At 52.5% G+C, this 137,350-nt stretch overlaps 10 protein-coding genes across 10 annotated transcripts; 5 read left to right on the plus strand and 5 right to left on the minus strand.

The window, feature by feature from the left end:
* Nucleotides 1-874: 874 nt before the first annotated feature.
* Nucleotides 875-4,488, plus strand: PINLYP (phospholipase A2 inhibitor and LY6/PLAUR domain containing). Its single transcript, XM_054588438.1, has 5 exons — nt 875-948; nt 1,921-2,037; nt 3,534-3,686; nt 3,930-4,073; nt 4,258-4,488. The coding sequence occupies exons 1-5, from the start codon at nt 879-881 to the stop codon at nt 4,410-4,412; spliced, it is 639 nt and encodes a 212-aa protein (XP_054444413.1). The 5' UTR covers nt 875-878; the 3' UTR covers nt 4,413-4,488.
* A 2,681-nt stretch (nt 4,489-7,169) lies between these two features.
* IRGQ (immunity related GTPase Q) lies at nt 7,170-14,437 on the minus strand. Its single transcript, XM_054588571.1, has 3 exons — nt 13,934-14,437; nt 13,085-13,616; nt 7,170-11,815 (listed from the first exon to the last, which is right to left on the minus strand). Exons 1-3 carry the CDS (start codon nt 14,136-14,138, stop codon nt 10,504-10,506), a joined length of 2,049 nt encoding a protein of 682 aa, XP_054444546.1. The 5' UTR covers nt 14,139-14,437; the 3' UTR covers nt 7,170-10,503.
* Nucleotides 14,375-17,847, plus strand: ZNF576 (zinc finger protein 576). The gene is given in 5 exon segments (XM_054588381.1): nt 14,375-14,476; nt 15,037-15,150; nt 16,722-16,864; nt 16,866-17,201; nt 17,745-17,847. Coding segments are annotated over 5 exon segments (798 nt in total).
* A 6,691-nt stretch (nt 17,848-24,538) lies between these two features.
* ZNF428 (zinc finger protein 428) lies at nt 24,539-33,706 on the minus strand. The gene is made up of 3 exons (XM_054588573.1): nt 33,384-33,706; nt 30,216-30,418; nt 24,539-25,186 (listed from the first exon to the last, which is right to left on the minus strand). Exons 2-3 carry the CDS (start codon nt 30,289-30,291, stop codon nt 24,687-24,689), a joined length of 576 nt encoding a protein of 191 aa, XP_054444548.1. The 5' UTR covers nt 30,292-30,418; nt 33,384-33,706; the 3' UTR covers nt 24,539-24,686.
* On the plus strand, nt 28,057-30,256 carry SRRM5 (serine/arginine repetitive matrix 5). The gene has a single exon (XM_054588572.1). It carries the CDS (start codon nt 28,280-28,282, stop codon nt 30,254-30,256), a length of 1,977 nt encoding a protein of 658 aa, XP_054444547.1. The 5' UTR covers nt 28,057-28,279.
* A 2,789-nt stretch (nt 33,707-36,495) lies between the features above and the next one.
* CADM4 (cell adhesion molecule 4) lies at nt 36,496-49,938 on the minus strand. Its single transcript, XM_054588574.1, has 9 exons — nt 49,836-49,938; nt 40,356-40,502; nt 39,865-40,017; nt 39,475-39,609; nt 38,927-39,091; nt 38,706-38,796; nt 38,389-38,561; nt 37,466-37,594; nt 36,496-36,957 (listed from the first exon to the last, which is right to left on the minus strand). The coding sequence occupies exons 1-9, from the start codon at nt 49,897-49,899 to the stop codon at nt 36,848-36,850; spliced, it is 1,167 nt and encodes a 388-aa protein (XP_054444549.1). The 5' UTR covers nt 49,900-49,938; the 3' UTR covers nt 36,496-36,847.
* Nucleotides 49,939-56,219: 6,281 nt separating this feature from the next.
* On the minus strand, nt 56,220-68,254 carry PLAUR (plasminogen activator, urokinase receptor). The gene is made up of 7 exons (XM_054588575.1): nt 68,108-68,254; nt 66,498-66,608; nt 65,257-65,400; nt 59,725-59,880; nt 58,856-58,990; nt 57,564-57,710; nt 56,220-56,770 (listed from the first exon to the last, which is right to left on the minus strand). Exons 1-7 carry the CDS (start codon nt 68,163-68,165, stop codon nt 56,517-56,519), a joined length of 1,005 nt encoding a protein of 334 aa, XP_054444550.1. The 5' UTR covers nt 68,166-68,254; the 3' UTR covers nt 56,220-56,516.
* Nucleotides 68,255-101,474: 33,220 nt separating this feature from the next.
* LOC129082726 (interferon-inducible GTPase 5) lies at nt 101,475-102,857 on the plus strand. The gene has a single exon (XM_054588439.1). The coding sequence runs from the start codon at nt 101,475-101,477 to the stop codon at nt 102,855-102,857; it is 1,383 nt and encodes a 460-aa protein (XP_054444414.1).
* Nucleotides 102,858-106,229: 3,372 nt separating this feature from the next.
* On the plus strand, nt 106,230-108,510 carry LOC129082663 (interferon-inducible GTPase 5-like). The gene is made up of 2 exons (XM_054588382.1): nt 106,230-106,833; nt 107,891-108,510. Exons 1-2 carry the CDS (start codon nt 106,230-106,232, stop codon nt 108,508-108,510), a joined length of 1,224 nt encoding a protein of 407 aa, XP_054444357.1.
* A 1,213-nt stretch (nt 108,511-109,723) lies between these two features.
* Nucleotides 109,724-130,206, minus strand: SMG9 (SMG9 nonsense mediated mRNA decay factor). The gene is made up of 14 exons (XM_054588576.1): nt 129,963-130,206; nt 127,293-127,448; nt 124,702-124,776; nt 124,346-124,610; nt 124,152-124,249; nt 121,895-122,007; nt 118,902-119,013; nt 116,671-116,766; nt 116,174-116,259; nt 113,736-113,842; nt 112,943-113,050; nt 112,656-112,784; nt 112,234-112,378; nt 109,724-110,490 (listed from the first exon to the last, which is right to left on the minus strand). The coding sequence occupies exons 2-14, from the start codon at nt 127,440-127,442 to the stop codon at nt 110,412-110,414; spliced, it is 1,563 nt and encodes a 520-aa protein (XP_054444551.1). The 5' UTR covers nt 127,443-127,448; nt 129,963-130,206; the 3' UTR covers nt 109,724-110,411.
* Between the last annotated feature and the right edge of the window lie 7,144 nt (nt 130,207-137,350).

Below are 137,350 nucleotides of genomic sequence, written 5' to 3' on the forward strand. Positions count from 1 at the left end.
TCGTCCAGGAGGCAGCCCATCGTTTCTCTTTCAAATCGAGCGGGCGCTCTCTCTCTGTCTCCCCTCTCTGTCTTTCATCAATAAACATATCCTCGGGTGAGGATTTAAAAAATCAGATCTCTCACAGGGTTTTGCCTGAGGCCAGGAGAGAGTGGGTCAAGAACCTAAATAAAACGCAAAGCATGAGCCCAGACCAGACACACACAACCAGCCTAGAGTGCTTCCACCCATTCCTCGTTTTCCCAATGTAACCTGTGCGCATCTGTCTCCTACCACGCCTGTCCCTGCCGGTTGACAGACACCCCGTCTGTTCGGTCCCCGCGAGACCCAGAGGTATTGCTCCAGGGGGTAGGATATGGAGACAGTCCGAACACAGAAGAGGGAGTATGAACCAAGCCCGTGAAGAAGGGAAGGAGGACAAGGCTCCCAGGCAGAACGAGCCTGGACACGCTGGGCGCTCCCAGGCAGGGCCCCACCCACGCAGGTGCCTCTTTGGGAAGGGAGAGGAGAGGGGATGTCAGCCTTTGTAGCCGCTCTACACCTACAAGGAATCAAGTGACCTGAGTTTGACCTTGGGCTTCAGGCCAGAAAAAAGCTGGGAGGAGAGTGTGCGAAAACAGGAAAGTGCCCTTCTGGGTCCTGATGGAAGACGCGACTGGAAGCCCAGACTCCTGGGGTCCCTGTGAAGGAGGAGGCCGGGTACAAGACGCCCTTGTCCCTTTTGGATTCTGGTTCCGCCTCCCCAACCCAGAGCCGTAGAGGCCTGCCCTGAGATCTTACCTCAGCTAATTCTCACCCCAGGGTGAAGGTGGGTCCAGACCCGCCCCTCCTCAGCTTCCTATAAGTGCTGGGAACCAGGGACTGCTGGGTCACACACCATGAGGCCCTCCATGACACCGAGGACCTTCCTGCTGGTTCTCACACTGCTCTGCACCCTGTTGGGTCTCGGTAAGTGACCAGAGGCTTGGACTCCTGGGATCCTCAGGAAAGAGGACTAGGAGAGAGCATTCAGCAAGGTCCTCTGGAAGGAAAGAGGAGGTGTCCTGGGAATTCAAGTGGGTGTTGGAGGCAGAGGATAAAGGAAGAGAAAGCCTGGGACCCCAAGAGAGGAAAAGCTCAAAGGCTCTTGTGTTTGGATTTCTGAGAAAGGAAGGGGCATAGTGGGCTCTGAGTCTTCTGTCCCTCAGGAAGGGTCTCAACATAAGACATTGGAATTCTAGAAAATGAGAGCATGACCAGAAAGGGAAATCTTAAAAGAAAAACAAAGGAAAAAGAAACACTGGGGGGTGAGAGAGAGAGATCTTTCTTCCTGGACTCTAGGGAGTTCAAGTCCCCAACCCCTCCTCCCTTAGAGGCAGGAGGTTAGGCAAGCCTCACCTTCCCCAGGTCCCAGGGGCCTGGGCCCCTAGCTGCCCCCTCTCTCAGGACCAAGGAGTCCATGCCCTCAGCTCTCCCGGTCCTCATTCTCCCTTCTGAAACTGGGATGCAGACCCCTGGCCTGAGCTCCTGCTGTCTACAAGACCTACACACGGTTCCTACAAAGACGATCTCATATCCAAGAACCAACTGGACCTGAAGCTTCACAAAAGTCCATGGAAACCTTTCCCAGGACCCCTCCCTGTCCCTGAGCTTTCTCAGAGGACCCTAGCGTCCAAAGTCCCCAGCCTTGTAATTAGGTAAACAGGCTCCGTGGTGGAGTCGCTTCCCGCCCCAGGAAGCAGCTTTGCTGGCATCACTAGCGCGTCCTTGTTAGAGCGCGGGACAGTTCCCTGGAGAGCGGTCAATGCCCCACCCAGGAACAGGAGGACACCTGTCCCATCTCCTTTAGAACCATAAGCCCGCCCCTTCCCCCGACCGCGTCCCGCGATCCCTGGCCCACACCACTCAGGACTACAGCCGGGCCCTCGCTCTGCACTGCAGGGTGCCCGCTAAGCTGTGAAGTATGTAGGGGCTCTGGCCCCACGTGCAGCGGCAAAATGAAGACTTGCGAGGCCGGCAAGGACGCCTGCGTGGTCATCGTGGGGGAGTCGAGCACCAGTAAGAGCGCGGAGCGTCAACCCCTGGCAGGCTGGTTGCGAGGGGAGGGACCATCGCGGTGGTGGGCGGGCAGGGGAGAGGGAAGACTCTCGAGGAGGATGGAGGGAAGTGGATTCAGCGGAGCTACAGAAACCATTGTTGTGAGCGATTTCTAAAACTGAGACCCTCCAAAAGAGAAGATGGGCGGGGGCAGATATAAGGGCTTTTTCGGGCAAGAGAGGGTGAGGGAAGGACTCGGGGACCCTAGTAGTGAGAGGGGAAGAATCTAATAGGCACGAAGTGGGAGGCGGATAGAGAAGGACGGGGCGGGGCAGGCTGGGGGAGTGGAATCAAGCACGACACGGGATGGGGGGGGGAGGAACAGCACCCCAGGGGGCGCGGGGGTAGTGCGGGCTGGAAGAGACAGCTCCTGACAGGAAGAGGAGAGATGGTGCTGGGGTAGGAGGAGGGAAATGAAAGGAGAGGGAGGATAATGCCCAAGCGTGGCGGAGACGTAGAAAGGGGGCAGAGGAGGGGACGACTTAGAGGGAAGGGGACACCCCAGGCCTGAGACTGGATGGGAGAGATGGAGAGCCGTGGAAGAGACCGTAAGGGGGTGGGGAGCCTAGGGGGCAGGGGGTGCCAAAGAAAGGCTGTGACAGCTGGTGAAGGGCGACCTTGAATGTAGGAAGGAACCATCCTGGCAGGAGGGGCTGTGTAAGAAAGGTGAGATAGATTGCAGGCCGCCCTCCTTACCTACCCAGCATTGGCGGGTGGGGGAAGGACCTGGAAGGCTTGACGAGGCACCCACCCCCCATTTGGGAAGTAGATACAGACGTTGGGGGTGGGGGGAGAGGAAGCTGGGGGTGCGGGAACCACCCTTTGGTGGGGAGACCTTTAAATTGGATTGGAAGAGACCACATGTGGGGAGGGGGCAAGGCGGTGGAGACTGGAAGGGACCACTTAAGGCAAGACCTGGGGGGTAGCAAGGAGGGCGCAATAGGCCGTCCGTCGGAGGCCTGGGGAGAGACCGTGAGGAAATCTGGAAGAGACCCCCTAGATAGACGGGGATTGTTGCATGGTGGCCGTGTGAGGGCCAGGTCTGTTGGAAGTGCCTCCCAAGCCTGCGAAGGCTGGAAGCCAGCATCTCACACCGCTATGGGGTAGCCATAGGCGACCTGGGAAAGATCACCACCCACAGGGCCTTCAGAGGATGGCTGGGGCGTGGGGGTGGGGTAGAAGGGACCTTTTAGGCAGACCTGGGCTTGACAATGGGGAACAGCGAGTGACCACCAAAGCCTGACTAGGGGCTATGGCAATGAGGTGGGGGGTGAGCAGAGCTACCTAATACCCCACTCCAGACACTGTACCCCAGGCGGATAAGGGGGTAGGGCTTTAGGAGGGGTGGAAGAGACCATCCTAGACAGTCATGGGGTGGGGGAGCTGTAGGGTTGGGAGAGACCCCAGGCAGGGGTCAACACTACCCCAGCCCTGCCCTCCTGACCTCCATCGTGCAGAGGGCCGCCACTCCGTGAACACCTACAAGGCCTGCATGAAGTTCAGCGACTGCTACTCGGGTTTTGTATCCACCACCATGGGCCCCAAGGACTACATGGTGTCCAACACGAACTGCTGCCAGAGTGACGGCTGCAACCGTGGCTCTGTGCCCCGTAAGTGCCAGCTCAGCCCAGCGTCGGGAGCCCCTTCCAGCCACCCCAAGAGCCCACTGTGTGCGCCCTGGCCCACCACCGACTGTGCGCTGTTACACCGGGCAAGCCCCTTGCTTGCTGAGCCTCAGTTTCTGCTCCTGTAAATGCAGTGACAGTTACCAAACCCTGTTCTCCAGGGTTATTGTGAGTTTGGGGGAAGGATCTAATGTCTCTTCGCACCTTATGCTCCACCCTCATCCCCAGCCCCCCAGAACAATCGGACAGAGAATGGCCTCCAGTGTCCTGCCTGCATCGTACCCTTCCAGGAGACGTGCCCGGGGACCCAGGCAGCCCGCTGTGTTGGCCAGGAAACCCACTGCATCTACTTCGCCGGCAACGTGCAGGCTGGTGAGGGGCACCTGGATCTCTGGAGGAGGGCTCAGGGACCCCACAACTGGAAGCCCAGGCTTGCAGGTTCTAGGGGAGATGGTGGCCCCAGAGAACTGGGTGAGGAGGTAGCAGGATCATGATTCTTAGGCCGTGAGGAAGGAGGGGTTGGGGGCTCTGACTCCATCCTGAATCCCCCTCCCAGGTATCATCAACACCAAGTTTGCCACTCGAGGCTGTGCTACGGAGAGTGCCTGCAACACCAAGCCTGGGGCTGAGGTGCCCTCGGCCTCCTATCTCTACTACCTCCGCCGAGCAGACTGCCTTCCAGCCCCCCAGCCTCCTGGCAGAGCTGAGTGAAGAACAGGAATGTGTGGCTTGAGGTCCCCGTTTGTCCTCAGCCTGCAGCTCCCTGTGTGCCTATAAACAAATAAACCAAGCAAGCCTCAGTCTTTGTACCATGATGCATCTCGGGGAGGTGGGTTGCAGAAAGCTGGAGGTTCAACCCTTGGGAACCCCCTCTTTGCAAGGAAGAGAGGGAAAACCCTACCTTTTATTTAAAAAAAACGATTTTAATTATTTATTTTTAGAGAGAAGGGAAGGGAGGGAGAGACACATCAATTGGCTACCTCTCGCACACCCTCCAAGGGGGTGGAGGGTACCTGCATCCCAGGCGTGTGCAAGCCAGCGGAACTTTAGCTTTGTGGGACAACGCCCAACCAACTAAGCCATACCAGTCAGAGCTTATTAAGGGATTACTTCCTGCGGGGCCCCTGTCCTAAATGTTTTCTGTGCTGTACCTCATTTCATAATTACAGCAACTCTGAAGTTGCTATTATTATCCCCATTTTACAGATGAACAAACTGAGGCACAGATTGTAATGTCATTTGCCTTGCGTCAAACCGCTAGGAGGGTCAGACTCCAGAGTCCATGATTACCTCTCCTGGGTCACCTCCCCACTTTTTGCCTCAGTCTTCATGTCAGCAAAATGTGGGTATTAGTAGTTATAAACTCAGAGTTGTTGTAAGAGTCAAATGAAAGAAAACTAAAGAAGCACTTAGTGCGGTGCCTAGCACCTTTAAGACTGTTGATTCTAGAGGCAATAGTGTGAGTAAATAGTAATCATTGTAATAGGTGCCACTTAGGGAAATGGCCATTAGTTGGCACGTGCTAAACATTGTCCTTGATCAGGACAGAATAGCCTATGCTATAGTAAAGAAGTCCCTGATCTCAGTGGTTTAAAACAACAAAGTTGTATTAGTCAACTCATGGGCAGTAATGCTGTGTAACAAGGCATCTCAAAACAGACTTCTAACAACAAGCATTCTTTTTAAGCATTTGTGGGTGGCTGGGTGGCTCTGCTTCTGGCAGAGGATTGGTTTGATTGGCTCTAGTGTTGGAAGGAGGATTCACGTTCTCCTCCTTAGGGTTCCACAGTCTTCTGGGACCAGTGGCTCCGTGGCAGATCACAGTAGCACAAAAGCCAAGCGCATTGAAGGCCCCTGCTTAGGTCAGGTCTGCAAACATTACGCTGAGTAAAGTAAGCCATCCAGTCAAAGCCAACATTCGGGAGCAGGGAAGTGTCCTCCCCTTCCAGTGGGAGGAAGAGGAATGGTACTTGCTGAACAAGTACCCACTCACAAAAGGTTGATTCTTCCTTCACCTACATGCTTGGCACCGTCCACAGGTGTTCTGTTCATTAGCAGCACAGAGCAGCCACCGACTCGAACACTGCCCATTTCTGTGCACAGGAAAGAGCCCAGGGAAGTCTCACATGGGTGATTAAATGCTGTGACTCAGAAGTAACTTAACCCAACTTGTTGGATGGAGCTGGCCACATGGCCCCACCAAATACCATGTGGACCAGGAAGTGCGAATCTGCCCTGTGACAGGAACATGCACCACGGCCTCTGAGTGGCGCTTTCTCATTCTGTCTTCACAACTCCACGGGACAGGCACCATTATTCCCACTCCTGTTTTCAGGAAAAGAATCTGAGGATCAGAGAAGGGCCATCACATTGAAGGTCACACAGCTAAAAAGTGGCAGAGCATAAGAATGTATTCATTGAGTCGTGTTGAAGGGGAATAGAGACCACATCACAGAGAGAGGGAACAAGCCTGTGTTAGTTACTTTTTACCACACAACAAGCCACTCAAGTGGCTTAGAATGATCATCTTCTATTTTGCTCATGACTCTTTTTTCTTTTTTTAAAGATTTTATTTATTTATTTTTAGAGAGAGGGGAAGGGGAGGAGAGAAACATCAATGTGTGGCTGCCTCTCACCCCCTACCCGCCACCGGGGACCCGGCCCACAACCCAGGCATGTGCCCTGACTGGGAATCGAACCAGTGGCCCCCTGGTTCACAGGCTGGCACTCAATCCATTGAGCCACACCAGCCAGGGCTGCTCATGATTCTATGGGTCAGCAATTTGGTCTTGGATCGGCTGAATGGTTCTTCTGCCGGTCCCTGCTGGTCCAGTAGCCCATCAGCTAGGGAGCCCTGTTTCAGAGGGCTGGCTGGCTGTGGGCTGGGTTTCGAGGCTGCCCGGGTCACATCTCTTAGCACCCAGCAGATCAGCTGGGGCTTCTTAAGGTGGCAGTGGTCCCCAGGGCAGCAAGAGAGGAAGCCCCAGTGCATGAGCACTTCCCCAGTCTCTGCTTGCATCGTGTTTCCTATTGTCCCAGTGGCCAAGCAAATCACACGGCCAGGTCTAGAGTCAGAATGAGAAGGGACTATCTAAGGGCGTGACTACAGAGAGGGTGAACAAATTGGAGGCATTAATGGGCCAAGCTGGTCCCAGATCAAAGATGCTTTACCATCACAAGCCCCCAAGGTCAAAACAGTCACTGGTCCACCCCAACCCCCAGGGAGGCAAAACTCAGATACAGATCAAGTGCCTTGATTCCAGTGCAAGGAAGTGTCTCCTGTTCAGAACGCCCCCTGCCTTTCCCCCCAACCTCAGGGCTCAAGAACCTTCCTCCCTCAGACCCAGGAGTCCAGGCCCCCAGTCACTCCTCCCTCCGACCCAGGGGTCCAGGCTTCCAGCTCCAGTTAAAACCCCAAGTATGTTTTTCCCCATACAAAGCCCAAAAGAACAGACACAGAATGGCATTTCTACGCACTTTTATTCACTCCTCCAAAAAGCACCACAGGCCAGCCACACCCTTCATGCGTCCTTCCATGGTTCTCCACCTCAGTGGACACAAGCCCCTCCAGCATTACCCAGAAACACAAGAAACTCAGCTTAGGTGATGAGACTGTCTCATCGCTCAAGTTCTTTGTGCCTATTCTGCTTCCGGCCAATGGCAATGCCAAAATTCATCATTCATTTCCTTAAATCCTTGCCTTTGAGGGTCTTCCAGCCTGGAGGTGCCACGTAGACACACCCTAATGGCAGCCAGTGATCTGTCTAAAAGGGAGACTCAGTCTTTTCTACTTGTATGCTCCCACAGACACGTGCCTCACTAGCAACCTTATACCTCCACTAAGTTTAAAAGTCAATGCCATCAAAAGTCATGATTTAAAAGGCAACCACTCGAAAAGGTAGTTGTGACACCCCAGAGTGCCAATATACAGTTATGAACTGCAATACAATGAGCACTCCCCAATGGCAGAGACACATGCAAACAAAACTGGGGCTCTGTTTCCTCAGGTGTGATCTCTGGCGTGAAAAGGGCAGAGGGAATTTGGAGCAGGGGATCAGAGGGCAGCGACGTCAGGCAGGACCAAATCAGAGATGGTGTCAACACCGCAGAAAAAGTGGACATTCTGTGAGCAAAGATACCCACACTAGAGTCGTCTTGGTGTCGCTGGGGCTGAGGGAGTGGGGGCAAGGACAACCAGGCTACTCTTGACGTCCCAGTGTGCCAGGCTTCTCAGGAGGGGCTGCAGTATGTTGACGTGTGAGAGAGAACGCACGTACCTAGGTACACACATTGAATTCTCACAATAACCCTGTGAGGTAGATACATACTACTTGCTGAGTGACTTGCCCGAGGTCACCCCCAAAGTCAGCAGGATCGTCTGACCGTAGAGCTATGCCAATAGAATTTCTTTCCCCTAAGGCCGAGAGCTTTGATGATGCCTGGAGCCATTCAGTTTAGAGCCAAATGCTTTTCCCCATCTTGGCCATCTCAACTTGGATGGCAGTTTAAGCTGGAGATGGGGGAGCCAGTCCTCTGGAATCTGTGCCTCAGGTCAGTTACCCCTGCCTTTGGCTGTCAAAGGAAATGTCACAGAAGAGAAAATAAGGCACTGGTCCAAGTCACCCAGGGTGACAGTGGCAAAGCTGTGCTTGCTTTCCAGGTCCCCTGACCTCTCAGACAGGCACGTTCTCTCCCATTAGAAGCTTGTTTCTCCCCCCATCTCAATTCTTTTCCCTGTTGTGTGGCAAGAGGCTGACAATCTACATCCTAGCCCTAGTTCTGCCACCGGCTAATGAATTAAAATAATATTTATTAAACACCTGCTGTGTGTCAAGCACTATTCTAGTTGCTGGGAGTATAGCAGAGAACAAGACAGACAAGGGAATAACAGCTGGTAAATAGGTAAATAAATAATTTTCTACAGTCATAATTGCTACCAGCAGGGAGGAATAATGGGGGGTAATGAGCCACTTCAGTTAGAACGGGCAGGGAAGGCCTCTCTGAGGGGACATTTGAGTTGAGACCTGACTGACAGAATGAGCCACTCATGGAAATTTCGGGGGGGGGGGGGCAGAGCACTCCAGGCAGCATGAACAGCAGGTGTGAAGGTCCTGAGGCAGGACCCAAGGTGGCTCACTCAAGCATCAGAAGGAAGATCCACCAAGCTGTCTGGAGGATGGGATGGGGCAGAGAATGGAAACAGGCAGGAGCCAGACCATATAGGGCCTTGCTGTGTGCTGCTGGGCCTAAAGCCTGCCCTCTCTGGGCTTTGTTCTCCCCAACTATTATAAAAGGGATTCTATTGGATGGCCTCTCAGCTTCTGCCCTCCCCTTCTGTTTTTGACACCGGAGAACTCTGTGCCCTGTGGCTGCTCCTCTACATGCAGGTGGCAGCCTAGAACATTCCAGGCACCGTGGTTTCTGCCTTTGCCCCACTCGTGGCACATTCCTGCTGGCGGGATCACCTGCCCAGGTGTCCTTTAGGTCCCGTGCTCACTGCAGCTCTCTGTGTGTACACCGGAAGGCAGAGCTTCCTAAGCATGCCCAAGGGAGCCAACAGACATGTTGGGATTAGTGCAGCTGTGTGGCTGCTTCTCCAAAAAGGCAGGTGTACAAAATACCATGCTGGAAAGGGTTCAGGTTTAATGACAGAAGAAACCAAGTCCCAAAGTAGGAACCACTAAAGGGCCGTGGGAGAGAGGAACAGATTCCTCAGAGAGCTCCCAAATCACTCAGCACCTCTGACACGGGACAGTCAAAGTCACAGAGAGAGGGGAGTTTCCAGGACCCAAATCCATTAGGGATTCGCAGGAGGTATCTCTGAGGTGTGGGTTCCTGCCCTTCCCTAACCAGAAGGTCTCATTCCTGGTGTCTGGCCACCCCCAGAGCCCACCACGCCCCTCTTGCCTCCTCTTCTTATTTTTGTGTGGCCGACCTTCCCCACAACAGCTGGGAAAGGAGTCTTCGTCACCAGAGTCTCCCCATCAGGAGCAAATATTAAACACCTCTATACTCCCCAAGAGACCAAAGGACTTCTAGCTCTGTCACACAGCCCCGTTCCCTCCTCTACATGCAGGCCTCCCACCACCCAGGAATTAGGAACCAAGGTCCACAGCCCTCTTCGGAGCCAGGAGTCTAGGACCCGAGACTGCCCCGTCCACCCATGAAGGTCCAAAGCCCACCGCCTCTTGAGGAACTGAGAGGCTGTGTGTAGACCTATTCCCCTTAGAAAACCCAGACCCTATATCCCTTTGTGGCTCATAAGTCTAAGAGTTCCAGGAACTCTTGGGGTACCCTAGTACTCCAAGCATGAGGTACCCAGGAGTACCCAGCCCGAGGAAGATGTCCCTCATCAGGAATCAGGGCTTCCACTCCCCCTGCCCCTGGAGAACTAGATGTCCATTACATCCAGTTTCTACTCCTTTGAAAACTAAGATAATATCATAACCCTTTCTGGAAGTCCAACCCCTCAACTCTCTTCAGGACACATGTCTCGGGGGGTTCTGCCCTGTGACCCCCAGAGAAATCAAGAGTCCTGGCCCCGAGATTCTATCCCCCTTCAAAACCCAGGAATGTGGGTGACTAGATTATCCCAACCAGGAGCTAGTCTCATCCCCTTCAAGCACCCAGGATTTGGAGTGGCGGCACACCCGCTGTCCTCTCAGAGCCCTAGACATCCCGTGCCGGAGACTGAACCCCTAAACCCGGTTCCTCTAAACCGGGTGTGGAGTCCTCAGTCCCTGGCGGAGCCAAGTAGCCAGGACTGGGAGCGCTCCGGAAGCCCTGGCCCTCACCCCACCCCTCACTGCGCAGGCGCATGGGGTGCCAGCACTGCCTCCGCATCGGCCAGCATCTCGTCCAGAGCCTGCAGCAGGACGCCATGGGCTGCGCGGTAGCCTAGGCCACCAGTGGCCGCTGCGCCGCCGGCGGGCCACAGGAAGGAGAGCGCACCCAGCGCTGCGCCCCCCGCAGTGCCCTCCCCGGCCCACGCACCCAGCCTCGCCTCAACTTCAGCGCGCGTTACTGGGCCGGGGAAGTGCGTCCGCTCTGCTAGCTCCCCCGCGGCCAGGCCCAGCGCGCGCTCCCGCCGGGCCAGCGCTGTGGGTTCGAGCCCCAGGGCCCGCCGCCACTCTGCCAGCTGACCGCGTAGAAGCGCCACATCACAGGCCCAGCCGAGCCCAGGTACTGGTGCTGCCGCCGCCGCCAGGCTAGCTAGCAGGGCCGGCCGCCATGCTCCAGCCCGAAGCGCCACAGCTTTGGTTCGGGCTGCACGCGGGGATGTGGGCGGCAGCGCCAGCAGCAGCGCCCCTGCCTGGGCCGCGGGAAGCGCTCGCCTCAGCCATTCGCAGAGCCCGGGGAGCCCACCCCGCCGCAGGGGGAACACCGGAGGCGGCGCCTCCTCCAGTACCTCCCAGGTCTCGTCCTCCGGGCTCCAAGCAGCCGCACGCCCTGTGTCCCCATTGCCCGACTGCTGTGCACCTGCGCCAACCTGCTGCAAACCCTCACTGCCTGCTTTCTCTGAAACTCCCCCATCGCCTGCTTTCTGAGATCCAGTGTCATGTTTTTCCAAACCCTCTCCACCTGCGTTCTCTAAGCTCTTGCCAGGGTACTTGTCTGCCTTCTTCTCTTCCAGAGATTCCGGATCTTCACCCTCGCCATCTGTTCGCACACCGACCAGCGGGGCATCGGGTAGCACCAAGGACCGGACCTGGGCCCAGTCCTCCTCAGTGGGGGCCCCAGCAGTGACAAGGATGAGGGCGTCGTAGTGGGTTGGGTGGGGGGTGGCAGCAGCGCCCTCGGAGCCCAGAGGCACGGTCCAGAGTACTACATTAGGGCGTTCAGGGGCAGGGTAGGGCGTGGGCCCTGTGGGCTCCACCGAAGCAGGCACAGCACCTGGGTCCCCAGGATCCAGCCCGAGCAGCAAGTTCAGCACAAGGCCCATGTCAGCGGTGCCAGCTATGGCCAGGTCCAGCCGTGCGCTGCCCAGTCGCTCCAGGCCAGCACGAACCCAGGACATCGCTGCCTCCAGGCCACCGGTCTCAAAGGCCTCACGCACAGCCTCCAGCTCAGCTGCTCCCAGCACCTCGAAGCCATCCTGAGCTGGCGGCAGGTGCCTACGGGGACAGGAAGGGATGGAGTCAAGGGCAGAAGAGAGGCTAAACAACGGGAGAGCTGAGCTAGGGGAACAGGGCTGGCATATGGCAACAAGGGTGGAGCTTTCTGAATAATCCTTAGTGAGGCAGGAACAGGAAAGGGAGGGGGGCGGTTGATGGCCCAGCAAATAGAAACCAGAGCTATGAATAAAGGGGAGAGACTTAAAGCAAGGATGGGGCAGCTTGAATGAGGTTAGGTTTCCAACAGAGCCTACGACAGGACCCAGCTACAATTTCCCTGTAACAGTCTTTTGTGGGTGAGGCTGTTCCCCCAGGGACTTGCAAGGTTAAGAAAAGGCTGTGCTGGGCAGGGCAAAACCCACAGACAGGCGGGGGGTGGGGCGGGCAAAGCCAGAATCACAACTATATTGTGGACTAAATGAAAGCCCAGCGCTATTCACTATTTGACATGGGCAAGGTCACTAAGAGGGCTTTTTCCTGACACTGGGGGTAAAGAGGGGAGTGAAGACCAGGGGAGAAGCCTCATCTACTAGCTCTTACCGGGGGATGTGGCTAAGGCAAACAGATGAGCAGTCGACCTAGAGAAGAGGATGCCCCACTCCAAGCCTCATTTTGACGTCTATGAAATGAGGCGGCTGGGGGTTAGGGGAAAAATTCAGGAGGTAGCCAGCAAGTGGGCACAAACACAAGAGGTGAGAGAAACGCAGTTGGGGAGGACACCCAGAAATAACGAAGTTCACTGAGGGTGTGGCTTTAGAGCGACTGGGGTCACTTGACAACCAAGCTAATGGGGAGGATGAGGAAGATTCGAGACTACAAGTCTTCAGGTAAAATATTCGTGAGGATCACAAGCTTGTGTGGAAGGGTGAGCCCTTCTCCAAACTTTTGCCTGGGGGCAATATTTGGGTGATAGGTCCCAGCCTCTTCTAGAAATCTCGTTAGGGAGTGGGACTTGTGACCTCAAAGCACTCACAGGAGATGGAACCTAGATGACAGGTCAGGACCTCTAGCTGACCCTTGGCTAGTGCGGAGCCTAGATGACAGAAAAGGATCGAGCACAGAGGGCTTGCCTGGTCGGAGCAACACTGACCTCAAAACCTGCGCTGAGGGGTGGGATCTGGATTCATAAGCGGGACCTCCAGCAGATATCTGGTTACGGTTTGCCTAAACTCCCCGGGGGCGGAGTCTCAGTGACCTTAAACAGCCTCCGGGTGAGGTCTAGAGAAGAGCCAGGCCTTCCCCACCCACAAAGAAACGCCCCGTGCTCACCTCTGCAACGCCTCCGCCTGGCTCCGCAGCGCCGCCCGCAGGCGCTCCAGTTCCACGCAGCCCTCTCTGCTGTCGCAGTCCGCATGCAGCACGTAGAGAGGCACACCTCCCAGTCCCGCGCTGTCCAGCAGGGCCTCGGTCTGTTCCCGGGCCTGGGCTTCATTTTGTGAATCTCCAGAACGGAGGTTCCGCACAGCCAGTAATGGCGTCCCTCGGGCCAGGGCGGCCCGCGCTGCCTCCCCCAGCGCTGGTGCCAAGGGTTCGTTGTTTCCTTCGGGGCCGGGCAGCACCAGGACCAGCACATTAGCCTCCGCTGCCCAGGGACCTGGAGCTGCGGGTGGGCAGCTCAGCTCGCCCAAGAAGAGGCCTGGGCCTGCAGCTCGCAGGCTGGGGATCCCGGGGTCTGGCCGTCCATCGGGGATCTCTACCACCTCCACATCTTTGTTGCACAGAGCTGCAATCAGTGCGGACTTTCCCGAGCCCGGAGGCCCCAGAAACAAGGCGGTCACATCACCCCGCGGTGGAGGCATAGCTGGAAAGAGCGATGGGCAAGACCAGGGTCAGGGGAGCACCCAGCCGTTTTATTACCTAGTCTTCCCACTCGGGTCCTAGACTTCAGCCTTCCACCCTGTCTCCTTCTTCTATTCTCGGGTATCACTCCCTGCGACCTAGAAATCCGGCGCCTAGACCCTATTCCCCAGGGATCCGGAGTCCTGACCGGTCCTCTTTATGGATGCCTTTCCCTTTCTGCTTCAAAAACTGAGAAACCCGGCCTCCAACCCCCTCCTCCCTGAGGGACAGTTGTTTTTACCTGCCCCGCCCCTCACCCATCCCCCTCAAATCACCGACCGAGCAAAGAGCCGATACACGGCAGGGCACAGTTGCTGGTCGCCGATCTGCCGCCGAAACGCTCCGCCCCTGGAGTCGGACGGACGGAGGCCGAAGAGGTTGGAGCGCAGGGATTTGGGGACCACCAGACGCGTTCCGAGGGCTCTAACCTGACGTCACTCCCTTTAGAAGGGGGTGTGTCTTGGAAGCGTGATCTCAGGGACATAGACCTTCGCGGCGCCTGCGCAGAACGGTCTCAGGGCCCTCGTTCCCCAAATCCGGCCCTGCAGGACCTTGAACAATGAGGTCGCCAAAGCGCCTGCGCGCCAGAAGCACCTAGCACACCTGCGCAGTAAGTTTAGGTCTGGACGGCTCCCGACGTCATCATAACGCGCCCCTGTGCAGAGAAGGACGCCTCCCGTTATTTTCCGGACCGAGTGGGCACGACTGTATAACTGCCGGATGGCAATCTGGGATCTTGGCTTCGAGAGGCTCATCAGGCGAAAGGGCATTGAAACCACCAGGACCTTGAGACTCAGTGGCCCCTATCCTGCTTCCCTCCGGGTGACGAGCGACTGACCGACAGGCGCAATGAAAGGCAGCCTTCTGCTGCTTGGAGGAAAGCGGAGGCTTGACCTGCCCGCCTGGGGAGGGGAGAGCCGAGGGCAATGCTTGCGGCAGCCGGACACACAGTTGAAAGCGCTCCTGGGAGGCGGGGGTTCTGGGTGGAACAAGAGTTAGAGGGTATCAGAGAAGGCTGTCTCCCGGGAAGAGGCGGGCTTAAGCGTGGGTACCAATACCTGCCTCAGGACACGTGGGAGAAAGGGAGAGGAGGATGGTGTCAAAGATGAAGGGTTCCGCACTCTCAGTTCAGGGAGCTAGTTTGAAGTAGGCCTTAGGTTTCACACAGGTGAGGTGGCTCTAAGGGAGTCACAAACCCAGGAAGTTGAATCTTTTAGAAGTTTCTCCAGGGAGAGCTCCATCAGGTTAGAGTTCAAGGAGATGGTATCTCACAAGGGTCAAAGTCTGGCAAGGACAGCTTCTAAGGCTGGCGACAGATGAACGACTGAATTTGATTTACTGTTCAATCACTCGTGCTCCTTTCTTGACCAGAGGGATCCTAGTCAACCACAGAGGATCCGTCTCCTGAAGAGACTACGGAGCAGCAGGATTTGTCCAAAATGAGGAGTCCCTGCAGTACAGGTGACACAAGTGAGAACCGCTGGCCAGAGGGTGGGGTGCAGGAACTGATGCTGAAAGGATTTCTATAGCATTTCAATGTCCAAGGACGCTGTAGGGACTTGCCTATTGGGGAGCTGCCCTAAAAGAACTGCCACTCCCTATCCTTACGCTTACTAGGCTCTGATGTACCCATCCTGCTCTGTCCACCTAAGTGCGAATGGGATGCAGTTCAGAGGGGCACAGTGTCATCCCGAGAGGCTTGGGGTGGGAGATGTGGCTGGGAGAGAGCAGAAACTGGAGGAGCCCCCAAACCTCCAGTTCCAACTGTGCCCTAGGCTTTCAGTGCAACTTGGGCCTTGGTTTCCCTGGCAGAAGGGGTTGCCATTACTTACCTCACAGGGCTGGTACAGGGATTAGCAGCAGCAAAGAGGAAAGCTGGAGGGTGATGAAGGTAGCCAGTCTGACATAATAGCAACAGCTCCTACTGAATGCTTACTCTGTGCTAGGCCATTAACACTCGTTATCTTATTCAGGCTTCCTAACAGACCCTAAGAAATTGGTTGTCACTTTCAGAGGGAACTGAGGCAAAGAGAGGTCACGTATTTGTGACAATGACTGCCAGTGTCAATGTCCTCTGGCCAAAGACCCCCCCAGGAACACACCTGTAGTCAACAAGTGGGTTTATTGCCCACCAACTGAGAAAGCACACACACCGTAGCGGCACCAAAGTAATGGAGTGTTTTGTTAAAGGACTTGATTATAGGATTTGGGTTTGCAGTAGGTGATTTTGGGAAGTATTTGAGGAAGAGGGGCTTTGCTCTGTATTGGATGGTGCCAGGAAGCAGGGCAGCTCTGTGGCTGTCTATCTTAATAAATCTTACCTAGAAGGCAGAGGAACACAAGAAGGCACGAGCTGTGAGTGGCGAAGCAGCAGCAGCAGCCACTCGTATTAGCTAGGACCAATTAGGGAGGTGTTTAGTCATTTTTGTGGCTTGGACAATGTTCGTATTTTGTCTGTATTCAGATGCTGTTATGGCAGAGTTCTGTTGTCTTGATGCAGCCACTGTGGCCTTGTCTGATGACATTCTGTGAAATCATTTACATTCAGCAGGGGAATGCCAAAGTCTACCTGTGCCAGGCCAGCTCCCGGCTATGGCGCTGCTTTCCTCCTTAATAGTAATAATCGCAAGCCATTGTGTAAAGTGTTCTAAGCACTTTATATAAATTCATTCATTTATTTCTTAGAACAGCCCTATCAGGTAGCTACTGATACGGTTATGGCCCCATTTTTCAGATGAAGAAACTGTTGTACCTGCATGGGAAATAGGAGAGCCGGTCTGGGCCAGAGGCTGTGCTCTAATCACACAGCTCTGCTGAAGGAGACTCCCTGGGTTCCCCTCTTGACTCCATTTCATTTCCTAATCTCATGACTGTGGGCAAGTTGCCTAACTTTTTTGACCCTCAGTCTGCTCATCTATAAAACAGGTCCAATAACAATAATCTGTGTTGCTCTCTAGTCCTGGCACACAGTAAGCACTGAATGTTCATTGCTGTCCTGATTCCGGGGCACGGGAGAGATCCTGGAGACTCCTGCTGGACGCCCCCGCGCTCTCCCCACATCCCTCAGGCCATCCGGGGGGCCTGCAGTGCACCTGCTGTCTCCCCACCATGCCAACTCAAGTTCCAGGAGCGTGACAGGAAGTGGGAGCACCCAGCAGATGTGGCCCAGAAGCTGCAGGCCGTCTTCGTCTGCTTCACCTGTGCAGCCACAGTCCCACCACCAGGCCCGCCCCCGGGTGGCACCCACCACTGCCCAGCCCACCTTCCCTTGATCCGGCTGTGGCAAGACCTTTGGGCGGGCCACTTCTCTGAGGCAGCACCCCCAGGTGCATGAGGCCTGCACCCCTTCTGGCCTCTGCCTGCCCACTGAGTGTGGTCAGGACCTGGCCCAGGAAGCTGGGCTGCATCAACACTACATCCCACATGCCCGCGGGGAGCTCCGAATGCAGCCTCAGCCTTCCCTCAGGCCGTGGCGGTTCTGTGCTTGGTGGGACCCTCCTCTGATATGCGATGGGCCCTTGGAGGAATTTGCTTCCTCCCTGGAAAGGCAAAGGGCTCCTGATAAACAGGGCCCAGGAGATACTTATTTGTTCTTTTTACTTTATTTTTTTTTAAAGGTTTTATTTATTTATTTTTAGAGAGAGGGGATGGGAGGGAGAAAGAGAGGGAGAGAAACATCAGTGTGTGAGAGAAACACGATCAGTTGCCTTTCACACGCCCCCAACCAGGGACTTGACGGAACCCAGGCTTGTGCCCTGACTGGGAATCCAACCAGCAACCTTTTTGTTTGCAGGCCTGTACTCAGTCCACTGAGCCACACCAGCCAGGGCAGAAGATGCTTATTTAATAAAGCTTCAGTCTTTGGAGGACAGAAAGGCCTTTGGGGAAACAGTGAAATCAGACAAGAGCGAGATCTTTTGTTTAAAAAAAATGAGTAAGAGGGAAAATTACTTGTATCTCCCTCATTCCCAATTAAATAGTTTGAAAACACAAGTAGCTGCAGATTGTATAATCACCTCTTATTCTTCCCAGGTGGATGTCATGGGCCGTAGGAACAAACTGCCCTGGATTTGTGCCTGAATTGGGGCAGGGAAGGTGAGGTGCTGCTGGCCTACAATGCCACCAGATGGGTCCCAGACATGGAGCAGCTCAGGCCTTCGGGGATGCACAGCAAAGTTAAGGAGCCGTACTGAGTCATGGGGCGGTTGCAGTTCAAGTCCTTGTCTCCTCCCCACCCTCTTGCCAGCCTTTGCCACTTGAGGGACCATGCCATTGGGTGGCTTGTTTGCACCCTCCCTTGATAATTTACTGCCCATTTAAATAATTTTATGTACCATTCTGGTTATGGAATATTTTTAATATCTGTAGGTGAGATGGCATGAATAAACTAACAGAAATAGTAGCCAAAAACAGAAAAGCTCTGTATTAAGAGACCTAAACAAGGAACTCTGGCTTTTCAGCAGGAATTCCCAGAGTCCACAGGAAAGGCATGAGGAGGGGTATGTGGTATGAGAACATGGGTCCCTTCTCAAGCTCCAGCTCCCCCTCCCACCCTGTGAGAATATGATGAAAGCCATTTGTAAGCGGGCTGTGGGACCGACCTTGGGAGCCTGGCCAGCTCCTCAGTCAAGAAATGAGCAAAGACAAACTGTTTTCGGATGTCTGCCCAGACTGTAAACAACTGCAGAGAAACAGCTAGCGTTTGGATCTCACACAGCTTGCACATGAGCACCCTGCATACCCTGTCTGCTTTGTTTCCTGTATATATATCTCCCTGTGCTGGGAAAGCCTGGGTTGGGGAAAGCTTCACTGGCTGGCTACCACCGATGCACATGCAAGTCCTAATAAACCCATGTCTTTCACAGCCCGTCCTCTGGGTTATTTCTTTGGAATCAGCAAGCAATATGCCAAGTTTTTCTTGGACCTTGGCTCTGCATAACAAGGAGGCAGCTCAGGGCAGAGCCGGTCTGGCCCTGTGAGAACGCTGGTTTGGATTCAAACAGAGATACCTTCTGTTTCCTATTGTACTTGGCCAACATTGGGAGATTTCCCATTGAGATCCTATTTTCGGCTCTTAAAAAGCCCATCCTTGGCTGAGTCCCACCAGGCCAGTTTTACTCCCTTGCATTACCTGCCCTGCCCCTAGACACAGTGGTTGATGCCTGGTATACAATTATCATAGGTCATTTAAATTGAGGGATGTTTTTAAAGCCCACAGGTGGGATGGATGTGGTAGACTGAGAGAGATCTCCCAATTTTTAGCTAGGCACATGGTGTCTACGATGACATTTCCCAGGTTCCCCTGCAGTTAGCTGTGGCCACGTGACAGAGTTCCGGCTAAATTCCTGGGTAGAGTCCTGAAGCTTCAGAAAGGGACATTCCTTTCCTCCACCTTCCTGTCTGGAATGCAAACATAGTATCCAGGCATCTTGGACCATGAGAGCAACAGGTGGGATGGCAGAGCAACAAGATAGCAGGAGTCTGGGTCCCTGGTCAACCTCACGCAGCTGAGCCATCATAGCAGCCCTAGAACACCCGTTTCCCTACTGTCATGTAAGAAGGAAATGAGCCTCTCTACTTTGCTGAAGCAGCCATTAGTTTGGGTCTCCACCACATGCAGCATAATTGATAGCCTAAGGCAGAGGTCTGCAAACTATGGCCAAATCCAGCCTGCCTCCTGGTTTTGCAAATAAAGTTTTATTGGAGCACAGTCATGTTCTTTCATTTACATCCTGTGTATGGCTGTTTCCACATAGAACAGATTTCAGTAGCTGCAACAAATATATGGCCCACAAAGCCTAAAATAGTTACCATATCGTCTGTTACAGTAAAAGCTTGCCAACCCCTTGTCTAACTAATAGACATGCAACCTACCCTGAGCCTGAATGCAGGATTCCCACCCTGGGAAACTCTGCCTCTGGCAGGGCTGTGTGTGCATAGCATCTGGGGCAGGGCTAGTTAGCCTGGAACTCTTTGCTGGTGTGACTTCGGGGAAACTGGTTTAGAGACAGCTGGCCATCACTTTTGTCCAAGCTATCAACTTCACCAAAGCCAAACATTTCCTCTGGCGCCTGGTGAAAGCCCAGAAAATTCTGACCCAGGTGTTTCACGCCATCCCTACAGCGGCGCCCCCACTCCAAACCTAAGCGTCTCATCCCACATGCTCTCTTGAGACAGACAGCTGCCTGCCCAGGTACACCCTTGGCTTCCTGTTCTCTCCATGCTCCAGATGTCATAGATTCCCAAGACTTTAAATGGCATCACAGGTGACTCCCAAATCTTTATCTTCAGCCCAAACCCGAGACTTCCCCTCATGAGATACAGCCAGCTGGACAATAGATGGAGTTGCAAACCTAAAATGGGTCACCCTGACGCCTGCAGCCTCCTGCCTCCACCACAACTGCCATAATATTCATAAACAGCGCACCCTACTTCTCAATTCTTAAAGAATCTGATTCCTTTTCCCCCAGCCCTACTCTCCTAACTGGCCCTCCTGCTAAGACTGCCCCCCCCAGTCTCTACCACAGACCACGCCCTGTGTGTACGTAAATCAGCTTATGCCACTGCTCATTTAAAACCCTGCAAAGGAATCCCATAAATAACTTCCAAAGACCTTACTCAAAACCCAACAGTGACCGGGCCCCAGCCCACTAAGCCATCTGAGCTCCCTCCTTGCTCTGTCTTCCTCACTGCTCTCCTGACACACCTGCCAGGTTGGCTTCTGCCTCAGAGCCTTTGCACTTGCTGCTCCCTCTGCCTGGAGCACTCTTACCCAGAACTTCGCAAGCCCACCACCTTGTTATTCAGGTCTCAGCATGTACCACCTCCTCAGAGAGGCCCTCCATGGCCTGATGGGCTAAATTAGCACCTCTAACCCTTACTCTGATTGAATTTCTTCCCAGCACGCGGCAACACCTGGAATTATCACACTCATTTCCTTATCTGCATCCTCATGTTGGACTCCAAGCTCCCAAGGGCAGGTACTATGTATTCCTCGCTGCTTCCTCCCCAGCACTTAGGACAGGCTTACCAAGGAGATTAAAAAAAACACTCCTTGACTTTATGTGTTTGCCTGGTGTCTCTTCTCTCCAGCCTGCCTTAGGGAGCTGGCTTCCTTAAGTCCTGCCCATGAGAGGTCAGGCAGAAGGAGGGAGGAGAAAGGGTCTCGCCTTGCATTGGGCTCCTGCTGGAACCCCTCCAGCGCTTTCTGTACTCACACAAGGCACTATGCCCTTCTTGCAAATTTTTTTAAATGATTTTATTTATTTATTTTTTAGAGGAGGGAAGAGAGGGAGAGAAACATCAATGCGTGGCAGCATTTCATGCACCCCATATTGGGAATCAAACCTGCGACCCACCAGCTCACAGGCCGGCACTCAATCACTGAGCCACACCAGCCAGGGCACCCCTCTTGAGGTTTTAAAGCGCCTGCCGCATGGCACCTCGTCACTGGTCCCTGCACCAGCTGCATGTGGCCTGCCCTCCAAGCATCTTTTGGGTTCTGGTCATCTCACCTCTCTTTCTGTATCTCAGTCCTGGGGATGGGAGCTTCTTGCAGACACATTTCTCGGTTATTTCACTTTTTCACGTTTGCGCTTCCAGCCTTCAAACACCTGTGTGACCAACTCCCTGTACTGAAAGTCCTCTCTTGGGAATCCCTAGCTTGGTTTCCATACTCTGAGGGCGCCCGAGGTACTTCAAAATGACCCTACTGGCAGCAAACCGGGTCTCTTGATTCCCAGGCTCTCATGATCCTTATGAATTTCTGCTGACAAATGGATAATTCTCTACATGTGTGCTTAGGAAGAAAGCCCTGCCTTAGGGCAGAAGAGGCCTTACACACACTGCCCCAGGAAACAAAATCCATGTTGTTTTAATGAGCTGTGCATTTCTGCTTTGATGATTCTAAGAGTCTGCGATGCTAGGCTACAGTGGGTATGGAAGCCTCAGTGAATAAGTGTCAGGTTCTGAGATTCAGAGCTTCTAGGATGAAAAGTATGGGTTTTGAAAGATGCTTTGGTCTAAGTTCCTTTAACAGGGATCAACGGCAAATGCTCTTGGGGGCCAAAGAGGTTACATAATCAGCGAAGCAGGCAGGTGGGAGGGGCCCAGGTACCAGATGATGGGGACTGGCACGTGGCAGGGAATGCCCCACTGATGTGCGGCGATCCTTACGCGGCTCCAGCAAATTGCTGCCCCGTGGGATGGTGAGTTCAGTGCTCTAGATCTAACAATTTTTCAAGAGAAGCCACAAACCTCCATTTCTATGCGAAACCTGCCCATTTTTAAATGGCAGTAACCAACATGATTTCAAAAACCTCAATAACTCTGTGGAGACCAAATACACTCCTGCAGTCAGATGGTGGCCGGGGACAACCAGACCGCCATTTCTGGTGTGCGGCTTCCTGGCAAAGAACGGGTGCCCTGCATCCAGCTGTCTGGAAGCAAATCTGGGCTCTGCTAGTTACGAGCTGTGACCTCTAGCAGCTGTGACCTCTAGCGGGTCTCTGTGCCCCGGGCGTAGCAGTTGTAAAATGACCATGACAACAGACCTCATGCCTGTAAGGATCAAGACGATGATCAGGACGATGACTGAGACTCAGAGAGAAGGCGCGAGTCAGTGTAAGGGTCCACGTGGCTGCGCCCTCTGCCCTTGTCTTCCCTACCTTCCTCAGGGACAGCCTCTTGGCCGGTGCGCCCTGCCACAAACACCCCGAGCGGACTCCCACCTCCGGGCCTCTGAGCTTGCTGCTCCCACGGAGGCCACGGGGCTCACTCCTTCCCCTCCCCCAGGTCCCTGCTCTCAGGTCCCGTTCACAGTGAAGCCTTCCTGACCACTGTATTTGCAATGGTTTCACACACGCGCCTCCCCATTCCCCTTCCTTTTTCCTCCACAGCACTTACTACCTCCTAACAGTAATTACATTTTATTTTACTTAAATGACTAATGCAGCATCTGTCTCTCTTCCCCAGTGTAACTTCCACAAAGGTAGTGATCTTTGTTCATCACGTTCACCACTCTATTCCCAGCTCCCCAAATACTGCCTGCATCTCACAGGTGCTCAGTGAATCAGGAGTAAATAAATCACAGGCCCTACCTCATAAGAATCCGAGGCGATTGTCCATACAAAGTGCTTAGCCCGGGCCTGGTCCACTGTGAGCGATGACTTAACGATGGCCGTTACGGTAATGCAGGTTCTTAGTTGCCAAGCTTCTATGAGTTAACACATGTAAAGCGCCTTAGAACAGGGCTTGGCACACTGCAAATGCTCAGTAAATGGTAGCTATCATTATCATTAGGCTTCTATTTTCAAAGCAGTTTTGGTGCCAAGCTTCTGTGAATTAGTACTTCCCATCTCAGAGCGAGCCAAAGTTTGGACAAGGCTGTAAGGAGCTGGCCCGCTGCTCCCCTCTGACCTCACCCCTCCAGCTCGGCCCTCCCTCCCTCCCCCTCCCTGATTCTCAGACTCCCGCCTCTTCCCACCTGGACCCCACCTGGACCGGTCTCCTCTCCCCACCCAACCCAACGTGCAAGGCTCCTTCCCTCCCTCCCTCAGGTCTGTCACTTCTGCAGGGAGGACTATACCATTTAAAATCGCAACCCCTTCCAGAACTTTTCTCCCTCCCCTGCTTTATTTTTCTCTACTGCAGTCACCACCCAGCATATGCTACATCTTTCTTTTACTGTCTCTCCCCACCAGTGGCCCCTTTCTCCTCCACTTCTGTGTAAGCTCCACAAGGACAAGGATTTTATTTTATTCATGGGCATATTCCTAATGCTTAACACACAGGTCCTCAAAAGATATTTGTGAAATGAATTAATGGCTCAGTCCCTACCTCAGAGTTATTCTAAGGACCTGATGATCTCATGCAAATGCAATGCAGAACTCTGTAAGTGCTGAGAAAAATGGCAACCGTGATTATAATTAAGGTTCTATTTTTGTAAGTTCCTAGATGCACAACTCATATGAGTCAACACACATAAAGCTCTTGGACCAGCACTTGGCACCCAGGAAAAGCATAGCTATGATTATAATGAAAGTCTTCTTTTCTTTTTTTTAAATCCTCACCCGAGGATATGTTTATTGGTTTTAGAGAGAGAGGAAGGGAAGGAGGGATGGACGGGGCGGGGGGGGGGGGAGGGGGGAGAGAAACTTTGATCAGCTGCCTCCAATATGCACCCTGACTGGAGATCGAACCTGCAACCTTCCGGTGTATAGGACGGCACTCCAACTAATTGAGCAACCCAGCTAGGGCTTCAAGTCCTTTTTATGAAAGTTCTTAGACAAAGTCTCAGAGAAGATGAGCTGTCCTCCACAAACCATTTTCTGCTTTATGGGCACTTGGCTAGGCTGCTTTTCCCAGACTCCCTTGCAGTGAGCTGTGGCATGTGACTAACTTCTCAGCAAAGGGATGTAAACGGAAGCCATATGTGCCACTTCTAGGCTGGGGCCTGTAAGAGAACACGTGCACTTCTCTAGGCTCCCAGGCCATGGCCCCCCGGCCATGACCATGGGGATGAAAACAGGCTTAAGAGGTGGTTGGGTCCCCTAATCACCAGATGGAGAAGGGTTGCCTGCCAACCTGAAACACCTACCCTGGACTATTATGTGAGTGGGAAACAAAATTCTGTTTGTGTTTGAGCCTGTACATCATGGGGTCTACAAGTAAATATGCAGAAGCTACACCGAACACACAGTGTTTAGTAAACGTTAATTATCTAAGCAACAATGATCCTAAAGTTCCCCTGGAAGGAGTCCAAGGGGATGAGGGGCATCTAGATAGATGCCCAGGCACATGCCTCACACACTGGAGCATAAACACACACACACACACACACGCACACACACAGACATCAAACACACTGGACTGACACACACAGAATCCAGCTTTATTCTGGCCTTCACACATACTGCTAAGACGACACAGATCAGCAGTATCCCACCCCCAGGACTATTTCAACCACCCAATTTCCTCAGCCCCTCCTCCCACCCCACCCCTTCTGCCAAGCTTCCTAGGCGGGGAACTCTGCCTACACCTCACCCCGGGCATGCAGCATGAAGTGCCCGTGCAGCTCCCCGAGGTTGTCGAAGGAATCCTCGCACTCCGTGCAGTGGTAGGTGCCCTCCTCGTCCTCATCCTCATCCTCCTCCCTCCCAGCGGGTCGGCCCTCCCTAGCCCGAGGGGGCTCTTCTTCTTCCTCCCCAAGCACCCTGCCTTCAGGGGCTGGCACTTCCTGGGGGGCTGTCGCGGGAGAGCAGAGGCGGCAGGGTGGGGTGCCTGGTGGGGCCTCCCCAAGGGGCGAGCGGCCACAGAGCTGGCAGGGCTGGGCTGCGGGGCCCGGGGGCTGGGCTGCACGGGGGGCCCGGCGGGAGGGGCCACCCCGGCCCCCACCCAGGCGCTGCTTCACCTTGTAGCCAGGGTCATATTCGGGGTCATCAGTGGTCTCCTCTTCTTCCTCCTCCTCATCTTCTTCCTCTTCAGAGTCCGGCTCTGAGAGTGTGTATTCGGAGTCAGAGGAATGCTCGGGGCCTGCAGGGGGATGGGCGGGGAAGGACAGCAACATCAAAAGACAGAGGGCTATGCCCAGGTGGCAGTCCCCTCCCTGAGCCCTACCAAGGCTAGTCACCAGATAGAGAGCCCTGACCTTCCCAACAGAAGGCTCCCCATCCCGTAGAACAGGGCCTGGCGCACAGTAGGTGCTCAGTGTCTGCGTGTCAAGCAAATGAGTGCCTTGCCTGAGCTGCATCTTAGCAGGTTAATAAAGACGAAACAGGAGTAAAAGCCGGCGAATAGTAAAAATAGCAGCAGCAACAGCAGTGGCGTCCACCGCTTCTGGAAAAGCCCTAGTCTCATGTATTAACTCACCTAACCCTTAGAGCAGCTCTGTGGGGGAAACACTATTATTATTGTTCCTAAGTGACAAGTGGAGAAACGAGGCACAGAGCAGTTAGGCCTCCAGTCACACTGCTCTAACAGGGAAAGCTAAATGCGGGCAATCGCCTACGCTAAATCATTTTAGGGAGACAAACATTTGAGCAAGTGTCTCCTAAGGCCGACTGAGGCTCAGTATTGCTAGGGACCAGACACAGGTAGCCAGGTCGCTCTACCTTCAGGGGTCTCCAGACCCAGAGAGTCACTGCTCAGGTGGTCAGGGTGTGTTAGGGGGCCCGGGGAAGGAGACACTGACTGGCGGGGGAGTCAGGGAGGACCTCACAGGGGAGGTGCTGTGTGAGCGGGAGCCTTAAAGAGGAGCAGGAGTTTGGTGGCGGAGATGGAAAAGGTGGGTCCAGGTCGGAGAGGAGCAGGTATCTAAGCCAATTAAAACACACAGTATGTAAGTACTTTCATACACATGGTTTTATATAGTCACGCAATGCTTAGTGATGGGTACGTTCTGAGAAATGCATCATCAGGCGATTCTGCTGTTGTACCAACGTTAGAGTACACTTACACAAATCTAGCCTGTCTAGCCTACTAGGCACCCAAGCTATTGCTCTACCTCTACTCTTCTGGGTTCTTGGCTGAGACACCCCTATAACAAAGACAGATACACAGGAGAAAAGTCTAGTAACATGGAAGAGATTCAGGGAAACTGAGTAACTCACCAAAATGGCTGAAGCCACCACCCTAAATACGTCCTGGAGTTGAAGACAAAGATGTTGGGGGTGGGGGAAGTCAGCTAAGGCAGAGTACCAGAAAAGGCAGTTACTGAGGGTTAGTCTGTTATGCAGATTTAGGTCCCAGTCATTTGCATTGATGAAAATTTCTAGAGATAAAGGTCATCCCCCTTCCTGGTACCTGAAGGAGACACCCTTACAAATGTAAACGCCTTTCACAAAGGGTAGCTGCGACTTGGTTTTTAGAACTTCCCCTTGACAGTTCTTTCTCAAAAATAACCAGCCTAAAATAATCCTTATGCTAAACAGGCCTACAGTTGACCCTTGAACAGGAGGGTTTAAACTGAGAGGGTCAACTGAAAAAGCCTAGTTATGAACGAGCCTGAGCAGTTCAAACCTGCGTCTGCGTCGTTCAAGGGATAACTGTATTTGGGGGCGACAAACTCCGTTCCCCTGTAGCTCCTAGGCTACACATCTGTACAGTGTGTTCCTGTACCAAATACTGTAGGCAAATGAAGTGAACTATCTGTGCAATGTGTTGAGCTACACCGTTAAAAGGTCTACAATGTCACTAGGCAGTAAGAATTTTTCAGCTCCATTCTCATCTCATTTCACTCATTGTGTGGTACATGACTGTATAGATAAATATCTAGTTAAGTGAATTAAAAGATTTATGTGTAAGTGTAGATATATGATTGTGATTTAAAAAAAAAAGATTTTATTTATTCATTTTTAGAAAGAAGGGAAGAGAGGGAGGGAAACATCACTGTGCAAGAGAAACACAGAACAGTTGCCTCTCACATGCCGCCAAACAGGGACCAGGCCTGCAACCCAGGCATGTGCCCTGCCTGGGAATGGAACCGGTGACCTTTAGGTCCGCAGGTCTGTGCTCAATCCACTGAGCCACACCAGCCAGGGCTGACTGTGATTTCATGCATGTGAAGGACATGCCTAGGACAAGTTTAGGTTAAAAAAAAAAAGGAAAAAATGTAAAGTCCATGCACAGGCAAGGGTGCCATCAGCAGTCACTATGGGAGGTGCACACACAAGCAGTGGTCCAGGAGGAAGGAGTCTCCACTCGGCTGACGGTGCCGGTGCCGGGGACACTGCTTCTTCAGGCGCAGCGGGACTGCAGCAGCCTTGCGCCGCATTCATGCCGGGCCCCCTTCCTCAGTTTTCTCTGGCAGCCCAGAAGGATCCTATTACAATTGAGCCAGCCACGCCGGGCTCCTCCCTATCCCTCCATACCCTAGGCTCGTACCCCCCTCAGGGCCTCACCACCCTTTCTGGAGGTGGACTAAGCCCTTGCTCCTGCCCCTCTGCCACATCTCTGCTCTCGTGTCACCTTCTCAGTGACACCCTGGTCACTCCATCTAAGCAGCAATCCCTCCCCAGCATTCCTATGCCCCTAACCCTGCTTTATTTTTCTCAACTTATTTTATGTAGTAACACCTACGTATGTGCTTCTTGCCTGTCCCCCAAAGCAGAGACTTCGCCTGGTTCATTGCTTGGGGGCCCCAAGGCCCAGATCGCCCTCCTCCAGGCCTTTGCCTTTACTCCCCTCCCACCTGGGGCCACCTTTTCCATCTCAAGCAGCGAATTCCTGCTTCTCTTTAAGGCTCCAGCTCACTAGTCACCTCCCCTGTGAGGTCCTCCCTGACTCCCCAGGCAGTCAGCGTCTCTCTCCTCTGGGCCCCACTAACACACCCTGACCACCTGAGCAGTGACTCTCTGGATCTGAAGACCCCTGAAGGTAGAGCGAGCTGGCTACCTGTGTCTGGTCCCTAGCAATACTGAGCCTCAGTCGGCCTTAGGAGATATTTGCTGAATGGCTGCAAAACACAGAGGAAACATCTATGGCCTTGGCATAGGGCCCCACCCCTCCATATCCTCCCACCTCTGACTTCACACCACCTACAGGGTCTTCAATGCCCTCTGTGACTTCACGCAGTTGGCCTGTGAAAGGCAACCAGATGGTCATCCAGGGCTGGCTACCAGGTCTTTCATGTCCACCGTGACTTCCAGGACCACAAGCCCTTTTGCGCCCACCATGCCTTCTCCACCTACGAGATCCTCAAAACCCAGCAGGTCTCTGGCATCCACTGGACCCTCGATGCCCACAGTATCTCCCAAGCTTCCTTCCTCCTCGAAGACCACTAAGTCAGCAATGCCCAACAGCTCTTCAGTGCCCACCAAGCCATCAACAGCCCCCAACTCGGTCATGAGCCCCAGCAGTTCCAAGTCCACCAAATGGGAAAGCAGAAAGACAGCCCCTTCTAATCAGCCCAGCAACAGGTCCCAAGTCTGCAGCAGGGCGAGAACATCTAGCAAGGCCAGCACCGACACCAGGGCCAGCACAACCAGCAAGGCTGGCGGGGTAAGACGCCCCCAGCGGAAGGGCACACGTAGCCGGGGCAGAACTCCTGGCCAAAGGGGAAGCCGCAACTCCAAGAGGTCACCCAGCAGGGTGAGGACCACTTCCCAGCAAAAAGAGAGAGGGAGGAAGAGTTATAGCCGGCCTAGAACCAAGAGCCGGGAAAGGAGTGAAAGCCAGCATAGAAATGTGAGCAGAGAGAAGAGTTACAGCCCACCAGGAACCTCAGGTATGGAGAAGAGTTCTAGGATGGCTGTAATCCCCAGTAGAGCAAAGAGTTACAGCCCCACCGGAACTCCCTTCAAGGAGACAGGTTACAGCCAGGCTCCATCGTCATGGAGAAGGGTAAAGAGTTATAGTCAGATGATCAGCTTCAGCATGGAACGGAGTTACAGCCCAAACGAAATATCCAACATAATCAAGAGCTATAATCAGGGTAGTGCACGAAGTCATAGCCGGTCTAGCTCCACCAGCAGGACCCGAAGTCATAGCCGGTCTAGAACACCCAGAAGGACAAGAAGTCGCAGTCAGAAGAGGACCCACAGCAGGGTAAGAAGTCATAGTTGGAAGAGAAATCATAGTAGGGCAAGAAGTCATACCCGGAAGGAAACTCCCAGCCAGATGAGAAGACATAGCCAGTCTAGAAGCTGTAGCCATGAAAAAAGTCAATACCATTCTAGAACCCCCAGCAGGGAAAGAAGTCATAGCCAGTCTAGAAGCCCCAGCACGGAGAGAGATAAGAGACGATCTAGAAGCCCTGGCAAGGAGAAATATTACAGACAATCTAGAAGCCCCAGCAAGAACAGAGGTCACAGACAATCTAGAATTCACAGCAAGGAAAGAGATCACAGCCGATCTAGAACCTCCAGGAAGGAAAGAGATCACAGCCAACAGAGAACCCCTAGAAAAGAGAGATATCACAGAAGGTCTAGAAGCTCCAGTAAGGAAAGAGATCACAGCCAATCTAGAAACTCTAGTAAGGAAAGAGATCACAGCCGATCTAGAAACTCTAGTAAGGAAAGAGATCACAGCCAATCTAGAAACTCCAGTAAGGAAAGAGATCACAGCCTATCTGGAAGCTTCGACAAGGAAAGAGATCACAGCCAAACTAGAAGCCCCAGGGAAAAGAGAGATCACAGTGGAGCTAGAACCTCTAGAAAGGAGAGAGATCATGGCCGATCTAGAACTTCTAGAAAGGAGAGGGGTCGCAGTCGATCTAGAACCCCCAGAAAGGAAAGAAAACACAGCCGAACAAGAAGCCCCAGCACGAGAGAACACAGCCAGTCTAGAATCCCCCCAAAAGAGGACAATCACAGCAGAGCTAGAACCTCCAGCAAGAGAGAGCACAGCTGGTCGAGAAGCCCCAGCAAAAAGAGCAATCACACCCAATCTACAACCCCCAGAAATCTCAGCCAGAAGGGATCCCCTAGCAGGGCACAGAGTCCCAGTCAGAATAGAACACCTAGTGAGACAAGGAGCCATTCTCCCTCAAGTTTTCTCAGTGGAGCTCCAATCCCGAGCCAGGATGCTATTCAAGCCAATGCCACTACCGCTAAGGCCGCCTCACCTGGAGAGAGGTCCTCATCATCTTCTTCCAAGCTGGCGTAGCCCCCAGTCTCAGCTGGCTCACGGGTCTCTGTCATGGCCAGAGGAGGGGACAGGAGACAGGAGCAGAGCAGCAGCTAGGCAGCGTCCCTCCCTGGCCAGCTCTTCCCAGAAATACCTCGGCCTTGAGTTCTCTAATGCAGGATGTCAGCAGGTAGAGGGATGCTGGACAGGGAAAGGAAAGGCCTGTGGTGACTCAATAAATTTTTACACAGCATCTGCCTCCCCAGGCTCAGCTATGTGCTCAGTGACCGGGAAAGGCAAAGACAGCCCCAGCTCTGTCCCTGAACTGCCTACTGGGCTTTGTCTGCATGCCCTGCCCCTGCGTAGGTCTTTATTTCCTCATCTGGGCAACAGAACTGTCTGTGGTTCTTCAATGGGGTGGGGAAGGATAACATTCCAAATATTTAAAGGTGGGTACTAGCAAGGGCACAAATCAGAACTGAGATGGGAACATGGTCCTATGCCACCCATTAATTTGCTAGTTGCTGGACTGTGGGAAAGTCCAGAGCTGGGGGAAGATCCAAAGTGGCATTTGGGGGTATGGATTACTTGTGTAGTGGTGATATACCAACTAGCCCAGAAGTATTTAAATATTTAAACAACTGGTATGGCTGTGCTAGTCTGTGAATGTCAGCTGTAGTTCTTCTTCTTCTTTTTTTTTTTTTGAGATTTTATTTATTTATTTTGAGAGAGGGGGTGGGGAGGGAAAAAGAGAGGGAAACATTGGCCTGCAACCCACGCATGTGCCCTGACTGGGAACTGAACCCACTACCTTTTAGTTTGCAGGCTGGCGCTCAATCCACTGAGCCACACCAGCCAGGGCCACAGTTTTATATTAATTTGTACTTTGGCAAGATAGCACCATATTTTGCCATATATAATGCACACCCATGTTTTTCGCTCAAGCTTATAGGGGAAAAAATCATTTAATTTTTAAATTCAATTATTTATTTACTTTTTAGAAACAAAACCGGTTATCATATTCTGGGATATTATTTTGCATACAGATAGTTACTGCTCTCTAGAATGACACTTTTAACACATAAGCATAAATAAAAGAATTAAAAACATTTATATAGATATGGAATTAGCACTACCCATGGGTAATGTGCACCGTTATTTGTCCCTCAAAAATTTGGGCAAAAAATATGCATTATACATAGCAAAATAAGGGTAGCTATGTTCGAATCCTAAATCTGCCATATTCTAATTGTGTAACTTTAAGCAAAGGACCTAACCTGTTTTCTTCAAAAAAGCACTTCAGGACTTAACTCGGTACTCCTCATAACCATGTTGAAACAGACTATCTCCTTTGTACAGATGAAGATACTGAGACACAGAGGATTAACAAGTAGCCCAAGATCACAACCACTGGTATGCCCATGGCCTAGGATTTGAAGCCACATCATCCTACCTCTCATAAAATGATCCCTCGGCTGAAAATATTTTTTGAAGACTCAGTAGATTCATTCACATAAGTTGCTCTTATGTGTCAAGTACTCAGTGGCTGTTACTATTCCCACTTCCAACTCTATAAACCCTAGCCCTTCCAGATTTCTCCCTCTCCCTGTGCACACCAGGACTTTTCACATCTGTGGGTCTTAGCAAATCCTGCTCTTCTTGTCTAGAATACCCTCTTGTCAACCTGGAGAACTCCTACCCACCTTCCAAAGCATACCTCAAACACGAGAATCTCTCTACTTCCTCCCAGCTCAAACACTACATCTGCCTCTACCGAGAAATCTTAACTCCTTTATCTCCCTCTTTACCAATCCCTTCCTAAACACACACACACACCCCCCACACCCACCTACCCTCAATCCCACTGCACTTTCTAATGGGGAGAAGCAAGCACAACAATCTAGGGAAGGTGCTGGCAGCCTCAGCTGCACCTCCTATACGCCAAGGCCTGTGCTGGGCACTAGGTATACAATAGTGGAAAATACACATCACCTCAGAGCCTGGAAGTCAAGTTTAATGCTGGGGACTAAAAATAAAGAGATTATGATAGACATCTAAAAAGAGGCTGGGGCATGGGGAGGGCTGGCATCAACGGCAGGGTAGTTTTCTAAAGACACCTGGATATGGGCTATAAGGACAGAGAAGATTCACAGTTAGCAGAGAACAGTTCTCATAATACCCTATTTCCTGTAGGGCTTCATTTAAGTGGGGAATTCTACTTTATGTCAGGATAAGGTTGCCAGTTTTGGTCAATAAAAACATATGACGGCCAGTTAAATATGAATTTCAGGTAATTATTTTATATGTATATTATGTTCCATGCAATATTTGGAATATACATTTGTTTACCTGAAATCAATTTTTTTCAACTGGCAACCATGCACCACGGACAATCAGGACTTCCCCTGAGGTTACCAGGAGACACTGCTCACCAGTCTAACCTACCCTTTCCCAAGCCCACACCACACAAGGCCCCTTCCACAGTATTCCAGAGTTCGGCCAGAGGCCTTCTTCGGCGCACAAGTCCCATTCCTGCAATGACTATGGCGGCCATTCTGGCTCCCAGGACTTTAGAGGGGCATATATAAGGCTATCTCCATACCATGTAGATGAGACCACACAACGTCCTGAGGTTAGAGCAGCCCACTCCCAAGATGCCCTGCGTGAACATAATAGGCAACCCTTCCCACAATGGTGGGGTAAGGCGGGCTGAGCAAAACGTTACACGGGACAATAAGGACCAGTCCCCACAATGCCCTGCGGCAACTCTTCCCAGGATGCCTCAGAGCTGTAACGACCACCTTCCAAGGTGCTCTGCGTCAAAGCACTCCAAGTTTTCAAGATGCTCAGCGGAGGGTGTGTGACAAAAGGGACCAGTTCCCTGCAAAGAACTAGGATAATCCTCCCCAGAATGCACCAGGCCCACAACGACTAGCGGACCGACTCCCACACGTTTAGGGCCGGGCGTCCTGTTTTCCCAGGATGCGCGAGAGCAGCACGGAGCCGCGTGGGGATAGAAAAGGAAGCCTCGGTCTCTCCCTCAGGCCATCACGGCCCACGACTGCTGCCGGCTCCTCAGTGACGGGAGCCGTCACTCCCGTCATGCAGCGGTGCCGTAGCGCCCGCTTCCCAGCATGCCCCGCGTACCTCGATCCCGGACACTCACCGGCGAGGGCGGCCCCCGCTCCGGCTCGGCGGCGGCAGCGGCAGCACGCCCGGGTTCGGCGCCTGCGCTGCAAGAGGATAGGAAGCGCGAGGGGCGTGAAGAGCCTAAGGCGCTTGCGCGGCGAGAAGGACCATTCCTAGAACAGTGTGAAGAGGGGATATGAACGAGGCTCACGCAGGGGGTTTCGGGCTTTGCCCCTCGCTGTCCGGGTTTACTTGGTACAGTCCGCAACCCGACAGACCAGAAATTGCAGGGCTCTCGCGTGCGTTGCTTTATAGAGATGGGATGCGCTGGGGGTAGGGGACGCCTGCTCGGTCTGAATCCCGGACCAGAGGTCTCCTTATTTGCATAATCTTAACGCGGGACAATGGGAGGCCTCGGGCACCGAACGGGCTGATTTGCATATTCCCCGGAGAGCTGTACTCCGGTGCGCAATGGTTATTAGCATTTGTGCGGCAGTTGGCAGGGGTGGGGTGGGGGGGCGGGGTCGCGCTTGAGCACAGCGCGTGCGCACTGGGACTGCGGACTAGCGTGAAGCAGGTAGCCTTGTTTTTAGTAGAGGTCAGTTTGCTTCCCGAGAGGAGGCGAAAGGACCAGGGTCTTTGCTAACCCTCATGGCCCTTACCAACCCTTACAATCCCCCACCCCCAGACAGGATAAATCTTTACTGCTCTTTTATGTGTCAGGCCCTGTGCTAGCAGGCACTATGGTTTCCGCAGTGAATAATACAAACCCGGCCCCTAGCCTCATGGAGCCGCAATCAGAAAGAAATCTACACATAATCAGAACTACGACCCGGAGTGGTCAGGCTTGTAATGAAGGAAGCACAGGAAGCTGTCGGGGCCAGAGGAGGTGCCTGCCCTAGCCCGAAAAGGCTTCCAGGAGGTGATGATCTTTAAGACAAGGATTAATCGAAGCCAACTGAAATTGGAGTCACTCTGGCAGAGGGAACAGCTATAGGCAAAGGCCTAGAAGAAGAAGAAGAAGAAGAAAGTATATGATTTGACTGAGGAAGTGAAAGCAGATAGTGTGACTAAAACCCAGAATTAGGGGAAAGTCTCCCGCAGGTGACATTTGAGTTCAGACTTTATGCTGAGGGTATCACAGAAGGTCCAGACTTCCTGGAAGTGACTCACATACCAGCTGAATGGGATCCAGTTATACTTAGAAAAAATCCAAACTCTTCATCGTGATCCAGGGGCTATACACATGGCCTTGTCCTATTTGTCTGACCTCACCTGCCTCTCCCTTTATCCATTCTGGACTAGCTCCACTTCCCATCAAACACCCTAATCTCTATCACCTCAGGTCTTTGCCCATAGCTGTTCCCTTTGCCTGAAAATGCTTTTCCCTCCGATCTTCAAATAGATGCTGTTGTACTAGCCATATCTTGGCACACATGTCAATCTGGGAGGCTTTCCCTGGTTTTTTTCCTTCTAAAATAGCACCTCCAGATTTGCTTTAGAGAAGTGAGTGGGGTTGTGGATAAAGCAGGCTTAGCAGTGAGTTGATGGTTTTTGAAGCTTGGGTGGAGACTGGATGGGCTTCATTGTCCTGTTCTGTCTACTTCGGTGTTTGAAGTTTTCCATAAATTAAACATATAATAGTACCCATATAATAGTACTCCACATCATCTTCCTCTGCATTTTTTAATGACAACCTGAAATTAAGTTCTTTTTTCCTTGTGAAAGCTTCACGAGGGTAAATATGGAGTCACTCTTTTTCACTTTGGGGCCTCAGTACTTAGAACAGGATCACATTTAAGATAGTGCTAAGCTGTCTGGAACACCTGATACTTGTCTGTTTTATTCACCATAGCATCTCCTAGATCTTTGAGCAGCACCAGGCACAAAATAAGAGGACAATATATTTTTTAATCTAAAATTAGAATCACTCAATTTAAAATTTAGAAAAATGGAATGAGGGGTCTGGAATACCAGGATAAGGAGCTTTGACTGGATCTAGAGGTGATGGGGAGAAAGGATAAGGTTTTGAAAAAGGCAGGATAAGGGTGAGATGTGACTAATTGAAAGCTGCCCTAGCCCTGGCTGGTGTGGCTCAGTGGATTGAGTGCCAGCTTGTAAACCAAAAGGTCATTAGTTCAAGTCCCAGTCAGGGCACATGCCTGGGTTGCCAGGTCTCTGTGTGTGAGAGGCAAATGATAGATATTTACTCTCCCTCTCCTCCCTTCCTTCCGCTCTTGCAAATAAAATCTTTTTTAAAAAAGAAAGTTGCCCTGGAGACTGATGTCTTTGGTGGGGGTAAACCAGAGGAAGGATGACTGTGGGGATAAGAATCTCAATAGGGAACTGAAGAGGTAAGACCCTGTGACTATTTGGCTGAAGGAATGTCTAGGAAAACAAATCCCACATTTTCCTCTCTAGGAGGGTAAGGTGCCTCTGGTGAGGTAAAAACCTCTTGGCCTATATGATTCATCAGTGACTCCCGTCCCTTAGTTCAGTTCCCCTCCCAACATGGTGCAGCTCTGGGCAGAGGGACAGACACACAGCCACCCCAAACGTGTTCTCTCCTCAGTTTAATGGTGGTTAGTGGGATTGCCAAACCCCCTCCCCATTCCCCTCCCCGCCCCGTACAAAATATTGTGTGTGTGTGTGTGTGTGTGTGTGTATGTGTATTTTGAACAAGAAAATGGGGGCAAAAGCCAGGAATTGGGGAGGGGGCAAAATCTGATATTTTCATACAGATTTTTGATTTTTTTAATATATTATATATAAAACCATAGAGACCAACATACCCCCCTAAACTCCTTTTCCTCTCCCTGGGGGGCCTGGAGGAGAGATGGGGAAGGCACCCCCAGGAGTGGGTAGACAGACAAATATAAGTGGGACAGATGTGGGGGGAGGAGGTGGAAGGAAGGGGAGCCCAGGAACCTGGGGAAGGGGGTTGGAGAAGAGGGCTGGGGCTGTCTCCCTCACCTCCTCCATCAAAGCTATGACACAAAGACACAGAATCCCTGTTTCCACACCCTCCCTCCCACCCTCACGCCCACCGTGCAAACATGGCTTTGCAAAGAGGTGCCCAGAGCTCTGTGGAACTCCTACAATGGCTGGCATGGGGTCTGGGACCCCCAAAGAAATCTGTGTGTCCCCCTCCCTGCCCACCCCACCCTTCCCCAAATCTGATCCCCTCCCCACAAGACCTGGTTCTGCAGCCTAGGGGCCCTGGCCTTCCCCCACTTATCTTCCCTAACCCAATCCCTACCACCCTCCCTGGACTTGGGGGATTTGGACCTTTGGCCCCTGCCCCCTGGGGGACCCAGATCTCTGGGACCTTGCTTCTGGCCCTGGCTGAGACCCAGGCATCTGACACCCCCATCCCTGCCCAAACGTCTGAGGTGTTAGTGGTGGGAGGAGATGCCCACCATCCCAGACTCTGGTAAATGTCTTTGCAGCTGGCAGTGGGGTGGACCCCAGCCCAGGCCCAGGCCTGGGGTAGAGGTGGGGTCAGATGAAGAATTCTTCTTTCCTCTTGTGTCCGTCGCTGCCATTGAGGAAGGCTTCTCTTGCTTCTCCCTGCTCATCCAAACCACTGGCCTCGTGGGTCAAATAGGAGCCTGAGGAGGTGACAGAACCCCGGTCAGAAGAGACATATATGTGAAGCCAGGAGTTGGACAGAAATATATGGGAAGAAGGAGACAGACAAGAGATATCAGATGAAGGAAGAGGGAGAAACAGAACATGGAGGGGGAGTCAAGACCATGGAATAGTAAAATGGGCAGAGAAGGGTAAAGCAGAATTAGGAAGACGCCCAAATTCACATAAAGATCAGCCCTTATTCGTTCTATTGGTGATATCCCCTTGCTCTGTTCCCAATGAATCCAGCAATTAGGAAGATACATCGTTCAACTGACACCCACGGCCTTACTTCCACTTCAATGTTTCACCCCTTCTGGTCATGGGCGAAAGACCCATCCCCCTTCGAATCTTGACTTCAGGTCCCTCAGGTTTTGGAACCCTGGGTCTAGACTGCCATCTCTCGAATTTAGACTCTAGGTCATGCCCCCTTCCCAATCCCACAACCAACCACCCCTCTAGCTGAATTCAGACCCCGTCCCCACTCACCCTTCTGCCGGACCGAGCACCAGACCATGCCCACCAGCACACATATGATCAAAAACACCAATAGCGCCAGAATGCCGCCCACAATGGCGTAGGGCACCGACGTCTGAGCCTCTACCACCGCACCGGGGTCTGCCAGAGGAATAGGGCACAGGACAAGTGTCAGAGGACAGTCCCAGCTCAACTCCTTCGCTGCCAACCTGTTAAACCATTCTCTAACTGTGCCCCTTAACATGTTCCCCCCTTCTAATTCCGGCCACCTGGTGGGCCCTTCTCATGGCTTCCCTCTTTCCTGAAGCTCCACTTCCTCAAGGAATGCACGTTGATTTGTATACTGCCCCACAGGCCCCTGAGTCATTTTGCTAATACCTTCCCTGACTCCTTTCCTCACCCCCCCCCCCCGGGGAACAGAAACAGCACATCTCTTTTGACTCTGTTTCTTCCCACATGGAAACTCAGGTCCAAGTCCCTTACCATCTTGTCTAAAACGCTCCAGGTATTTAAAACGCTAGCTAGAGCCCAAACACTTGCAAAATTCCTGCTGCACCGTCTTAAGAGCTACACACATAACACTTGCTTTTTGCTAGGGGCCATTCCAACCACTTCATATACTTAGCTCATGTAATCACACACGCTGCGACAGGTGCTATTGTTTACTTCCACTTTACCGATGAGCAAACTAAGGCGCAGACTACGTCACTCGCAATAGGATGTTACAGAGCGGAACCTGAACCCGCACGGTCAGTCTGGCCCCAGAACTGTAAGAACTTTGTGCGCTGTTCACTCCCTGGAATCACTTCGCACAGGCCGCGCCCCCCCCCCGGACCCCGCCCCCCCGCCACGCATCCGGTACGCAACGCAGGGACCCCGGTAGACCCCGCCCAGCCTTGAGCCTCGCCCCCAGGCCTGCGGCAGCCGGCACTCACCGTAGACCACGAGCACATAGAGCGCCCTCGCGTGGCCGTGCTTGTTCGACGCCTCGCAAGTGTAGGTGCCATTATCTGCAGATACCAGCCCAGGCAGCGTAAGCGTCTCGCCGACCGCCTCCGCCCGCTCCGGCAAAGACTCATTCCCGCGGTTCCAGCGGATCTGATTCGGCCTGGACGGGGGGTAGAGTGAGAGTTAGGGACGCAGGTGCCAGCACCCAATTCAGACTTCTCAGGAATCTAGATATGCAGCATCTCCAAATAAGAGGGTCCCGACTACCCCTTTTCTTCTAGGGGTCTCGGACCTCAGAGCTCACCTGGGATTCCCTGTTATAGCACACGTCAGCACCAGCGTGTCTCCCTCCCTCACCACAGCCTGGGAGGCATGGATCCGGGCCGTGGGGGAGTCTGTGGGCAGAAGTGACATGGGAGAGTGATTGTCAGGACCATCACGAGGGGTTAGAAACCCTCCCGAGGTCGGACGGCTGGCGTTGGGATCCCCCCACCACCGTCGGGTCTCTGCCCACCGGGCACTTACACTGCACATCCAGCACGTACTGCGTCTGCTTGCTGTGTCCCGAGGGCAGCGCCTGGTTCTGCGCCTCGCAGATGATGATACCGCCGTCGTCCTTGCGGTCTACACGGAACCTCACAGTGCTCTTCACGCTCCACACCTTCCCATTTTCCTTGCTGCTGCTCACACCTGCCACGCCCCGACCCGACCCGACACCTTCAGTCCAGGATTCCGGGCCCCCCCCCACCCCAGCCAATCCCAAAGCAGGCAATTTGCTAAGCTCCGCCCCTGAGTGACAGGCCTCGCCTCTAGTTTCCAAACCACTAGCCTCCCCAACCAAGCCCGCAATCCTGAGTGCCTCTTCCCAAAGCTCCTCTCTCTTTCACGCCCACGCTGTCTCATCTCTCAGTGTATTCAATAGCTACATATTGCTTGGATGACATCTCCCAGACCTGTGCGCCCTGCCCGCACTCCAGTCTTTCATAAGCCCCGCCTCGTGGAATCCCACTCCTCTCAAGCCCCGTCCCTCGCTGGCACCTTCCCTACCCCTCGTACCCTACTTCGGGTACTACCTTTCAGCTCCTTGCGGTCGCGGTACCAGCGCAGGGCGGCGGCAGGCCGAGACCGAGGAACCAGGCAGCTGAGCTCCACCTCGCCGCCCTCCACCGCCTGCTCCCGGACTTCCACCACAGGATTCTCTGGGGCCACTGCCGCAGGGAAAAGGGGGTAAGGGAGAAGGTCAGAGGAGGCATCCAGGTGGGTTCAAAGTGGACAGGCTGCGAGATTCCAGCGATCAAAGGGAACAAGGGTCAAACATAGAGTCCAGAGGTCAGGAAAGCCTCCCACATTGCCTGGGCCCAGATGTTCAGGAGGTTAAAAACAGCCAGGGTCCGGCCTCAGGATAAGGGCTAAGCAGGGGAGAAAGGAGGAGGGGATAGGTTGGAGGAGGGGAAAGTGGTTACCCAGCACAGTGAGCGTGGCAATCTGGTGGTGGGTGTCCTCCGTGTAGAGCTGGCAGAAGTAGCCCCCCTCGTCTTCCAGGCGAGCATCTGAGAGTCGGATCCTCACTCTGCGAGGGGAGAACTCCTCCAGCTGGAAACGCTCATCCTTCAGGGCTAGAGGGAGGGACGAAGCAGGAGTGAATCTCGGGAACCCTGGCCCCAGGAGTTCCATCCTTCCTCCAGGAGCTTACAGTCCAGCCATACCTATGTGTCTATGTGCCCACCAATTACTCCCTAGGGGACCCAGATTGACTCAGGCCCTCCCACCCACGGGAGTAGGAGTCCAAACCCCCAGCTCCATGCTACATGAGGACCCAGGAGCCCAGGCCCCCAGTCCCTCCCTCCCTCAGGCCAGGGGATCCAGAGTCTCGGCTCTGCCCTCTTTCTGGTCACAGGAATCAGGCCCCAGCCCTCCTCCTTCAAGACTCAGGATTTCGGACCCCAGCACTCACCGCGGGTGCCATTGAAGAAGAGGGTCTGCCGGGCTGGGTTCTGAATGACAACTATGGACCCATCATACTGGTGCAGACGGCAGGTTATCTCGGCCACCCCTCCCTCAGCCACTGTCACATTCTCTGCCTGTACTTCCTGTCCTGCTCCTGGATCAATAGGCAGAGAGACAGGATAGGAGACTTGTTGAGGGCTGCAATTCAATCTTTGCTCTCTCCTATTCCTCTGCCATCCAAACCTCCGACCCCTCTCCTTCCCCCTCGCATCCGCTTTGTCACATCCAACTTTTCCCGCAGGCCGGCTAGAGTCCAGGAGATGGACTCTATAGGGGGATGCACAGGGCACACTGGGAGCCCAGAGGAAAGGGAAGCAAACGCTGCCTAGGGACCCCTCCTGAAAGTGGCCAGAGGTGACCTCTGAAAATCGTTCACTCTTCACTTGACCCAGAAAACCCCATAAAATCACGCAAATCAAGGGGTTCAAATCTTTGTGTTCACTTGAAGAACACTCATGACACTGCCCAGGCCATCAAGGGTACATATATTCAAAAAGCCACCAAGGACATGAAGGATATCACTTTACAGAAGCAATGTGTGCCATTCCATCATTACAACGGTAGAATTGATAGGTGTGTGTCCAGGCCAAACAGTGGGTCTGGGCACAGGGTGGTGGCCCAAAAGGACTGTTGAATTTTTGTTGCACATGCTTAAAAATGAAGAGAGTAATGTGGAACTTAAGGGTTTAGATGGAGATGCTCTGGTCATCGAGCACACCCAGTGAACAAAGCTCCCAAGATGCAGCACAGAACTTACAGAGCTCATGGGCAGATTAACCCGTACATGAATTCTCCCTGCCACACTGAGATGATCCTCAGTGAGAAAGAGCAGATTGTTCCTAAACTGGAAAAGGAGGTTGCACAGAAGAAAAAGATACTCCAAAAGAAATTGAAGAAACAAAAACGTATGGCCCAGGAGTAAATTCAGCATAAAATAAACACTAGTAAAAGTTAAAAAAAAAAAAAAAAAAAACTGCTTAGGAAGATGGATGATTAGAGAAGGTTCTGGAAGAAAGCTCTATTGGATCCAGATCTTGAGTAAACAGTTCACAGGCATGGGAAACTGCTATGTGTTCACCAAACCGCATCTTTTACGCCTGGGCACATGCTGTAGCTCATCTGCAGAGATGACCACAACACTCTTCCCGTCCCCTTATGTGCCCTTTGTAAGGTGACTTTGCTGCTCTGCCCATTACGGAGGCACTCAGACCCTAGGAATCTGTACAGGCCTTGTGACTTGCTTTGACCAACAGAACTTGCTAGAAGTGATATATTATATTGATATGAGTTCTGGAGCCTAGGCCTCAAGAGACCTTGCAGCCTCTGCTCTTGCCCTCTTGCTGCCCTGAGACTGTCAAGTGAAGATGCCTGGACTAGCTTCCTTGACGATAAGAGACTGCGTGGAGGGAGAAGCCCAGCCAACAGTCAGTGCTACCTCCTGGTCCTGTGAGTGAGGCCATCCTGGACCATCTAGCCCCAGGGAGACCACCAGATGACTGTAGCCACATGAGGGACCCCAGGTGTGGAAAGAACTGCCCAGCTGATCCAGTCCAAATTGTTGACTCCAGAGTCATGAGCAAATAACATGATTGTTTAAAGCTACTAAGTTTTAGATGGCCTGTTACACCCTTAAATTTAACTGGTACAACACATGATTAGACTATATTTGCCAGCGTCCCTTGTACTTAGCCATGTGACTGACTTCTAGCCAACGGGGTGCAAGTAGAAGAGAGAAACACCTCTTCCAGACTGGCTCATCTCACATCCTTCTCTCCCCCACCCCCCCTCACTCACATCCCTCTTAATGGCTGAATGGAGAGGACTCCAGGGAGCCCAGAGGAGGATAGGATCACAAGCTTGGGAGCCTGGGCCCCTGACTGGCTGCCCCCGTGACTTGTCTGCACGGAACTGTAACCTGAGTGAGAAATACACTTTTTTTTTTTTTTTTTTTTTGGTAAAGCCACTGAGATTTCAGGGCTGTTTGTTATAGAAGTTAACCAACCTGATTAACCCGGCAGAGGAACAAGGTAGGCAATTAGTAAGGGGGTGTGTTTTCAGCAGAGGAAACAACCTGGAATAAAGCTCAAAGCTGAGATTAATCAGCAGCAGCATCACCATCATTATGGTGTTTCTTTCATCTTCAAAATAACAACCACAACAGCCACTGTTTATTAGGCACCTGCTGTCCCAGACTCTGGGCTGAGGGCACCAGCTATATAATTTCCATTTAATCATCACAGTATCTGAATAAGGTAGGCACCATTATTAATCTCCAGTTTTCTTCCAGTTCCCATTTTACAGATGAGAAAATTGTTCCAGAGAAAATGACTTGCTCAAGGTCACATCCCAAGCATCCAGATCTCTCTGATTCTATATCCTAGGTCTACATCCACTCCTGGCTGTACAGGTGCAAAGTGTCCAGCACTGGTGAGGGTTTGTGGGATGCGCTGGTGGAGGGCCTCAAACGCCAAGCTAGGAGATTAGCTTTTATCCTGAAGGCCAGTGGAGGTTTGGAGCATGAATGAGCCAGAATCACATCTGGTTATTTACCTTTAAATGTTGGATAACTATTGCTTCATGTCTCTTACAGTCTGTCTCATTCATTTATTTGAGTATTTCCCAAGCAGTGGGTAGGTTTTCCAGGGCTGGATGCCCAGAGATGAGTCAGCTGAGGTCCCTGTCCTGGAGGGCCTTTCAAGATTTATGGGGAGGTAGACACAACTCACTGTAATATCCCACCAAAAGTGTAATGTTCCCTGTAGGAAAGATAGGTAACCTCATTTGGGGGGCGAGGGGTGGAAAAGATTAATTCCAGGGGATGAAAGCAGAGAGAGCTAGCTTCCTACCCCAACATCCGTGCTTCCCTTTCTCCTTAGCAAAAGATCCCTGATTGTATTTTATGGTTGCCCCGTGCCGAGCGGAAAGATATACTTCTAAGACTGTCTTGCAGCTAAGTGAGGCCATGTGAAAGTTTTGTCCAATTAGATGTAAGACGAAGTGTCATGTGATAATTTGAGGAGCATTGCCTAAAAGGGGGAGACAAGTACCTTGTCCACCAGGTCACTTTTGTGCTGCTTGGGACTAGGATGTGATGCCTATAGAGTTCTGGCAGCCATGTTGGACTATGAGGACAAGGGCCCAGGGAGGGTGGAACCAAGAGGTGGAAGATGCCAGGGTCTCTGGTGATGATGTAGAGCTCCCATTAAAACCCCTGGATGCCTACTCCTGGACTTCTCTTATGTCTGAGTTTAACTTTTTGTGTTTTTCAGCTCTATTTTGGGTTTATATAGTACCTCCTGAAATATCAAGCTTCACATGTCCAATCTAAATGTCTTCCTCTTCATGTTTTCTCAATCTCTGTAAATGTCACAACCATCTACCCAGTTGCTTAGGCCAAAAATCTAGAAATCATGCAAGTTCTCACCATGTCCCTCATCGCTAACATCTATTCGATCAGCAAGATCTATCCATTCCACCTCTGAAACATATCCCGAATCTATTCACCGTTGTCTACCTCTTCTACCATAACCCTAGTCCAACTGCACTATCTCTTACTTTGACCTTTAAGAGCTACTCATGGTTCTCTTGCTTCCGTGCCTACTTTCTACCAGGTCCTTCTCCACACAGCAGCTAGATGGGTTTTCCAAAAAGGTAAATCAGATCAACTCACCTCTCTGCTTAAAACCCTTCGACAGCCGTCCATTTCACTTGGAATAAAATCTACATTCCTTCCCCGGGCCTTCAAGATGCTCTGCGACCGGGCCTCTCTCCGGCCGCAGTTCCAATCACCGTCACTTCACTCTAGCCTCCCTGGCCTTGATGTGCTTCAGATACGCTGAGCTTGTCACCACCTCAGGGCCTTTGCACTTGCTCTTTCCTTTGCCTGGAATGTTGTTTCCCCTTCATCATCCCAGGACTGTCTGCTGTTCTTATTTGGGTCTCTGTTCACAGCAACACCTCTTCGGAGTGACTTTTTCTCCCCATTCCTTCCCCTCCAGAACACTTTCTATTTCATCACCATTGTTTTATTTTTCTATGGAAATTTCACTGAAGTTATTTTATTAATTTGCTCACTTGTTTATTGCCTGTCCCCCAGCACGACAATATACACCCCATGAAGCAGGGACACAAGCCACTGATTGGGTTTACTGCTGTACCGCTAGTGCCTAGAAGTGTGCCTGGCACTAGATAAATGTCTACAGATCGAGGACTGAATGAATGGCATGTGTCAGGCAGGACCTCATTTCAGCCTCCCAACAACTTTGTGACATCGCTATTCTCATCTCAAACACCTGGGTTGATCCCAGCCGGACCACTTGCCGTCTGTGTGATCTTGGGCAACTGGCTTAACCTTCCTGAGCCTCGGATGGCCCGCCTGTGAAATAGGGATGATGCCAGCGCCTGCCCCATAGGGATCAGCCCAGTGCCTTGAGCTCAGGGAGCCGTCTCTGCAAAGCTGCTATTATTTCAACCCCCAGAAACTTGCCCATGCAATGAAAACCGGCCTGCCTGCTCAAATTGGTGCTTTAGAAAAAAAAAAAATTTGAAGCCTGTCCACGGATCCTAGACCTCAGGGTCAGTTTAATGCTAGGCCCCCCATTTTACAGATGTGGAGAATGAGGCTCAGGGGTCCCAGGCAAGGTAGTGGCAGAAACTCAACATCTCCGGAGAGCCATCGGGACCTCTGGATCTGCCCCCCCAAAATTTGTCCCCTGCTCTCTGCTTGAGGGTGCACATGGGGTGAGGGTGGGGGGCTTTTGTCTTATTCCCTCCCCCTCCTGAAGATTCAGTAACCAACAGTGTCTGTGCCTGGAATATTAATGTCCCAGGAGCTTTTGTTTCAGGGTTGGGGGTGGTGAGGCGGGACTTTCTGATCAGAGAGGAGTTGAGCTTTTGGGACTAGGGCACTGGCCCTTTAAACTGTGTTGACAGCTTGGAGTCGTCATGGGGATGGTGCCTGGAAAAGGGACGGGAGGGTCTGAGAAAGAGTGGCTGAGCAGGTGACAAGTAGAGACCCAGAATCCAGCACTCTGCCCTCTCAGACCCAGGAATCCAGCCCCAACTGCCTCCTCTCCCAGGAGCCAGGAGTCCAGGCTCCTAGTGCCCTCTTCCATCAGGACCCAAAAGTCTGGGTTCTCAGCATCTTCCTCCCTCAAACCCAGAAGTCCCCAGGCACCAGCCTCTCTCCCCTCAAATTCAAGAGTCTGGGCCTTCAGCCCCCTCCTCCTTCAGGACCCAGGAGCCAGGGGTCCAGAGTACACAGCTGGCGGATGTTTCCACGGAAACTAAGCGGGGTGGGGGAGCACTTCCTGGGTCCTGAGTCAGCGAATACACACGGGAGTCTCAAGGTCACGGTTCCAGGAAGGTCACAGCCACCCCCTCCGTATCCGCTCCCCAGGAGGCTCTGTGGCATCATGCCTCTATCCCCTACTTCCTCCCCTGGGGAGGTGGTACATCCCTACGTCCTGACTGAACCCCCCCTCAGCCCCCCATCAATGGCGGAGTCCGAACATCCTTGCACAAAGCATCAATTCTTCCCCAGCTCAGCCTTCTGAAGGCGCCTGTATTCACAGGACCTAGGCGTCAGGGTCCCACCCCCTCCTCCCTCAGAAACCTGGAGTGGGACCCCCAGCCCTGTCCTCTCTCAAGACTCAGGAGTCTATGCTCCCCACCCCTCCCTCTCTCAAGACCTAGGAGTATGAAACCCCAGACTCCTTCTCTCTCAGAACCCAGGAGTCCAGGCCCGCGGGCCCCCCTCCTCAGACCTAGGAGTCTAAGACCCAGCCCCCTCCTCCTTCAGACCCTGAAGTCCAAGACCCCAGCCTCTCCTCCCTCTGACACACGTGTCCAGGATGCCTAGCTTCCTCCTCCCTCAGACCCAGGCGCTCAGGACCCCGGCTTCCCCCACTCTTCTGGAAACTTTCGACTCCAGGTCTGCAGTCCTCAACTCCCCGCACCACAGTCCTGCCTTCCCCTGGCCCCCTGTGCCCCTCCTACCGGAGACCAAGCATCAGGTGGGGGCAGAGGGGTGAGTCAGCAGCCTCACACACAAAGTGTCCCCTGTGGCCCCCACGTTCCTCGGATATTCAGAACTCCCTGGATTCCAGGCTTTAGGCCCAGGCAGGGGGTGGGGGAGTCCTCTGGAGATTCCCCCTGGGTTGGGGGTCAGGGGAGAAATTCCTGCTCCGGGAAGGGTGCAAGCCTGCACTGAGTGCCCACTGTCCTATCCTCCACCCCCGGTGCCCTCTCTTCACCCCCCCTCCCAGAAGGGCCCAGGCTCTGCTGCTGCCCTCTTGCCCTACTGGGCGCCTGCGGAGGAGCCTTGGTGCCTGGTTCCCAGAGGCCCTAGGGGCCCGGGGTCTGCACAGGCAGGAACCAGTGGGTGCTTGGGTCCTGGTGCCACAGGCCAATGAGCGCTGGCAAGCCTGACTGTCTCCAAGTCCCCCCCGCCCCACCCAGAGAGAGAAAGCTGTCTTTGTGTTCCCCAAGACGGGGACAGGCCAGGCTCGCACGACATTAACCCACCCAGGCCCCAGCCCTGCTGTGTCTAAGGTCTTGGAATCCTGTAGAATCTGACCCCAACTATAGGGACTTAGGCAACCGACTCATGGGTGGGTGGGGGTCAGTGACAGAAACCTCCCAAGACCTGCACCCGGGGCTGACTCGCACTGCGGGGAAGGCCCCCCCCCCCCCTTTCTCGGAGTGACTGGTCAGAACTTTAGCAGGGAAAAGTGAGTCATTTGGGAGGAAAACATTATTTGGGATCAACAAGCTCCCCCTTCACAAAGCCCCTCAACTCTAACAGCCTCTCTATCTTTTCTTTGTATCTGGATATGTTTCCTCAGCGCCCTTCCGTTCCGGTTCCTGGCCTATGCATCTCTCTGCCTGCCTGTGTGCATCTCTCTGCCTGCCTGTGTGCATCTCTGGACAGACAACACATCTCTCTCTCCCACTTCCTCCCGCCTGCCCACCTGGACCCTTCTTTCTTTTGGCATAAATCTCATCATCTTCTGCTATTCGTGGCAGATGAGGGAGCCAAGAAAGAGAGAACACATTTTTGAAAGGACACAAACGGACGCCATCTCCTGTCCCTACTCCTGCTGGCTGGGCAAGGTGAGAGAGGAAGGAGGGTGACTAAAAGGGAAATGTGGGGACCATGCACACCCCCTGAAATCTAGTGGCCAAGGCCATTCAGAAGCAGCCAATGAAAAGGAAAGCAGACAGGGCCCTCTGAGATCATGTACTCCAGCTCCTTTGCCCCATGCTTTGCAGAAGAGGAAAGCGAGGCTCAGAGAGTGCCGGGGGCTGATACATGAGTACCCCACAGAGGACTGGTTCCCTGGCTCGCGGCCCAGAGTGCTTCCCATGACACCAGCTGTCCCCCAACTTTAAAGCCCCACGATTCAGAGAAAGTTAACAGACGAGATTAGAGTACCAGGGTGCAGGGACTTTAAATAAGGAACAAACCTGTAAAGCTAACCTCCCAGAAGTGCTGAATAAAAGACTCTTGAACTGAGTAGGTGGTCATCTTAGGCTATCTTCTGATCCTGAGACTCCGAAATCCCACAGGTCTAAGCTGTCAAGATTCTACATGTCAAAGACGTCAAAATTCAGGATCTCCAAGAGGCTAGAATGCTAACGCTATCAAGGTTCTAGAATTTTAAAGGTATCAAGATTCTAAAGATTTTGGGATTCTAGAGTCCTAAAGATATCAGTGTTCTAGAATACCCTCAGGTTCTCTGTTTACTGGATTCGTTGGATCTAGGATTCTGAGGCTGGTTTTTAGGGCCTAAAAAATGAAGAAAGGAAAATAAAATTCAATGGAAATGTAGCTAAGGTACCAAAGTGCTCATCTGGGAAATTGTGGCATGCCTGTCGCAAAGAAAGAAGGTAATGAGGCAGGTTCTGAAGCAATGGCAGAAGTCTACAGAAGAATGCAAGATAGAGGGTGAAAGGTCAGCTTTGCCCCTCACCTTGTCAGGGGTTCAAGCTGGAGTTCCTTCCCTTTCAGATCACTGAGTTCAACTTCCATACTTTATAGAGAATGAAACTGAGCCCTAGAGAGAGGAGGGTGCCTGCCATCAGTTGCTGGGGCAAGTGGCACAGAGTCCGGATTTACCCCCAGGCCCCCAGCCCTGTACCCTCTGGTTACACTCCTCTCCCAAATCGCCACAGAACCTCCATCCCTCCCATTTATGCCCAGCCACCGCCCAGTCCTCCATTCCTCCCAAGAGTGGCTTTACCCACCGGGGAGGAGGTGGCCTGTGGCAGGTTGGAGGCACACAAGTGTGAAGGTATGAGTGACATTTCCTGACCTTGTCCCCAGTCTCAGGTTCACCCTATCTTGCAAGTCCCCAGCTTTTTCCCCAGAGTGTGTTAAAGGTACGGGGATGGCTCCCCGGGCGTTCTGGAGGGGGCTTCTCTGTAAGTCGTGGCCTGGGCGTGTGAATGGATGGGGATGGGCAGCACCGGGGACGCATTTGCTGAATGCACGTGTGTGCCCACATGCCAGGGTCCACCACACAATTCTAACCCCCCACCCCCAACACACATTTCTCCAAGGCCCTTTAGGGTGCCTGTCTGACTCAGTTCCTCTCCAGGGGCACAGAGTGATAGAGAGATGGAGGGACGTAGCATGCAGATGGGGATCCCAGGATGGAGGTGGTAAGGGCAGAGAGGGGGCGCAGAGAGACGGGACCGGGAGACAGTGGGACAGATAGAAAGGGATGGGGGATGAGCGAGATGGGTGACAGGGGGAGCTAGAGAAAGAGAAATGACAGAAAGATTAGGGGCCGAGAAACAAGGGGATGGGACAGATGAGGGACAGAGGAAAAGGAGCAGAAAAACAAGGGTGACAACAAGACAGGGGCAGAGAGGGAGAGCAGAAATGCAGAGGGACAGAGAAGAGGGAATAAAGAGGATGATGGGGGACAGAGTGACCCATTAGAAGGGACAGAGACCAAGGGACAGAGGTGGGGGACAAAGACAGGATAGAGAGGTGGGGGAGAGGGGCAGACGGGGTGGGGGGCGGACAGGACTTCGAGACTGAGGGACAGAGGACAAGGGTAGGGGGACAAGGAGAGAGACTGAGGGACTCAGAGACAGGCGGACAGAGGGACGCAGAGAGCGGACAGAGGGACAGCGGGACCGGCCCGGAGAAGGCGGGCTGGGAGGAGAAGGGGGGTGTCTCGGGCCCTTTGTCCCCGCTGGGATCGGGGCCTGTGCGGGGTGGGGGAGCTGCGGCACGGCGGCCGGGGCGCGCGCCCCCTCCCCCGCTCGCGGCTCCCGGCTCCCGGCCCGCGCTGCGCTTTGTCCCGGGGAGGGGGCCCGGCCCGGCCCCGCGCGCATTGTTCGGCCTCTGCGGCCCCGCGGCGGCCGGGCTGTCACCGCGGCGCGCCCCCCGCCCCGGCCCGGCCCCCGACCCTACCTGGCCCCGCCGCGGCCGCCCACAGCAGCAGCAGCGGCCACTGGAAGCGCCGGGCCCGGCCCATGGTGCCGCCGCTGCCACCGCCTGCTCCCGGCCCGGCACCTGCACCTCCCGCGCAGCCCGCCCCGCCCCCGCCCCGCCCCCTACCCGCCCGGAGGCGGGGCTCCGGGGCCGGGGCGGGGCCGGGGCGGGGCCGGGTTGGGGGCGGAGGGGCAGATGGCGAGGCCAGAACGCGCCGCAGGACCCTGGGGCGAGAGGACACCGGTGGGGAGGCGGTGGGGCGTGCAGGGGAGCGTGTGAGCGGGACAGGGCTGAGGAAAGTGTGCGGTGCTGGGTGAGGGCAGAGGTAGTGGGTGTTGAGCCAAAAAGTAGGAGCGTGTAGGTGTGTGCGAGGGTAAGAACGCAGTGTGAAAGTGTGTGTGAAGGTGAGTGTGCATGTGAAAGGGGAGGGTGTGAGGGTGTTGTTGGAAGACTGTGCGCAGGGACAGGTGTTGTGTGGGGGTAAGGGGTGGGGGGCAGTCACTGTGTGTGAAGTTGGGGTGTGTGAGTGGGTGTGTAAAGGGGAGACTGTTGTGTGAGGAGAGGGTGTGAGCATTGAGGGACGGAGCATGTTTCGTGGGAGAGGTGAGCGTGAGAAATGTGTGGACAGGTGAGCGAGGGTGAAGGTGTCACACAGGACGGACTGGGAGGTGAGCCACCTTGAGAGGGAAGTCAGCAGCTTCGCGTTTGGGCAGGTCCAAGACCCCCCAGGGCAGGGCAGGGCAGGGCTGGGCTGGGCTGGGAGCACGGCCTGGGTCAGATCCCACCCTCCCTCCTATCCTGACCCGAGAACCCCGTGTTTCCGCATCATTACGGGGAGGGGCCCCCCGAAAGTGAACCAACTGGAAGGAAGCCTGAGTCCTGCCTGACTCTCAGGGAGGGAGAGGCTCCTGTGGACACACCCCAGGCCTTCAGTCCAGCCACCCCACCCCCTTCCCTCCTCTTCCTGCCTTGTCTCTCTTTGTGCCCCTGTCTCTCTGTGCCCTCCCCACTTCTCTCCCATCTTTGGTGCTCACTCACTGCTACACCCTTGGCTCCCTTCTCCCTTCTGGAGAGTGGGTCTCCCTGGCCCCACTTCTGTGGGACCTTGTAGACCTGGTGCAGGATTATCACCCTTCAGGACCCAAGAAGAGCAAGAAACCATGCAAGGTGGGAGGCCGCAACCTCTTCCCGGACCTTTGACAATTAGGTAAATTGAGACATGCCAACTATGAAAATCCTTGCTTGTTATCTCCATCACTACCAAAATAGTCTATAACCAGGCGCGCCAAGGACTTCGGCTCCAGACCCCCTTTCTGTCCTCAGTGCCCAGCTCCCAGCCTCTTCTCTGTCCTTTGGACCAAATCTCCCATCAAACTCTGTATCCCCAGGACCACAGCTCTGAGTGATTCCTTCCTTTTTCATTCTCAGTTTATACACTTCCGTAACCTGGGGAAAGAGATGGTTGGTGTGGATCATTTCTAATCCTTCCAGTGCTGTGTGTTAGGAAAGGTGGGAGAGAGGTGTCTAACCTGGATTTGGTCAGGGGGTAGCTAATAGGTGTCTTTGCCCCCAAGAACCTATAGGTCTCCTGGCCCATGGCTCTAACTAATAATATCTCTTGCTCCAGCTGCAGGGCACCCTGGGAGATGTTTTGGTTCTCATCTCTCTTCTTTTGATCCCACATCTTCTTCTACCTCAGGACATCACGAGAGTGGTGGCCCTGTCCCCATTCTCCTCCAGGATACTTTATCTTTTAAGGTTTTCATGCAGGCGACAGCAAATCCAACCCAACTGGCTTAAAGGAAAGAGAATTATATAAAAATAGTCTTGGACATGGTCAGCTTAAGCACGGACCATCCATCCCCGTCCTTAGGATAAATGTCTCTCCTCATGTTGCAGGAGGGCTGGCAAAGGCACCTGGAACCATGCTTTTCCTTCACATCTGGGAAGGGCAGAGAGAGAAAAAGACAGATACACTGAGAGAACCTGAGGTGAGATGAGAGAAAGGGAGAGAGGAGAGACGGGAAATATTTTCCCCAGGAGGCCCTAGAAAAACCTTTCATTGTGCCTCATTGGTCCAGATGATGCCACCTGCCTATCATGGAACCAATATCAATGGCCAGGGGATGAGATTATGCTGATTAAGTCAGACATGAGCCAAAGACACCCCCTACCCCCAGGCCAGGGGTGAAATCAGCTTTTTCTCTAACAGAAACGGCACTGGGGAGACAGCTGCTGTGCCTGCTACTTGGGGGGAAGGGAAGGGAGTGGGCTGCACATCATGAGTTGACTGTTCCTGAGTTTTGGAAGTCTTGGAACGGTGCAGACTTTGTTAGTTGTGTACTTAGTGTCATTCTGTGAGAGAATAGAAAGACATATTTGGTCTTGACCATGTGGCTCTGTTGGTTGGAGCATTGTTCTGTGCACCAAAAGGTTGCCAGTTCGATACCTCGTCAGGGCACATACCTATAGGTTGCAAATTTGATCCCCAGTTGGGGCACATATAGGAGGCAACCAATCAATGTTTCTCTCTCACATCCATGTCTGTCTGTCTGTCTGTCCGTCTCAGTATGAAGAACCACTCCCCCAACACACAAACACACAGTTGATGACCAGAACTGTTGTGATTATGGTCGTAGTGTGAAAGTACAGGTGATACACAGGAGAGAGACACAGTAAGGAAGAACCAGGTTTTATCCTATACAGAAAGAAGGCTGGTTGGTTTTTCTTCCCTAATACACATTGCCTCCGGCTTTGATCCTCCCTAAAAAGGAAATACTAGTTTGGGTCAGGCATCCCACCTTTCTTTAATAGCCAGGTGATGTGAGAGAGGTCCTAGGAATGGGGTCTGAATACAGTTTGCCAAATATTGTGGTTCTTTGCCTCCTTCCCGTGGTTGCCATAGACATGGGTGTATGTAACAAGTCAGAGAAATAAAATGTGAGGGCAAGTTGGCGTGTAAGTTTTGGGATAACATTTCTTTGTTTTGAAAAACGTGACCCAAGTAGATATAGCCCTTCGTTATTGTCCGTGAATGGGGGTGTGAGGTCTGGAACTGCAGTGGCCACCTTGAGGCCAGGGATGGATAAGCCTGAGTGGATCCTTTCGGACAGAGTGGAAACGTTGAACTAGTCAACCCACGAACTGCCCTGACTCGTGTTCTCTTGTTCTCTGAGACAATCAGTCTCCTCTTGGTTTTGATCATTTTGCATTGTGTGTCCTGTCACATACAACCTCGGCCCCCATATTGCCTGTGATTCACACAGAATCCAAGGAGGCAGCCCTATTTGCAGATGAAAACATCCTAAATGAGAGTTTTCTTTTGCAGTTGCTCCCCTGTCCTTGTGATAGGCTCTCTCTCACAGAGGTTGTTTTCCCAGCTCTCGGTGAGTGGGCTGCATACCATGAGAATTGCAGGAGCAGTATCTGCTTGTTTACAACCTATTAGTGGCTTTTTATCTTTTAAAGATTTTATTCATTTATTTTTAGAGAGAGGGGAAGGGAGGGAGAAAGAGAGGGAGAAAAACAGCTATATGTGTTGCTGCTCACGCACCCCCTGCTGGGGACCTCGCCGGCAACCCATGCCTGTGCCCTGACTGGGAATCAAACTGGTGACCCTTTGGTTCGCAGGATGGCACTCAATCCAGTGAGTCACACCAGCCAGGACTGAAGTGGCCTCTTTGATGTGGGTTGTGGGCACAGCCCTGACCCAAACTGGATCCCATCGCAGTCTGTCTGCTAAAAGTTTAGAACCAGGACCCAGTAGTTCTTGGTACTTGGCATTTCAAGGGCATCTTTGGCTACTATGTGTGAAGCAAAAGAAGGTAGTCTGTGGAGGGATGGAAAAATGAAGCGAAACCCACGAGGGAAGCCACACTTTTGAGAAACAGAGAGACAGACAGATTTTGCAAAAGGGAGACAACCATAATTTCACACACAGATTTTCAGTTCTGTTTCCCATCCCTGGTGAGGCCCAGAGACCTAGCTCTTGCCTGAATTCTAAACTTCTAATAATGTTGTCATTTTTGCTTAAGTCAGCTTAAATAGATTTTACTTTTTACAAGCGAGATCCATGAACAAAATCTTGGGAGCCATTAACAATGAAGGCCTGATTACAAGCTGTGGTTTAGAACATTATGAGAAATTTGTCCCTAGCCTCAACATCTGCTGTAGGGCATGATAGGAGATGTAATCCTAGCCTTCAGTCTCTGCCATTGTGTCTCATCGGAAATGCAGCCTTTGCCTCAGTTCCTGCTAAAAGGCGTCATGGGAAATGTGGTGCTAGCCTCCACCCTCTGGTAGGGCACCACGGTGGATGCAGTTCTAGCCTCCAATTTCTGTCATAGGGAATCATGGTGAAGCTGAAACTATTCTCAATTTTAATTATGGAGCATCTCAGAAAATGTCATCTTGGCCTCATCTCTGCTGTAGGGCATCATAGGAGATAGAGTCCTAGCCCAGTTTGCGCTGTAAGATACCATAGAATATGTAGTCTTTCCTTCCTTTGTTCCTTCCTTCTTTTCTTTACCACCTGCCATATCCCAGGCACTATTCTGGGCACCGGGAAGACAGTGGTAAGCGAATGAAAGGCCTTGCTCTTTATGGGGATTATAATGGGGTGAATTAGCAAACAAATAAATGACTGTTCCAGTTAACCATTGCGGCATAGCAAAATAACCCCAAACCCAGCGGTATAAAACTACAACCTTTTCATTTGATGATTCTGTGCATCACGGACTATCAGCGAGACACAGCAGGACCAGTGCACATCAGCTCCACAAAGGACTGGAGCCAACACGGGCTGACTGGAACAGCGGGAGGTGGCTGGGTGGCTTATGGGGGCTCTTGAAACCTTGGTTCTGGCTGTTAACTGGCCTTGTGGGTTGAATTGTGTCCCCTCAAAATATATGTTGAGTCGTAACCCTCAGGATCTAGAAGTGTGATCTTATTCGAAAATAGTTAGGATGAGGTCATACAGGATTAGGCGGGGCCCCTAAATCCATGACTGGTGACCTTTTAAGGAGAGAGAGATTTGGAGATACACAGCCACATTCACAGAGAAGGGCCACGTGACAACAGAGGCAGAGATTGGAGCGATGTGTCTGTAGACCAAGGAAAGCCAAGGATTGTCGGCAGCACCCAGAACCTAGGAAGAAGCTTCTTTCTAAAGACTTTTGGAGGATCCTTCCCCAGAGACTTTAGAAGGAACGTGGCTCAGCCAGCACCTCGATTGGGACTTCTAGCATCCAGAACCTGAGAGAATGAATCTGTGTTGTTTGAAGCCACCCAGTTTGCCAGTTTGTAGTAATTTATTATAGCTGCCCTAGGAAACGAAAGCAGCTGCCTTTCCTGCTTCTGCTGCACATGGACATCTGCTGGGGTTATGATGTCCAAGGCAGCGCCTTCGCCCACTTGTCTGGTGCCCAGGCTGAGACGCTGGAACATGTGCGGCTCTCTCTCCATATGGCATCCGTGCATGAGCAGCTTGGGCGTCCTCATAGCATGGCAGTCTCGGTGCAGGAGGACTTTGACGTGGCAGCTGGCTTGCCCAGAACTAGACAGTTCCTGAAAGCTTGGGCCCAGAATTTGGCGTGGCATAGCTTCCCCCATGTTCTATTATTGGTCAAAGCAGTCACAGAGCCGCTCGTGTTCCAGAAGTAGAGAGATACAGGCCCCATCTCTTTCAGGCACCACTATGACAGGTAGTGACATGTGTGTTGAGGAGCTCCTCAAAAGAAACCCTGCTCCTCACCTAGCCCCAAGTGCCATGCCGATTGACTTATCATTTTCCTCATTTGCCCCAGGGCCCCATGTAGTGTCTCTATGAGCTTGCCTCAGCGAACCCTGGAAAATGTGACCTCTTCAATATTGAGCTCCCAGAGTGCCACTGAAATGGTAGTTCTGTGTTTTTGTTGGTCAGTCGGAGGATACCCTAGGAAATAGAGCCCAGCCTTCTGCTCCTGGACCCAGAGCATCAGGGGAAATGTAGTTCTGCCCTTGTTCCTCGTTGCAGTGTATCACAGCAGTTCGGGCAGGCAGGTCGTCTCCCATACACCGCCTGTCTCAGAGTCCGCAGGAAATGCAGACATCTCTCCACAGAACAACAAAGTGGTCTTGACCTTTGGAGTTTGGGAGAAGAGACTGGAAGGTTAGTGCTTAGGTAGGTGAGTCAGAAGGCTGCATTTGGAGCTCAGAAATGGATGTGGAGGCGACTTAGGGTGGAAGCCCTCATGGGGCTGCTCCCAGGCCGAGGCCTCAAACCCCTGGGTCCTACCAGGTGACCCCCAATTCCAGGAAGGGCCCCCCCATCTTTAGAAAGATAGATGCTATGGATAAGGTCAGATCTGGCCGTGTTCATTGATATAAAAATCTTTATATAAGTATAAAATATTAAATAAAACAAATATTAATTAATAATAACAATAGCGGCAGCAATATTAGTAACAATAAGAACTCTTCTGCTGGCCCGCAGCCTTTGTCCGGCTTTTCTCCTCTGGTTCTCGTACTTCTGTGAGACAGGTGGTTTCACAGCTGGGAAAACTGAGGCTCAGAAGAAACAGCACACTGGCCCGAAGTCACACAGCAAATATGCAGGACTAGGAGCTCAGGGAAGGGCAAAGGGGTCCTCTGGATCCAGCCAGGGCAGGGAGAGTGTGAGGGTCAGGTCCAGAGGAGAGTGCCTCCCCATAGTCTCGCGGTCATCAGTAGGGTGACAGTGAGGCTGAAGTGGGCAGGGCCAGGCCGGGGGGCGCCCCCCATGTGTGGCTGGCCGTCCTGGGTTGGGTGATTACAGCCATTTCCGGTACAGCACGAGACGTTGAGATGGGTCAGGCTGTAGGCTTCAGCCACGTGGAGGCTCTGGCACCATGAGGGCGCTGCACAGCCTCTAACTGTGTAGCGCGGGTTCCCTAGCCCTGAGGAGAGAGAAGACTGTGTGAGGCTCCCAGCTCTTGGGCAGGAGCTTCTCACTGCGTGACAAGCCACCTTGTGGTGGACGTTACCTGGAAAAAGCAGAAGTTCTAACTGTGGTGCAGGGGATCTGGGGAGTCAACATTATTCTAATAATAATGCCAACACATCACTTGGCCTTTTTGCTCTCGTAAGTGTATGATGGGGTTTTACAGAACCACCAGGACAAGTAATCTGGCCACAGACTGAATGCAGAGGCACATGTGAAGACCCAGCTGTCTTTCACTAAAGACACTAAAGACTTATCTACAAAACTATATAGCAATGCCAAAATTCTTGTTAAATTTTTTCATTTTGGAAAACATAGTCGGGTTTTTTTCATAAAAATATGTTAGTATGTGATTTTTGTTACTTTAAAAAACATTAATAAATATATCTTATAAAAATGTCGCAGTTTTAATTTCTAATGCATGCAACTAACATGGAATCTTGACATCAAAAAGTCTGAGCACTACTGGAACAGAGACCCTTCCAGGATGTCACAGGATGGAAACCTGGGATGTCCACAGGAAGTCCCACCCCCAAAGAATTCCACATTTCTATGGCCAAAAGATCCATTTCCCAATGGACAAGCCCTAAGTCCTTACTACAATTTGCACCTTGCTCAAGAGAGGGGCCCTAGGAATATCCACCTCGATTAAGTCCAGCTAAACTGAAAGTTGATCTCTTGCAAACCCAACCTTCCCCCCGACCCCCCGCCTGTTAAGTATCCCCTTACAACCTCCCACCGGGCCTCACCATCAGTGCCTGTGGCTTCCAGACATTGATTCATGGGGCCTCGGCAGGCAGTGAGGGACGTCTCTTCAGAGGAACATCCATGGGTGCTGTTCCCCTCACAGCTGTAACACTGGAGGCCGTTCAGTGGCATGTTCTGAAGCTCTGGGACTTGGGAAAAGACAAGAGACCCATGAAATTAGCACAGGGTGGGGATGCAGGGAGGGGTGTGTCCTCCTTCCTTGACTTGACTCCCAGCTCTCAGCCTGAGATGTCACGAAGCCCCCTTGTGGTCGACATTGGAATGGCACTCCCTTTTGGGGGTTCTCTGGACCCTGGTGAGAAATACCGACTCTCAATTCCTCAGGAATCCCTGTCTGACCAGGCACTGGGTAAGCAGCCAGGTAAGATGAAACAGCCCCTGCCCTCACAGAACTTACAATTTAGAAAGACACCATCCCATATGGTAGTCACTAGCTTGAAATTAATTAATAATAATTAAATAAAATTCAAAATTCAGTTCACACGCCAAGTGCTCCATAGCCATTTGCGGTAGTGGCGAACCATATCGCCCAGTAAAGAGAGAGAACACTTCCATCATCATGAAAAGTCAGACCGGACAGTGCGTTATTGAGACGTGATGGATCGAGATTATATTGAAGGGGAGGGGCAGCGAAAGTTTCACTGAGGATGAGACTTTAAGGCTGATACCGGAAGAACGAGAAATAGCCAGTCAGGTGAACTCTTCCGGGAGCTGCGTTTCTAGGGGAGGGTACTGCACGTGCAAAGGCCACGAGGCAGGGCGGCACTGGGCAGTTGCAGAAACCAAATGAAGATGATGAGGCACATGGGTGATGAATTACATAGGGCATAGAGTCTGGCCTCTGGAATTCATTCTCAGAGCAAGGGGAAGTCATTTAAGTGCTTGAGGAAGGACAGTGGGATGATCTCATTTACATTTTTAAAAAGTCTCTCTTGCTGCTGTATCGAACATTGGCCTTAGGGTCTCAGGGGGATCAGAGGGAAAGTTATTGCAACGATCTAAGCAACAGGTCACAGTGGCTCAGGCCAGGGTGCTGAGCAGTGGAAGGATTCGAGAGAATGAAGGAAGCAGCAAGCATGGGTCTCGGGGAAGGTCTGCTAGACTCATTGAATTCTCACACAGTCCTTCTTGGAAGAAGGGCTCGCTATGTCCCTCTTTCAGAAGAGGACACGGAGACCTGGGGTCGGGGGGTGGCCTGCACGAGAGCGGCGACCTCCCTGAAAGCGCCTCCCTGCCCTGATCCCAGACTTACGCAGGGTCCCCCGCTCCTTACCTGGGCCCCCATTGCATTTGGTGGTGTTGCAGCACCGCAGGAAGTGGAAGGTGTGGTTGTTGTGGAAACCGGTGGGGCCTGGGCAGCCAGGAAGGTTGCCACAGCCTCGGGAGTGGCGCTCGTCCCCTGGCCTCTCTGTGTGGGGCAGAGGAGAGCGGTCAGATTGTTGATGAAGGGCTGGCACTGCATTTGCCCATCGCAACAGCCATCTGTCATTTTCTGCTTCATCCTTCATTATAGGACCTCATTTTCTTTGGGGCACCCATATGTGTAACCAAAAGACACCTTGGCGGGTATAGTCACGTGGCTAAATTCTGGCCAATGTGATGTAAGTAGAAAGGTTTAAGGGACTTCCAGAGGAACCATTACAAAAGGAGAGGTGTCCCCTTTTTGCCCCTTCTTTTTGCCTTCCTTCTTCCTGGCACTCGGGCATGAGGCATGGAACTCTGGCAGCTATTTCGGACTATGAGGCAATCTTGAGAAGGGAAGCAACCCTCGTCAGTGTGGCTTAGTTGGCTGGAGTGCCATCCAGTAGACCAAAATGTTTTGTGTTTGATCCCCGGTCCGGGGGCGTACAAGAACGCAACCAACCAGTGTTTCTCTTTAGCGTCAATACATAAGGATAAAAAGATTTTTAAAATAAAACAAAATAATGGGTCTCTTAAAAAAGAAAAAGAAATAAGAAGGCATCTGGGTTCCTGACGACTGTGGAACTGTCACTGTGGCCCTGGACTTCCTATCACCGAACATTTTGTGTGTGAGAGAACTAACTTTCTACCTTGCTTACATCCCTGTCATGGGGGGATTTAAGTGCAGCCTTGGGGAGGAGTGAAGCAGGGAGGAGGAGCTGCTGGCGGGTTAGAGCTCACCTTCCGGGCTCCGGTGAGTCACTACGTCCAGGCACTGTTCTCTAGGGTGGCGACATTGAAGGCTCCTGTCCCAGCCCCTTTCACAGCTCAGATCTGAAGAGGCGCAGGAAACACACTCGAGGTACCGGCGGCTTCGGGGGAATTTGGGAGCCCTGGCTGATCGGGGAGAGGCAGGAGGGTGAGCCCATGGGGACGGTCCTGGACGTCCAGTTCCCCTGAAGACTCGCCTCAGCATCAATTCCTCCTCTTCAGTCAGTCATCAAGACCTACCTGGTCATTCTGAATCTTTCTAGAACTCATTCCCTCCTTTCTGATCCCATGACCGGGCCCAGCTCAGACCTCCTTCAATACCAGCTTCCTCCTAGGCCTCCCTGTCTGCATTCTCGCCACTCCCACCCTAGCCCCAGTGCATCCCCACATGGCCCGAGAAAGATGTTTCTAACACTCAACTCTGAACCTGTCTCTCCCCTGCTCAAAACCCTTCCACGGTTCCCAACTGCCCTCAACAAAAAAATCCACCATTCTCAGCGTGACATTCAAGGCCCACCAAAGACTGGGTCCTGGCTACCTCTCCTTCCCCATCTCTCTCCACCAGCCCCTCGAACTCTACTCCACACAACTTCCCACGGTTCCCAAACATACATGCTGATGCATCTAGCCTTTGCACCGGCTGTTGCCTTGCTCCCTACTTTCTCTATCTCCTACTCATTCTCCAGGCATCACCTCCAATTTTCCCTCCCCCAAGAAGCCGTCCTTGGCCTTTTAGGCCACTTCAAGTGCCTCTCTGAGCTCTCCAATCCCAGCCCTGCTCTCTCCAGGTCATCCCTGTCTGGTGACGGGCTTGTTTTCCTCAGTGGACTCTGAGTCCCAGGAAAGTAGGGCCAAGGCTGTCTGGACACTGTTGTGTCCCAACACCACCCAGCAGCAAGCCTGGGCCAGAGAAGATATTGAAAAAATATCCATTGAATGAATGAATGAATAATTACTTAAGACCCTTCTAATGTTCCTTGTGGTAGCCAGTCTCCAAGAGAGCCCCCAGTGATCCCTGCTTCCTGGTGTTTATGCCCTTGCGTAGTCCTTTCCCATAAAGAACAGGGCTGACCCATGTAACCAAAAGGACACTGTGGCAACGGCGGTGTGTGATTTCTGTGCTAGATTGTAAAAGACATTGCAACGTTTTCCTAGCTCTCCCTTGGGTCGCTTGCTCTGGGGGAAGCCAACTGCCATGTTGTAAGGACACTCAAGCAGCCCCATGGCAAGGACCGCATGGTGGGAACAGAGGCCTTTGCCAAAGCCAAGCAAGCGGATCATCCATGCGGGTGAAGCTGCCCTGGGAGCCTTCAGGTGACTGTAGCTCAGCTGTCATCTTGACTACAACCATGTGAGAGATGCAGAACCTTCTAGCTAAGACACTCCAGATTCTTGACCTTCAGGAACTTTTGTGAAATAATGCATGCTTATTTTTGTTTTATGTTTCAGGGCAATCTGTGATGCAGCAATAGATAAATAATTCACTACCCAAGTGACTCAGGGATCAAAGCTGCACTTGATTGATCTGTGATAACTTTGCTCCTCACATGGACCTTTCAGGTCAGGCTAAATGAAGGAGTTCTTTTCCCTGGATTCACCAGTCATTCCTCTGCCCAGGCCTTGGCTCACACAGTCCTCAAGCCTGGCACGCCTGCCCCTTCCTGACCCCAGATATCCAAGTTGAGTTTGGGCCAAGTCTTAGAGACATAGGAAAGCATCTCAGCCAAGGCTCGCAACTGGCAAGCCAGCAGATGTAATTAGGTAAATCAATTACATCAAAGACCTAATCTCACCCCCCCTCAGAGCAAAATAACTAAAAGGCCAACAACAATCCAAGCCTTCTCACACGAAATTCCAGGAGAATCAAAACACAGGCTGCCCTCATTGCCAAAATAACTGTCTCATACCACCCGTGGGTCTCCTTTGGGGACCCTTCTTATGTTGCTCTTCTAAATGCGGGTGATCCTCAGGGTTCAGTGTTAGGTGCTTTGCATCCCTCTTGGTGCACACTCTCTCCCACGGGGATGTTCCCTATTGGCATGGCTCCATTTCTGTCTACCTGCTGAGGGCTCATAAATCTCTCCCCAGGCAAGACTTCTCTCTGAGCTCCACACCTACGTACCCGACTGCCTCCTGGAGGCCCCCTGGCTATCCCTCAAACAGCGGAATCTCTCCATGCCCCACATGAAATGCTCCATCTTCTCCCCAGACCTGCTCTTCTCCTGAATCCCACATCCCTGAGGTGGCCCCAGCCAGCGCTGCAGGGCGGAAACCTGGCAGACTCCTTTGTCCTCCACATTGAGGTATCAGTCTGGACCTTCTACAGCCCTGTCTTCCAGTTCTTCAGTCCTTTTGCTCTGCTATTTCTGATCTCTGTGAAGCACATCTATTGAGTTCTTAATTTCAGTCACTGTTCTATATCTCCTGTTTGATTTCTTTAAAAAATGGACTCCGGATTTCTGCTAAAACTTATCCTTTCCTCCATTTTCTTGAATATATTGATCATAACTATTATAAAGTTCCATAAACACTCCCACATCTGAATCATTATGAGGCTGTTTCTCTTGGTGGATTTCTCTCTTGGTTTCTGGTCAATCGGTCCTTTTTATTTTCTTCAGGCTATCTTGTAAGTTTTGATTAGATGCCAGACATTACAGATGAGAATTTGTAAAGACTCTGAATGATGAGGCTTCTTTCAAAGAGGGTTAGGTTTTCTTCCTGCTGAAGACTGGAAGTATGCATTTAGGGCTCGCGTATTTCAGCGTTGCTCCTACTCCAAGGGTGTGGCCTCAGAGAAAAGCCTGAAATGGTTACCAGGGCCTCTCCTTCCAGCTTGGCAACTTGGGTCTCCCCAGCATCATATGCCTGCTGGAATCTTTGCTCAGTTCTGTAGCTTCCAAGATACTATTTGCTGCTGAGTTTCTTGGAGTCTCACCGTATGCATGTACAGCTTGCCAATAACTGAAGGAGGTCATTTGCAGGTGTGGGGACTCCCTTTTCTGTGGTTCCATGCACTCCAGGATTTTGCCTCTCATTTTCTAAACACCTTGGTAACCCTAAATGCCACCTCTGTCTTCTTAGTCTAGCAACGATCTCTTTCTGTTTGGGTTCAGTTTCCCCTCCACAGCAGCAAATGAGAAAGTGCACTGAAGGAAAACCCCAGCTTGTCTGTGCAACTCAACGTCTGTGCTTCCCCATTTCAAAGATTGTAGCACCTCAGCTTTCTCCCTTCATAGGCTGCTCTCCAATGACTTCAAATAGCTGTTTATAATCCATCCAGCCTTCACAGCTCTTGTTGGGGCGGGGGAGGGTTAGTCTTATATAATCCACTCCATTGTGACCAGAACTACAAGATCATTGCCACTCCGAGTCCATCCACTTCTCTCCATCCGCAGGCTCATTGTCTAATGTGGCCACCTTCATTTTCACCTGCACGACCTCATCCACCTCCACGTTGGTCTCCCCTTTCCTACCTTCCTTCCACCATGGCATCCCTCATCACCTCATCCCTCCGTCGCCGCGCCCCTCCCATCTCCCTTCCACTCCGAGCTCAGAATAATATATGAAAAATATAAATCTGATTGGAACACTCTGCTTCAAACCCTTTCATGACCTCCCACCATTCCCAGATAAAGGCCATGTTCCTCATGACAGCCTAGGAGGCCCTGTGGAATATGATCCTGACAATTCTATCGGTTGTCTAGCCCCGTTTTTCCCTTTCTCCAACCACACCACTTCCACTCACCTCCAGGTCTTTGCATTTCTTGCTCCCTTTAACTGGAAAACCCTTTTCACTGTCTTTTTAATGGTCCAACTCCTACTCATCCCTCAAGATCCAACGTAGCTGTTGCTTCCTGTAGGAGACCTTCCCTGGCCTGAGTCGAGTATCTCCTCACGGGTCCCAGAGGCCCTGCTTTCACTCATCCCAGCCCCGGTCACTCTGGCCTCTGTTTCCCCCATCTCCACCCTGACAGTTCTGGCCGGGTTTCCCCATGACAGCCCTGACCCGTCTGGGCTTCTCGCATCCTGCCGTCACTGGGCGGTGACGGGTCTGTCACGCCCTCCCCCCGCCACTGGACTGTGAGCTCCACAGGGGCCAGGCCCATGGCAGGCTTGGTCACATCTGTGTCCCAGTATTACTTATGTACGGGATGCGGGGTTTAACCAGCTATTCTAGTCACCACAAGCAGGGTAAGATGGCATTAGAAATGTGGCTGATAGAGGCACATCAGCTATTAAACTACTGAATTGACGGCTGCTGCCCCAAGCTCTCTGGTGGACCCCCGGCCACCGCCAACTGTTCCCTTAGAATCCTCATGCCACCAGGAGCCATCGCGTAACTCCAGGCACAGCAGGGGCCCGCCAGGGCTCTCTTCCAGTTGACGGATGCCTCTGCACTGACCTGTATCGTTAAATACTTTGAATATTATCCCGTCATAGAAGCATTACTTAGACCCAATGATCAGTGCTTTCCTTAAGCGCATCTAACCGAGAGAGGAAGCTGGTCTCCCCTCTCGTCACTTCTTTGGAAATGAACATCTGATTCAGTTCCCACTAATAGATTCAGTTTGAGGTCAGGACGGACGAGTACAAGCACAGGTTTCTGCTTACTGATGGCACTGTGTCGGGACTGCCCTTCACCATTTCCTTCCTCATGAGGGCCAGAAAGAGGAATGAGTCTCTGCTCATCTCCAGCAGGGGTGAGTCCTTCCCCACCCTTCCTCTCCTATGGGAACTTGAGGAGTTGGTACCTTTCTAAGTCTTTTCCTTAAACCGACCAGAGCCTAAAGCCACAAAACTCAACACAAGGGCTTATGGAAGAGTTTCTTCATGTTCTTCCTCACTGCCGAAGTCAAAGAACATCTATTTTAGGGAACTTTCTGAGCCCACTGCAGCCTGTGATCCCCTCCTGTCCGACTTCCCTCACGAATTTTGAGTCTCTGACATCTCTGGTCTTTGCATCCTGATCCCCCAGCACCTACTGCCTGAACCATCTCCTGCCCCGTGGGAAAAGTCACATGGCAAATCATCAGTGAGATACCACATCTCCCTCTTGAGTGGGTGTATGTGCGCATAGCTTCTTATGGGCAGGTGTTGCATCTTATACATAACAACCATAGAAACAAACACGTATGGGGTGGGATAGGGTTAAGCCTTAACCGTTAAGGGACAGGCATGAGTTTGTGGGTGGGATTGGGGACCGTTTGAGATGAGACGGAGTTGATTAAGGGATGGGGTTAGAGATGTATTTGGAATAAGATGAATTTGAGTTGGAGGGTGTTGAGGGTAAAGTGAGTTTGGGGATGGGATTGGAGGTGAGGTTAAGTCGGGGCTGGGAATGGGGCTGGGCTGAAGATGCGTGTGGGGTAAGGACAGGTCTGAAGTGGGGCTGGTTCTGGGGTGAGGCGTGGAGTTGGGGTGGCCCAGCACCGAGGCCAGGACGGGGTGACGATGGGTGAGTGGAGGGTGGGGGGTGCACGCGGCAGGGGCTGTCCTACGCACCGGGGCTGGGCCGGTTGCACAGATCCGACCCACACACGGCCTCCGTCAGCGTGATGACCTGCATGCCCGTCCGGTAGCTCATGGTCCTGTTGGTCTTCTCTGAGTGGGCACAGCCTGTCTCCACCACCTCCAGCTCTTCACCTTCTGTGAGGAATGCATCGCCGTCACCCCAGAGGCTCCCCAGGGCCCAACCAGCCTCAGCCCTCCTGCTCTTACGGTAACCGACTCCTGTGGCTGAATCCCACGCCTCTACTCTTGCTTGGGTCCAACTCTGCCTTTTCTCGCGTTAACGCCCCTCGCCCGACCTACCCCTCACAGGGAGCCCATCTTCTCTCAGTGACAACACGGGGGCCTTCTGGGACCTACTGGATCCATCTACCCCTCCCCTGCCACCCAGTTTAGCAATCTTAGCGGGGAGATACCTCTAATAGAAATTTTTAAAGGAAAATCCTTTAAGTTTACCCAAAATGATGATATAATACTGTGTATTCATCACCCAACTCCCCAAAATGTTAGCATTTTGCTATGTTTGTTTCAGATATTTTAAAAATAAACTAAACGTAAAGGATACAGCGAAAGCCCCCTGCCCCACCGCATTCCCCTACGCCCTGTCCAGAGCCAACCACGGGTGTAAGAAATTCTCACACGTTCTATGCCTAACAACATACACTATTGTTTGACATATTTTACACTTTAAAGGTGTCATACTCTGTAACATGCTTTTTTTCTCTCAGCCTCATGTTTTTGAGATGTATGCACGTTAATACCCACAGCTCTAGTTTCTTCATTTAAACTGCTGTGTGGTATTTCATTATGTGATTACACCATAATTTTCTCCTCTGCTGCTGAGTGACTTCAGGGTGTTTCCAATTTTCCATTTCACAGATATTCCTGCTAAGAGCATTCTTATACAGCTGTCCCTGGGCACGTGAGGCCAAGGTTCTTCGGTGTGTCTATATTCGTGGGAGTTGAGGTGCTGACTGCACGACACTCTAATCTTCATCTATACCAGACGCTACCAGAGCGCTCTGCGGGGCAGCTGCAGCGTTTGACTCCTAAAAGCAGGCCCCGCAGCTCCACATCCTCACCGACCGCAGTGTTGTCAGATTTTTAAATGCTTGTCAACCTGGTGGCTGTGAAACAGGTATCTTTGTCCTTTGGTTGGCGCTTCCCTGAGAGCTGGTGAAACAGGCTCTCTTGGTCACTCGCGCTCCTGGGGGCGCCGCAGTGCGGGAGCTTACCTTCCCAGACGAGCAGCGCCGTGCTCCTGCAGAGATCCTGGCCCGGCGCACACTCCTCCACGCGGCAACGCCCGGCCCTCTCACAGTGCACGCAGCGCAGGCCCCAGGTGGCTAGGGGGAGACGGAGGGGACAGCGAAGGGTTTGTTAGATAGCTCTGCGCCAGGACTCCCCTCTTGTGCGTCCCCCGACGTCCCAACGCCAGGACCGGGTCTGGCAGCCCTGTGGTTCGCGCTCCACGTTCGGCCGGCCCCCGGGACCCAAGGCGGCGTTCGGGCCAGCGGCGCTTCCGGTCTCTCTCTAGCTCAATGGCCTGTCTCCGCACCTCTTTCCTAAGGCTCTATCCCCGGCCACACGTCCTTCCCTGAAGTCTTGCCCTCGCTCGTTTTTCCCTTGACATCTGTCCGCGTGCGGGGCCTCGGCCTGAAAGCCCCATCTCCGCCCTCGCACCCCGCCGGCTGGCGGTCGACCCCGCCAGCTCTCCCAGGGGCGCTGCGGCCTCACCCGATCCCAGAGGGTCCTTACCTTCTCCCCCACTCCTGCCCTGTCCCCCCACCCCGCCCCTTACTAACCGTACCCCACGCACTAACTTCCCCAGGTTCTGCTCCCCTCAAAACCTCCCCCCGACGTTTCCTGCGGCCCAACAACCCCCTCCCCCCGCCCCGAAGTTCTCACCCCGCCCGTGCGCCCCTGGGGGACCCCAACCCTGACTACTCGGCCACCGCGCGGCTGCCTCCGGGCGGTTCTCTCCGCGCCCCCCCCCCCCACCGCCCCGCGGCTGCGCTCCGCGGGCTCCCTCGGTCGCCGGGCCCGCTCCCTCAGCGCGGGCCTCCCCGTGCGCCCTGCCTCTCCCAGTTCCGGAGCCTTCCACAGCCATTACTCATTCCTGGTCTCCAGCGGTCGGAGCGCTTTCCGGGTTATTCATTGCCGAGTAGTCCTCATCCCAAGCAGCGCCCCCTCCCATCCCGCCTCGACTCAGTTTCTTCTCTGTTTTCTGCAGCTTGGTCAACCCTTCCCCCCTTGCGGTTTCCGGGGAAAGGAGGTGAGAGGATCCTTGAGGGGCAGCCCCGGGTGCCCGGCCCCCGGCTCCGTGACGCTCGGCCGGACTCTCTGTGGATCTGGCCCTCAGTGCGCTGTCCTCCCTACGTTTGGGCCCGGGGCGGCTCGACAGCGTGGAGACCGCCGTGGGCGCCCCTTCGGGGACCAGAATCCCACGCATTCTAGCACTGGCTGTGTGATCGCGGACCAGTTACTTAACCTCTCTGTGCCTCAGTTTCCTTCTGTGTGAAATGGGGTTAAAATATGGTTCTGCCCGCAGAATTCGAAATGTGCAAGCAAGGAGCTTAGAAGAGGGTCGGAATAAACAGCGCTCACCAAACGGTGGCTGTCGTTAATGCCTTCGCTCAGCCAGCGTTTCCTGAGTGCCTACTGTGTGCCAGGTACTGTGCCGCGAGGGGCTGCCGATGGCAGGAGAACAATTATTTGGGGGGAGGGCGGGGCCGGGGACTGAACTCCCCTCCTCCTCCAACTCCCCAGACTACGAGTCCCGTCTTCTCCCTTCCCCGCCGTCGGACCCGGTTCCCAGAGCAGGTGCTGGGAACCCAGCCTCTACCTGGAATGCAGGTTTCAACCAACAGCAGCAGCGGCAGCAGCGCTAGCGGGACGCCCATGTCCGGCAGCGGCCCCTGGGTCCGGCAGCGGCTCCTGCCCGCGGCCTCCCTGCTCCTCTGAGTCTGGCCCCGGGAAGGAGGCAGTTTTGTCGTCCCGGGGGCCCCTCCCCGACGTTTTGCGAAAGAGCGGGCGAGTCAGCCCTTGATGAGTGGGCGCCCCACCTCCTCCCCCGGGCCCCCCCTTCCCCAGCCCGGGCAAACTTTCTTTCCCGGGGCGTGGCCAGCCAGGAGTAGGGGGCTGGCTCTGCTCTGACTCACGTGGTCATGGGCACAGCTGTACCCAGGCCGCGGGGTGCAAATTCCAGTTCTCCGTCTTCCTGCTACGGGATCTTGGGCGAGGAACTGCAGTTCTCAGATGAAAACTCGTCCCTATAGAAATTCGTGGCCGATTATTGGATAATAGAGGATTTTTGTTAGTTTTGTTAGGAGGGACAATGGTAGTGTGGTTATGTGGGAAAATATCTTTATCATTTAGAAATGGATAGTGAAATTCTGGGGCTTGAAGTAATATAATATCTCTAATTCACTTTAAAACACTTCAGCCAGAAAAGTAGATAGTGCTCTTCTGACAATGGTTTTGTGGTTATGTGGCAAAATTGTTCTTAGTTTTTATAGCTCGCTGAAATATTTAGAGGTTCATGTCATTAATGTCTGTGTTTAATATATACTTTAGGGAAAAAAAGGAAAGGCAAAATAGCAAAATATTTGTATCAACTAGATAGAGGTAACTTGTATGTCATTCTGTCTCCTTTTCTGTGTGTTTGTAAAGATTCATAATAAATTGTTTTTCATTTATTGATTTTAGAGAGAGAAAGAGACAGAAGAAGGGAGGAGAGAGAGAAACATAGATTCATTGTTTCACTTGTTAACACACTCATTGGTTGATTCTTTTATGTGCCCTGACTGGGGATTGAACCGGCAACCTTGGTGTGTTGGGATGACGCTCTAACCAAATGAACTGTGGCGCGGGCAATACATTTTTTTAAAAAGGTAAGATAGTCTCCATCTCAGGATGCTTCTGACCAATCAGAGCCCTTTAGTGCAGGCGAGGTTTCTGAACGATTGCTGACCCGCACGGAGGGCCCAACAAATTCCTTCAATATTTACTAAGTGCCAGGAATTGGTCCAGGACTGGGTCACAGCAGGAAACAAAGCAAAGTCCCTGCCCTTGTGACAGGGGGGAGTAGATATGTGTAATCTAATCTTCAACTGTCAGGCAGTGATAAATAAAATGGAGAAAAACAAGCCAGGTAGAAGAAGGTGCAAGGTACAAGTGAGGCGTGGTCAACGTATGGCGGGGGGGAGGGGGGCAGGGGGGTGATTCAGGGGGGCTTCCCGGAGCAGGGGGCACGCGAGCTGAGACGGAATGTGTGAGGGAAGAAGTTGGCGAATGGTCTGGGAAGAGTTCCAGGGGAAGGAAACAGCCAGTGCAAAGGCCCTGAGGAGGGAGTGTGCCTGATGATGTTGGAAGAGCAGAGAGGCCAGTGTGGCTGGGACAGAACTGGAAAAGGCAAGAGTAATAGGCAATGGGCAATTAGTAGTTAACCTCTACCACTATAGTAATGATGAAACTATTGTTATTAGTCATTCATCTAAGCCTTAAGCTAATAATTTAAAGATAAAGTAGAAAAGTCCTAAGGAAACCCTCTCTCCTGAGAGACAGTATATCCTAGTGATTGAGAGTGTGTGTCGGGGGTGAGGGGTGGGGGGTGGTGGCACCAGACTGTGGGGTTCCAGTTCCAGGTACTCATTGGCTGTGTGACCTTGGGCAGGTTCCTTAGCTTTTCTGTGCCTCCAGCTCCTTCCCTGGATAGGAGAGACAACAAGCACCTCCCCTGAGGGCGGCTGCGCCAGGGACACGGGAATAGGGACCCAGCTGTGTGCCACCCTGCCTGGCACATGGTAGGAGTTTGATAAACAGCTGTAACTGTCATTAGTGTGGTTGTGGCGCCCAACTCTATAGATTCTGGCCCTAGTTTCCTTTCTGCAGGATGGGAAAAAGAGGTAGAGACACGTCATCAGTCTGAGGTCATCGGTTGTCATCCTGATCATTCCCTGCCTGGGACGCTGTGAACCAACAGATAAGATAGGCTCCTTTCCAAGCCTCAGTTTTCTCACATGGAAAATGGGGCCCTTCTTGGGGTTTCCACGAAAACAGTGTGAGATATTAAAGTGTATGAGGTGAGGAAACAGAGAGTTGGGGTGTGGTCTAGGTGGGCTTGAGATCTGCCTCACCATTTGGCCCTGGGTAGCCATGGGCAGGTGGCTTCGCTCCCCTGATCCTTGCTTTTCTCAGCTGTGACATGGGTCTGCGGAAGGTGGGAGGCATCTCTTGGTGAAAGGAAAGCTCCGGTCAGGGTCACAACAAGCTGTATGGTCCGAACTACCACTTCCTGGATGGATGACCTCACCACAGTCACGTACAATTTCCTCTTTCATTCAAAGAAAGAGGAAATTATCTTAGACCCCACCCATTTCCCCCTCAGACTGCTCTGGTATCCCCACATCTCTGTCTCTCTTCTTCTGTGTCTCTCTGTCTCTGTCTTTTGCTATCTCTCTGTTTCATTCTCTGACGTGTTCTCCCTGTTTCTCTCTCAAGTGACACACACGGTGAGATCCAGTGACTGTGTTGGAAGAAGGGGCAGGCAGGGGGCAGGGCTGTGCACAATCTCAGAAAAGCGGCAGGAATGTCCTCCCTCCCGCTGATTCACCTGGGCCTCTCCTGCTCCTGCCTGCCTGCTGGGTCCTGGGAGAGGCCCGCAGGTTTCGGGGACTTCCCTGGCTGAGGACAGGAGAGCCCTCTGCAGAGAGAGTGAGAGACAGAAGGAAGGAGAGACAGCGAGAGAGACAGAGCTAGAGATGGGGGGAGGGGATGGGAGAGCAAAGGAGAAGGCACAGACAGACTGATTCAGGGGAATCAGAGAGGGAGAGAGGTCGAGATGACAAAACAGCAAATGAGAGACAAGGACAGAGACAGTGAGAAATGGAGGGACAGAGAGAGAAACAGGCAGAGACAGACAGAGAGACAGAGATTGACAGAAAGAGTTAGAATGGCAGACGCCACGTGCCTTCAAAAAGAGAAAAGCAGAAAGCAGAGACTCAGGGAGACAGACACTGTGTGTGTGTGTGTGTGTGTGTGTGTGTGTGTGTGTGTGTGAGAGAGAGAGAGAGAGAGAGAGAGAGCACACCTGGGACCCCCTTGGCGTCTTGCCACCAGCCTGAGGAAGTGGCCATCGGCCTGAGGAAATGACCGCCTCTGGCCTGGGCTGATGCTGTGGCCATTTCCTCCCCAATCCCAGGCCTAGTTGGCAACACTGACATCTGCCTCCTCTCAGGGCCTCGGCTTAATCCCTCTGCAAAAACCGGGATGACAGGAGAGGAATCCCCCTAGAGAGTGAAAGAGCTGGGAAACCCCTGGAGCCCAGACCCCTCTGCCCCCATTCCCCAGGGAGGGAAACTGAGGCTGTCTCCTGCCGTTTTTGTTGCGTGCTGGCGCTATGCTGGTGCTGTTCTGAATGCTTTCTGTCTATGCCTTGGTGCCTCCTCACAGTATCCTATTTTATGGCTGAGGACACGGAGGTTCAGAGAGGTGTGTTCAGCTGAATGTGGCTCCGAAGATATCCCTGTCCTAAGCCCTGGCACCTGTGATTGTTACCTGATGTGAAAAAAAGGGTTTTTTGAATGTGATCAAGTCAAGGGTTTTAAGATGGGGACATTATCCTGATGATCAGGGTGGGCCCTAAATGTAAGCACCAGTGTCCTTACCAAGGGAGGCAGGGGGAGACTTCGCTGTAGACAGAAGCAGAGGAAAACAGGGTCGGAGAGAGAAGATGCTTTGCTGCCGGTCCTGAAGATGGAGGAAGCGGTCAGAATCAAAGGAATGCAAGGGGTGCAGCTCTCCCTACTGGAAAGGGCAGGAGACCACTGCGCCCCTAGAATCTCCCGAGGGAGTGCTGCTCTCCTGGCACCTTGATTCGGGCCCCTTAAGACTCCCTGGAGATTTCTGACCTCCAGTGCTGGGAGAGAATAAATTTCTGCTGTTTTAAAGCCACTAAGTGTGTGGTCATCTATGACAGCAACAATAAGAAACTAATACAAGCAGTTAAGTCACTTGCCTAGGATGACCTGGAAGTATGACGTCGGGATGACTGGGACCCAAGCAAACCACCAGGCTGAGGGTTGCTGTTCCTGGCGGGGAAAGGGGCAGGGACAAGCGCCAGGAGCTAGAAGCCCCTGGCCTCTTTCCTTCCCTTCCCCACCAGTCCTCCTTGCCACGCCTCTGTCTCTGGCTTAGGGTGACTTGGGCAGAAGAAGGGATCCAGAGAAGAAAAAAATGGCAGAGTTTGTGCAGGGAAAGGTTTCCCTGCCTCTAGCACTTTGCAGCTCAAGCTTCACCAGAGCAGAAATAATCATTGCAATTCAAGGGCTGCTGCTAAAGCTCCTGTTAGGGGGTTGGATTGTGCTCCTGCCTCTTGAAGGAAAGGAAGGAAGGAAGGAACGAAGGAACGAAGGAAGGAACAAAGGAAGGGAGGAAGGAAAAGAAAGGAAGGAAGGAAGGAGGAAGCAGGGGCGGGGGCGGGAGAGAGAGAGAGAAGGAAAGAAAGATGCTAAAGTCCTGACTTTCAGTACTTAGATTGTGACCTTATTTGGAAATAGGGTTGTTGCTTATGTGATTAGTTAAGATGAGCTCATAGAGAAGTAGGGTGGACCCTAATCCATGGGACTGGTGTCGTTTATTAGCAGACAGCCACGTGAAGACAGAGACATGGAAGAAGGCCATGTGGTAATGAAAGCAGAGATCGGAGTTAAGCGGCTACAAGCCAAGGAAAGCCAAAGATTGCCAGCAAACCAGTGGAGGCTGGCAAGAGGTGAGGAAGGATGTCTTAGCATGGTTTCAGAGAAGCACAGTCCTGTGACCCGCCCTTTGATTTTGGGTTTCCAGCTTCCAGGTTGCAAGACAATACATTTCTGTTGTTTTAAGCCACCCAGCTTATGACACTTTGTTGCAGCAGCCCCAGGAAACTCACACAGCTGCTATGAATCAATAGAAAAATTAGGAAAGGACAGAAAAGGAAAGACCCATGACTCCTAAAAATGGCACTAAAATACCATGTGCATCAGTTAGTTTTTGCTGTGTTACACAACCCCAACGTTAGTGACTGAAAAACAACAGACATTGTGCCTCCAGATTCTGCAGGTTGGCTGGGGCCCAGCTGGTGGTCTAGGGTGGTCTTGGGTGGCCTCACTCAAAAGTCCTCAGCTGGGCTGGCTGGGGTGCCCAGAGCCTCTCTCTGGTCACTTTCTCGTTCTTCAAGAGGCAAGTTCATTCACACAGCGGCTAAAGTGTTCCCCACAGCAAAAAATGAATAACTTTAAAAAAAAAAAATCTCATCCAAGGATATGCTCAATGATTGTAGAGAGATAAAGGGGTGGGGGCAGGGGGAGAAACATCTGTCAGTTGCCTCGCACATGTACCCTGACCATGGATCACCCTTGCAACCTACGTGGGTCCCCTGATCTGGGATCAGAACTGCAGCATTTTGGTGCACCGGACGATGATCCAATGAACTGAGTCACCCGGCCAGGGCCCCAGCAGCAAGAAATTTGGAAGGGAGGCTCATTTCTTGGCACATGCTCCACCTTTGCAAATTTCTTTGAATTTGAGGCTCAGAATGCATGTGACATCACTTCTACCACATTCCATTGGTCAGAGCAAGTTCCAAGAGGGACATGGACCCCATCTCTTGATGGAAGGAGCTGCGCAGAATTCATGGTTATTTGCATCCTCCCACGCCCCTTTCGTCTATCCAGACCGGTCCTTGGAGCTGGCCAGTTTGTAGGGAAACGGGCACGCCCGCTTACTGCAGGTGTGAGTGTCAGCTGGTACAGCCCCATGGAGGGTTGTTTTGCAATTGCTCTCAAAACTGCAAATGTAGAAAAACCTTTTGACATAGCAAAACCACTCACCACTTGAGGGAATGTGGTGCATGTATGAAATGATAAGGGCACAAAGTGTTTTTTCCCCTCTCTTTATCCTAATTTTCCTTTTTTTTTTAAAAAAAAAAAACATTTATTCTTAGAGAGAGGGGAAGGTAGGGAGAAAGAGAGGGAGAGAAACATTGATGTGTGAGAGGAACATCGATTGGTTGCCTCCTGCGCATGTCCCATCCAGGGACCAGGCCTGCAACCCAGGCATGTGCCCTGACCAGGAACTGAACCAGCAACCTTTGGCTTTGTGGGATGGCACTGGACCCAGTGAGCCATGCCAGCCAGGGCGTAGGCACAAAGTTTTTCACGGTGCCATAGTTTGTAATACCAAGTGATGGGAAAATACCTAACTGTACAAGAAATACATCCGTCCAAAGGAAAAAAGCAAGAGGAAACTATGTAATTCAGGTTACATTATTGTCAAGCGGTAAAGTCTATGGGCACAACAGTGTATAGCATACCCTGTGGTTTGTGGATAAAACAGGGTGCGAATGTCCGTATTTGCCTGTACGTGCATTAAAAAAACGCCTCTGATGCCCTCTCGCCTCCAGGTTCCAAATTAAAGGCCGGGAAACGTCCCTTGCCTGCTTCCCTGTCCTTCACACTCTTTGTCCCGCAAGCCTTGTGTTTGTCCAGATTGTGGCCTGTTTACCCAGCCTGGATTATCAGCTAACTTTCAGAAGACTGGATTCTTCTAGTCACGAAGCACTAGGAGCCGCTCCTATCTCCCCAGCTCCAGACTCTAGGTTGGGGGACTTGTTCCTACTTCTTCCCACCTCTCCTGGACCAAGGGGCTCTGGGTTCACCCAGAAGGAGATGGGCTTTCTTCTCAAACTTCTCCCTGCCACAGCCCCTGCTGGGAAAAGCCACCCCCAGGCTCCTATCTTTTCCCCGCAGGGTGGGAACCTTCCAAAGCAAGCTCCTTGGCTGTACACACTGATCGGGGTCCCCGCCCTGGAGTCCGGCAGGCGTGACAGGCCTGCAGAGTCGCCTTCGACTGGTCCCTTTCTCTTGCTTGGGATTCCTCCTCCGAGCCCAGGAGAGAGGCCCGCCCCAGCTGGAAGGGCCCGCTGCTGGATTGGGAGGATGATACAGAGCACCAACTGGCCTCAGTGCTCTACATACATGAACTCACTTAATCCTCACAGCCCTTAGACGTAGGCCCTCCTAACCAGCTGGTTTGACAACGAGGAAACTGAGCCTTGGGTGGGTGCAATGACTGCCCAAAGCCATCCAGCTTGAAGCAGCAGAACTGGAATTTGAACCCAGGCCATCTGGCTCCGAGGTACTCGTCACTCCGCTCTGGATGGTGTGCCGTTTCCTTCCAGCCTGGGCGCCGTTAATACGAATCCCTCCAACAGCAGTGGAGCCGCCATTTGTCATGCACTAACTGTAGACCCTGGGCTATGCCTACTTAATGGATGAACACAACGAGACCCCAGAGTTATATCTCAAAGGAGAGGCAGGCGCGGGGTGGGGTGGGGCGGGTGGGGTGACTCAAAGACCACGAAGAGGTGGCCGTGACAGAGACCAAGCATTAGGGCTGGAAAGCCCATTGAGGTGGAGATTGACTTCATTCTCCTGGAGCACATGCACAAGTCGAGGCTGTCCAGTCAGAGGCAGGGAGGGGCAGGGGAGCAGCGCAGGCCTCACCTCGGACGGCGAGGGAAGAGGGGGCTGTCCTCCCTCTCTCCCTGGTGAAGCCCAGTGGTCAAGTCATAAAGGCTTGGGTTCAAATTCGGGCTGTGTCAATATCCTCACTTTGTGGCCTTGGACAACGAGCCTTAGTTTCCTTCTCTGTGAAATGGGGAAATTCAGGGCTAATTTCAACTGTACCAGTTGTTAGACTATTGAGCTACTTCCAGATTTGGTTGGTGAAAATTCACCACCCAGGACCCCGAGCGCCCCGCATGGCACGCTTGTGTTCTTCCGGACACCCCACCTTCCGGTGACTGAGAGGGAACCTCCAGGTGAGTGCAGACCACCGGAGTGCTTCTCTAGCAATCCGGCAGAGCTGTTACTGCCGCATGGCCCGGCCCATACTGACTAACAGGCAAGTATTTTCAGTGCCCCTACTGGGGTTAATGGTAATGGCATTTAAGACTGTTGTAAAGAATTGGTGAGTTAACGTCTCTCTGGAGTAACCAGGCAACCTGTTAATAATAGTAATAGTAATAACAACAACATGTTTGTCCCCCTTCTTTGGCTTCACTGAGTAGCCTGGGACTACACCCACAAGCCTCGTAGGACTCAGTTTCCCCATATCAATGTTCCTTAAGCCCCCTCCCTCGCCAGACGTCCCAGTAGGCCAGGGTGGTGGCTGGGGCTGCTATCTCCCCAGCCTATTTGCTCTCCCTCCTCATGGGCTGCCACCCTAGCCAAGGACCTTGAATAAAAGGCCAGGGCACCCGTATCCTGCTTCTTCCTCTCCGGCCTGGAACATGCTCCGGCTCGTCCCGACTCTGGTGCTCCTTGGAGCGCTGGCCGCCTCAGCAGGTAGGCACATTGCGGAGGGTCCCTCAGAGTGGTTGCCGGCCCACCATCCCATGGGTAGTGCGAATCGGGCTTTTGAGGCTGGGCCCCAGCTCCTTCCACCCCTGCTTTTTGTCTCCCAGGGGCAGCTGAAGGGAGTGTTTGAGAACATGGTTCTGCCCAGGTTCACATCCTGGCCCTGACACTTCTTAGCTGTATGACCTTGGGCAAAGCCACTTAACCTCTCTGTGCGTCAGTGCTCTCGCCATCTATGAAATGAGGGTGACAATAACCCTGCCTGAGAGGACTGTTGGGGGCATTCGTTGAATTGATATGTTTGAGGAACTTTTTAAGAGCCTAGATCAGCATCAGGCCATAGTGGGCCTGTCTGAAGGGAGGCCTTTATTGACAGCCAGGAGTAATTATTATTATTCCTTGAACCTCGTCTGCCTTTCTGCCTTTTTGGTTCTAAATCTGCCCCCGTTGGCCCAGGCTGGGAATTAAACAGCCTGGAACCCAGCCGGGATCTCACTGCGTGATCTTGGGTGAGACGCTCCGTCCGTCTGGCTTCAGTACTTTCGTCTCCAAGGGGAAGGGCAGCAGCTTTCAGACTGTGCTTCCGAGAGCCTTGAGGCCTCCTGCAAGAGCCTCAGGCCTCTCTGGCGGTCAAGAAGTCTGACTGGACTGAGGCGTCTCCCCTCGGCCCAGCCTAAGAAGGGGAAGTCCTCTCAAACCTTTTTGCTTCTGGGCTCGGGGGGGAGGAGTTGTTCGGTGACAGAGTTCCACAGTGAGAACTGGCAGGCTAGGTGGAGACTGCCAGCAGCCCCAGCTTGGCAACCCTCATTCCCACCTCCAAACCTTTGCCCGCACTGTCTCACCCGCCAAGAAGCCTTTTGCTCACCTCCAGGAAAATGTTCTTGATCCCCTCCCAAAAGCCCCCTGCCCTGCACCAGCCATCATTCCTGTTCTTGAATCGTGTGTGTGTGTGTGTGTGTGTGTGTGTGTGTGTTCTTCCTCCTCTCTCTCCTTCTCAAAGCTCAGGGTCTCATCATTCCTCTCTCCCTACAGGGACCTCCAAGACGTGTCCAGCCTGCTTTTCGCTGGGAAAATGTAGAGAGATCCATTGTCCTTCTGCCCAGGACTCCTGCCTGCTCAGCCAGATGCAGCTGGGTGGGGACCGGACAGGGCTGGGCAGAGAGGCTGGATGCAGTGGGCGGGCAGGGGTCAAAAGGGAGAGGCACGGATAAGCCGCCCTGGGGCTGGAGGTTCCAAACTTTACCTCATAGCTCAGCTTGGTGCCGCTGCGGTGGGGGGCGGGGGGCAGGGGTGGTTCCAGATCGACCTCTGGGAATTGCTGCCGAGGGGGCAGAGGTCTGCGAGGGCTTGGGGGCCTCTGATCTCTGCTCCTCAACTCCTAGACCCAGAAAACAGGACTCTCTTCAAGAACGGATCATGTGTGGCCCCCGAGAAGTGCCGAGAAAGTGTCTACGCGCTGACCTATGCCCCCCACTTGAGTCTCTGGGTCAGCACAACCTGCCGTGACTACAACTGCAGCAGGGTTACACAACCAGGTTTGTCTCACAGTGGGTGGGGTGTCATGGGACCTTGGCCTTGGTTTTAGGCTCTGCCTGGCTAGTCGGAGTAAGGAGAACCTCAGTTTTCTCCTCTGGAAAATGGGCGCGAACTAAGTTTTGCAAGGGGTGCATCCCCCACAGAGCTAGAATGTAGTAGGCACTTCATAAATGATGGAGCCCTTGGGGGGCTGGAGAGAGGCCTCAGATTCTTATTTCTCCTGATGAGAGGGGCTCCCCTGAAGGCGAGTTAAGCAGAACAAGAAATGTTCCAGGTGGTCACAAGCCCGGGTAGGCGAGACCAGCGAGGGGCCCAGGGTGCGCAACCGAAGGGGGCGCTCACTCTCACGGGCTGGCTGTGCACTTGAGCCACCTTGACAGTGAGCGCCTCGTCGCCGGCCACACTCTGGACCTGGCCCTGTGTGGCGATCAAGATGACCTTATGTGGCCTGGTAATTTCTCCAAAGAAAGAATTTGAATTTGGCTGGGGTTGCAACGGGGACAGTGTCGCAGTCGGGGGCTGCTAGTCATCCTTTCAAACTACTGGGGTGTCCTCCTTCCTAAACTGTGCACCTCGACCAGCGGGAAAAGAAAAACAAACCCAGCCGAGTCCAAGTTGAGAACAGGCATGCTATTTAGAATATAAAACATCAGTTATGATTAAAACTGCGTTGACCTCCTATGAGTAAAGAAGGATCGAAGGGACTATCTGAGACCGCAGTGATTTTCTTTTGGTAGAGGAGTGATAACGGTAGAAGTATAATGTTAGCAATATATGTAATGAAAGCTTGTCAAGTAGCCACATTAAGAAGTACAAAGAAACAGGTGAAATTAATTGTAATAATACACTTTATTTCATGTAATATGCCTAAAATAGTATTTCAACACATATGCAATCGATATACTCTTTTGAATGAGATATTTTACGCTCTTTCTTCAAGCTAAACCTCTGAAGTCAGGGTGTGTCTTACACCCACAGTCCATCGCTGGAGGAACCAGCCACATTTCACATACACAATAGCCACACGTGGGCAGTGGCCATATATTAGCCAGCATAGCTCATAGTTACAGTTTTTATAAAGTCTGTTTTTATGTATTTGCCAATATTTCTGTATAAACACATTAAAATGCTTCGTGGCTTAGTTCTGGCTCAGGAAAAAGATGCTTGAACAGCTTCCTCTTAAATGTTTCTGCCCTCTCAGAAAGCCCTGAAACTAATTGTAGGGTGGAGAAGCCAGAAGATACAGTCCCACTCTTTTGCAGAATACCACAGTATCTTAAAACCTAAAATAACCGGACCACTTTTTAACCCGTTTTAGAGTCTGAGGTCTTTAAGGGAATGCGTTTGTCTATGTGGTCAGTGCTGTGTCTCCAGAACAGGGCCTGGTACACAGTAGGCGCTTAAGAAATGTTTGGAGCATCCAGCCCGAAGGTTTGTTTAGGACAAGTGGACAGCGTGGGGCCAGCCCGACCCATGGCTCTATTTGCTGTTCCTGGAAAAAAGTCTTCAGGGACCAGAGGGCGGTGATTGAGACCAGGCTGTTTCCTCTTTGGAGAAAAATGTTCTGGACTGTGGAGGGTGGAGGCAGCAAAAACAGAGGGCTGGTGGGGCAGGAGGGCGAAGAGGGGATGTTCCTCAGCTCCCATCCCACCGTGACTCCACCCACTCCCACCAGAGCAAAGGCCCGAAGCCCAACCCAACGGGGTGAAGTGTAACTACTGTTCTGGGAACAAGTCGGCCCCGTGCGACTCCCTTTCAGTCATGAACTGCGTCGGATACCAGAATGTGTGTGTCACCCTCGAAGGAACATGGAATGGAGGTAAGAGCTCCCTTCAGGAGGCCAGGTGCATGGTGAGCCTCCTTCCCACCTGCACGAGTAAGTGTTGATGTTCATTTGCATGTGTGTTCTGGTTATGTATTGCTATTTAACAAATCACTTGCAAATGCAGGGGCTTAAAACAACAACAACCATTTTATTAACTCCTGGTTTCTGTGGGTCGGGGATTCATTAAGGGCTCAGCCGGACAGTTCTGGGCCTCTCACGTGGTTGCAATCAGAAGGCGGCTGGAGCTCGAGTTGCAGGGTGAGGGCCACTGGGGGCTTGCTGAGCACCTCTGTCACACACATGGACTTAGGGCCTTTCTGTGTGGTCTCTCCACGTTGGTTAGCTTGGGCTTCCTTACATCATGGCTACCACCACCTTTACATGGTGGCTGAAGACTTCAAGGGCAAGTATTCCAGCAAACAAAGTGGCAGCTGCATAGCCTTTGACAGCCTCTGCTTGGAAGCTACATCATGTACCTTCTACCAAGTTTTAGTGGTTGAAACAGTCACAAAGGTCCATCTGGTTTCAAAGGGGGAGGCGTAGACCCTCACCTCTTGATATTGCAAAGAATTTGTACATGGGTTTTAAAATCCCGACTATGCATTTGCAAATGTGTTTTTGAACAAAGGGCTTAGACTAGAACCCCACTGACCAGAGGATATACTAATTGTGAAGCCAAGAAAGTGACAGAGAGAAGTGACCCAGGCTTCTGCTCCTGACAGCATGGTGGACCAGATCCTTTGAAGGGTCTTCTTGCTACAAACAGGGGCATCCTGGGAGGGTGGGGAGAGGGAGCAGGAGGGGTGGGAGTGGGGCCGGGATGAGTCTTATCACTGCCATTGTCTGGAAATGCCCGGATAGGGTAATAATAAAAAGCAGACTGATGTTTAGTCTGCTTTATTATTGTTTTTAAATACTTTACAAACCATATGCTCCCAGGGCAGATTGCTGCCATCGCCCCTCTCTCTTGGTGTCGCCATTTTTTACAGAGGAACTGGGATGCTGTACAAAAATACTTCTCCATGCTTTTGGGAGCTCATATGAGGTTAGGGAAATTTCCAAGGGTCTCCAGACCAAAAAAAAAAAAAAAAAAGTGTTAACAGAAATCAGGACAAGAGCAGTGAGCGAACATGGGAAGGCACAGGGGCCTGAGAGGAAGTGCCGGTAACAGCCTGCCTCAGATGCCGAGCTCTTAGGTTGGCAGCGTAGTTGGGGAGCTGGCCCTCAGACTCCCAATAGGCCAGGGACCTTGGAAGGAGGCTGAAATGATCCCAGCTTGGTAGCGCCTCCTACCTCTCAGTATAAGCCAAAGAAAGTCCTCTCCAGAGAAAATCCAGCAGGACTTCCACCGATAACCACCAACCAAATATGAGCTCATGACATGCACAAGGAAACAAGCCACCATGAGCAATATCAGGAACAAGGAACAATAGGTGTAGACCCACAAGGACCCCGATTATTGTGGTTATCAGCTTCAGGAGAGAAACATAAGTGATATATTTGGAGGAATAAAGTTAGAATCACAAAAATGAGCAGGCGACAAGAGGTTGTAAGAAATGACCAGGCATATTTGAAAATGAGTCATCTAGAACTGTCAAGAGAGACAAAGATAGATATCAAGGGGGGACGCTCAGGCTTTGAGTCCCCCCTGAAACTTTCCCCCATTTCTGCAGGGGGCCCACAAATCCTGAAGGGCTGTGCTACACCAGAGGTATGCGACCTGCCAGCGAAGGCCATCCTGGGCCCGGAAGCATCTGGATTTCGTCTCAGGAGCCCACCTGAATGCAACGACAAGGCTCCTCTCACCAAGCTAGGTGCTTTGAATCTTGACTTTCTGAGACCCTACCCTCTCTGCTCTCCCTGGATTCTATTTGTCTTTCCCAATCCTGTGTGTTCCTAGGGGATCCCCTCCCCACTACCATAATGCTTCCAGGGAGTATAATAACTCATATGCGCACGCGTGCACACACACACACACACCACCTGACACACGCAAAAAAAGAAAATCCCATTGGTACGTATCCACACATCCACAAACGTTCATATTTCTATCGTGGCACCCAAAACATACCTGCAGAGGAGAATGCATTTCTAACCATGAACATCCTGTTGTGTAAGTGAGATCAGAGATGTAAACTCGGTTTAAATAAGAAATCTTTCCTTTCTTCCCTTTCTTGTTTTTGCAAAAGACAGAGTTGCCAACAGTCTCCTTTTGGCTTAACAAAGAGCACTGATAATAATTTTTATCTTTCAGAAAAGAGAGAGATGCTAATAGAGGTGCTAATTGAGATAGTACTTACCCGGGGCAGCAGCTTTCTAAGCGAACCCGTCTGAACAGAGTTACAGATATTTCAGAGGTGATAAAGGAAATGTCCAAACCTGGGTAGTGCAGTGTTTCTTCAATTCCAGGGACACAGGAGATGCTTTGGTAGAAACCACGTGGCAAGGACAGTTCTGTGAGGCAGAAGATCTTTTTAATGAATCTACAGGCAAAGAGGGAACATTCTTACCTTCGCTTCCTCAGATTACCAGCTGCTAGGAGTTTTAGTTTCAAAACTAAACAGTGAATTGAATTGAATTAACTATCATAATGAAAGAAAGATAGTTTTGGGAGCTCAAAATTTTATAATATGGAAAGGAAAAAGTGCAAAATAGGATTACTAACAACTGGAACATGGGCCATGGGAGTTTTGTGTGTACGGTTCCTGTGGACACATAACATATACACACAGAGACACACCAGCTGTCAGATCCATACACGTAGACTGGGGAAGAGACAGGCACAAACATACAAAAGCACAAAATATCCACAGACACACTGAAACACGCTAACACACACAAACATTCACATCTGTACGCTGGCATGTAGTATATCCAAGCACCCCAAGCCTTGCCGGAAACTCAGACACACACACACACATGCAGGCTGTTCTCCAGCAGCCCATCTTCCTCTCTCCCCAGGTCCCCATGCAACTCTGCCCCAAGTCAAGGCCAAGGTCACCACCTGTTTCAGCTGCTCCAACAACTCCCATTGTGAGTCTTTCTCCTGCCCGGCAGATAAGAACCACTGCCTTCAGACGGTGGGCTTCCTGGGTGAGTGTCCCTGGGGACAGGGTTGGTTGGTGGGGGCAGAAGCAGGGCCTGAGGCACCGCAAGGCCTCCCCTGGCCCCTGGCCCCACTTAACGCCTGTTGCCTTTACTGCAGTGACAGCAGCCTTTTCCTGGCCATGGGGGACACGGGCTGGTGGAGGGGAGGGTGTGAGTTTAAAATTTGATGACACATTTGTTTAGCTATTTACTATTGAATAATAAGTCAACTCATAACAGAGACTTGACAAACAGAAACAAACTCACAGATACAGAGAACAAACTGGTGGTTGTCAGGTGGGACGGAGGCTGGGGGGCTGGGTGACAAAGGCGAAGGGATTGAGGAGCACAAATTGCCAGTTATTAAAATAGTCACGGGGATGTTAAGTACAGCATAGGGAATGTAGTCAATAATATTGTAATAACTATGTATGGTATCAGAGAGATCCTAGGCTTCTAGGTGTGAAAGCTTCATAAGGTATGTAAATGTCTAATCACTATGTTTTATACCTGAAAGTAATATAATATTGTTTGCCAACTATAACTGAAAAATAATTTTTTAAAAAGTAATGACTTAACCACAAAAGGACACATACTATATGATTCCACTTATATGAGGATCTAAAGCAGTCAAAACCATGGAAAAAGAAAGTAGAATGCTGGGGGGAGGGGGAATGAGACATTGTCTTTTAATGGGTAAAGAGTTTTAGTTATGCAAAATGAAAAATTTCTAGAGATCTGTTTCACAACGATGTTAATATACTTAACACTACTGAACTTTACACTTAAAAATAGTTAAGCTGGTAAACTTTATATTATGTATTTTTTTTTACCACAATTTGAAAAAAAAACTTCATGGCTTAAAACAGTGATTTTTATTTCCCACCGTTCTGTAGCTTGATTGGGCTCAGCTGGGCAGTTCTTCTGCTCCAGAGAGTGAAGGTTGAGGTCACATGTATGGCTGCTTTCAGCTGGGAACTCAACTAGGGCTGGGATGTTCAATTCAGCCTCTCACTTTCTGGGTCCTCGCTCCATCTGGTCTCTCATTAGGCTGCAGCCTAGTTGAGCTTCCTTACAGTATGGTGGCTGGCTCCCAAGAAGACAGAAGTGGAAACCAGTAGCTTCTTAAGAGCTAAGCCCAGAACCAGCACAATGTCATTTCTGGCACAGTCTATTGATCAGTGCCAGCCACAAGGCCAGCTCAGATTTAGGGGGTGAGGAAACAGATTCCTCCTCTTGATACAGGAGTGGTAAGGTCATGCTACAAGAAAAGCTTGTGGGATGGGAGATACAGTGTGGCCATCTTGATATCTACTGCAACATTCCAGGCAGGGAGTCCCCTAAGTCCCCTGTCCATCTGTCTCTTGAAGGGAAAAAGAGGACATTTCTGTAAATGGCAAGAGGAGTTGAGCTAGAAACAAGACTTTCTTTGGTATAAATTCCAAGAGGCACAGAAATAGTATAAACTGGAACAGTAAGGCTAGTGTACCAGGCTGAGCATTTTTGGGGTCCCAGAGAAGTTTCTAGCTAAGGACAGGAGGTGCTCAGAGACAGGGAGACATTGCACATGCAGAGCTACCTCTTCACTGGAATCCTGAGGGGAGAAGGCCGGGGAAGTAAGGCTTTCTGAACTGTGTGTCTTGATGAACAATGACAGGCTTTGCGTGCATCAGGTATGATCTCAGGCAGAGTGCATGCCAGCAATGTCACCCAGAGGGCTTTCGGGGGCTCGGTTTAGTGGTGGTTCGTGATTGCTCTTCCTCACAAGTCTGCGCCTGAATCTCTCCAGCATTAGGAGGAGGCAACAATATTGCTTGGAGAAATGGTTCCTGCGTGGCCTCCAAGGACTGCAAACTTGACAGCCCCGTCTCGGCCCTGACCTACAGCAACAGCTTTGGCTTCTGGATCAACACCACCTGTTGCCAAGGCAACTGCCAGAAACCCACTCTTCTTGGTATGGTGCCACCAGAAAGGAGTCGGTTGGATGGCTAAGGAGGTGGCGGGGTGACCGGAGGAGAAAGTTTGTCCTGGGTTGAAGAAGGCATTCCTTAACTCCCATTCCCCCCGTCAGGCTGCCCTAAGGCACCCTGACCCCAGCCCGGTGGGAAAGCCCATTACAGTCGTTCCCCTGTGGCAGAGCCTGTGAGTGCACGGAGGGCCCTCAGAGGTCCTGAGCGCCGTCCCGGCTGACCATCACCCTCCTTTATACAGCAAGTCTGCCTGTCTCGCGCACCCTCAGCAAGTTCCTGTGTCCTACGTGTGCTGACAGCCACCTGGGCCTCTGCAATTCCTCCTTCTACATGCAGTGTCCCCATGGGGAGACTGAGTGTGTCCAGCTGGACGTGACATCTGAAGAAGAAGGTAACGTGTGTGGACGCGTGTGGACGTGTGTGCACATAGGGGCCTGAGCGAGCCTGAGCGTGCTGCCTTTGGATTAGGCGTGCCTGTGTTTGGGGCCCGGCTCTATCATTTACTCTGTGTGACCCACAGGAAGTGACTGCATCTCATTGAGCCTCACTTTTATCTTCTGGTAAACGGGAGGGGGGGGGCACAGCTCACAGGGCTCTGTGAAGACGAAGTGGGTTCATGAGAGATGCAATAGAGCAGAGGGTATAAAGTCTGGGGTCAGGCTGCCTGGAGTCAAATCCCGAATCTATACCACTTAAGAGCTGGGTGGTCCTGGGCAGGTGACTGTGCCTCTCTGTACTTAATTTCCCATCTGAGAAAGAGGATATTTATAGTTCCTAACTCATTAGACTGTTGTGAGAAGATAATCCATACGACCTCTAGATGAGGGCTCTCCCAAAGAAATATGCAAGCCCCATGTATAATTTAATTTTTTCTGGTAGCCAAGTTAAAAAAGTACAAAGTAACAGGCCCTGGCTGTTGTGGCTCATGGACTGAGTGCCAGCCGGCGAACCAAAGGGTCGCTGGTTTGATTCCCAGTCAGGGCCCATGCCTGGGTTTTGGGCCAGGTCTCCAGTTGGGGGCATGAGAGAGGCAGCCAATCGATGTATCTCTCGCACATCAATGTTTCTCTCTCACTCTTTCTCCTTCCCTTCCCCTCTCTCTAAAACAAGATAAATCTTTTTAAAAAGGTACAAAGTAACAGGTGAAATTAATTTAATTATAATATATTTTATTTAACCCAATATATCCAACAGCTATCATGTCAGCATGCAACCAATATAAGAAATTATAACGAGATAACTCTTACATTTAGCCTTTCCTATTAAACCCTTGAAATCTGGTGTGGATTTCACACTCACAGCACCTCCCAGTTCAAACCAGCCACATCTCAAGGGCTCAACAGGCACATGCAGCCAGTGGCTACTGTATCGAACAGCATAATCCTAGAACATAGCAAGTGTGGATAGATGGCCTGTCAGCGAATTTCAGATGATATCGAGGGGGAGACAGGAAGACAGCTGGACTCAGGAATGGTGAAATGTGTGTGTGGGCAGGAGGGAGGACGTGCCTCTTGGAACTGGTGAAATTCAACGTCTGTGGTCACGGCTGGTACAGGTGGGTAAGGCTTTCGTGAGGTGGACAGGCCTTCAGTCAATCTCGCTCAGGGCCTGGGTGTGCAGAGGAACTGGGGTTTGCAAGCCCAGTGTTATGCGTATGCCTGCGTGTGTGTGTATTTCCTGGGCCATGGTGATGGGTTAGAAGACAGGATGGCTGGGTGTGTTTGTGTTGATTGCACGTGGGCTCCTGGGGGCATCGGTGGAGCTGTATGTGATCGGCACATGTGGGCGGCAGAGCCTGGGGGCGGACGTGGGGCAACGCCTCACAGATATGGCTCTTTGAGGAAGTATATTCTAATTCAGGACAAGGTGAGACAAAGGCAGGCCATGCTGTGAGGCCTACATTTCTTTTTAACTTTTGTATTGTGGAGAAGTTCAAAGATAGATAAAAGTGGGAACAGTTTATTTTTTAAAAGATTTTATTTATTTTTAGAGAGAGGGGAAGGTAGAGAGAAAGAGGAAGAGAAACATTGAGGTGTGGTTGCCTCTCACATCCCTCCAGCTGGGGACCTGGCCTGCACCCAGGCACATGCCCTGACTGGGAATTGAACCGGTGACCCTTGGGTTCGCAGACTGGCATTCAGTCCACTGAGCCACACCAGCCAGGGCAAGACAGGACAGTTTAGTAAAACCCCACGTCCCTTTCACCGAACCAACTCCAACGATTATCCAGTTGTGGCCAGTCCTGTTGCATCTCCATATTATTTTGAACACAAACTCAGATCTCCTATCACTTCAACCATGTGGATTTCTATCCATATCCTTAAAAGATAAGGACCAAAAAATAACCTACAATTATGATCAGGTGTTTTTTTGTTGGTAAAATAAGACCATTTCACTTTCCTATCCATTAAGCTCTCAATAAACTGGTTGCATTTGTACGTATGTATTTATATGTAAATATAACACTATATATACTATTTCTATAATATTATATGGCTCTAAAGAAGCAAAGCAAATCACTGGGAAAGCTGTACACGAAGCCATTTGGAGGGGCATGTGGCATAGAATGGTCTCCAGGTGTCAGTTTTTATTAATATTGGACACCAGGAAAAGCACACCTGTTACATGCGTGAGGCATGCAGAATAGCCACGAAAAGGCAGCTGTGGCCAGGCCGCAGCTCAAGGGTCAGAACATTCCTAGTGTTTCCCAAAAGGCGTGCATTCGAGGGCCTGCCATTCCTTCTGAGGGTAACCCCTCTTAAGTTTCCTTTCTGATGTGACAGTTTTCTTTTCCAAAACCTCAGCAAGGCTTTGACCCTGTGCAATAGGCACTCTGAGGGGCTGGAGGGAATTTCCAGGGGAATTTGCTTAGTCAGAGAAACGCCCCGAAGTCTGGGGTCGGGGAGGCGGGGCTGGTGCCAGCGGGGACGCACGTGAGCGCGCTCCGGCGCCTATGCAGGTGGTAGGGCCTGCAGGCGCCCTCACATCCCGGTTCCCACCCAGTCTCCCCAGACTTCAGGAACATCAGAGTGCGCGGCTGCGGATCCAGCGACCTGTGCAGCACCCCGGACGGGACAGAAGGGCTCTGGGCGCTCTTCGACCACCGGCTGACCGGCCGGTTCAATTGCAGCTCCCGCCTGCGCGCCGTCATCGGGTCTGGAGCCGCGCCTGGCCTCCGCCTGGCCCTGCCGGTGCTGGTCGCCGCGCTGGTCACCGCGGCACTCTCCTGAGCAGTCCCGCCTGGCTCCCTTCCCCCTCGCTGGAGAGTCCTCCCCGCCCCCTTGTTCCTCTCAGGGCTACATGGCGCCCTGGCTCCTCTGCTAGGACTTTTCTAGGGGCCTGGAAGCTTCTGGTGAGAAAGTCAAGAAGGGGTGAGTCCCTGCCCTCAGACTGGGGCTTCCCAAAGGCTGGACCTCTTCCTCACACCACGGCCCCAAAGGCTGTATCTGCTCCCTAAGACCAGGGCTTTCCCAAGGCTACACACCTCCTCTCTCAGACTAGGCTGTTTTCGTTCCCCAGATTAGAGACGCCTTAGTAATTCCATACTCTCCTCCACAGCAGCAGCCTCAGAGCCTAGGTCTCCTCCCATCAAGCAGGGCATCCCCGACACCAGGCTACAGCTGCAGACAAGGGCTGTGCTTTTCCTCCCAAACATTGGGAAACAGCTCCTCCTCCTTCTGTCTCCCTCTCTAGGGTCTAGCAAAGTTCTGGGCAGCCAAGGAGGGGCTTGATGACCAAACTCACCCCCCTCCCAGGCTTTTCAGCCGCCCGTTCCACCCTCACCACTGGCTGCTTCTGTCTGGGCTCAGCCTCACACTGTCACCAAATTTGAATGAATCGCATCGCACAAGCTGAGTGGTTTGGGTTTCTTTTCTTGGTGATCAAAGCCTCAAACAGGGCCCTGAGGTGGTCTATCCTCTCCTCTGGGGACCCCAGGGGACCTGCAGACGACAATATCTGGGGGCCAGGGTGGGCACAAGATCAAATGCTCAGTCTGGCATGAGCATCACTTTAGAGCCAGCATTGGACCCAGAGGATTGAGCAGAGAGGTAAAACTGGGGCACTCAGGGCAGGCAGGAAGCAATGGATAGTCCAGCCAAGAGGACTGGAACAGTTCACTCAGCACACGTTCGACAAATATTTATTGATCATGTTTATTGACTGAGCACAGTTCTAGTGGGTAGTAAAAAAATTCTCTGCTCTGAGGAAGCTATGTTTCGGTCGGAGAGAGAGACACTAAAGATCACACACACTACACCCGACAGTGGTGAGTGCTGTGGAGAAACCAGGGCAGGGGAGCGGAATGGGCAGCGCCCAGCACTGGGCGCGGGCACTTTGTGTGGGTGAGTTAAGAAGCCTCAGGACGGTGACATCGGAGTGAAGACCTGCAGGGGGCGAGGGAGAGGGCCATGCAGGTGGCTGGGGCGAGGGTGGGGGCATTCCAGGGGCAGAGGGAACCGCAAACAAAGGCCGGAGGCAGGAGCAGTGAAGACTAGCTAATACTGTGCAGCAAATTTACAACCATACAGAGCGAATGGAGGTAAGGGACACAGGGGTCGTTAACGGGGCAGTTCTAAGGAGTCTTCCACATCCTACCTGCTGCTCTGCCCTCCTCAGCATGCTGGTGTTCGCATGGTGGCGGCCGGATTTCCAGCATCATGAGCTCATAGACCCAAATCCAGAGCTGGAAGGGGCAGCCTCCAGTCCTTGTCTTCCCGGAAACCCCTTCTCCCAGCCGACCTCCTTCCCTCAGGTCCCGCTGGCTGAACTGAGCCTGCAGATCCCTGGCAAGGTAATGGGGTGTCCTGGTTGACTTTGTCTAATCAAGATTCAGTCCTTGGGGCTGAGAGTGGCCCCGCCCCTCAGCAGCTACAGGGCCTCCTCAGATTCGGGACAAAATGGGGTTCTATTAGCAAAGAAGGGGGGATCAGTAGGGATCAATTAGGACAAGAAAAAACACACCTTAAGTGTTTCAACAGAGGAATGTCCTGCAGGGGATGGCTCACGCTGTGCTGGACGGGCTGGAGCGAAAAGGGGGAAGGGGGGAGATGGAAGGAAGAAAGGGGGGCCTTCCAGTGCCTGGGGCTGTGTAACAAATCACCCCAGCACCTCGTGGTGTGCAACGGTCCGGGAGGGGGACCTTGGTTCCTGCTCACAGAGCTGATGGAAGAGTTGATGCAGGCACAGAAATCAGAACAGTATGTGTGGGGAGTTCCTTGTGAGCAAACAGCAGCCTTTACTATTATTATTGGGGAGGTGCGCCCATGGGGTCGCACAGTCAGGGTGCGGGTTCCACTCCCGAAGCCCCTTTCTGCTGCCTGACAGGGCTTCTGCCTGAAGGACATCTGCCCTAGGGTTTGGGTGCCGAGGAGCCTGGGGTGGCCATGGAGCGGGCAGAAAAAGGAAGGAGCTGTTTCAGTGCGACTGGAGGCCCCAGGGATGTGGCCAGGATAGGATCCATGCCTGCTGAGCAGGCAGGTGCTCAGGAAATGCTCACACTGCAGTGGAAACCAGGCTTAATGACCGTGACTGGGAGTCTGCAGGGGGGAGAAAGGGACTTTCGCCCTTTCTGGGAGGCGGGGTGAAGCTAACCTGGGCAGAGAATTTAATTTTATTGTACATTTCTAATTTTCTGGTGAGCACGTGTTTCAAGTTAAAAACTTCAATTATTTAAAACATGCAAAAGCCAGCCAAGAATAAGCAGCGTCTCTCATCGCTGAGCTGAAAGACAGGAACCATGATCAGAGCAGTTGAAATCCCCAGCATCTGACATCAGCTCTCCCCTCTCCCTGCCTGAGATAACCTCTACCCTTAACAGGAGATTTGTAATTTTGCTACATATGTATGTATGTATGTATGTGCTTTGAATTTTTAAAGTCATGTCATTTCCCTTTTCTTTTTCCCTCCTCTCCCTCTTTTCTCCCCCATAGGCTCACCCCAGGAATGGCATGTTAACTACCTTCTATATCTCCTCCCATTATTTTCCAAACTCAAATAATCCCATATAGACATTTGTTTCATATATGTATAGATACATACATATAGATGTGTTGCTATCAATACTGGTAGATATGTACACAGGTCTATATCGGATACACATCTGTCATATGTAATAGAACAAAAGCCACTTTCTCAGGCTCTCTCTCCCAGAGCTGCCAGACCCTGTAAAGCATGACTGATCTGAACTGTTTTATGAGCTTTTATCCTCAGGACTAGAAAATTGCTGGAAGACCCTGAAGGTGCAGAGGTTCTGGGAACTGGGAGCTATGAAACAGGACACACCAGACCACAACGACCACGGGACCCTGCACCCAAAGATAACATCAGAACAAGTTGCAGCCCCACAGAAATGTCCTGCTCCCCAGCTGCCCCCTCACCTGATAAAATCTCCCAGCCCGGACCCCTCAGTGCCGCCGGTGCTGCTGCCCGTGCTGCTGCCGGTGCACGTCTCCACACCGAGCCCTTTCCCTCCCTTGGGAATGTAAAATAAAACCTTTACTCTCTGCACTTTCTGCTCTGTGAATTCTTAACACAGCCCGCATCACTGACCACCCTTACAATACGTATACAATATAAACATATTTATGTCATATCCATATCATATAGACACGGCTCTGTCATGTCTCTATCATATAGGTATATACGGTCTTTTTGTCTTCTAAAAATAAGGTATTAGCCACAGCTCTCTGCTTCTTGCTTTTCTCAGCAGCACCTCATGGAAATCCTCCAGGTCATTGGACTCCCCCCTTTTGAAGGCAGCATGTGGAGCTCAGATGTCCGTGGCGTGGATACGCCACTGTCCCCTCGTGGCCCTGTTGATGGGATTCACATCGCTTGCCTCTGTCGCCTGCCCCCCAACCCCCGCCCGCGAGCATGTCAGCAGTAAGCCCCCTGCAGGCCTCAGTGTTCATTACTTGTTATATGCGGCATGTCTTCAAATGCTTCTAATACATTTTAAAAGCTTAGATGATAGTGCCCTGTCATGCATTTAAAGAAAATTCTAAAATGTATAATGAAGGGATCACAAGTGACACTTAAAAATTAAACGTGAGAAAGGTGAGCTGGGGTTCAAAGAGCATCTCCCCCGACCCCTGTGTCATCTTTACCCAAACGAGGGTCTCTGAACGTCCCTTCTCCCTTGAAGACTCCCAGGGGATGTCAGTGCAATTTCGTCAGTCCTTCGTTGCGGGCGGGATGGGTTCTCAGGAGGGAGGATGCAGGGTGGAGGGAAAGAGTGCACTTAATTTATTGACAGGTGAGGTGCGCCCCTCCCCCACGCGCTTCTTCCTCTGGACCTTCTGCCTGGGGGCACGTGCTTCTCTCCGCAGGCCCAGGCCCGAAAGGCTGAACCTGACCTCCCAGCCCTCCCCCTATGCCTCCTTCCCTCAGGAAACAGCCCTGTCCTGTGTCTCTGCCCCTTTGCAGGCAGCTTGGGGCTCTGACCAGTGCTGTGCTGAGCCACAAGGGAGCCTGAGGCAAAAGGCCGTAGACAGGCTGTTACATATTTTTGTAATGCTTGCTTTTTCTCGAATATGAGAGTAGTTGAAAAAAATCGAAAAATTATCTAAAGAATTAAAACTATTTCAGTTAAAATATTTGATTTACATCAAGACAGAATTTATTATAATTTTATTTTGGTATAAGTTAATTAAAAATTATTTAACATCATCATTTGGTCAAGAGAAACTGTCAAGCATGAAGATCCTCTTGGTTGAAATGACTGTTGAAGTTTGTTTCCATCAAAGCCAGGCACCAACGTGTCTCGGCATGATGCTGGTCTTTATTTAAAATTTTGATTATTTTTTTACTGAACTATCATGGATTTTTGCATTAGTTTTTATTTTTAAAAAGTATTACATTAGCCCTGGCTGGTGTGGCTCAGTGGACTGAGTGCCGGCCTGTGAACCAAAGGGTCGCTGGTTCAATTCCCAGTCAGCGCACAAGCCTGGGTTGCAGGCCAGGTCCCCAGTAGGGGGGCACACGAGTGCAATCACACATTGATGTTTCTGTCCCTCTTTCTCCCTTCCTTCCCCTCTCTCTAAAAATAAATAAATAAAATCTTTTTTAAAAAGTTTACATTAAAATATCATTTATCTTGGTAGCTGAGGTGTTGGCCCCCTTTAAGTCTGCACCCGAGGCAGCGTCTCGCTTGTCAGCCCTAGTCCTGGCCCCCATTTTGATCAAATCGCATCCCTGAGGGCACCCAGCCCACTCTCACAACCCTTCTCCAAAGGCCTTTCACTCCCTCCCAGGTAACAGCTGAGTGCATCCTCCTAGACCGCGCTCCCTCGCTGCTCTGCTCCAGCCGCACCAGCCACCGCGATTCTCCCCAGGCACCAGGCTCAGTTCTGCCCCAGGACTCGGCCCTTCTCTGCCGCCTGCCTGCGGTGCTCGTACCCCTGACGTCCACATGACTTGTTTCCTTACTTCATTCAGATCTGTGCTCAAATAGAATGTCACTTTCTCATATGGATCTTCTCAGAGCATTCTATAAAAAATCATACATTTCTTCCCCCAAATCATTTGACCTAAAATAATGATTTATTATTACTCAAAAATCTGTGGGTTGGTTGGGTTCCATTGGGTGGTTCTTCCACCCCCAGGCAGTATTGGCTCGGCTCAGTCTTGTGGCTGCTGGAACTGGAATGTTCTAGATGACTCAGGCTCCTCTCCACTTGGCCTCTGCCTCTCGACGGCATCTCTCCAGCAGGGCAGCAGGGCCTCTACGTGGCAGCTTGAGGCTCTGAGACAGAGAAAGCAGAAGCTGCCACATCTTAAGGCGTGGGCCTGGAAGTTCCAGAATGTCATTTCTGCTACATTCTGCTGATCAAAGCAAGTCACAAGACCAGCTCAGATTCAAGGAGGAAGGACAGGGACAGCCCTTCTTGACAGGAAGAGTGGCCTGTGCCTACACAGATGGGAGAAATTGTCAGCGGCTGTACTTATTGGCAATCTACACCCCCTGCAACCCCGTCCCTTACCCTTGTTGTTGGGGTGGTCGGTGACATGGGCTGTGAAAGAATTCACAAAGAGCAGAAAGTGCAGGGAGTAAAGTGTTTTTATTTTTACTTTCCCAAAGGAGGGAAAGGGCTAGGTACAGAGATATGCAGCAGCAGCAGCAGCAGCACTGAGCGGCTCAGGCCGTGAGTTTTTATCAGGTAACGGGGCGGCTGTGGAGCAGGATGTTTCGGTTGGGCTGCAGCTTGCTTCGCTGTTATCTTCGGGTGCAGGGTCTGGTGATCGCTGTGGTCTGGCATGTCCTGTGTTGCAAGTTCCTGGAGCCTCTGAACCTTCAGGGTCTTTCAGTAATTTTCTAGTCCTGAGGATAAAAGCTCATAAAACAATTTAGGTCAGTCATGCTTCGTGGGGTCCAGTAGCTCTGGGAGAGAGGGCCTGGGAAAAGGGCTTTTGTCCTATTACTTGTTTTCTGGTTTTTCTTTTTACTTATTATTTGACACTACCTTATTTTTGTTTATTATCTGTGTTTTTCAAAAATATAAGCTCCACGAGGACCAGGGCCACCTGTGTCTTACTCACCACTATGGCTGCACCCAGCACACAGAAGGCAGCCAATATGCAGTCCAATGAATGAATGAGCGAATCCTGGGGACTGACTTCAGGTTTCCCCAGGATTATGGTGAATGGCGAGAAGGTGAAGGCCAAAGTGTGGAGATATTTGTAAGGAAGTGCTTCAGGATTTTTACCAGATGCTGACAGGAAGGACAGGGGAAAGGGAGGATCGGGAGTGGGCAGGAGAAACGAGAGGAAGAATGGAGGCAGAGGACGGAGGTCTTGGTCCCAGCTGAAGCCCCGCCCTCAGCCAGCACAGGGCCCAGCACGCAGCAGGAGGTCAGAAGGCGTGCTGAAGGAATGGCGTTTCTCCAAAAAGCCTTTGCTGACTCCACTTCCCCTGCTGGGTCAGGCATCCCTCCCCCCCACCCTCCCGCAGCTCCATCCCTGCCTTACCCACCGTGGGTGTCGCTGCCAGGGAAAGAGTCAGGAATCAGACTCACTTCCAGGTCACAAACATCGACCAACAGGCTCTTGACTCACAGTAAGCCCAAGTTACAGCAACTTCCTTTCTGGAGTGGGGGCCCATCTCCATCCTCGCAAGGCTCCCAGCCTGGCAGACACAGAGTGGACGCTCAGGGGACCCCTTCATGGATTCTGAAGTGCACTTTCCTGCATTTTAGCAATTCGGAGATCAGGAGGAGGTACAGTGGATGCGGCCTTACGGTCAACACCAACGGAGCAGTCATTGTGGCACAACAGCCGGGATGTGATAGCAGAGCTGCTTTTAAAAACAAAACAGTAGCCCTGGCGGGTGTGGCTCCGTGGACTGCGCTCCAGCCTGCGAGTCAAAGGGTCACTCGTTCGATCCCCAGTCAGGACACGGGCCTGGGTTGCGGGCCAGGTCTCCAGTAGGAGGCGTGTAAGAGGCAACCACACATGGATGTTTCTCTCCCTCTTTTTCTCCCTCCCTTCTCCTGTCTCTAAAATTAAATTTAAAAAATCTTTTAAAAGATTTTTTTTAGAGAGAGGGGAAAGGAGGGAGAAAGGGAGAGAAATAGCAATGCGAGAGAGAAACACTGATTGGTTGCTTCTCGTCACGTGGCCCAACGCGGGATGAACCCGCAACCTAGGCATGTGCCCTGACAATCAAACGAGCGACCCTTTGATTTGTAGGATGACATCCAATGAACGGAGCCACGGCGGTCAGGGCAAATCTGTATTTCCAATAAGTGTGAAATAAAAATTCAGGGATAAGGAAATTGCGTGTCATAGTTTTATTGGCAGCATTGCTTTCCCTTGTTAGTGGGACCCACACTGATGCATCTGACGAGTGGTACCTCTGACTTGGTTATATAGGGAACTCGAGAAATGGATGAATAAACGTATTAATTTCATTTGTCCCGCCTTCCTTTCTATTCCAGTCTCAGCTGCTGGGTTTCATGTCTGCCTGAGGATGACAAGCGGAAAAGCAGAATTTTGTCCCAGTTCAGTGGGTCACTCCATCCATCTGATGGGCTCACGCAGCGCCGGGCTTGTGGCAAGGGTGGGTATGTGAACGCTCGGCCTCTGCTGGTGATCACGTCAGCCGCCCCACCGGCCTGTGAGGTCTGTAAGAACAGGGACAAGTAGGACTCACATCTCTGCACCAGTACAGGGACTTGCCTCAGGTCAGATCTAAACAAACCTTTCTGGAATGACCAGAAATAGTTGAGTAAATTATTGGGCAAACGAGAGCTCTCTCAGCTCAGGGTCTTCGCACAGGTTGGATCTCTAGCCTGGGAGGCAACTCCCTACCAGGCCAGGAGGCTCACTTCCTCTCATCCGTCAGATCTCGGCTCAGGTGCTCTCTCCTCCAAGAAGCCCTCCTTGATCCCCGAGCTGGGTCAGGGGCCTCCTTTGGGCTCTCACAGTCCCCTGGAATCCCCCATTCCAGTTCTGCTTGCTCTGGATCCTCACTGTCTGGAGGCGGACCTCTCTGAGTCCTGGGGTAGGGGCAGAGCCCGGGACTGCCTTGGTCTTTGCTCCATGCCCAGAGCCCAGCCCAGGACTTGGCCTGGGAAGGTGCTGAATGTTTGGGGCATGAAGACATCAGAGGAGACAGATGGACACAGGCGCAGCCCCTCCCTGGCTGGCTCTCATGGAGCTGGAAGAAGTGGCCCAGGAACCGGAGCAGAGTGAATGAGGGTCATGAATGAATGCAGCGGTTTCCGGACGACAGTCTGTGCGTGTTGTCGGCATGTGAGCGAGTCTCTCCTGCCAATCTGCCTCTGCCTGAGTGTGTGTGATTTGCGAGGCTCGTGTGTCCGTGCGTTTGTCAGACTTGCTTTTCTGTAACAAGTCCATATTTGAGGGTCTCCCCTCCTGAACCAGGTGTTCATGGCTGTGAATTTGGGGGAGGGGTCTTGGTCTGAGTGCTTGGTGTCTGGGAATGTCTGAGAATACTTTTAAATCTGGCCTCTGTGCATTTGCATCCGTCAGTGAGAATGTGAATGAGTCCTGGCTGCTGGTCTGCACTTCTGCCTTTGTGGTTGATGAATTCTGGACTACATGCTCAGCACGTCACTGGGCCGCAACTCTCGGTGTGGCCTTGAGCTGGTCGATTCCCTTTCTGGGCCTCCACCTTCTTCTCTGTTGTTTTCAGAGGCTCCTTTGCTGAACCTAACTTCTGATTCAGGGAAATCCTTTGACTATTGCCTGCCTCTGTCTCTATCCCAGGAAATGAAGGCAGGAGAGACCCCAGGGCGCCTGACTTGGGCAGAGAGGAGGCCAGGAGGGGAGACGTGTGGAGGTAGCCACAGAGGACTGGAGGGTCTCGGGGAGGCTCGGCAGCTGTAGAGACAGCAGCAGGAGTGGAGGGGAGCCAGTGTCCCCCATTGGCCTGGGGTTCCTGAGTCTTGGTCTCTGGATCCTTCAGCTCCTTCCCTGGGCGCATCATGGTCCCCAACCCTTGATCCCAACCTCAGCTCTGTATCTTCACAGTCTTTCTGTAACTGGTTGTTGCGTTGCGCAGCAGTGGCAGCGAGACGGTGCGCGCCGCTGTGGGGAGTGCCGTCGCCGCTCGTCCCAGGCCCGGGCAGCACGTGCTGTGTCGGGGGGGATGGAGCACGCCGCGGAGAGCACGGCACCCCCTGAATCTGAGGGATACCATCCGGGGCCAGCTGAGATGGGAGCAGGGCTCTGAATCCCACAGAGCCCATCCCGGGGTTGTCACGGATGAGGGGGATAAACACGAGTCGTTGCAAACACTTCTCTGTTTGCCAGAAGAGGGGACGTGGAACTTCCCTCTAGTGGGGAAGGCCCGTGACACATCCCGCTAGTGGGGAAGGCCCCGAGTCCCTTCGTCCAAAGGCTTTTATTGAAAGGGCTATCAGTGGGGCTAGGTAACAGGAATGCACAGGTTATTTCATTACATCCGTATGTTAATGTTCACAGAGAATGGGTGATGCTTTGAAGAAAACAAATGGCAGGAACACACCGATTTACATGAGTCCAGAAGGAGACTAGCAAACAAGAGAGACGACTAAACATGAGAGCGGAGTAAACATAAGAGTGCCTACGGGTATAGGGCTAAGGTCTGTGAATAATGTAAATTTCCTTCCCAGTGTGAGTGGACTAGAGCTTCTGAGGGAAGAACAAAGCACACTTTAAAGAATTTACTTTCAGGCCTGATTTCCCTGGGAACCACCAGATCTGGTTTAGGATAGATTCCGTGGTATTGTTTCAAAGCGTGAGCCAGGCAGGAAGAGGGAGCCGCCAAGAGACAAAGAGACCTCTTTCGGATAGAATGAGGACTCCGGCCATGTCCAAGTCGAGCCGAGGGGTGCGGGCCTTTTTGCCCTTTTCCCGTGTTCCCCAGTTTCCTGTCTGCTGCCAATATTTGATCGGCATCTGTCTTAGGTTGTATATCTCAGCTTGAGATAATTTACCTGTTTTGATAACCGGTCATCCATGGCAAAGCAGAGAGGCAGGAGCTATGTTCCTGCTACAGGGGACAGGTTATGTCTCCTCGGGAGCCTGTTCCTCCAAGGCCTCCTGATTATTTCCAGCCTTGGGGCCCTCCAGCCTGTCGGCAGGGTTACAGCTCCTGAAACCAGACAGAGCGTTTCCCGACAACTGGTGTCTCTGACGCTGTCTTTCCTGGGCTCTTTCTGACGTGGTCTCTCATCCGTTGTGCCTTCCTGCCTGACTTTCCCGTTTTTTTTTTCCCTTGGGGAGTCTCTTTCCCCACGCCAACTCCCCCTTTCTCGGGGGAGGGGGGCTTTGCCTTCCCCTTTTCTCATCCACATCTCTCGCTACTTCCATCTCCCTCTTTGTCACACCGATGCCATTTAAATGGTCAGGAGGAAGCAGAGAGGGGTGAAAGCGGAAGGGAGAAAGGCACCATGAAGAGTCAGGACTGAGCTGAGTGTTAGACCAGCGGGGGTTGAGGGGAGGTACGCGAGGGAAGGAGGAGGCCAGAGGCAGGGAGTCTGGATACCAGATGCTGAGCCAGGGGTGGCTGCTGGGCTGGGAGTGGCAGCCGAGTGCTGGCCGGGGCCGGGCAGGGCTGCTGGCAGCGACCACACCACGGCGGTGGACAGAGCTGGCCGCCCCCCCCCCGGCGCTCCCTGCCATCCCAGCAGTGCCGGCTCTGCTAAACCCCCACCCTCCCCGCGGACGGGTGCAGGAGTCGATGGTGCAGAGAAGGGGATGTGAAGGGCTTGTTTGGGAAACAGAGTGCCCAGATGGGGGCGAGATGGAGGGCGGGGTGGTGAGGACGGCCAAGTCCTCAGGCACTGGGACTGTGTCCTGGGCCTGACAGAGACCATGGACGGGTTTTGAACAAGTCTCGGTGTTAGAAAGATCTCCCTCTGGGTCCTTTCTAGGGGACGGAGGGCCCAGTGTGACGGACCGGTGGCCGCATGAGCAGCTGGGGGATGGGGTCCCTGCCGGCAGAACCCCACCCCCTGACATCACTGTCACATTATTGCACAAGGGCTGGTTGACCAATAAGATGCTGCTTGCTATTAAGGGTCCTAGCAACGGGGTCTGAGCCTGGGCTAACAGGGGAGGAGACCCCCTGAGCCGGGAGAGTGTGAGGGGAGAGGGAGAGCTGACAGGGCAGGTGAGCATACCGGGGGCGGGGTCCCCTGCTGGGTCCTGTGGGCGGGGGAACGGCTACCAGTCCCAGCCCAGCTCCCTCGGCCTGAACTCCACCCCAGGGCCACGGACCTGTCTGCCCCTTGCTGCTGGGGCCTGTCCCAGGCTCCCAGTCTCCATACCCTGAGATGAGGGAGGAAGTGGGGGAAAATACCATGGGGGAAATGGCCTGACCAGGGATGAGGGTCAGACCCAGCAGGAACCATGTGATAAGGACAAGCTTCTGTGGGGTTGGGGGGCGGAGGCGGAGACAGCGGCAGCCAAGGAGAAGAGGGGGAGGCAAAGACACGTGTCTGAAGGTAGAGCAGCTCTTCAGAGGGCGAAGGAACCAGGGACCTGGGTTGAGTCCTGGTGGTGGCTCTGAGCAGAGACCTCAGTTGTCTGGTCTGAGCCTCTGTCCCTCTCCACCTGATGGGGACAGTGACTCTGGACATGGTTGTCTCTCCCAAGGTTGTCTGAAGAGTCTTAGTCAGTGAGGAGTGTGTTTTAGAGGCGATGGACCAGAAGAGAGTGTGACTGGGAAACGGGAGGGCCAGGGAAGCTCCCAGGTGAGGAGGACGGGCCTGAGGAGAGACCATGTGACGGCTCCAGGGCGCGGGAGGGGACTTGGCCTGGCGGGGCCAGCCCCAGCAGGGTTGGGGGTTCGATGAGGAGGCTCCCAGGTGTCCGGGCCCTTCCCCACCCGGGCTTTTCCACCGGCTGAAGCCACAAATGTCCTCAGAGTTAGCCTAAGGGTAGACAACACATGGGGCTCAACAGTCACAGCAGCCCTGCGAGGCAGGCGGGTTCCCTTCCACGTGCAGATAAGGCAGCCGAGGCTCAGAGAGGGAGGGACTTGCATGGTCACACAGACAGAAGTATTAACAATGACAACAGTAACAACGGTAATGCTGACACATAACACGGACCACCTGCTCTGTGCCTGGCACTGTTTAAAATGCTTTATATGTATTAACTCATTGAATTCTCAACAACCCTAGAAGGTGGTGTGCTATGATTACAGGTACCCTCATCTTACAGATGAGAAAAGTGAGGCCAAGAGAAGTAGTTTGCCCCGAATCCTTAAGCAAGTATGTGGCAGAGCCGGGAGTCGATCCTAGGGCCTGGGTGTCCTTCACCCTCACTGCACGCTGCTCGCGGGGACAGTGGTGGCAGAAGCACAGCCCCTGTCCTCGACTGGGCCCAGCAGCGGGGTGTCAGCCCTTTCCTTGGCAGGCCTGGCTACATCGTTTGTGGGCCCAGCACCAAAGAAGAACGCAGGGCCCCTGGTTCAAGTATTATTAAGAATTTTGACCCGTGTCAGCAGATAAGCATTAAGCCAAGTGCGGGGCCTTATGCAACTGCGCAGGTCACAGCCGCCCACAAAACTGCCCCGTTCCTAGATTTACCCCAACGGCTCGGCCGCGATGCGAGAGGCAGGTCAGGCAGTATGCCTGTTACCAGAGAAACAAGCAGGCTCAGAGAGGGGCCTCATTCTGCCCCAGGCCACACAGCAAGCCAGTGGCAGAGATGCAATGTCAACCTGAGCCTGCCAGACTCCAAAGGCCCCTAATTCACGTCAAAAATGTGGCCCTGGGTGTTTGAGAGGGAGAGGGCTGTGGGGTGCCAGGGGGCACTTCCTCCACGTCCCTGGTGCCTCCTGCCCCGGGCAAGGCCCAGGAGATGTGAAAGGCTCCCCTCTCCACCCCCAGACACCAGGACCCCTGGTCCCGTCTCTCTCCCATCCCCCGCACCCCCTGAGCCATGGCCACTTCGAAGTGCCCCGGAGAGGAGGAGACCACCATCCTCATGGCCAAAGAAGAGCTGGAGGCCCTGCGCACGGCCTTCGAGTCGGGCGACATCCCCCAGGCCGCCTCCCGCCTGCGCGAGCTGCTGGCCTCGTCGGAGAGCACCCGCCTGGAGGTGGGTGTCACAGGCGAGTCTGGCGCTGGCAAGTCGTCCCTCATCAACGCCCTTCGCGGCCTGGGGGCTGAGGACCCTGGTGCGGCTCTCACGGGCGTCGTGGAGACCACGATGCACCCCTCGTCCTACCTGCACCCGCAGTTTCCCGACGTGACCCTGTGGGACCTGCCCGGGGCCGGCTCTCCAGGCTGCCCCGCTGACAAGTACCTGAAGCAGGTGGACTTCGGCCGCTACGACTTCTTCCTGCTGGTCTCCGCCCGCCGCTGCGGGGCCGTGGAGACCCGCCTGGCCTCCGAGATCCTGCGCCAGGGCAAGAAGTTCTACTTCGTGCGCACCAAGGTGGACGAGGACCTGGCGGCCACGCGCAGCCAGCGGCCCTCGTGCTTCAGCGAGGCCACTGTCCTGCAGGAGATCCGCGACCACTGCGCCGAGCAGCTGCGCGCGGCCGGCGTGGCCGACCCCCGCATCTTCCTGGTGTCCAACCTCTCGCCGGTCCGCTACGACTTCCCGCTGCTGACGTCCACCTGGGAGCACGACCTGCCTGCCCACCGGCGCCACGCCGGCCTGCTGTCGCTGCCCGACATCTCGCTGGAGGCCGTGCAGAAGAAAAAGGACATGCTCCAGGAGCAAGTGCTCAAGACGGCCCTGGTGTCGGGCATCATCCAGGCCCTGCCCGTGCCCGGGCTGGCGGCCGCCTACGACGATGCGCTGCTCATCCGCTCCCTGCGCGGCTACCACCGCAGCTTTGGCCTGGACGACGACTCGCTGGCCAAGCTGGCCGAGCAGGTGGGCAAACAGGCAGGCGACCTGCGCTCCGTCATCCGCTCCCCGCTGGCCAACGAGGTCTCACCCGAGGCTGTCCTGCGGCTCTACTCGCAGTCGTCGGACGGCGCCATGCGGGTGGCCCGGGCCTTCGAGAAGGGCATCCCCGTGTTCGGTACGCTGGTGGCCGGCGGCATCAGCTTCGGCACCGTCTACACCATGCTCCAGGGCTGCCTCAACGAGATGGCGGAGGACGCCCAGCGGGTCCGCATCAAGGCCCTGGAGGAGGATGAGTCCCAGCCTGAGGTCAGCTTGGAGGCGGCTGGTGACAATGGGGTGGAAAAGCACGGATCCGGGGAGGGAGGGAGTGAGGAAGCCCCACTGTCCACCCGCCGGAAGCTCGGCCTCCTCCTCAAGTACATCCTCGACAGCTGGAAGAAGCGGGACTTGGAAGAGAAATAAAAGTGCAGTCCCCACCCCCGACCCCGCCCCATCCAGAAATCAAGCCTTAATAAAGCCAAACACACAGAAGGCCAATGTGGTGACTATCGGAGCTGCGGTTGCTGGGGGCAGGGTGTGGAGGGACCTGAGGGAGGCAGGTGGCCCGCGTCGGAGCCGGACACACTGACCGGGGACAGGAATTGACCCTGAGGGGGGAAGCTCTCCGTATGGGTGGGGGGCCAAGGTCTCCTTGGTGGTCTCTCTCTCCCTGGTCCCCACTGGCCAAGAGGGATTGTGGGGCGACCGGACAGCCGGGCCTGGATCCAAGGCAGGAGCCGACTGCCTGCCTGTGGTGGGTGGCTGAGTGGGGACCAGGGCCCTGCTAAGGAACTTATTTTAGTTGCAATGTCATATCCCTTCCTGAGCACCCCAGTGACCCCAAGGCCTCCTCCGGAGGGGGGAGGGGCAGCCAATCGGTGCCCAGGAGGGACACAATGGTGCCTAGCAACTGGGTTAAGCAGAGGTGGGCAGATGGGCGTCCTGGGCCAGCACTGCTGCCTGTGAGTGATGGTGGGCTGGGGGGCCGGCAGAGGGGAGCCACAGGGTCCCTGGGCTGGCCTTTGTGGGGGGCGGAGAGAGGGTGGGTGGGCGGTTTCTCTGAGCATCAAAGGGGAGAGGAGGCGGAGGGCAAAACTCCGCCACCTCGAAAGAGGGCGGGCATGTCCCAGTGTGACTGTGTGTGGCGGTAAGTGCGCCCGTGTGTCTGGCCGGGAGGGATCCTGATGAGTCCCCCTGATTTTGAGCAGTTTGCTGAGACTGGGGATGTCTGTCTGTCTGCATGGTTTGTGTGTGGGTGGGCGTATGCCCCTCGCGAATGCCAGGAATGGGCTGAAAGCCCGGGAGTCTGAGTAACGGCAGCCGTGTTGGGCTCGGAAAGCTGCATGTGGCTGAGTGACGAGGAAGGCGCGACACACTGGGTGTGCACATCTGAGTCTGGACCAGGCAGTCCAGCGACGCCAAATTCCTCGGCTGGTTGAGAGATGACACATTTGAAAACTCTGAGAGCCACCAGCCTGGGGGGCCTGGGCAGGATGGGCTGCCCTGGGGTTCCTGTGGGCTTGGGCAGGGGTCAGGCAAGGGTCAGACGTAGGTGCAGAGAAGAAGGCTGAGTTCCCAGGAAGTCGCAGAAGGCTCTGGTGGCCGTGTACAAGGCCGGTGGCAGAATGGGGACTGCGGTGTAGGGATGTTGCCTCACCCCAAAGTGCTCACAAATATTCCCTGTGGATTTTCCAGGGCCTGGTGATGGTTCTTGCCTCATTTGGGGGCTTCAAATTACCCATGACCCTAGGAAACAGTTCCCAACTCAGCGGGTCCACTTTTACTTGCACAATTGAGGGGGTACCAATTCTATCAGCTGAGGAGTTCTCTGTTTCGCAAAAGGATTCCTCTCTTCCCAGAGGCCTCCCTGTTCTTTGGCTCTGCCAGGCTACCAGCGTTCACAGGGACCCTTCCTCACCAAAAAGGGTGCAGGGCATCATGGGAGGGAAATCCCAGAGCCCAGATGCAGAAGACAGCTGCACCTTTCCAAACCTATTTGCAAAGCACAGCCCACATCACTGTACCTGTGGGCCCTCAGACATCACCCTAAACACAGGACCCACTGGCCGCGAGGGGCAGGGGTGGAAAGGTAGACGTGAGAAGAGAGTGCTCTCTCCACGCTGGGCCTAGGGTTAGGAAAGACGGAATGGGTTACTTTCGTCTCCAACTAGTCACCATGCCCTGGCCCTTCTGTCTCCATCTCTCTATTCCCCGACCCCACCTCAACCCCCTTAGCCCCTGGTCCAGTTCAGGCCTCGCCTCTCCCCGCAGCTGCGGCCCTCACCCCTTCCTTCCTCCCCTCCCTGCTCTAGTCTCATTCCCCATAAAGCCACAGAAGGAGGACTCCGATGTCCACAGCGGATCGCACCCTCCCCTGCTCAAGCTCTTATCCATGGCTCCCCACAGATAAAGATCAAGCTCAGCCTGATGTCCCAAGGCCCTCCCAGGCTGGCCCCTGCCTGAACCTCATCCACAGCAAGCCCCCCATCTCCCTGAAACAGCAGAGCTGGGGGGGCTCTGAGGAGTCATCTCTCCATTCCACAGGTGAGGAAGCCGACCCCCACCCCCCAAGGGTGGTGGAGATAAAGGCTGCACAGGGGACGTGACTTGCTCAGTGTCACCGGGCAAGGCCCTGGCATGGTGGGGACTAGACGCAGCGATGCAATTCCACGTGTGAGCGCTGGCAGCCCCTGTCCATCCTGAGTGAGGACTCCGAGGCCCAGGGCAGGAGGGGGCTCGCCCAGGTGCGCACTGCGGGTGCGGAGCGGATGGGCACCCAGAAGCTGGGCGGTGGGTGGGCCATGTTCCCACAAATGCGCCAGCTCCCTTGGGTCTCTTTTCCTGGCGTTGGAACTATAGCACCCAAAGAGGTCCTGGCCCATAGCAGGTACGGAATTGTGCAAAGATCAGGGGGGTTTGTATGGAAAAAGGGTCATAGGGAAACACAGCAAACCAACCAACCAGAAAGCACCAGGGGGAGCTCGTCCATGCCCTGGTTCTGGTACAGGCTGTAAGTGATTTGGCGAGGGACTTTACCTCCCCGAGCCTCCGCTTCCTACTCTGTAAAATGGGGACTTAATGAAATGCTGCATATGGTTTGACCAGTGGCTGGCCCAGAGTAAACATTAACTAAATTAACTACTATTAAAAATGATGAGGGTCCCATCATTTCCATCTAATCACTGACGTATATTGTTGATTGCAGTGCCTGCCTGGTGCAGGGATCATGCCCCCAAAAGTTACCTAAGAATTGGAATTCTAGCCCTTGCCAGGTAGCTCAGGTGATTAGAGTGTCGTCCCGCTATGCCAAGGTTGCAGGTCGATCTCTGGTCAGGGCACATACAAGAAGTACCCAATGAATGCGTCGCTAAGGGAACAACAAATCAATCTCTCTCTCTTGCTCTAAAATTCAAGGGAAAAAAAAAAAAGAATTTGCATTCTAGAATCAGAAGACCTCAGTCCCATTCCCAACCCCTACACATGAGCTGGAGGCCCTGGGCAAAGGACTTTATCCTCTTGCTGCCAAATGTGGATAGTAAGGGAATCTCCTTTTCTGGCTCTTGGGATTTTACGAGAGGCTCTAGGAGAGGCTGGCAGCAATGAATAAATGTTAACTAAAATATTTAGCACTGGGCCTGGCATATTGTTACACCAGTAGTATGACTGCTGATGCTGCAAATGCCTTGCAGTTGCTGAGGGTTGGAAAGAAGAGGGCAGCTCAGGGCAAAAATACTCCCTTACCCATCCTGCCAAAGGTCACCGAGTCCTTAAGGAGAACTGGGGGTCAGGCAGCCCATGGCAAGCAAAATCTTCCAGTTGGGCCTCAGCCAGTCCAAGACACTGGAGCTGTCAAAGGACGCCAGGGCTCTGAAGGAGGCCTTCGAGGCGGGGAACCTGCCAGCCGTGGCCGCCAAGCTGCAGGCGACTCTTCACTCGCTGGAGAACGTCAGGCTGGACATTGGCATTACCGGGGGAACAGGCTCAGGCAAGTCGACCTTCGTCAATGTCATCCGGGGGCTGGGAGATGAGGACCCCGACTCCGCCCTCACAGGCGTGGTGGAAATGACTGTGGAGCCCACGCCGTACCCACACCCCAAGTACCCCAACGTCATCATCTGGGACCTGCCCGGCATAGGTGCACCCACCTTCCAGGCTGACAAATACCTCCAGCGGGTGCGGGTGGACCGTTACGACTTCTTCCTAATCATCAGCTCAGAGAACTTCACTGCCAGTCACGCCCAGCTGGCCCACGAGATCCTACAGCAGAGCAAGGGCTTCTACTTTGTCCGCTCCAAGGTGGATGCGGACATGGCCGCCTCACGCAGCCGCCGCCCCAGCACCTTTTCTGAGGAGCGGGTGCTCAGCCAGATCCGGGACGACTGTTTGCAGCGGCTAGAAGGTGAGGTGCAGTTCCGAGGATGTTAGGGTGGGTGGGTTCTTGAGGGATTGCCTGCCTCTTCCCCGTCAATCTTCCCTCTGAGATCCAGAGCAGGAAAACAAGGCATCTAAAGTCACACTTCGCGACTGACCAAGGCCCCATAGTGTTGTGATGCCCTTCAGCAATAGCCATCAGGAAACATTAAAAGGATACAGGTCTATTACTCACAGGACCTGGAAATTACACAGCATACCTGGGGCCACACAGTGAGGTCGCAGGTAGAGAGAGACAGCAGGCCTGGGGTGCTGCTCTTATTGGGGCTGCGGGTCAGGGCCTAGGGTTCTGGAGCTCGCTCTCTATTGGTGAATTTAAAACACATGAGCAGTACTTTGAAACACAGTAGCCCAAATGGTCAGATACTGAAATCAACCAAGCGCTCTAAAACAAAGGCGCCTCAGTGAGGGGCGGCCACGTGGCCAGCCATGAAATTATTCGGCCACGAGGTTACTTGACAGCCTTCTCTGAAATGGACGCCTCTGCAACCAAAGCTTAAGCTGGGCACTTGCAGTGCAAACCGAAAAGCCGACGTCAGGCCTTACACTACGTTCCTGAGAGTTGGTGCTTCTCAGTCACAGGTGACAGAGACCGATCACTTGCATTAAGGGAAAAAAGGATGTACTGGCCTGTGTATTGGTTACCAAGTTCAAGCAGTTGCAGAAGCCATGTGCCCATGCAGGCGCTGGCACCTGTAGCTGATGGCACCTAACATTCACTGAGGGCTTGGCACGGGCCAGGCACCATTTTCATGAACTCAGTTCACCACCACCACATCCCTAAGAAATAGGTACAACAATCACCATATTTTGTAGACAAGAGAGGTTAGGCAACTTGCCCAAGGCCACACAGGTGGTAGGTCGCAAGGCTCCCAGATGGGCTCAGGCAGCCTGGCTCCAGGGCCCACACTCTTTAGCCACAGGATGGGCAGACTCATGGCCAAGTGCCTGAGCCCAGGCAGCTGTCAGGACACCAAGGCCGCCTTGATGTGGAAGCTAGTGAACGGTGCTCCTGTCTCCTGCAGCGGAGGGCCTGGAGGACCCCAAGGTCTTCCTGCTCTCCATGTTTGAGTTGGGCAAGTATGACTTCTGCCGGCTGGAGGAGTCGATGGTGAAAGAAATAGAAAGCCACAAGCAGCATGCGCTCCTGGTGGCCCTGCCCAGCATCTCGAAGCCCATCCTGGAGAAGAAAGCGGCCTCGCTGCGACAGCACATCTGGCTCGTGGCCACGGTGGCCTGTGGCATCAACCCAAGCCCTGTGCCAGGAGTACGGGATGTGGCATGCGACCTCTACCGGCTCATCCGCTCCCTGGAAGGCTACCGCCGTAGCTTCGGCCTGGACAGGGACTCCCTGGGGAAGCTGGCTGAGCAGACGAGCCAGCCCCTGCACAAAATCCTGGAGGCGGTGCAGGGCCCCAAGACCAAGGTCACCGAGGAGCTGGTGGTGGACCTGCTGGGCCAGGCCTCCGGGGGTGCCAATGCCTTTACCCAGGAGCTCCTCAACGTGCCTGTCCTGGGCGCCCTGGCCACCTGCGGCATCTCCTTTGCCACCGTCTACCGGATGCTCCGCTTGTCCCTGGATGTGGCGTTTAAGGATGCCCAGAGTGTGCTGAGGCAGACCTTCCTCAACAGCTCCGACCAGTGATCCCAGCCCGGGGCCTAGGCCAGCTGGAGGCGGAAGCACAGGGCTGGGAGGACATGGGCTCCATCTGTCCCCAGGTTGGTGGTGTGGGGCGTAAGAAAATGAAGTCCGACTCCTGGACTCAGCCGTGTGCTGTCTCATGCTTTTGTGCCTGGGGGTCTCACGGCCTCCCAGGCCATTGCCCCCACCTTCCCCACTCTGGCAGCCCACCACAGCAACCAGCAGCCCACCTGGGAAGCAGGGGGACGGGCTGGGCCATGGGACAGATGCGTTCTGACAAGATCTCCGTTGTCTACCTGGAGAAGGCTGTTAGGAGAGCCCGTGCAGATTGGGGCAGTGGGGCAAGGGGGCAGAAGCCTTTCCGTAAGAGGGCAGTGAATGTCACAGCCCTGAAGGGCCCTGGCGACCACTAAGGGAGGTTCCCGTGTAAGGTGTCGTCAGCAAGTGGCAGGGCCAAAGCCTGCTCCGGGTCTCACTCTCCCAGACTTCAGCCCTCTCTTGAGGCCTGACTCCCCACTTCGGACCAGACCCTCCCTGGCCTCTGAGGGCTTTTTTCCCTTTCCTCCCCTCTTCGGTTGTGCTTTTTTCTTGACAGACTCCGGATTCCCATGACATGGACACAGGACTCTATGGGTCTGCCCGAGGGCAGGTGGGAGCCAGGGAGACAAAGAGGAGGCATGGGGCGGCGGTAGACAGGTGAGACTCAGCTGGGCAGACTGGAACCAACTGCTTCGCGGAAGGGTGGAAGGTTTGACAGGACTGATCTGAGGTGGCGGGGACGGCCAGACCAATGCTGAGACTGACTTTGGGAACTTTGGGGACCACTAAGGTTAGGTGCCATATTTAACTGAGCAGATGAGAGAAGGGACTAACTGAACTGTGTGATGTTTAGCGGGTGGGCACGGGGCGGGGGGGTAGGTCTGGATTTAAACGAAAGGTAGGGACCATTTTTAAAGTAAGAGCAGATGAGGTTTATAGGGGAAGGAAGCCCCCATATTAATCAACAGGCATCGTGTGCAAGGGTCAGGTCTGAGTGTTTGAACAATGTAGAACGGGCTTCAACCAAGGGCAAGTATGATATTTAACCAAGTGTATTTAACTAGACTCGTTCCCCTATTGTTAACCATGTATTAAATCAGGCATTGTATTCAGGCATTTCACCCAAGGCGGCGCCGTCTTCACGGGAGGGCAGGTGACACGAGGGCAGGTGAAGGGCGCTGCGTTTTCCGAGCTGCGGCAGAGAGGGAGGCTTGACGTCACCCCAGAAAAGAGCACCCCTTTCTGGGGGATTCATCTGCTCCCAACAACTCTATGACCGATACTGAATGCGTCCCTGTGGGAAGTTCACTCAGGCTCCCATGGGTGGCCATGGATAATCTGCCCGCGAGGGTTCGGACCCCAACTTGCCCTGCTGCCAGGACAGCGGCCTGGGGAGAGAGGAGGAGGAGGAGCGCGAGAACAGGACTGCACAGCTGCATTTATTTGAACCACCAGAGAGGACTTCCAAGTAAAGAGCTTCCAGACCGGGCCTCACCTTACAGGAAAGGGCTGCGAGTCGGGGAAGCGGGGGCTGCTGCTCCTGTCCCTGCAGAGGGAGGCCAAGATGGGGCCTGTGCTTCTTGGTGACCATTCAGGCTCCTCCCCCTACCTATCCCTGTCGGGGGCTGAGCACGGGCTGCCCCTTCCCAGGTTAGGGGTGGCATCTCAAAGTCGCCCCTGAACAACGCTGCCCTGAGCGGGGGTCCTGGCACTGAACACCTCGTGTCTCTGGGCGAGGAAGTCATGGTCCCTCATCCACCAGGGCTGCTGTCACTCTCCAGCCGCCGGTGGGGGGACGTAAGTGCTCCGTCGCCATCCACTGGGGACCCAGGAGGGTTCCCCGCGTGACCCTCCTTCCCTGCGTCTCAGGCCAGCAGGCGGCTGTACTCTGCCAGGGCAGAGGACTTTTTCACCCCGTCCCAGATCCGGGCAGCATAGTGGAACCTGCGAGAGGAGGCCAACAGTCAGGGTTGCCCAGCTAGGGCCCCCCGAAGCCTGGCCCATGTACGACCTGCGGGTGAGCCTCCTCAGCTGGGCTGCAGGGAAGGTGCCAGCGCTGATGGGAGGTGGCCCTGATTCCTTGACTGCTCCTGTGGTAAGTGAGGCTGAAGGTCTGGGATCTGGACTAACGTCAGCCCCTGCCTCCAAGTCCCAACTAACCCCAACGCCACTGAGTGTTGGCCTTTGTGGGAAGCGGTTCTCTCTCTGCTTCCCTCCAAAGTCTCCTGATGATTGGCTACGTAACCCCTCCACCTCCCCGATTCTCCCCTCCCCTGGGCCCTGGTTTAGACCAATGGGAGGGGCAGAGCTCCCGCCCACCTCGCCCTGCCCCCACTGCCCTGCTGCTGTTACTCCCTGCCCCTTCCCCAGCGACGGCCAACAAACCCAGGGAGCCGAGACAGAGGCTGCACCAAGCCAGCACCAAGCCAGCCTATTTTTTTCAAATCTGTTTCTCTTAGAAAGTAGAGGAGGCAGACCTTCTGTGGGCTCTGTACATAGAAAGTCACGTAAAGCTGGGGCTGCGGAGGGGCGCGGGGCTCTGGGAAAGCGGGGTGGAGGCCAGCGGGCAGAGGCGGGGGAACGAGGAGGGGACGACGAGACTGAACGCAGTGCCGGTCCTGTGGCTCCTGCCGGCTTTCTGGTTTCCTTTCCTGCGAGGCCACACTTTCACACTCAGGGCCTTAGAATGAATCTTCTTCAAGTTTGACTGGGTCCACTGGTTCTACTCTTCACAATCAAGTGACACCTAACCACAGGTATGTGACCTCGCTATGTCACACTTCTCTCTGAGCCTACATTTCCCCACTAGTAAAATCGGTGACGAAACCTGCACCCCCTGGCTAATTAGGAGAATTCAAAATCACACGAAACAATGTGGTACATAAAACAGAAGGCAACACATGAACATACTAACTTAGAGATACAGACAATAGTACAGCAGTGGCTAGAGGGGAAAGGGGTAGGGGAGGGTGGAGAGGGTAAAGGGGTCAAACATCCGGTGACAGAAGGAGACTGGACTTTGGGCAGCGAGCACACAATGCAAGGTACAGATGATGTATCATAGAATTGCACACTTACAACTTAGATAATGCTATTACCCAATGATACCCCATTAAGTTTAATTAATAAAAAATAAAATAAACCTAACCCTAATACAACTTTGTAATTATAATCTTAACTTGTACCTTAACCCTCCAACACTAACCATCTAACACTAATCCTAATCTTCTAACACTAACTTCATTTAACACGAAACCTAACATTAACCCTCTAACCCCGATAGCCTAACCCTAACCCTAAACCCTAAACTTTAAACCCTAACACCATAACCATAACCTTACACATAACCCTAAACCCTAAATCCTCAATAATCCTAACGCTACTTCTAAAGCTAACTCTAACCTACCTGCTAAACCTAACCCTAAACTCTGCCCTAAACCCTAACCCTGACCCCAATTTTAACATCTCTCCCCAAAAAACACAAAATGAAAAACCGCACACACACACAGCATGCTGCCCGACATGGAAGGGGCGTTCACAAGATGGCAGCAATCAATCATCGATGTGCCAGAAAAGGAAAGTGAACGTGGAGAGGCTCGGAGAACATGCTCAGTGGGCACTGGTCGGGGGCAGGGGTCTGGCGGTGTGTGTGCCTCACACTGACCCTTTCCTGCCAAGAGCTCTTACCAGTTCTTCTCGGTGAGGATTGTGTGTGACAGCTGCGGCCGGGCCATAGACATCACTTGGCTCCGGAGCTTGCTCACCAAGGACTGGAAACTGGGGTGGCCACGGTACCCGGGAAGCAGGGAGAAGAGCGGGCTGGAACCGAGTCCTGGGAAGTTAGGGGGGGAGAATAAGGGGCCTTCCAGGAGCACCTGAGTTCAGCCCCACCCAGCTTTTCCTGTACTTCCACGACTCTGAAACCTGCCCCCGAGAAAGGCTCCAAGCACCACAGAGACAGGCCAGCCTCCCCTCACACCCGGCGGGGGTCCCTGTCATCCCCAGACCGGGCAGCCCGTGTCTCCCCCTAACTGACGTGAATCTGTGTCCACCTCAGACCAAGGAAGCCCCGGCTCCCCGCAGCTGATGGCCTGGAGGGGGAACCACACCTGCTCTTGGTGGGTTTTCACTCTCCGCTTCACTGTCCATGAAGGGCATAAGGAACAAGTTGACCTCAGAGTCCAGGAAGTCAGGGGGGAGCCCAGGGAAGACGTTGCACTGTAACATGGACAGGGTACCTGGGGGAGAGAAACGATGAGCCTGCAGGTACCATGCTGCCAAAGGCGGGGGGGTGGGGGGGACAGACGTGAAAGATGGTCACGCCAGGATCAGGAGACCAGTCTGGGGATCTAGGCCATGAAGTTTGCCAGCTTGGGGGTGGCTCGGGGACCCTCACCCTTATAGCGCAGGTGCGAGTGGGCCATGAGCTGGTCGATCATCAGGTGCATCTGCCGCAGCTTGCGAGGACAGAAGTCCTCTCGGCGAGCTTTGTTCTGTAGGAAGACTGGGAATGGAGGGGACAGAGGGCCCCGTGAGGGTTGGCCATGTGCACTCTCCCTCCTCACCGCGAAGATCTGCCCTTACCCCGGAGTTCAGATCACTTGTAAATATTTATGTCATGTGTAACTTCACTTTAGCACCAGGCCCTGGGCAATGCTGGAAACCCACGGATGAGTCAGGTTTGGTGTCTGCCCTCAAAGATGGAAAAGACAGAGGAGAATGATGGCCACGTGATTAGCATTATTTCACAAAGTGGCACCAGGGTCTTGGCAAGGCCAGAGCCCTGCCTGGGGTGCCCTAAATGAACTAGATATTTGCAGAATACCCAGGCGTCTACAGAGCAGAGCAAGGGACAGAGCAAGCAAAGGAGAGGTCCACACAGCGCCACCGCGGGAGCACCGGGGCGTGGGGCCACTCCATCAATCCAACACTTGCTCCCTGAGCCCGAGGCTTGGCGATGCCAGGGACTCAGAAACGGGCAGGCTTGGGTCCTGTCCCCAGCAGGCTCCCATTCTGTTCGAGGAGCCAGACCCAGACTCGGGGTCACACCCTTGGCGGCCAGGGTGGGGCTGAGGCAGTGGGACACTTACAGAGAGTTGCAGCTAATTTTTTTGACTTCCCTCCTCCCAGGTCCCCAGTGTCCCTGGTTTCGCCCTTCTTTCCCCTCTGGCCCCCAGCAAACCTCTCACCCAGGTGGGGGTAGTACTCGGTGCCTTCATCGGAGCCCGAGGAGCTGCTGGACTCGTGGCTGGGGGACGGGGTGGAGGGCTTCACCATCTCTGCTGTCTGGAGGAACCTTGGGATTTGGGGGTACAGGTTGGCTGAGGCTCTGGCACTGGTACCCCATATCCCACAGCCTCGGGGAAGGAGTTCCCTTTGCAAATCTGATGAAAGCTACAGCCACGCCCAGAATGGCACATACACACCAGATTTCTCACAAATTTTAGGGAATTCAGACACAAACCCATGGATTTACATCTACTGTATGCATTTTTAAAGAGTTTATGATATTTTAAAAACAATTTTTTAGAGGAGTTTAAGTTCACGGCAAAACTGAGTGGCAAGTACAGGCACTTCCCACAAATGCTCTGCTCCCACCCCCCAGCCTCCTTGGCTATCGACATGCCCATGAACCCACAGTGACACGCCACGGTAACCCAAAGTCGGCGGTTCGCTCTGTGCCGTTTACTCTTCGGGTTTTGACAAACATGACATGTATCCAATGTGATATCATCACAGAGTTGTTTCGCTGCCCTAAAAATCCTCTGGGCTCCCCCTAGCCATCCCTCCCTCCCTCCAAGCTCTGAACCAAGGACCTTTATACCATTTGCACAGCTTTGTCTTTTCTAGAACATCATGTAATTGGAATCATACAGAACAGCCTTTCCAGATTGGCTTCCTTCACTTAGTAACATGCATTTAAAATTCCTTCATGTCTTCTGTGGCCTGAGAGCTCATTTCTTTTTAGCACTGAATGATACTGCCATGCCTAAATGTACCAGTTTATTCAGCCACTCACCCACTGAAGGACATTTTGGTCTCCTCTAAGTTTTGACAATTATGAATAAAGCTGCTAGAAACACCTGTGTGCAGGTTTTTGTGTAGACGTAAGTTTTCAGTTTATGCTACTTTTAGATAATGTTTCCAATCACGTAAAAGCAAATTCTGTTATGCTGTTATCAGAGGTAAGGAATAATGGGATGTGACAAACTGATGGCCCTTTCCCTCATACAGACACACACGGACGTGTTCGCCATTGTTTTCAGGGGCTTACCTACTCCAAGAAGCCAACGCCCAGTGCCCGGAACAGCAAACAACATACATAAATGTTCAACGTTATTCATCATGTGAATGAATTCCAATGAACAACGGTGGCAGGAAGGGGGTTTCAGAATTAAGTTGCTTAGATCTGGTCACAGTAACCAGCTCCCCACCAAGTTTTTCCTCACACCTGGCCAGACCCACAGCTCAACGCCACGCCCAGGGTAACTCACACAAACAGAAAGCTCCCATTTATCAATTGCTCACTATGTACCAGGCACTGCGCTGAATGCTTTAAATTCTTTTAACTCACTTAATCTACACAGAACAGTTCTACCTATGCGGAACTGTGGAAAAAAGAAGCCACTTCCAATGGGAGCTGGGAGTCAAACCCAGGACCGCCTGATTCTGGAGACATCTGCTTCCTTCAGCTCAGCTCTCCTCTCCCAAGAGCCCCCTTCTGACCTTGTGCCTGGGCCCTGTGCCCATGGCTGCTGGCTTCCCCTCAGCTACCTGCTGCGGCCCGAGGCCAAGAAGCCTCGTGGCCATAGGTTCTGAGCCAGTTCTGTCTGGGGGCATTTCTAGCTGCTTTAGGCAGGACTCCGGCCAGATCGACTCCCTCCCTTTGCCCGCCTGCAGGGCACCAACAGGACGGCACACACGCCTGCAGGAGATGGACAAGGCTCTAAGGACCAGACAGGCCAGCTCCTTCTGCTACCCAGTCAACACGCCTGTACTACATATCTCCCTGGGCCAGGCACCGAGTGAGGCACCGGGGACTCTGTGCCCCTAGTCATCCCTCCCTCTGCCTAACCCCTGGCAACCCCGGAGCTTCCACTCTAATGGGGAAGACGGTCCATAGAGACCTACAATGTCCTGTCAGGGTCGATGGAGCAATGAAGGAACACAGCAGGGCGGGGGGAGTGACCAGGGGCTGCTAAGCAAGAAGTCAGGGAAGGCCTGAGGGAGGGGTTCTGAGAAGACCTCCGGGAAGGGTATTTCTGGCTGAGGGGACAGGAGTGCAGAGGGCCTAAGCTGCACGGGGAACAAACATGGGGTCAGCACGGCTTTACCGGAGGCAGTGAGGGCAAGCGGCAGGGGAGAGGGCCAGCGAGGTGCCTGGGAACACAGACGGACCCCATAAGCTGGGCACTGGATGACTCCGGATTCTGCTGAGTGATGTGTAAAGCAAGCGGAAGGCTGTAAATGTGTGTGCGCGCTGAGGGAGGGTCAGGTGGTGTGGCCCACCCCACGTGCATTTTAAAAGAATCCCGCAGCAGCAGCGTGGAACCTCTGAGACCTGGGTAAGCAGCTGGGTCTCCGGCTGTGTCTTGTGGCTGCCTCCCCCTCCTCTGCAGCCCCTCACCTGTACAGACTGAGGTCTGTGAACCAGTCCTGGACGACAATCACCACGTGGCAGACCGTGAAGAGGAAGGCAGCGATCTGGAGTGACTGAGGGTGGGTGGGAGGGAACGGACCACAGAGTTAAAGGTCCCCTCTGCCCAGAGAAGAGGCCCTGATCCCGGACTCAGCTGAGGGGGTGTCAGGGTAAGGGCCTCAGAGCCTTTAAGCACCTACTGTGTGCCCAGACTGTGCTGGCACTTCCCTCCTGGGTCATCCCATAGTGGGGCATAGTAGGAACCATCACCCCCACTTTCAGAGGCAGAGACTGAGGCCTGAGGGGAACGGTATGGTTAATGGCTTCTCTGATGGGCAGCGCCAGATCTGACCCTCAGTGCTGCCCTCTTCCTACAGCCAGGGCTCTGATGGAGCAGAAACAAGGTCAACCCACACCCAGCCCCCATCACAGATCTTGCAAGGAAGGGTAGGGCCTTGCCCCTGGGCCTGGCTCAGCCCCCTCACCTGCATCTCAACGTAGGTGTGGGGAAGGTTGTACTCTGGAGGCAGCTTGCGGTCATTGTTGATGAGGTGGTCCAAGATGGAGGGGCTCAGGATGGGCTGGAGCAAGGGAGAGGAAAAGAGGTCAGGGAAGGGGCTGGGAGGTCAGGATCCTAGGGGTCACGGTTACCCACGTCCCACATGTTGAGGACAAATACTTCGCCTCTCTTGGGACAAAATTCGATCAGAAACGCAAGCAGGCAGCTTCAAATTGGCACAGTGCTAGTCAGAAGAGGTGAGGGCAGTGTACAGCAGTGTACACCCTCCCCCGGCTCTCAGGGGCCTCGTGTCCAAACAGGACAGACCTAGTGTTAACAGACTTAACATTTACCTGAATGAGTCATGTCCCTTCAAGACCCTTTTGTTTTTAGTTGTTTCAAATGCTTTCAAAACTTTGTTAAGATTATTACTTAGGTCAAGAAATGGTTAGTTTAAAAATTGGTGAGGACTTAACGAAATGTACCACTGGGTATAAAAGAATCAGTGATGAGCTCATCAAACTTTCCTTAAAGCAACATCCCATTGGAAACCTGTAAGAGTGCCCTGGCTGGTGTGGCTCAGTGGACTGAGCATCAGCCTGCGAACCAAAGGGTTGCTGGTTTGATTCCCAGTGAGGGCACATGCCTGGGTTGTGGGCCAGGCCCCTAGTAGCGGGGGCGCATGAGAAGCAACTACACATTTATGGTTCTCCCTTTTTCCCTCCCTTCCTCTCTAAAAATAAATAAAATCTTGAAAAAATAAGAGAAAACCTGTAAGAGCTACATTAGCTTGATAGTCTGTCGCCGCCTTACAGCAGTGACGGGGATTAAGTAAGAGGCTTTTCCAACTGCTCACTTTCTAGACTCCAAACACTGAGTGTTTATTCTGTGCTGTTTGTCTAACTGCCATGCTGCCCTCCATGCCCTCTGACCCAGCCGGTACCCACTTCAGTTCCCTTCCAGGTCCCCGTGGTCCATGCAGATGTGACAAATTGTCACCAACTCCTAAAGTGAGGACGACCTATCCAGCATGCAGGGCCCTCCCTGGGAGAGCCGTGGGCTGGTGCGGCGGGGGCACAGTATGCAGGAATCAGACTGATAAACCCAGCGCTGCGGTGGGAGGTCCCCGTGGGCACTAGCGGGTGCTCAGAGGCGGCTTCCAGGAGGAGGCCACACCCCAGAGGAATCTGCAGGGAGAAGGCATTACCCAAGCAAAACGGCAAGGGCAGAGCGAGGCTATGATGGTGACGACAGCGACAGCCGAGAGTGCTGCGTACCTACTGCATGTCGGACGCACTCGACTTGTGTCAACTCCTGAAGCTTCACAAAAGCCCCACGTTTCAGGGAAGGGGAACAGGATGCAGAAAGCCCACAGGGGAGAGACCATGGTGAGGCCTGTGCTGTGTGTGGTAGGGGCGGGGGCTACACCAGAGAGGGGAGGTTAGAGAGTCGGGAGGAGGACGCCACATAAGCCCTGTGTGCCAGGCGAAGGAACAGGGACTTTGCGTAAGAGCAAGGGGGAAGCTAAGGAAAGCTGCCAGTCAAATACATGGCAAGCCGCTACCCAAGGCAGTGAGGAGCCTGAATGCTCCGCACGTGGCAGGTGTGCCCAGCACAGCGCCTGCACAGCTCCGCTGGATCCCTGCAACGATCCTATGAGGGTGAGCGTACTTATCTCCACTTACGGATGAGGAAACTGAGGCTTGGGAGAGGTTAAAATTTACTTCAAATGACCCAGCCCATAAGAATTAAAGGCAGAATCTGACCCTGGCTGGTGTGGCTCAGCAGACTGAGTGCCAGCATGTGGACCGAAAGGTCACCAGTTTGGTTCCCAGTCAGGGCACATGCCTGGGTTGTGGGTTCAGTCCCTGTCTGACGTTTCTCTCCCTCTTTTTCTCTCTCCCTTCCTGTTTAAAATATATAAATCTTTTTTTTTTTTAAAGGTAGGATCTGGACATAATCCAAGGCCCACACATTTAACTGCTAAGGTAGGAGATTCTTTAGGCTACTGTGTACATATGAAAGGGAGAAGAGGAGGGCAAAAATCTGACAGGAAGAGACTAAGGGCCAAAAAACACATGATTTGCCCAAGGGCACCTCCCATTTCCTTGGCTTGGCTGTAACCACATGCAGACCAAGTAGGGTGCTGGCCGAAAAATATTCTGGGATGGAGCTGAATGCCACACACAGCAGGGCGGGGCAAGTGGAGGCTGGCACCTGCGTGTCCAGGAAAACAATCCGCTCTTGGGTAATAAAGAAGTCGATGCCACTGGTCTGGTTGCCCCCTCGTTCCTTCATTTCGGCGCTCTGGGCCCGGAAAACATACGCCCTGTGGAGGAGCAGGTGGGGAGAAGCACAGTTTAGTTCTCAGTCATTGACATCTCCAGCGTGATCCATGAAATCTGCCACGGGCTACATGGCTTCTTGCCTCTCCACACAGCCTTCCATTCATGGTCCCTGCTGTTGGGAGGGGGGCGGGGCATGAGGCTATGTTTTAAACCACATGATTCCACCCCCTCCCGTAAGTACATCTGTTAATTCAGGACTAGATCTGATTTCTAAGATTTAAATCCCAGCTCTGCCTCTTCCTGGCTGTGTGGCTTTAGCAGATCTTTTTTTATCTTTTTCCTTGGTTTCTTCATCTGTAAAGTGGGGATAACAATAGTGTCAAACTTCTTAGTGTTATTGTGAGGCTAATACATGTAAAGCCCTTAGAAGGGTGTCCAATATGCTGCGACTTGCAATTATTAGCCATTAATTACCAAATGTACCTGCTCTCCGCCAGGCACTGGAAACACAGCACTGACAGCTCTCCACAGCAGGACGCTGTTTGGTATCTTGGTTCCCAGCTCTCCCGTCAGGCAAGTCCCTCTCATGTCTATCTGTGCCGGATGCCTGGGATCTGACAGCAAAGCTGGCAGAGCTGGGCTTTGCCCTAAACCACTGAGGCTCAACTTGGTCACTCTGTGACTTAAAAGTGATTTTGTCTCTTTCAGTTTGTAAAATCAGAATCATAGTATCCTTCGTATGTTGCTATGCATAATGCACTCCTGTGTATAATGCACACCTGTGTTTTGGTGCACACTATACGTGGCATTATTATACCCATGGTATATAATCCTTATAACCATCCATAATGCGCATCCTTGTTTTTCCATCAAAAATTTGAGCAAAAAACTGTGCACTGTACATGGCAAATACTGTCCCTCTCAAAGGGTAAGTGCCACCTACCTGAGATACTTAGTATGTTATGTGACCTAGAGCAGGTATCGTCCCACTTAACAAACACTGTACTGTACTCAAAACCTACTATGTGCCAGGATATAGCAGTGAACAAAAAAGATAAAATCTCTGCTTCCATGCAGCTTCTGGCCTAGCTTACAAATCAACAGAAATCAGAAACTGCAGGCGTTAGAAGAGGTGTGTGGAGCTCCAAGTGGGAATAAGTTTGTGTATGGAGCAGAGAAAGACTGCCCTAATAGGCAAATGATGCTGAGGGTGAGAGAGAAAAGGGGGGTTAATTAAGCAAATTAACTGACTTAAAGGGGGAGGTGGGAGGGATGGAAGGTGGAAGCAAAGACTAATACAGGCAGAGGGCAGGCGACTTATGTAAGGGTCAGAGCAGTGTGGGAAGAGCAGCGAACAAAGGCGGCTGGGAGCAAGAGGGCCCCGGAGGGGCGCAGTGAGGAGCTGGAGCTTTGGCCTGTGAGCCTAGAGATGCCCCTGCAGAGACTTAAGTAGAGGAGTGACAGGACAGGATTTAGGTTTTGGAAGGCGGCCCTCACTGCTGTGTGGCCAGGACTGTCAGGCGAGAAGAATGAGTAAGGACAGGCAAGCCCAGCACTCGGGGCTGCCCTTGTCCGCCTGACCCGAGGCCCGAATCCCCTCCTGGCTCGCTCCGCTCTGCTCCGTGGCCTCCACGCCAGCCTGCACACAGGCCGGGCATTCTCCTAGCTCAGAGGTTCACGCCTGCCAACCCACCGGCTGGAACGCTTTCCCTGCCCCGGGCCTGCTTCTCCTCAAATGCCCCCTTAGTGACGCCTTCCCTAACCACCCAATTTAAAACTGCAAGCCAGCCTTGACACTGCCTCCCTATAATCCTTTCCCACTTTGTCATCACCTTCCAACATGCCCAATGATGTATTTGTTTGCTTTGTTTACTACCTCATCCACTGCTAAAGCCACAAGCAGAGAGGGGGCGCGGCCGATTGGAAGGCAGAGGAGCCTCCCAGCTCAGGGTCTAGTGGATACTTGTGTTCCGGCAACAGTGGTCCTTAACCTGTTCTGGGTCTGCGTCAGCCCTCACCAAGATCTGGTGGAAACTATGGACCCATTTCCTGGAAGAAATCCCTGACTGCAGAAGTTTGTAAAATTCTGCATTTATTGTTACGGTGTTGTTCATGGACCCCCTGATGCCCATCTGTGGAGAGCAAGCTAATACCACCTGCTTTATTAAAAAACAAAAACAAAACTATTTTTCTGAGATAGCTCCAAGTGGCTACTACCCCTTCTCCTCCCTCACTTTGAGTCTTCCTTAATTAAACTGTGTATGCCCCCTACTTCCTAATCTCTGCCTTTCTCCCTTTGTCTCTCTGTCCCTAGTTTTGGACCCTGGTTCTTAAGCTCCCTCCTCCACCACGTCTCCTCATGTGACATCATCCTCTGTCTTTGCAATTGCACCCGTCCTTACTCAAGAACACAGGACTGAGGCTCCATGTCTCCCACCCAGACCTCTCCCATTCTATTTCACAGCTGTATCAGCCACATCTGTGAGCATTTGCCCGATGCCAGTCTCTCATTACTTTTTGCCTTCCTGATCTTACTTCATCCCCCCAAATCCACTTTACAGATAAGGAAGTGAGATGCTGGAAGGCGAAGTGACCCGCCCAAGGTCAAGCAGCTGGTGAGTGGCAGGGCTGAGACTAAGGTGGCCTCAATCCAAAGACAAACGAGAACTTCATCCCAGGTCCTGGCTGGGCTCTGTGCCGTTTCCCAGGGCAAGGCAGGAAGGGAGGAACAGGACTGGTTACCTTGGAGCCAAACAAAATTCAGTCCAACCTCTATTCATCCTCATCTGATGAAGGCATTGAGGACAAGAGAGGGGAAGCAACTCCTCAAAGACGTTTGGTGATACCACTAACGACGTCCCGTCTCAAGTAGGGGCCCACCTTCCTCCTAGCCCCCCACACCCCTACCTGATGCCTCCTCACCTCTGATCCTCCTCAGGAGTGTTCGCTGACAACAATGACATGACCATGGACTTGCCTGTCCCCTGAAGGCCCAGGACACCAACCACCAACACGTCAGTCTGATCCAACAGGTACTGCGGGAGAACGCAGGAATGTGGCCCTCAGGAACCCGTGAGCTGCCTGAGCGGGGATGACGAGGGGCCCCAGACTTCTGTGGCTTGCCCACCTGTCTTGCCTGTGTGTGCACGTGCGCGTGTGGTGGTGGGGGGGTAAAGGAGTATTTGGGGCACGAAGAACAGCATTTGTGAGGGTCCCAAAGTGGAAAAGAACCTGACATAGTTAAGAAGCTAACAGGAGTCAGCGTGGCTGGAACACCGTGGGAAAAGGGCGGCTTGGCCTTTGGGAAGAGAAGGGGGAGGCACAGGAACACAAGGACAGGTCAAAGACGACAGGACTTGGTAGCTGAGGGCTAACAGAGCCGACTCCTGGGAGGCTCTCTGCTCAGCCAGGCTGGGAAAACACAGGAGGGAGGCGTGAGAAGGGGAGCAGCAAGCAGGGACAGGCGATCAGTCCTTCCTGGCTCTTTCTTACTGCCTGGAAATTCCTGAGCCCTTCACCTCTGGGCCACTAAGTCTGCTGACTTTCACCACCAGAGGGCATAAGAGACATTGCTCAAGAGAAAGGAATACAGTTGGTCCTTGAAAAGCATCATTTTGTTATAAAGTTAGTAAGACAAACAAAGAAATCAATTCCCAGACGGGGTCACTGTCCGTATGGAGTTTGCATGTTTTCTGCATGTGTGCATGGGTTTTCTCCCAAGACTCCGGTTTCCTCCCACATCCCAAGGTGAAACGGCGTGTCTACGTTGTCCCAGTCTGAGTGAGTGTGAGGGTGGGTGGGAGTAGCTCTTTGACAGCAGGGTTCCTGTCTGGGGTGGGTTCTCACCTTGCACTGTGAGCTGCAGGAACAAGCTCACCTGTGACCCTGAACTGGAATAAGTGGGTTGGAACATAATCATCTGACTTGTTTTTATTAATCTTTGACTCTAAGATTAATGAAAACATTTATTTCAATGTTTAATATTAGGAGTGTTTTGGGTTTTTATTTAGAAGTTTGATGATGTTTCTGTAACCAGGAATATGACGTAGGAACTTAACTCTTGTTTATATCAGTTAGCCTAGGGTAAAATTGGTTTCCTTATACATCATTTTCCTTCAAGTCATAGTTTCCAAGAACCTATCAAGGATGTTACATAAGAACTCACTGTTATGTCCTCAACTGTGGCTGCTGCTCCTCAGAACCACCCCGAGAACTTAAAAAAAAAAAAAAAAAGCAGCAGCAGCAGCAGCCAATCCTGGGCCTAACTCTAGACATATGAAAACAGCAAATCTAGGACTAGCCCTGTTCAACAGGGTAGACACTGACCCCGCATGGCTACTTGAATTAAAATTAAACAAAATTAAAAATCCAACCCACATACTGGGATATGTGGATAAGTGCTCAAGAGCCACACATGAGGATACTGGTTCTCACACCAGGTAACGCAAATATGGAACATCATCTTCACTGCGGAGAGTTCTACTTGACCATGTGGACAGATGAGGCTTGGACACAGGCTCCTTTTTTTTTAAAACACAAAACCTCCCCAGTTGATATCAATGTGAGAGAGGACACAAAGAGGCAGCAGGGCCAGGTGATAGCTGGGCCCGGCACGGTGGCCTAACACGTCCAAGCTGCTGCGGAGGGAGGGGTGGGCTGAGTGGGAGCCTGATCTGACAGGCCTGGGGGTGGGGAGAGCAGCTGCAGAGGGGAAATGAGGACCAGGGGCCTGGAGGCAGGGTGTCAGTCCAGGGATGGGAGTCTGGACCACAGCCGAGGTCACTGGGAGGGAGGGGGAACCTCTGGGGAGTGATATTCAAACCAGTTAACACTAGTATGACACAGGTTTCCACCAGTTTGGAGGGGGACTGAAGCAGGGTCGAGGAGGCCACCCTGCTGTGGGATGGTGCAGGAGATCCCCGGGCACCTAGGTGGCAGTGGGAGCACCTCTTAGCCAACTAGCATCAAAGTGGGTCAGTATTCTCCCAACCAGTGCAGCTGAGCTAGTGAAGCGGCTCAAATTCAGGCCTGGCCATTGAGAGCTTTCAGATCCATTCCCTCTCACTGTGGCAAGCGCCTAAAAGCTGCCCGGCCTGGGGCTGCCCACCACGCGGCTGGAGGCAGCGAGGGTGTGCGACCTGGGGAAGCTGAAGCAGGGAGAGACCCCTCCCCCCAGTACCTCGATGGCACTGTCGCACCAATTCATCTGGTCATCCACCAGCTTAATGCTGTGCTTCATGCGCTCTGGGGGCAGCAGTTTGGCCTGGCCCACGACAGCTGGAAACACAAAGCACAAGACAGAAGACTGGGCGAGGCTCTGTCTGTGTGAGGGGGTTCCGACTCCCCCTCAGGTCCCGGTCAGCCCCAACTCACGGTCCATGACTGCTGGCGCGGCAGTGCCCATGCCCCGGTTCTGGATCTGGTACACAGGCTGGGTGGGTCTCTGCCCCTCCTTCTCCCCCTTGGGCGGCACGGGGGCTGCAGGGGGTGGCGGGGTGGTGCCCTCGGGGGTCGAGGCATTTGTTGTGGCCGCTGGCCCTTTCCCCTCCTCCCGTGGTTTCATGAGGACGATGGGCTTCTCGAGAGGGGCTGGGGCAGGTGGGGCAGCAGGGGCTGTTGGAGGTGGTGGCTGCTTTGACTGCGGGAGTGAGAAGGTTCAAGTCAGTGGGGGAGACGCTTGCCCTACAATGGCTCCCAGCCTCCCCTTCCCAACATTTTCCCCTGCTCACCCGCTCTGCTGGAGGTTTTGAGAGGATGATGGGAGTTTTCTGCATGACAGAGGCGCTGGTTTCTTCACTGCCATCCTGTGGTGAGGGAAGGCAGTTACTCCACGGACTCCTGGAAACTCCTCTGAAAGCCTTTATGTGCCAGGAGCTATTCTAAGAGCTCTCATATATGAACTCCCTCACTCCTGCCAAGAGCCCCATGAGATAGCTACTATTGTTATCTCCACTTTACAAATGAAGCCATTGAGGCACAGAGAGGTTAAGTGGCTGGCCCAAGGTCACACAGACCATAAGCAATGGAACCAGAATTTGAACCCTGCCAGCCTGACTCCAGAACCATGCTGTGAACAGCTCCCTCCAGCTGCCTCTCCTCAACAAGCCCAGGTGGAAGGGACAAGGACTCTGGAGCTAGACAGATCTTGGTTCAGACCTGGCCCTGCCGCTTGTTGGTTGTGTGAATTTGGATAAGCAACTAACCTCGCTAATGCCTGTTTCCTCATTTGGCAAGTGGGGATGGGAATTCCTGTGTTACAGGACTATTACGAGTCTGAAAGAAAACAGAACTCACGAACTGTCCATGTGGCATCTGACACATGGCAGGTGCTCACTATCCGAGGGCTGCTGGTAGCGCCTGCCGTTCTGACCCTCTCCTCCTCAGCCCTACTCATGTGCTGGCCAAGCCCATGGACTCTTCATGTCTCTTCTGACTCACCGCCAGTCTGCTTGAGAAGAGAGACGTGAGTTTCAGTCCTGTCCTTTCTTTGGTATCTTTCTTTCTTTTTTTAAAAGATTTTTATTTATTTATTTTTAGAGAGAGGGGGAGGTAGAAAGAGAGGGAGAGAAACAGCAATGTGGGGTTGCCTCTCACATGCCCCCTACTGGGGTCCAGACCTGCAACCCAGGCATGTGCCCTGACTGGGAATCAAACCAGTGACCCTTTGGTTCACAGGCAGGTACTTAATTCACTGAACCACACCAGCCAGGGCCTTTCTTTGGTTTCTTGATTAACCTCAGGAGGGTCCTGATCCCTCACTGGGTCTGTTTCTTCTCCCATATATTGAAGATTCTTATTTTAATCCTGCACACTTCACTGGCCTCTGGTAAAGAAAAAAAACAGAAGGATAACACGAAAGTGTTTTGGGAAGAACAGTTGTGAGAGAACTGTTGGAGGAAAGGCTGTGGGCTTTCAGGACAGGGAGGGAGACAGGCAAAAGGGTCCAGGGAGGAGTGGAAGGCACCTGGGACTGAGGCTGAGGGGAGGGAGACAAGATGATGGACAGGAGGTACATTCAGGAGACACAATGTGCAGCACTGGTGTCTGACTGGCATGGGGTGGGGGTGGTAGGGAGGTGTCCAGGATGAGGCCTAATGGGTTGTCATTGACTCTGGGAAAAGAAATGGCAGAAGGTTCTGAGGTCAGCAGGAGACATGAAGGATGTGAGGAGTCCAATGGCCAGTTAGGAGGCTGCCAAGGCTCAGCAACCAAGTCAGAGACAAAGTCAAGCACTGGGAGTTGTTTGTTCAGGCGCTGAAGCTGAAGGTGTAGAAAGATGGTAACATTTCCCAGGAAGATGTGTGTGGGAGGAAAAGAGACCCTTCTACCCTAGGGAAGAAAATAAGCAACATCTGGGCTCCCTGTGAACAAATTATTTTTCATCTTTGCAGTCTTATGGACTCAGAAACTAGTCCCAATTGTTACCTTCTTCCACCCCACCAAACAGCTCTCAGAGGCTGGCAGGACCCTGGAGAAAGAACCCAGGGGACAGATTCTGGCAGTAAGTCACCTACGCACAGAAGAGCAAGGCAGCACCTGGGCCCACACCAAGGCTCTGATTCCCAGTCCAGAACACACTCTGCAGCAACCTGATGGTGCTGCACGTAAGGCTCGGCTGCATCTGGGTTCGAGTCTTGGCCCCAAAGCTTACTGACTATGACTTTGGGTAAGTTCCTCCCCCCCGAGCTCTTCTTTCTCCTCAGTGAAAATTACATGTATCATAGATTCTACTTCAAGGGGTAGTTAGAAGGATTCAGGAAGACCCAAGGTGCTCTGCATGCTGCTCAATAAATGAAAATAGTTGTTTTAACAATGGTTAAAACCTGAAAGTCTTTACAATGACTTGAGCTAAAGCGTGAGCTTACGGCATCTCTCAACTCAAACTCTCCAATGCCAATTTCGTTCAGTGAAATCCAAAGTTCTTTCCACAGCTCTGACCTCATCCTCCTATCACTTTCTCCATCTTCATCCACTGTAGCCACACTGGCCTTCAGGCATGAACATACCAGACATAGGCCTCAAGGCCTTTGCATTTGTTCTGTCTAGAATGCTCTTCGCTCAGATTTTTGTCAATGCTTGTTCCCGCACCCCATTCAGGTCTCTACGGAAAAGGCACCAGTTCAGAGAAGCCTTCTCTGACCACCTAACCTAACATAGTTCCCTTTATCACACTCTGCCCTCTTACTCCCCAAGGGCAGTTGGTTTTGTTGACAGATACATCTCCAGCATCTAGATTAGCACCTGACACATGGCAGGTGCTCAAAAAACATCTGTGGAATGAATGGCTACAGAAACGCTGTCCTTGGGACTAGAAACTCACCCGTCTCTCTCTTTCCCATGGTGCAATGTAATCCCTCTCCCGACCACCAGGCCCAGAGAGATTCTGGGGGCCTCCAGGGCCAGGCTCCTTCCACCGTCGCCGCCTCTCTATACCGTAGAGCCCAGGCTGACTATGACCAGACTCAGACATGGTCACCTACAGAGACAAAGAGGTGGATTTTAGGGTGAAGAAAGTCTCTCCCTCTCTCCACTTGGTTCACCCCAGACTGTAAGAAGACACTTCCTTTCAAGAGAGCTCTGTAGCTGTGGCAGTGACTGCCAACTGTCTCCCAGTATTTGTTCTGCACTTCTCCCTACCCCCCCAAAAAAATAAATAAAATCCTAAGTTCTGAGCTAGGTACCTAACTATCCAAAATACACTCCTCAGCCTAGTTTGCAGTTAGGTGTGTCTATGTGACTGAGTTCTTTCTGGTCAATGATGAGTCCAGAAGTGTGTTCTGGCAGTTTTCAAAAACTTTCCTTCACAGAAGCTGGCCTGGGCCCTTTGTTCCTTCTTCCTCCTGGCCAGAAGGAATGTTGGTGTGCAGGCTGGAGCTTAAGCAGCCAACTTGCTCTGTGAGGCAACTTAGTAGAAGGAAGGCATGGTAGAACAAAATACAAAGTTCGGAGTTCCCTATTAACCTTGAATCGCCTACCTAAAGATTCGGTGAGAAACAAATACACTCCTACTTGTAACCAAGACTATTCCCGAATATTAATCATATTAATCGTTTAGTTCCAAAATAAATGTAATTCTTAGGGGCAGGGTCACATAAAAATGGGACATTCTGTTTCCCAAAATGCTGCAAGGCATCTCCTTACAAATCAGTAGCATGGCCCTCAGGGAGACAACTACCCTTTTGGTTAACCATGACTGGCCTACGTGGGGGCGGGGCTCCGGCATCCAAGGGCCTACTTTCCTCTGGTGTCCCTCTCCGTATCAGGGTCTGTTTACCTTCCATTGCTGGTGGTTCATCATCCATTACTCTCCAAGGTCTCACCAGTGTTTACGTCATAAATATACTTTACCTACATGACCCACTCCCTACCATTTAAGCATCTGTTTACCTAGGGACCTTCCCCAGGTGTTCCCGCATCATCTTAGGGTACTCTGAGTACTTATCTGTCTGTTTATAGGACTACAAGGCCATCTGCCATTGCGTATGGGTCAAGGTGGCAAACTGCAGCCTATGGACCAAATTTGGCCTGCCTTCTGTTTTTGTAAATAAAGATTTATTGGAACATAGCCATCACGTTACAAATTGTCTATGGCTGCCTCTGTGATTCAATGGCAGAGATGAGTAGCTGAGACACAGACAGTGTAGCCCTTCACAGGGAAAGTTTGCTGACTCTTGCTTAGCTGGCTCCTAAGTGCCTGTTACATCATTCGATGAATCCTCTCCAATCCTATCCCAGTACAAAGGGACGTTAACAAGTCCCTGGGAGAAACTTTCTAGAACCAGAGTTTCTGCTTACAGGATGCAGGAGTAATTTTGCTGGCCAGGTAGGGGCCTGTCCGGCTCCCCTCTCACTGCTCTGTGTGACCCCTTCCATGGCTACAAACCGAAGACAGGAGGACAGGGCCTGTTTACAAATGTTTATGGAAATGATTCATTCAGCACTTAAATGACTGTTTACAATCTGAGAAGAAGATTCTCCTCAGAACTTGCGACTCCCTACTTCCTCCCTTGCAATTAAGTGTTTGCCCTACACATTATTCTGGAGTTTTCACATGTCAGTGGCGATTCTGTCCCAGCACTACAAAGTGTCTGATTACGGAGCTAGGAAGGCCTCCTTCCCATGCAAACAAGTGTCCATTTGCTTGTAATTCTGGAAGCCTCCGCAGTATTTGAGTCTGTTTAACAGCCCCTATTGAGAGTTCCCCAGAATAAGGGTCCACCTACATGCAATCTGTTTACCCTCAGTGTTGTTTCCAAGCTTCTCTGGGGATTCTCCCCAAACGTATAAAGCCAGTCTAAGTGTCTATTGACAGGACTCTTATGGTGACCTCCCAGAAACTGAGTCTAATTACACATTTCTTTGGAGGGGCTTCCTCAGTACTTATGCATCTCTTCACACACCTTTTGGGGACCTTCCAGAATCTGTCAATTTGCAAATTATTTGGGGAGACTCCTAATTCCTAACTCCTTATTTATGCCCACCCTAATGGAGCACTCAAGAGACTACATGCTGTTCTAAGGACTCGCTGGCACTGAAACATATTCACAGGTTCCTAGGTGAGCCCTCCCCTAGAACTGATAAGTCTATTTATTATCCAAGGGCCTTCCCATATGTAGGCATATGTTTGCCGGCCTCCTATGAGGAGTCCCCTACAACACAGCGTCTGAAGGTATCCGGGTCTGCTTGCGGGCCCTCTGAGAGCGCACTCCCACAATTTCAGTTTCTCTTGACACGTTCTTGGAAGGACCTTCGCATACTTTATAACCAGTTTACAGGCCCTCTGTTACATCTCCCAGAACCGATGTTCTTATTTGCAGGTTAATGTCTCCTCCCCTCCCAACCCCACCCCCGCGAAGCCGGCAAAGTGCTGCCCTGGGCTCCACGCTCAACTCCACACCCCCGCGGGGGTCCCTAACAGTCGAGAAGGAGGCGGGCCCTGAAGCTTTCCCCGCCGGTGCGCGTGCCTCGCGCGGGCACTCGGCCCCCTTACCTAAGGCAGCTGCTGATTGGTTCTTAAGACGCGGCGCGCACTCTCCGTAATGGGGGGTGGAGTGGGGGCGGGGAGGTTCCGCCAGCAGCCACCCGCCTGTGAATAGCGTCTGGGGGGCCAGGGGCGTGGGGGAGACGGAAAGAAAGCGGGCACCAGTCACTTCGGAACCGGTCTGGACATCCCGGAATCGGCACCCACAGAAGCACACAAGGCCGGAAGGTGGAGGTGAAGGCGGCCAAGATGAGCTCAGGTTCCGCGAGCGTGAGGGCCCAACTGAGCATGCGTCGTTGTGAGGCGGTTGACCTCAACACGCATGCGGATTCCGGAGAGCCGGAGGCCGGCGCCCTGCGGCTCCGCCCCAATGCGCCTGCGCGTCCCTGGGAGCCGGCGTAGGTAAGCGGAAAAGAAAGAGACCGCGGCTCCGGAGATTTCAGCTTCAAGTCCCGCCTCCTCAGTGGTTTCGTCTGGACGCGGTAGGGTGGGGCAGCAGGGAGGAAGTTCAGTCTCCAGGACGGAGTACGTTTTGAGAACACAGGAATAAATTTGACCTGGCGTATGCGCTTGAAGAGTGTGCTCGCATTCTGTGGCGGGAGACGGCTAGAGGTCAAGTCCCTTAGGAAAGGGGAAGGTCCAGACTGGCTTGCACTAGAGAGTTCTCCCGAGGTGGGAGGTGAGGCAGCAGGAAGGGGTAGGTCGGGCTCTAAGGGAATCCAGTGTCAGGCTTTGTCCCGAGGGCCTGACAGAGACAAAGTCGGGGGAACTGGACCACTTATTATATCCCTCGGAGCCTTCGGTGGGAGAGGATTTAGCTCAGGGTGGAAAATTCAAACGCCCGTGGGCGGAGTCCTGTGTGCGCCAAAGAGGAATACACTGCGGAGAGCTTGGACCTTAGCGCAGGCGCAGTCCAAAGGGTTCAGCGGCTGGGCTCGGGCGGTTGGTTATGCATGGGAATGAATGATTGTTAAGGAGAAGAGAGACATATGTATGGTTTATTCATATGTGCCATATATGATAGGTGAACGGGGGGACACCATTTTTCATTTGAAATCGTACTTTAAAAATTTTGTGTTTGAACAGGGAGCTTGTCCATTTTGACAAAATTCAAGCAGCCACTGGGGTACATAATAAAATAAGTCTTCTGATATTCCATCCCTAAAGTACCGTTTCCCAGTTTCTTCCTGGAGCTCTTATAGCAAAGCATTGTAAAAGCTTGAGCCTGGGTTCACGTACAAGACAGCTGACCTTGGCCACATTCCTTAACCTTTTCTGTCTTCTTATGTCTCCATTTCTAAAATGGAAGTGACAGCACGTCCATTTGGTGTAATTGGCAGGGTTAAATGGGTGGAAGTGCCCAGAATAGTGCCTGGTGCGTAGTAACACTGTGTGTTTCCTTATTTTGTGATTTATGATAAGAATGATAGTGATAGTGTTTAATTCTGAGCTGCCCGCTCTCCTTCAAGCCTCATCCCTGCTGCCATTTTCTCAGTAACTGGTGCCTGGTGGAACCGTTTCTGCAGGCTGCTGTGGACTGGGTGAAAACACCCATCACACGGCTGAGCTGAGAGCTCTCTTTCTGGGTTCTCCAGGAGACTGGGGTGTGTAGGGGAGAAACACATGACTGGCCATCTATGTATTATGTCTGTCACAGTCCCGTTTTAACACCTTCATCTCAGGTCATATTTGTTTTTCTTATCGGAGTTTCTCAGGCCCAGCTCACTCTCCATGCCACTTTCATATCTATGCAACCCTCAGAGTGGAGATGACTTAATGTAAAGTAAGGAGCCTGGCATGACCGTGGTCCCACTGTGTACCAGGCTCTATTTTATATACATCACTTCAACCTTCCTCCTTCCCTTGTCTAACAGATGCAGAAAATGAGTCTGAAAGAGAAGGCCTTACTGAAAGGCCCATATCCAGGAAGCAGCAAGCCTGTCTCACTCCAGGGCAAGCTCACGGTTTTCTCATTCCCTGGTACCTGGCAGCTTGCCTGGTGGTGAATCAGTCAAGCATCCAAAGTGTTTGTATTCTGAGCGTTTGCTCTTAGAAATGTTAGCTGCAATGTTTGTCCTTGCACATCAGGTTGCATGTGTATGATAATATCAGTAGACTATCTTGTTTGAAGAATTGCTAGGTCAAAGTGTTGACGGGAGAGACCTGGTTCTTCTTGCTGATGCATGTAAAGAATTACAGATCAACAAATCTATTAGCCTGCAATCAGGGTTTATTAGCAATTTGTTCCCACGGACCGAGCTACGGTGGAGTGGGGGGTGTGTGTGAAGGGCACAGGTTCAGAACAAAGTAGGGTGGCTGAAGACCGGGAGGCAAGCCCCTGGGTGGCCAGAGAGCCAAGAGAGCAAGTCCTTTGTTCTGAGGACTTAGCTAGTTGGCGGGATGGGAGTAAAAAAAATGTTACCTATTGATTGGCGCGTAAATGCGGTGCCAGCTTTCTCAGGGGGATGTAACTACCCAAACTTATGTGTGGGGGTCTGTTAGCCCAAATCCTTATCTTACTCCAAATTCCATTTGTTTCTCTTGTCACAAAACACATAACTCCATATAATTAACGGGGCAGTTAATTAAAGTTGGGGTATTTACCCAAAGTTATTTATGGGCTCTTTCTTTAAGCATTAGGGACTTCCTCATAAAACAGATAGTGACCAGAGGTAGGCAATTAACCAAAATTGTTTCATGGGCTGCTGCTTTGGGCGCTGTGGACCCTCTCTCCCCTTTGAGGTCTCGGGATGAAAGCACAGTCTCAAGGCTTTCTTTCCCAGATAGTGGAAATGGTACGTAGACTTTCAAGGACTGCCCTCCTCCTATGCTAACATAGTGTTTCTTGTGATTTTGGAACTCCTAGCAATATTATTGGACCAGGCTCAGGACTGCTGAGTTAGTGGGTGAGGCACGTCTTCCTCCTCCTCCCTGCCTTGCTTTGCTGTTCATTCTGCCTAAGTGCTAAAAGGCATTTCTTGGCAACCAGGATGCTAGACGCTGGCCAGTAACAGCAGCGCAGTCTCCCTTCCTGTGCTGTCTCCTGCCTCAAAATGATACATGCTTTGGGAATTTTGAGAGGCATTGCCAAAAGATTTATTCATCTCTTAATTCATTTCTCTGTTCATTTCATTCATTAGGATAGTGGATAAATTATGGAATGCTAGTCATCTGCCAGGCATGGCCATAGGTTGGAGATCCTGTGGTGAATAGGACAAAGCAGCTGCCCTCTGGGAGAAGATATTCCAGTGTGGTAGATGATGCTGATAGGTAAAAGTTGCTTGGAAGAATAGAAAATCAAAATAAGGGAATTGAGAGCGACAGCAGTCGCAGAATAACAGTTGGTCAGGGAACGCTGCTCTGAGGAGGTAACCCTGGAGCAAAAGGTAAGGAAATGAGCCCCATGAAGATGCTGAAGAACAGGAATTGGAAAGCCCCAAGGAGGTGGAGTGGGCCTGGCTATTTAAGAATTGTCAGGGTGACCAGAGTGGCTGGAGCAGAGCCAGGGGAAGGGAGGCAGGATTGTTTAGGGATGGAGCTACAAAGAGAAACTAGGTTTTACAGAACCTTGCAGGCCACAGTAGGGGCTTTGGAATTAACTTCCAAGTGTAACAGGAAGCCATTGGAGGGCTGTGAGCAAGAACCAGTGTGTTGTGATGTGGGTGTTGTAAAGATTTCTCTAGTGAGCACTAAAAATTGGTAATGGTTGTTGCCTATGGAGGTGAGAGTTACAGACAGATGTGCATCAGAGCTGTAAGGAAGACTTGTTAAGACTCCTATTTTTGAACCATGTGACAATTATCTATGTGGAAAAAAAGTTACAGTAAACGAAAACAATGTTGGTTGCTTTGAGGAGGATGGCCTGCAGCTGGGCAGGGGTGGAAACAGGAGATGAGGAAACTGATGTCCCTGCCTGGGCAAGAGATGCTGGTGACTCAGGAAGAGGGTTGTGCGAGAGGAAGCATGAATCAGGGATGACTTACAAATTATCCTAAAGGTTTTAGAACTGACGAACTGGATGAAAGTGATGCTTTTTACCAAGATGGGGAGGAGTAGTTTGATGGGAAATGGACAAGCTTTGAACTTCTTAACTTTGAGATGCACATTGGACATCAAGTACGTGGTAACGGTTTGGGGGAGAAGCCAGAATTTGTAGATACAGAATTTTTGCTGACTTTTTAAAAAACATACCCAAAGGTTTTATGATGAACACCCACATGCCCATCAGCTGGTGAGTTATCTACATTTTACTTGTTTCTTCTCTTTCCCCCTCCTGCACAGAAGCACACTTTTTCCTGCATTTTCTTTTTTAAAGTCAATCTCAGATGTCCCATCTTTTTATCAACAGCTACAAGTATGCTGTATTTTGGAGCTGATAATATGAAGATGGTATTTAAAGCCCTGAGTTTTTCTGAAAGCATCCAGGCTGAGGGGATAGAAAGAGACGAGGCCATGGGGCCTCCCACATTGGAGGAACAGGAAAGGACCAGCAGCATCCTAGAGAGGAGCTGAGAGGAAGCAGGAACATCAAGAGAGGTGATAATCTGGTGCCAAGGGAACAAAGGATTTTAAACAGAAGGTGTTTGACCAGAGAGCAGAGATACAGGACAGTAGCTGGGAGTGGACGTGGCGCCCACAATGAGAACAGCATGGCTTTTTTGTGCCCTACTCTGTCTATGTTATGGAAACTTCTCAATCGCGTAATACAGGTTATGTAAGAAGTTCATGAGTATTTATTTCTCTTTTACTTTCTTTTGTGAGATGTAAACGTAAATGTAAAGCGCATAAAGGGCACAGATCTTACAGGTACAGGTCAATGAATTTTTTATAAATATATATACTCAGGTAACCATTAACATTTCCAAATACCCAGAAATTGCGCTCTGCGTCGTTCCCCTGTCAGTTCCCCTGTTCCAGGAGCAACCACTGAGCTGATGCCTGTCACTATAGATTAGTTGTGCCTGCTCTTGAACTTCATAGAAATGAAAGCTTCTAGCAGGTCTTCTGTGTCTGGCTTCTTCCGCCCTTTTTGTCTGTGAAAGTCTTTCATATTGCATGTAATAGGATTTTGCTTTACAAGAACTTTTAAAGATTTCCTACTGGTTATTTTTCATGCTGGTTATTTTACAGTATCTAAAATAAAGGCTGACTTTCATAGTGAACACATAGTGAACTTTAAAGATAATGGAGGCTCTAAAGTGCTTAAAGTTACAATGGGATGTTTTTAAGATGGGAGTGATAGAGGGGAAAATGGAGGAGACTTGGGAACCAGGTTCTGAGGGGGCGAGAGGGGGTGCAGACAGGGTGGAGAGAGAGGTTGGAATGGAATTGCAGAAGGGCCAGCTCATTGTGGTAAGAGAAAGGAGAGTCTTACTGTTTGACATTCCCTCCAAATTGTAAAAACCACTCCCCTGGTTTGTGTATGTTGGCAGCTATTCCACACAGCATAAAAGCTGAAAACAGGTCTTTTTCCTTCCAATCTGATGTTGATGCAGATAATAGGCTTCCTTCATGGACCTGAATAAAGAACTGGCCAAATACTGGTGATGATTGCTCTGCGTGTGTGGGGCAAGAGGGAGGGGAGGGTGGTGGGCAGTGAGGGCAAAGAATGTTTGGGAAGCAAGAGCAGCCCTGTGGCAGGAATGGGTGTAGTACTGTGATTTATAATAACTATATATTTATTTGGTCTTCCTTCTGTTTCTGGCACAGAACTCTTAAAAGCCTTGGAATTTTCTTTGATGAGTGACCAAAAGTCTCCTATTAGTGAGGTGACTTTTGGAAAGCACCGAGGTAACCCAAGGATGGGGGTTGGTGGCCAGGAGATTCAAGCATATGATTACAGGATTGGAATTTTAGTCCCACCATCCTCCCATCCCACCTCCTGGGAGGGGAGAGGGGCTGCAGGTTGAATGCATTGCTAAATGGCCAGCGATTTCATCAACCGTGACTAGGTAATGGAGCCTCCATAAAAAAACCAAAAGGAAGAGGTTCCAAGAGCTGCCTGGAGGTGAGTCCGTGGGGATGCTGGGATAGTGACGCGTTCGGAGAGCACAGAAGCTCCGATCCCTTTCTCCTTAGGTTGCCCTGCGCAGCTCTTCCCTCTGGCTGCTCTGAGTTACATCCTTTTATAATAAGCTGATGATCTAGTAAGCAAAATGCGCCTCTGCATTTCTGTAAGCTACTCTAGCAAATTAATGGAACCCAAGGGAGGGGGTTGTTAGAACCTCTGATCAGAAGCACAGGTGACAACCTGGACTTGTAATTGTTGGCTGAAATGGGAGGGGACAGTCTTGTGGGACAGAGCCCTTATCCTATGGAATCTGAGTATCTCTAAGTAGATAATAGCAGATTAGTTTCATATTGTCAACGTGGGAAATGTCCAGACCTGTAGAGAATTTTTATTAGTTTACTTAAGCTAAACTGACGACAGTTACCAGGAAGCAGAATCTCAACGGATTGAGAAAATGCTCCTGAGAATGGCAGTGTTGCAGTTTATACGTTACAATCAAAGAAAAAGACGAGAGGAGGGTTACAGGAAACTGGTTGGTGGGAGATGAGGGAGGTCTGAGAAAGCAGGTGGGGCGATCTCTGGGATTAGATAAAGAGTGAACTGGAGAGACGCGCTCCTTTTGCATTGGTGGCTGCAAGACAGCTAATGTTTACTGCACGTGGAGACGGTGTGAGGGAAACAAGTTACAGCAAGGGGGTCGCGGCTCTAGTGAGTGAGTGTGTCCTGAGGGGTCTGGGAAAAGGGGGTTACTTTCACATTCTGAAGCTATGTTATCGTAGATGCAAAAAGACAACAGACAGGCTCAGTTAAGGTAAAAAGTGACTTTTGTCAAGGAAAATACCAACGTGACTGCTCACTATGACTCACTTTTAGTTAGGAGGTTTTAATTTCAGGCCATCCTCTGTGGTTACTTTTGGTCTCTGAGGCCTTCCCTGTGCTTGTCAGGTTTAGTGTATGATCCCTTTTTCATCCACAATATTCAGCAAAATCTCATTATGTTATTCTTACAGGACTCCCAGCTGGTGTCTGAGAATTGCTTGATGTGGGGAAAAGCCCATAACAGGAACTGGTTGTCTCATAGCAGTCAGGAGGCGGGGGTGCTGGTGTGGGGGGCAGCATCTGAAGAGCCCGCCAGGTGAGGCCTGGGGGTTTGTGAACACGGTGGTTCACCATTCTGCAGTGCAAACGAAGGAATAGTCTGGGTGGCTCTCCTAGCCGCTGCACAGAACCCAGGAGGGGAATAGTGAGGCTAGAGGATGGCGGGGGTCTTCTAGCCTGATCTGAGTGGGGCTGCTCAGGCAAATGCCTTTGTAGAAGTTCGTTGAGACTGCATTTAAAAATTTGTGTGGTTTATGTAAAATGGATCTTAATAAAAGGAAATATGAGC

This window comes from Pteronotus mesoamericanus, unplaced genomic scaffold (assembly GCF_021234165.1).
Source record: "Pteronotus mesoamericanus isolate MK-2021 breed Mesoamerican mustached bat unplaced genomic scaffold, CSHL_Meso_final scaffold_137, whole genome shotgun sequence".
In the NCBI taxonomy this organism is placed as follows: Eukaryota; Metazoa; Chordata; class Mammalia; order Chiroptera; family Mormoopidae; genus Pteronotus; species Pteronotus mesoamericanus.

Excerpts from the sequence above, each read along its gene's own strand:
- PLAUR (XM_054588575.1), bottom strand. The coding sequence starts at position 68,165 with ATGGGCGTCCCGCTAGCGCTGCTGCCGCTGCTGCTGTTGGTTGAAACC. Across the intron at positions 66,609-68,107 it reads GGTTGAAACCTGCATTCCAG|CCACCTGGGGCCTGCGCTGC; the intron begins GTAGAGGCTGGG and ends GTCTCCCCCTAG. Across the intron at positions 57,711-58,855 it reads CAAATGCAATGGGGGCCCAG|TCCCAGAGCTTCAGAACATG; the intron begins GTAAGGAGCGGG and ends TCTTTTCCCAAG.
- ZNF428 (XM_054588573.1), bottom strand. The coding sequence starts at position 30,291 with ATGACAGAGACCCGTGAGCCAGCTGAGACTGGGGGCTACGCCAGCTTG. Across the intron at positions 25,187-30,215 it reads TGATGAGGACCTCTCTCCAG|GCCCCGAGCATTCCTCTGAC; the intron begins GTGAGGCGGCCT and ends ATCCCCCTGCAG.
- CADM4 (XM_054588574.1), bottom strand. The coding sequence starts at position 49,899 with ATGGGCCGGGCCCGGCGCTTCCAGTGGCCGCTGCTGCTGCTGTGGGCG. Across the intron at positions 40,018-40,355 it reads CTTCTTCAATGGCACCCGCG|CCCTGAAGGATGAGCGTTTC; the intron begins GTGAGTGCTGGG and ends CCCTCCCTCTAG. Across the intron at positions 38,797-38,926 it reads GTACGTGCTGGATGTGCAGT|ACTCCCCCACGGCCCGGATC; the intron begins GTAAGTGCCCGG and ends TTCTGCCCACAG.
- IRGQ (XM_054588571.1), bottom strand. The coding sequence starts at position 14,138 with ATGTCCCTGAGATCACGCTTCCAAGACACACCCCCTTCTAAAGGGAGT. Across the intron at positions 13,617-13,933 it reads GTGTATCGGCTCTTTGCTCG|CTATGCCTCCACCGCGGGGT; the intron begins GTCGGTGATTTG and ends CGCTCTTTCCAG. Across the intron at positions 11,816-13,084 it reads CAGGCGGAGGCGTTGCAGAG|GCACCTGCCGCCAGCTCAGG; the intron begins GTGAGCACGGGG and ends CTGTCCCCGTAG.
- SMG9 (XM_054588576.1), bottom strand. The coding sequence starts at position 127,442 with ATGTCTGAGTCTGGTCATAGTCAGCCTGGGCTCTACGGTATAGAGAGG. Across the intron at positions 124,250-124,345 it reads CGCGCCAGCAGTCATGGACC|CTGTCGTGGGCCAGGCCAAA; the intron begins GTGAGTTGGGGC and ends TTGTGTTTCCAG. Across the intron at positions 113,051-113,735 it reads CGAGTACTACCCCCACCTGG|TCTTCCTACAGAACAAAGCT; the intron begins GTGAGAGGTTTG and ends CTCCATTCCCAG.
- LOC129082726 (XM_054588439.1), top strand. The coding sequence starts at position 101,475 with ATGGCCACTTCGAAGTGCCCCGGAGAGGAGGAGACCACCATCCTCATG.
- LOC129082663 (XM_054588382.1), top strand. The coding sequence starts at position 106,230 with ATGGCAAGCAAAATCTTCCAGTTGGGCCTCAGCCAGTCCAAGACACTG. Across the intron at positions 106,834-107,890 it reads CTGTTTGCAGCGGCTAGAAG|CGGAGGGCCTGGAGGACCCC; the intron begins GTGAGGTGCAGT and ends TGTCTCCTGCAG.
- PINLYP (XM_054588438.1), top strand. The coding sequence starts at position 879 with ATGAGGCCCTCCATGACACCGAGGACCTTCCTGCTGGTTCTCACACTG. Across the intron at positions 2,038-3,533 it reads CGTGGGGGAGTCGAGCACCA|AGGGCCGCCACTCCGTGAAC; the intron begins GTAAGAGCGCGG and ends TCCATCGTGCAG. Across the intron at positions 4,074-4,257 it reads CGCCGGCAACGTGCAGGCTG|GTATCATCAACACCAAGTTT; the intron begins GTGAGGGGCACC and ends TCCCCCTCCCAG.
- SRRM5 (XM_054588572.1), top strand. The coding sequence starts at position 28,280 with ATGTCCACCGTGACTTCCAGGACCACAAGCCCTTTTGCGCCCACCATG.